The sequence below is a fragment of the Trachemys scripta genome, chromosome 4, assembly GCF_013100865.1.
Source record: "Trachemys scripta elegans isolate TJP31775 chromosome 4, CAS_Tse_1.0, whole genome shotgun sequence".
In the NCBI taxonomy this organism is placed as follows: Eukaryota; Metazoa; Chordata; order Testudines; family Emydidae; genus Trachemys; species Trachemys scripta.
In genome coordinates, this window is record NC_048301.1 from 55,840,586 (window position 1) to 55,984,764 (window position 144,179).

At 43.0% G+C, this 144,179-nt stretch overlaps 2 protein-coding genes and 1 long non-coding RNA gene across 6 annotated transcripts in view; 1 reads left to right on the forward strand and 2 right to left on the reverse strand.

Moving 5' to 3' along the window:
* Positions 1-14,408: 14,408 nt before the first annotated feature.
* LOC117875848 lies at positions 14,409-26,257 on the reverse strand. Its single transcript, XR_004645364.1, has 2 exons — positions 26,063-26,257; positions 14,409-15,220 (listed from the first exon to the last, which is right to left on the reverse strand). It is a non-coding gene; the product is annotated as an uncharacterized LOC117875848 (long non-coding RNA).
* Positions 26,258-26,418: 161 nt separating this feature from the next.
* FAM98B (family with sequence similarity 98 member B) lies at positions 26,419-82,856 on the forward strand. 2 transcript variants are annotated; one of them, XM_034768969.1, is made up of 8 exons: positions 26,419-26,524; positions 28,856-29,004; positions 31,048-31,182; positions 32,762-32,940; positions 45,615-45,695; positions 46,102-46,218; positions 56,695-56,862; positions 79,468-82,856. In XM_034768969.1, the coding sequence occupies exons 1-8, from the start codon at positions 26,460-26,462 to the stop codon at positions 79,780-79,782; spliced, it is 1,209 nt and encodes a 402-aa protein (XP_034624860.1). In that variant the 5' UTR covers positions 26,419-26,459; the 3' UTR covers positions 79,783-82,856. The 2 variants fall into 2 exon arrangements, with proteins under 2 accessions (XP_034624860.1, XP_034624859.1); XM_034768968.1 differs by lacking the exon at positions 26,419-26,524 and adding an exon at positions 26,556-26,710.
* An 8,469-nt stretch (positions 82,857-91,325) lies between these two features.
* Positions 91,326-144,179, reverse strand: part of RASGRP1 (RAS guanyl releasing protein 1) — a 73,045-nt gene continuing 20,191 nt past the window's right edge. For 2 of the 3 annotated variants that reach the window (XM_034768972.1, XM_034768970.1), the window contains 15 exons: positions 130,718-130,823; positions 128,135-128,194; positions 126,407-126,538; positions 125,062-125,215; positions 120,239-120,412; positions 119,444-119,560; positions 118,625-118,900; positions 114,887-114,967; positions 112,493-112,597; positions 110,014-110,123; positions 108,931-109,075; positions 108,190-108,226; positions 107,351-107,497; positions 102,584-102,957; positions 91,326-94,428 (listed from right to left, as the gene is read on the reverse strand). In XM_034768972.1, the coding sequence (XP_034624863.1) occupies positions 94,294-94,428; positions 102,584-102,957; positions 107,351-107,497; positions 108,190-108,226; positions 108,931-109,075; positions 110,014-110,123; positions 112,493-112,597; positions 114,887-114,967; positions 118,625-118,900; positions 119,444-119,560; positions 120,239-120,412; positions 125,062-125,215; positions 126,407-126,538; positions 128,135-128,194; positions 130,718-130,823 (2,153 nt within the window). In that variant the 3' untranslated portion in view covers positions 91,326-94,293. The remainder of the gene's footprint in view (positions 94,429-102,583; positions 102,958-107,350; positions 107,498-108,189; positions 108,227-108,930; positions 109,076-110,013; positions 110,124-112,492; positions 112,598-114,886; positions 114,968-118,624; positions 118,901-119,443; positions 119,561-120,238; positions 120,413-125,061; positions 125,216-126,406; positions 126,539-128,134; positions 128,195-130,717; positions 130,824-144,179) is intronic. The other variant, XM_034768971.1, reaches the window with a different exon arrangement.

A 144,179-nucleotide genomic window follows, 5' to 3' on the forward strand; every position in this document is an offset into this window, starting at 1 on the left:
TACATTTTCAATATGTCCCAGATTTTTTTGTATTGATAAAACAACTGCTTTGTAGAAGCTGTTGGGTGTGGGGGAAAGGTGGGAAGCTGAAGATTTTGGCAGCTAGATGGGGAACAATTTGGGCTTTAGAGATATGTCACTGGGCCAGAAAAGGTTAAGCAGCTAGCAGGCTAAATGACCCAAATTCAATCTCTAAAGACATATTAGGAAAGTAAATGGTAATTAGGGCTATTCCTTATAAATAGCTAACAAAGCCATGTTAGATAGACTAGAGATTTGAAAGTAAACGTGTATTGTTAGAGAACTGAAAGAAAATAAAACAACGAGGAGTACATGTGGCACCTTAGAGACTAACAAATCATAGAATCATAGAATATCAGAGTTGGAAGGGACCTCAAGAGGTCATCTAGTCCAACCCCCTGCTCAAAGCAGGACCAATTCCCAGCTAAATCATCCCAGCCAGGGCTTTGTCAAGCCGGGCCTTAAAAACCTCCAAGGAAGGAGACTCCACCACCTCCCTAGGTAACGCATTCCAGTGTTTCACCGCCCTCCTAGTGAAATAGTTTTTCCTGATATCCAACCTGGACTTCCCCCACTGCAACTTGAGACCATTGCTCCTTGTTCTGTCATCTGCCACCACTGAGAACAGCCGAGCTCCATCCTCTTTGGAACCCCCCTTCAGGTAGTTGAAGGCTGCTATCAAATCCCCCCTCATTCTTCTCTTCTGGAGACTAAACAATCCCAGTTCCCTCAGCCGCTCCTCATAAGTCATGTGCTCCAGACCCCTAATCATTTTTGTTGCCCTCCGCTGGACTCTTTCCAATTTTTCCACATCCTTCTTGTAGTGTGGGGCCCAAAACTGGACACAGTATTCCAGATGAGGCCTCACCAATGTCGAATAAAGGGGAACGATCACGTTCCTCGATCTGCTGGCAATGCCTCTACTTATACAGCCCAAAATGCCATTAGCCTTCTTGGCAACAAGAGCACACTGTTGACTCATATCCAGCTTCTCGTCCACTGTGACCCGTAGGTCCTTTTCTGCAGAACTGCTACCTAGCCATTCGGTCCCTAGTCTGTAGCAGTGCATGGGATTCTTCCGTCCTAAGTGCAGGACTCTGCACTTGTCCTTGTTGAACCTCATCAGGTTTTTTTCGGCCCAATCCTCTAATTTGTCTAGGTCCCTCTGCATCCGATCCCTATCCTCTAGTGTATCTACCACGCCTCCTAGTTTAGTGTCATCTGCAAACTTGCTGAGAGTGCAGTCCACACCATCCTCCAGATCATTAATAAAGAAATAAAAACAGAACCGACCCTTGGGGCACTCCGCTTGAAACCAGCTGCCAACTAGACATGGAGCCATTGATCACTACCCGTTGAGCCCAACGATCTAGCCAGCTTTCTATCCACCTTACAGTCCATTCATCCAGCCCATACTTCTTTAACTTGGTGGCAAGAATACTGTGGGAGACCGTATCAAAAGCTTTGCTAAAGTCAAGGAATAACACATCCACTGCTTTCCCCTCATCCACAGAGCCAGTTATCTCATCATAGAAGGCAATTAGGTTAGTCAGGCACGACTTCCCCTTCGTGAATCCATGCTGACTGTTCCTGATCACTTTCCTCTCCTCTAAATGTTTCATAATTGATTCCTTGAGGACCTGCTCCATGATTTTTCCAGGGACTGAAGTGAGGCTGACTGGCCTGTAGTTCCCCGGATCCTCCTTCATCCCTTTTTTAAAGATGGGCACTGTATTTGGGTATAAGCTTTCATGGGCTAAAACCCACTTCATCAGATGCACGGAGTGGAAAATACAGTAGGAAGATATATATACACAGTACATGAAAAGATGGGAGTTCCCTTACCAAGTGGGGGGTCAGTTCTAACAAGACAATTCAATTAAAGTGAGCTATTATCAACAGTAGGAAAAATCACTTTTGTAGTGGTAACACTGGTCTACAATTTTTGAGAAGTCGTCTGCTTCAGAGATAAAATGTGCTATTTATTATGTATTTTGATGTGCTGAATTCAAATATGACAATTAAAACAACTGATTGGCTACTGTTTCTAAGATATTTAAGTTTTTACATTTTATGTCTATGTATATGGTGTAGATAGTAGAGTTTTAATCATAAATTGTAAACCTAGGTCTTTTCATGTGTTTATGGTTGCTTTACATGATAATATTTCACCTGTCCTGTTTATGTAACACTTTAAAAATCAGCAAAAGGGTTATCTAAATAAAATTTATTATGAAACAAAAGGCAAAAAACTATTATGTACATAGTTTAGTCCTATTCAGTGTCTACTCGACACTTCTTGGCTTGTCTCTTGTATTCATTAAATGGAGCATCTCTTGTCACTGTCTAGCAATAGTCTGCAAGCATTGATGGGCTCCATTTGCCCTGATAGCGTTTCTCCATTGTTGTAATGTCCTGGTGAAATCGCTCGCCATGCTCGTCGCTCACTGCTCCGCAGTTCGGTTGAAAAAAATCTAGATGAGAGTGCAAAAAATGGCTCTTTAGTGACATGTTGCAACCAAGGCTTTTGTATGCCTTGAGGAGGTTTTCCACCAACAACCTGTAGTTGTCTGCCTTGTTGTTTCCGAGAAAATTTATTGCCACTAACTGGAAGGCTTTCCATGCTGTCTTTTCCTTGCCACGCAGTGCACGGTCAAATGCATCATCTCGAAGAAGTTCACGAATCTGAGGACCAACAAAGACACCTTCCTTTATCTTAGGTTCACTTAACCTTGGAAATTTTCCACGGAGGTACTTGAAAGCTGCTTGTGTTTTGTCAATGGCCTTGACAAAGTTCTTCATCAGACCCAGCTTGATGTATAAGGGTGGTAACAAAATCTTCCTTGATTCATCAAGTGGTGGATGCTGAACACTTTTCCTCCCAGGCTCCAATGACTGTCGGAGTGGCCAATCTTTCTTGATGTAGTGGGAATCTCTTGCACAACTATCCCATTCGCAGAGAAAACAGCAGTACTTTGTGTATCCAGTCTGCAGACCAAGCAAGAGAGCAACAACCTTCAAATCGCCACAAAGCTGCCACTGATGTTGGTCATAGTTTATGCACCTCAAAAGTTGTTTCATGTTGTCATAGGTTTCCTTCATATGGATTGCATGACCAACTGGAATTGATGGCAAAACATTGCCATTATGCAGTAAAACAGCTTTAAGACTCATCTTCGATGAATCAATGAACAGTCTCCACTCATCTGGATCGTGAACGATGTTGAGGGCTGCCATCACACCATCGATGTTGTTGCAGGCTACAAGATCACCTTCCATGAAGAAGAATGGGACAAGATCCTTTTGACGGTCACGGAACATGGAAACCCTAACATCACCTGTCAGGAGATTCCACTGCTGTAGTCTGGAGCCCAACAGCTCTGCCTTACTCTTGGGTAGTTCCAAATCCCTGACAAGGTCATTCAGTTCACCTTGTGTTATGAGGTGTGGTTCAGAGGAGGAGGATGGGAGAAAATGTGGGTCCTGTGACCTTGATGGTTCAGGATCAGAAGATTCATCCTCTTCCTCTTCCTCGTCTGACTCAAGTGAGAATGATTCTGGTGCATCAGGAACCAGCAGTCCTTCTCCGTGGGGTACTGGGCGTATAGCTGATGGAATGTTTGGATAATGCACAGTCCACTTTTTCTTCTTTGACACACCTTTCCCAACTGGAGGCACCATGCAGAAGTAACAATTGCTGGTATGATCTGTTGGCTCTCTCCAAATCATTGGCACTGCAAAAGGCATAGATTTCCTTTTCCTGTTCAACCACTGGTGAAGATTTGTTGCACAAGTGTTGCAGCATATGTGTGGGGCCCACCTCTTGTCCTGATCTCTAATTTTGCAGCCAAAATAAAGGTGATAGGCTTTATAACCATAGTGGTTATACTGTGTTTTGTGATGCAAAAGTCACTTCACCACAAACATAGCAGAAGTTATCTGCACTGTTCACACAAGTACGAGGCATCTCTGCTCACTTTGGCTAAACAGAAATATGTCCCTTTGCAAAATCAAACACTGACAAATAAGAGAGCACGACACTGTATGATTTCTAGAGCTGATATAGGGCAATTTGTTCAGCATAGTGATGTAAGCTTCGTTATGATTGCATCATCCATGACTTCTAGGAATAACATGATGCAATTCATATCATGTATGATGCAATACCAGCTTCAGATTGCATCATTCATTCTTTTGCCTAAAAAGCAAGTACTGTCCAAACCCAGTCATAGATTTATTCATAGATCCAGTCAAAGATGTATTTTAGTCATTTCTGTTTTAAATTGAGATCCCTTCCCTTTATAACTCATGTATCCTCCGCCATTCCCAAGTCAAGGGTCGTATCTACTGACCCAATAGCATATCTTGAAAACTAGAGCCAATCAACAATTTTAAGCATCATTTTCGTTCTCAGTGACCCAGAATTAGTAAAGTTTGACTACATTTATTTCAGAAGCATTTTGGCTGTAGAGCAGTGTAATCAGGGTGGCCCATTTCAAACAGTTGACAAGAACGTGTGAGTAACAGTAGGAGGAAATTAGCATGGGGAAAGTAACAGAATGCCTCTAGCCGTCACCTTCAGCCCATGAAAGAAGATAGTGATTTTAATGGTCTATGTTTACCTATATCTTGTTAGAGGTTAACAATGTAACAAATGTTTCAGAGTGGTAGCATGTTAGTCTGTCTCAGCAAAAACGATGAGGAGTCCTTGTGGCACCTTAGAGACTAACAAATTTATTTGGGCATAAGCTTGGGCTACAAAAGCTTATGCCCAAATAAATTTGTCCGTCTCTAAGGTGCCACAAGGACTACTCATTCTTTTCAATGTAACCAAATGGTTCCTGTGTGTTACTATATTCTGTTGATTCAGAGATCAAAAGGGGATATGAACATTAAGATGGAACTTGGGTGTAATAATATCATTGTCTATATTTTTCTTTGAAGTTTGTAGTAAACTGTCTATGAACTGCTTAATGAATAATTACCTTAGGCTGATCAATGCAACTCATTACCTGTGTACACATAGGAAATAGGAGGTTTTACTTCAAAGCCACAATTGAATGCCTGCTATCAATAGCTGTCAAAGCTATCGATAACCTGCCAGAGATCTCTAAAAGAACTCTACGGCCCCAATCCTATATCTCAGATCTGCTTAAGCCTCGTCAAGGGAATTTGAGTCGCAAGACTGAGGTCTACAGCTCCAGTCTGGATCACCCTGATATTGGACATGGTCTGCCTATTTTGGACTATCACCTGATGAACTGATTCTGGAAATAACTTTTTGCAACTCTACAGCTCACCATCTCTACTATGAAATTGACCTAAGAACTTTATTCATATCTGTTTGTATAAAGATCTTTTAACCAATACTCTTTGTTTTAAAATAAAGTTTAGTTTAGTTAATAAGAATTGGCTGTAAGGGTGTATTTGGGTAAGATCTGAAATATTCATGGACCTGGTGGTAATGTGTCCGATCCTTTGGGACTGGTAGAACTTTATATATGATGAACAAAATTTTCAATAATCCTCATCATATTTGACTTGGCTGTCAGGGTGGGAGCCCAAGGCTGGGTTGCTTTAAGTGTTTTTGGCTTCTGGGTAAACAGTAAGGTATTGTAGAGACTGTTTTATTGCTAGCTTGGTGACTCTAATTATTAGAATAACCGCCAGTTTTGGGGATTGTCTGCGTTCTCTGCAGTTTGCCCTGATTGAGCAATCTCAGTGTGGGCCTCCTAGGACCCCAGTCACGTGAGATTTGGGCATTTGTGGGAGGCGATTTGGGATTTTGGGATAAACACGTTAGCTGATATTTTGGCTAAAATGATCAGTTGTAAGTTAACAACGTTAACATTTAAATTATCGTTATTAGGTTTCAGAATTGAGGATCACCTGAGACAAGTGGGGGCATTTCACACATCTTTTAGAACTAGTGTTTTAGGCCATGCACAGCCTCAGGAATATGACACTGCATTAATTTACATTCAGTTCACATTTGATTTTAGAGCATCATTCTGTGATAAGGAGTAAATTCTATTGTAGAATACAATATACTGAGGTCCACGCCTGCTTTTATTTTATTGTTCACATATGACCGGCCTTGGTGAGAGCTATAGAAATGTCTGTAGTAGATTTTTGAGGGGGAAAGACAATACTTTTATTTCATCTGCTCATTTGTTTACATTTCATTTGTGCATTAAAAAAAAATAGATGAATGCCCTGGATTCATTTTCTTATGCTCACAAAGTAGATTCTTGATTTCTTTTTCTGTGGCAGTCACACCTTCCAGACAGGGAGTTGCTTTCAAAGTTTAGTGGTTCACTCCCTTCCTGCTGGAGACCAGTTGTGTCTCATTTGCAATACCATTGGTCAAGGGAGCAGTTATGCTGAGGTCTCTCCTTAGCCTACCCTTCCCAAATGGCACTGGGATGCCTTTCTGCCAAGCCACTGGACTCTTTGTGGTATAGTCTCCTCCCAGTGCACAAGCAATATAACAATTTCAGCATTAGCCACAACTGGTGTGAATTTCAATCCTCCAAAAGAATTTGAAGCTGTGGCTTAAAAAATAATACTGCCTATTTATTAAAACAGCAAGCATGATCGTACCAAGCCAACTTACTAGTTTAACAGATGGAAGCTTGTTAAAATCTTTATTCCAATATGTTAAGAACCCATTTTTGCTACAAATTGTGAAGTATGACTTGTGAGTCAAGCCCCAGTGGAATGGATGGCTCATACTCTTTAGTTCTCAGCTTTACCTTCAAGACTCAAGCTTTTTCCTCTCCAAAAGTTTTTTTTTCCTCCCTGAATAAATCAAACCATTCACATCATTCTCAATAGCTCTTACCTGTCTTCTGGCTTTTATTTTTCCTAGGACACCCTGAAATCTGTTTTACTAGTGAACGGGGAGCAGAATGAAAATTCTTATTCATTTAAGGCCTGATTCTGCCAACTTTATTCACAGTGACTAATACCTTACTCTGTGAGTAATCTGGTTGATTTTAACAGGACTACTCAACCAGTAAAGTATTACTGTGACAGAATGGAGCTCTTAAGAAAGATAATTTTAAACTATGAAGGCCTGTAGGAGAAGAACAGCTTAGAAGTTACTGCGTGCCCCCCTTATCGCAGCCCTGATGGTGAAGCTGAGCACATATCTCACCCCTACCTCTTATTTAAAAAAAACAAACAGTCTGAGTGGGTAGTTTGCCTTTGTCCTCGTTGCAGTCCTCAACCAGAAGGATAATAATGGTACTTCATCAGTAGACTTCACCTGAGATTATCCAACAACCTGAAAGTGCTTTACAAAGGTAGCCAAGTAGTAGCCTTCCCCTCTCCCATCTTACAGCTGCAGAAACTTTGGCACAGAGAGATTGAGTGAGCTGCACAAGGTTACACAGCATAAGTGAGTGGCAGAGGCAAGGACGTTCTTCTCGACTCCCACTCCTGTGCTGCTTCAGCCCATACAAAAGGATCTCCCGCTCACTGCCTTCCACTCTGTCCTGCAGAGGGAAGCAGCATGGGAACGGCACAGGGAGTCCACTGAGCCATGAGGAAACCATAGAACAAAGAAGCAGATTGGCAGGAAGACAAAATGATGGGTGAAGAAGCTGTAAAGCAGAAAGTGGCCACTTTTTTTTTTAAAGGTGTGTTTACTTGGAAGTGCCTTAGTGCACTGTTTGTTTTTAAACTTGGCCTTCAAGTAACATTGAGTCATTATTGTATGAGGCACGGAGCTGACGCTGGTCTCCTACTTGACATTCAGGATTTGAATTTCTTGAGGATGTAAAGGAGGATCATTTTTTTTAAGTGTGGCCCCAGTCCACCTACTGCCCATGACTGTCTAAACAAAACTGGAGATTGAAGGGTGAAAGACGGGATGGAGATAAGATGAAAGGGACTAGAAAAAAGAAAAAGAAGATGAACAGACTATTTTACAAAAGACCACTTGTCTCTTCCTTCTTTCCTTTGTGGCCTGTGGAAAGCCTGGGGTCAGCGCAGCTGGAGAAACACTGGGATAGGGCCAGGGCTGGCGCTTCCATTTAGGCAACCTTGGCAGTCGCCTAGGGTGCCAGGATTTGGGAGGGTGGCATTTTGCCGCCCTTGGCGGCAATTCGGCGGCAGGGGCTCCTTCCGCGCTCTGGGTCTTCAGCGGTAATTCTGCGGCGGGTCCTTCACTCGCTCCGGGACCCGCCGCCGAAGTGCCCCGAAGACCGGGAGCGCGGAAGGACACCCCCACTGCAGAATTGCTGCTGACGACTGGGAGCGCGGAAGGACCCCCGCCTAGGGCGCCAAAAACCCTGGTGCTGCTCCTGGATAGTGTTATTTACTGGTCCTGTGCAATTCAGAATGGCAGGTAGTATAGTTTAGAATAAAAAACATGGTCTAAATCAAATAGTAAAGGTCAAAAGCCTCTTCCCAGATTCACTCTCCTGGCTTCTAAGCATTGCGAGCACCTTAAGATCTTAAGATAGGTCCATGTCTTTCTGTCTCCTTCTTTTCTGAGATGGGAGACATCTCTTATCTCTTCCTTAACTGACTTGTTTAATGCAATAAGGGCACTTGCCCTGACAAGCAAACTGGAAAGGAGGAACTCTTGCACACCCATAAGACAAGACTAGGATGAGGATCAATATGAAACTTCTTAATTCTTCTAGGACTAGTAACTGGCTTCCTAGAATGCATTGAGTTACTTGCCAACATTCCAGTGCCAATTATACACATTACAGGGTTTGATTTTGGTCTGAGAGTCTTCCACTATTACGCCCACAGGACTTGAATACCCAGATATGTGTCCTTCCATCATCATGTTCTAGTTAAACTGCTACTTGCAAAAGAACTGCTGCAAGGTCCATCCATGTTGCACTTCCTCCCATAGAAGACTGGAAGAGGGGAAGGGTATCAACTACCTATGAATACATCACAGCGGGGGTATAAGGCCTCAAATATAACTTTGTGTATATTCAGGAAGAGATTCATGTAAAATTCAGAGAGCCAAAATCCCAGTCAAGAACACTATGGGCTTGATTCTCAAGTATACTGTTTTTTTGTTCAGCTCCATGGAGTTATGCAAGTTTAAAACCAGTGTAACAGAATGGAGAATCAAACCATCTGTATGCTGCTCTTCACAATAAAACACTTACACTTAACGTCTAAGAAATCATCATCATCATCATAATGTCAATGTAAATCGTGATGTGATGTGCTGGATACTTCCCTGAAAAGATTCATGCCATATGGGCTGAAGAGCAAAATGGGCACCGTTTATTTCTAAAAGAATGAGAAATATGAGCTTGGAATATGTGTTGCTTGGTCCTGCCAGGCAGACAGCCAGGATTTGCTTAGGAGGAGGCCAGATCTACTGCATGTCTGGCTTTTTTGCCTGTTTGGTGGCATATGTCCCATGAGTTTGTGGCTTCAGTCTGGTTCTAGTGGAATGATGTCCAGACCACAAAAAATCATCACTCCTCAGCAGTATCAGCTGATGCCAAGGATTCAATTGGCATCATGGAGACTGAATTGCCCTCTTGCCCCTGATTGTTTTCTGTCTAGCCCCCATTAAAGCGTTTTTTTTCCTGAGGAAACCCCCACAGTATTTAGCCATTGTAATGCCTATCAATTTCCATCTCTGAGGCTGAATTCAAGCCAATGAGATAGAGATGAAAGGCATTAGCTCTCATTACGAATCCTATGAGCCATCCAGAGATTCCAAGGCCAGAAGTGACCACTGGGATCATGCAGCCTGACCTCCTGCCACAGAACTTCTCCACGCAGGCCACAGAACTTCCCCACAGTAATTTCTAGAGGCCTATCGCTTAGAAAAACATCCAACCTTGATTTAAAAACTATCAGTGATAGAGAATCCACCATGACCCTTGGTAAGTTGTTCCAAATGCTAATTACTCTCACCATTAAATGTGTACATCTTAATTCCATTTTGAATTTGTCTGGCTTCAACTTCCAGCCATTGGGTTGTTTTGTACCGTTCCTGGCCAGATTGAAGAGCCCATTATTAAATATTTGTTCCCCATGCAGATACTTACAGACTGTAACCAAGTCTCCTCTTCACCTTCCCTTCGTTAAGCAAAATAGATTGAGCTCTTTGAGTCTATCACTGTAACGCATATTTTCTAGTCCTTTAATCTTTCTTGTGGATTTTCTCTGATCCTTCTCCAATTTATCAACACCTTTCCTGAATTGTGTACACCAGAACTGAATACAGTATTCCAGCAGCAGTAGCACCAGTGTCAAATATAGAGGTAAAATTACCTCTGGAATCCAATTCAAGACTTCCCTGTGTATGCATCTGTGACACTTTCTTGGGGTGCCCCGCAGTGTTAGTCAGCATGTTACCCACCCTGCCTCAACAAGAAAGAGACTTTCTGGTGCTAAACTAGGAGTCATCTCCCTGACACGCCTTATCTGTTAGCCACACAAACAATCTCCTCAGCGCTCTGCCAACTCCGACTTTGCTTGTAGGTTAATTCTTGATGTACTCCAGTCCCCAAGCACCTCTGAAGCATTCCCCTGTTGTGACCAGCCCCTATCACTTCACACTCACAGTAATTAGCATATTTGTTGTTCCCAAGGGAACAGTATGCAAATAGCTTGATTGGCACCACTTAGGATCAGGTCTTTTATAATACCACAGCTTGGAGATACAGTTACAGTGAAAACAATCATAAGTATATTAGCAAAGATTAATCTTTAAGAAAGAGTGAGTAAGGATAATGGAAACATATATGATTACAGATAAACAAAAAATATAGCACATTTCTTAGGGTCTTAACTTCACTTTAATAGGCTAAAATCTTTGTTTAAAGTAGTCTCGCCCCTAAAGCAATCTTTCCCAGCATCACCCACCGACCATTCTTAGATGCAAAAAGCGCAGTCCTTTTTGCTCTGTCCATGATGGATATCCAAAGTGTCTTCCTTGTCAGCCAGTAAATATTCAAAATGCTCTCTATTGTTTGTTCTCTGGTGTGCTGATCCCCCTGTTAACTTGGAAGGCAATGTAGCTCCCACTGGATTTGACTTACAATGCTTTATTTACATCTGAGAACGGGCAAGGTGAATAGACCTGCTTTGTCTGGGAGAAAACCTGTTTGTCAGCTCTGCTTTGTTACACAGTTTAAAACATATTTTAGTAGGCACACATAACTCTTTAAATGTCATCTATACACAGGGCCGGCTTTAGCGTTTTTGCCGCCCCAAGCAAAAAAAAAAAACACGTCCGGGAGCGCAACTGCCGAAGCAAAAAAAAAAGTGTCCGGAATGCCGCCCCTGAAATTGTGCCACCCCAACCATGTGCTTGGTTTTGCCTGGTTTGCTGGTGCCTAAAGCCGGCCCTGTCTGTACAAACATTTCCCAATGCTATTGATGATCAACATTCTCCTGGCTTTCATTTATGATCTCACATGACATTCTTTATGGATAAATACCATGACAGCAATGTATTGGGTGTAGTGAGTTTGTCAGGCCTGTTAGGAGTTGCTGACACAGAGTGGTGAACCCTTTGCCAGCTGGCACCAATGGGCCTTTGTGTCAGAACATACTAGGATTGCATTATCTCTTTTGACCACAGTGTAACACCGGGAGCTCATGTTCTGCCCCATTGTTCACCGTGACCTCCAAATCTTTTTCAAAGTCAGTGATTCCTAGGTTCGAGTCCCCCATCCTGTATGGCCTATTTTTTTTGTTCCTAGATGTATACATTTACATTTAGCTGTATTAAAACACATACTGTTTGCTTCAGCCCAGTTTACCAAGCAATCCAGTCCACTTTATTATTTACCACCTTTCCAGTTTTTGTGTCATCTGCAAACTTATTCAGTGATTATTTTATGTTTTGTTTTCCATGTCATTGATAACTTTGGTCTTTCCTTTCATAACAGGATATGTTAGGACATACACAATTCTGTTTTTATATCCCTAACAGAGTTTATGACAAGATTTTTAAAAACTTGACATTTTAATCAAGTGATATACGACCCTCAATTTTCAGCAGGCCCAAAATAAATGTGGAGTTTCTAGACTTGGACACTTTGGAGATAAACAAAACAAGCTAGAAATATGTCTCAAAAATAAAATCCACCTCAATTTTTGACCCATGGTATCTCCCAAATATCTTGTCACAAAGTTTCCAGAAATAGTTTATTCTGGGCTGAGATCCCACATGGGACCATTTCAGGTGGCTTGGTTTGGTTTGGTTGAAGTTAGAGAGGTGAGATTAAGGGTACGTCCAGACTACCCACCGAATCGGCGGGTAGTAATCGATCTATCGGGGATCGATATATCGTGTCTCATCTAGACGTGATATATCGATCCCCGAATGCACTTCCGTCGACTCTGGAACTCCACCAGGGCGAGCAGCGGTAGCAGAGTCGACGGGGGAGTCACGGCTGTCGATCCCGCACCATGAGGACCCGAGGTAAGTTGAAATAAGATATGTCAACTTCAGCTACGCTATTCCCGTAGCTGAAGTTGCATATCTTACATTGACCCCGCCCCCCCCAGTGTAGACCAGCCCTCATGCCATATCTATACTACAGCCTTTGGTAGATGCAAGTTACATCAGCCTCAAGCCACTACAGTTAGTATATCACTTGTGCGCATGCACATTTGGCTCCTTGCATCAGCATTGCACATTCACCAGGAGTGTCTGTGTCATCCACAGGGCAGTGCACCATAGGTAGGTATCCCACTGTGCCACTTCCCCTCATCCAGCGCACTGTCTTTTGGGAAATGTTGGCAATGCATGGTGGGGCAGAAATGAGTTGCACAGGGCTAACTGGGAGCAAAGGGTCACGTTCCCATCATCCAACATTCTCCATCCCATAATGACATCCATATCCCATAATTTTTGTGTCTTTTTAAAAAAAAAAAACCCACAAACCTGCATGGCGCTTCTTGCTGTCCACCATCTATGACAGAAACATGGAGTCCACAGATCTTTGCATCATTTAACTTGTCATTTAACTTTGCAAACACAAGACAAACAATCCTCTGGTACTGGAAGAGCCTCAGGAAGAATCTCAGCAATGGGGGCCATGACAATTTCTTGAAGGACACATTGCTGAGGGACATACCAAACAACAACTCAAGGTTGTTGGTGGCATTCACAGAGCAGCTAAAGATGGTGGGGCACCACTTTTGGGCCTGAGAAATGAGCATTGACTGATGGGATTGCATTGTAATGCAGGTTTGGGATGACAAGCAGTGGCTACAAAACTTTCGGATGCAAAAAGCCGCATTCCAGACCTGAGTGCTGAGCTCCCCCCAGCCCTCCAGCTCAGGGACACCAGAATAAGAGCTGTGCTGAGAGTGGAGAAGCAAGTGGCAATCACAATGTGGAAGCATTCAGTCCTGGATTTTGGAGTTGGAGAATCCATTGTGGGGGCCATTGTCATGCAAGCATGTAGGGCCATTAATCATCTTCTACTATGCAGGACTGTGACACTCAGCAATGTGCAGGACATAATGGATGTATTTGCAGCAATCAAGTTCTCGAAAGCGATAGCATGCATGTCCTTATTTTGGCACCAGCCCACTTTGCCACAGAATACACCAACAGAAAGGGCTACTTTCCCCTGGGTATGCAAGTGTTGGTGGATCACTGGGGATGATTCACCAATATCAATGTGGACTGCTCAGGGAAGGTGCATGACGCTTGCATCTTTAAGAACTCAGGACTGTTCAGAAAGCTGCAAGCATGGACATCCTTTTCCAATAGGCAGAGTACCACTGGTGATGTTGAAATGCCAGCAGTGATTCTGGGAGACCCAGCTTACCCCTTGCTTCCCTGGCTCATAGACCCATACACCAGCCAGCTTGACAGAATCAAGGAAAGACTCAACTACTGGCTCAGCCGGTGCAGAATGACAGTTGAATGCTCCTGTGGTAGGCTGAAGGGACGCTGACTTTGCTTACTCAGTGAGAAAAACATCCCAATGGTCATAACTGCCTGCTTCTGTCCTATGTAATATCTATGAGGCAAAGGGGGAAAAGTTGCTGCTGGGTGGAGGGCAGAGATGGAGCAGCTGTCTGCTGACTTTGAACAACCAGACACCAGGGCCATTAGAAGAGCTCAACACAGAGCTACATGGTTGAGGGAGACCTTCAAAAGAGCACTTTAACAGGCAGGCACAGTAATGTGGTGTGGTGGACTGTGCTTCATTTGACTGTGAAGTTTTGGGAACTATTAGGAATTATGTAGTACTTGGTGTACATCTATGAATATACCAGTCTTTTAATACACCTATGAATTATGTGGTGCTTGCTCCACATTTATAATTATTACACTGTATTTTTCACTGAACCTATGCGTTCTGTGGCTTCGTTCAATTATAAATAGTGGGTGCTTTGAGTAGCATTCTGCATTTTGCAGTATATGTTGTGAAAAAATAAACATGAATTTATTTCCAATAAATATAAATGTATTACATACCACAATCAGTGCAAAAAAGGGTAATTAAAATAAATACAATATAAACTTCTAAAATAAATTAATAAAACAGAACTTTAAAATTAAAAATGGTAGATAACATTCCTGTCCATTTTGGGTACACTACACATACAGCAGCCGTGGCTGTCACAGGTCAGTGTATGTGAAGTTGTGGTTGTCCTTACTGTCTCCCAGTATGGAGTGGTAGGGGTAGGTATGTGGCTGCTAATATCACGTGCTGTGCTTAATTTGTAATGAAAGAGGTACCGGGACTCAAGCAATTATTTTACTTTCATAACTGAAACAGTAAGCCCAGAGTTGCTGGGGCTCTGAACCGCCAAGTCTAGAGGGGGTGGGGCTCAGCCCTTGCACAAATTACGCATTGGTCATGTGGAATGTCGGAGGGTGTAGAAAAGTGCTAAAAGTGTGTTCTCCATTGACTGCAGAGGGAAGCAAGCCATGATTATTGGACCTGGAGGTCAACAACTCTGCAGCATTTGCGTTTGCTGCCTGAGAAGACACATTATGTCCTGGTGGATTTCCCTCTGCTTTTCCTGGGTCTTTTTCCTGTCTTCTCTTTCCTTCTCCATGCTGTCTGCCATAGTCACCTTCCATGTCCTCTGTTCACAGTCTGATCCAGCACTGTCATGCAGGATCTCATTGAACATATCCTCCCTAGTCGTCGTCTTTCTCCTTCTCATCAGGGTCAGGTGTTCCACAAGTGTGGAGGGGGCACCCCTCAAGCCACAATGGCAGCAGCTACAGATAAAACATGTAGATGAATCATTGGATTTACAGTCACAACAGAAAGGGAAAGATACATTTCAGAACTCCCATCCCTTATTCCCATAAAAGTTTTAAATAAGACATGCTTATTGCCATTTCAACTTTTGGAGAGCATCTGCACAGCACTCTCCAGCCCCATCAATGGTCAGTATGGCCTGCCACAGGAGAAGGTGGGGGAGGAAATGAGGAGGGACTTGTTCAGTTGCATGAAACAATAACATTTCAGCCCCTATTTCCATGGGTATGGGTTCAGGGCAATGGCACCAAGTACTGGTACTGTTTTCCACAGGCGGTGGTGATTGTAGCTAATATCTCACTCCTGAGGGTAAAAAAGGCAGAGAGCAAAGCTGCTAGTCTGTTTGCTGCAATGGTGCCATTTGAAGACATTGTGGAGTGGTGTGGGAAAGTGTCCTACCACAGAGGAAGAACTAAGGCTGCCATCCCTTCTGGAGAGGATTGCAGAGTATCTCCATGAAAGTTTCATCAAGATCTCTCAAGAGGATACAAGGAACTTCCCTATCTACATAAACAAACTGCTCAGCATCTTTGCCTCCTTCCCTCCACCCCGCCTAACCATCCAGGGGAATAAAAAGCAGATAACAATTCTACCTCTGTTTGTTGTACTGCTTCCTCCTCTCGTATGAGTAAAACAACGAAAAGTCCTGTTAACTTGGGGTTGAGGGAAGCGCCTTCTTTACATCTAAACATTGTAAGAAAAAATGCATGCACGTACTTCCCAAGGTTCCTTCCCCTTCATCGGGCTTGTCAGTGCCTGGCTGGCAGCACTGGCTAGGCTGGGGTGGAGTCTTGAAAAGATCCTAGCTCATGGCATAGCTGGTTCCTCCCGCACATGTCCTCCCTCCCTCCTCCTCCGCGCTGTTCTGCTCTACAAACACAGTTACACTGGTTTAACTAAAGATGTATTTCTAAATTGATTTAGTTAAACTGGTCCAACTTTGGGTGGACAGTCTTAAATCAATTTTAAACTGATATAAGTGTGTCCACACTTGGGTTTGCACCAGTTTAACCGAATCAGTTTTTAAATCAATTTAACTTACATCAATACAACTTCCATGAGTAGATAGGAAAATATTGCATGCTGCTTTTTTAGACTTATCATGCTAAAAGAACGGTGAGTGGTTCTCTTTACAGTTTGCACAGATTTAATTTATATCTATTTATATCAAACTGGGCCAAAACCCTGTGGCTGCATCTGCACTAAAATGCAGGGAGGTGGATTAACTACAGCGACGGGAGAACCCCTCCTGTCACTGTTGTAAATGTCTATGTTAAAGCCGCAGCACTGCAACTGTGCCAGTGGAATGGTTTAAATGTAGAGCTAGCCTATGTAAAAGTTCTTATTTTGGTTTAAGAGATTTGGTTTTATTTTAATTGAGCGTAAAACAATTAGTAATCGATTTAAGCTAAATCAATATAACCCTGGTTTATATTGATTGAAGAGTGCCCAGACAGCGTTTTGTACTGTATTAACTAAATCAATTTTAAATTACATGTTTTCTTAAGCCAGTACAACTTTGCATGTAGATGGGCCCTTTTAAGCACTTTGTATCACTTACTCCCCTTCTTTCTCTGCTACTATGGTCCCCTCTAGTGGTTGATAATTTTCTGCTGTTTCTTTTTATTCCAACAAAAATGCACAGAAAAAAGACTTGTAGACTTGTTGCATTCAAATAACGACTGCGGTGTCTGTATCTCTCAAATTCAATTTACATTTGATCCTGTGGGGGCAGTGGGGCTGTTCCATGCTGCTTATTATAAAGGAGAAAACAAGTGGATTTTTTTTAAACATTTACTTATTGTATCTGGAAATATTTGTATTTTCTCCATGAAGAAACTGAATACTGCTTTCCCAAAGTTACTCCCTTTATCGCTTCTCATCATATAGTGTACATCCTGCAAAGTGCCAGTCACCTGGGCCTTGAGGCCCTTCTTATTAATAACAACAAATGGAATACCTAAACGACTTGGACCTTGAGCTTCTTGGGGAAAGGTAGGTGAAGAATGGAACACAAGTTCCAGCTATACTATTATTTTCTTTGTCCAAAGAAAGCTGAACTATTGTATTTAATCTATTCTTCTACTGCAGATTTTAAATTAATCTTTTTCCTCCACATATACTTTGATAATAAAAAAGAAGAGAAATATGGATCGTATGTCGAGAGCCAGACTACTTTGTGAACTGACCCTCTTGATTCTCACAAACTAAGCAGGCTAAAGCCTGGTCAATACTTGGATAGGAAACTAAGAAACCTATTCTTAAAATCCAAGGTAATTAGTTTTTATTGCTGTGGGCCAACTCCAGATGAATTTGAAAAACGAGATTAATGCAAGAGAAAAAAGAGCACCAAAAGGAGAAGAGGCTGAAGAGCAGGAAGGAAACATCCATTTTGCATGAAATGTTTTACTTTAATTTCTGCAAGCCAATCCAGCCTGACTATTCTTCTGAATCCAAGAATGTACTTCTCTAAATACTGACAATATTACGATATTTCAGTAAACTTCAGATTGACATAAAATCCAGGACAACCATCAATTGAGATTAACCAAAAACGGGTGTGAGGAGGCAATTTCTTTGTACAATCAGTTGTTAGGATGCTTGATGTTTTGTTTTGAATTTGACACAGAGTTTAACATGCAAGTTCCAAAAGCATTAAAACATACTAACACGGGGTGGGCAAACTACGGCCCGCAAGCTGTTTTAAGCCAGCCTGTGAGCCGCACCACGCAGCTTGGCCCTGCTCTGGCACTCCAGTCGGGGCACTGGGTTGGGGGCCGTACCATGTGGCTCAGCCCTGCTCCAGCTGCAGCGCAGGGTTGGGGCCACACCACGCGGCTCCCAGAAGCCGCGGCATGCAGTAGCGTAGCTGGGGGAGAGCGGCCGCTTCCCCGCTGAGCACAAGTGGCGCCTTGTCAATTTCCTGGCGCCTTTGTACTAACCCGGGGAGCGATAAAAAAAGTGCTGCGGCGCTTTTATTTTACTCACCTGGTGGCGCTCCGGATCTTCGGCGGCGGGACCTTCACTCACTCCAGGTCTTCAGTGGCATTTCGGTGGCGGGACCTTCAGTGCTGCCGAAGAAACCCGGAGCGAGTGAAGGGCCCACCGCTGAAGACCCGGAGCGCCGCCGGGTAAGTAAAAGCGCCACAGCGGGTGGCGCCTTTTTTTTTTTTTATTGCTCCCCCTGTTCCCTCCACCTGGCTACGCCACTGGCATGGCCCCGCTCCGGCTCCTATGCGTTTCAATGGGAGCTGCAGGAGCAGTGCCTGCAGATGGGGTAGAGTGCAGAGCCGCCTGGCTGCGCCTCCCCATAGGAGTCAGAGAAGGGACATGCCACTGCTTCTAGAAGCCACTTGAGGTAAGCGCCGCTCGGAGCCTGCATCCTCTGAGCCTCTCCCCGCACCCCAGCCCGACCCCGATCTACCACCCATTCTCCAAACCCCTTGATCCCAGCCCGGAGCACCCTCCTGCACCCCAAACCTCTCATCCCCAGCCCCACCTCAGAGGCTGCACCCCCAGCTGGAAACTGCACCCCTTCCCGCACCCCTGTCCCAGCCCTAATCCCCCTCCTGCCCTCCAAACCCCTCAGTCCCAGCCCAGAGCACCCTCCTACACCCCAAACTCCTCATTCCAGCCCCACCCCAGAGCCCGCACCCCCTTCCATACCCCAACCCCAATTTTGTGAGCACTCATGGCCCGCTATACAATTTCTATTCCCCGATGTGGCCCTCGGGCCAAAAAGTTTGCACACCCCTGGACTAACATTTTAATTACATTTTTTTTTTAAAAACCTATACTAAAAGAACGTTAAGGTTGCAAACTCAAGCACTCAGAAGTTAGGAAATACCAGAATTAATATTATCCATGCAACCTTAGTTTGATCTGCTTTCATGAATGTATAATAGTGTGGATCAGTATTACATAGGAATGTGTGACAAAGACAGGGATGGTAGAGAGTTCCAGTTCAGTGCCTAACTCACAAGGGAACATCCTGTTTCATCTGCAGCCCTCTGCCTAATTCATCATCCATCCTAAACACTGAATGAGGCAGGGGTCATGTGGCACAAATAATGTCTGATAATGTAATTAAAAACTATATTGCTGTAAAACTGTAATGCACTCACACTGGCAAATTTAAAACTGTTTTCCTAACATCTGAGTGCAACCTTTGCAACCATAATATTCTCTTAACATATTTTTGGTATACAGTTCCCTATTTTTTTAAAAGCAACTGAACTCCCCTCCCCGAAATTCCAAAATATGAAACCATATTGACACCCCACACACACTCATAAGCAGTTCTGGAACCCAAGACTTTTAGATGCACAGCACATACTTCTACTACTTGAGCTAAAAGATGGAAGCAGTACTAGGCTGTTCTGCTTTGTGGACCAGCCAGAGGAGGAGGTTTACACTTTGCCAGAGATTTAAATAACTTTACTGAATAGCAGAGGACTGTTGGGACTCAAAATCCTAGTTTCTATTTCTGTCTGTGGAGGGGAGTATGATCTAGTGCAGAGATTCTCAACCTTTAACATATTGTGACCATACCAGGATCTCCCTCTTCCCTCCCTTTAGCTGGGATCTAAACAGGGACCCCCTTTCTATTTAGGAACATGGGAATGGTAGGATGGTTGTGATCCCCTGACAGCTGTTTGCAACACCCAAAAGTAAAGTAGCAGAAATTTCCACATCATCTCTTGCCAGGGCATTATCATAGTTCAGGCCACCTGCACCTGTACTCCCCCCTCTATGGTACAGCAAGGGCACCTGCTCTCAGGTTTCCAGCTCCTGGCCATTGCCTTTCTTGAGCAGAGACCCACGTCTCTCTCCCTTTGGACTGGTGTATTTCCAGGTGGAGCAGATCCCTGCCTTCCCTGTATTATTCCCAGCAAGAGACTCTGCCTAAGCAGGTCTGCACACTTTCTCTTCAGCGATGGATAACAGAGTGATTGTCAACCATTATGAGTTACCACACAACACTTCCTATGGAAGCCTATTTTATTCTTTAAAAATATAATAAAACAATAAAAGAGCCTACACGCATATGCACAAGTTTACCAGAGATTCCTCCCAACTGTCTTCAACATGGGTTCTGGCATGTGAGTCTTTCAACTCCCACCCTCTCCTACCCAAAAGAGTCTCTCCAGGATCACATGTTCATAACAGTCTTGGCTGAGGACTAGCACCCAGTCTTATGGGTCCTCACTCACTTATAGGCCAACTCCTTCCAACCCTTCCCTAAGAATTGGGGCCCACTGTGGACCAGGGGTCCTGTCTGTTAGCTGGATCAAGAGGAAACCCATGGGCCTGTTTAAAATCAGGCTTTTTATCCCAAAATCCTCTTTTTGTCTGTTGGTCCCTGGAGAATCCAGTTTGAACTAGTGTACACGAACCTCCCCAGGGAATGGCTTCAAAGGGCTGATAACCAGAGGAATTACATTAGCATTCCCCTCCTAGATGTTACATTCTTTCCACAATAACACATACACAATTGCATTTTTAATACGATGGACCCCAAAGGTATTAAACCTAATTTAATAAGGTTTAATGTAATTCAGTGAAGTTGTATCTTAATTCCATAAAGTTTGTTAAGGATATTGTCAGTCTGTCAAAGGCATACTTAATGGTCCTGGAATTAGACCTGGAAAATATATGTATGGCAAACCTGTAATAAAACTTACAAAAAAGAGTGGGTTAGAGAAATTGCTGCAGTACCTATGTACTGTATCTCTTCAATTATCACATTACTAGTTTTGTTTTGAATGATTATTTCACTTCCAATTGTTCTAAAGCTTAATACAATGAACTTTTTTTTACCATGCTCCTAAAGTGACAAGAAAATTGCTTGGTTCCTAAAAACAGCTTTATAACGATGATTCATTATGGGAAACAGTACTTTGTAGTTGTACTGTTTTTAAAAAGATATCAAAAATAAACTCTATAATAATGAAAAGCTTATTCATACCCCATATTTTTCCAGTTTAACATTAATTCGGCATGTCTCTATACTGTATTGCATTCAATTAGATTCAAACTGGAAGTTAATGAATAGTGCTTACTGTTGCTTGGTTAAGAACATGGAGTTTCAAGACTTTAAATGCACATGTTAGGAAAATGTGAGGGAAAAGTATCCACGTTTATGGGGGTGTGTGGAGGCGGTACAGCAGCTGGAGTTCTCAGGTGGGATATTGCTGACTTAGGGCTCCCACACAGCTCACATTGGCACACCACTTGAATAAGGTATAATATGTTTCCCTATCCATTTTGATGCAGCCATGGTCCTCCTGCCCCATTTCAAATAGCTAACGCCTGGGGGGCGGGGAGCATTAGGAGTGTACATTCCTCTCAGAAGTCTGCCTATTTCCCAAATGAGTACAAAAGAAGACGTGGAAGCTCCTCCTAAACTCCTCCCACTTCTCTCTTTTATGTAGCCCTGCAAGGTCAGGTTAGAATCTGGACCCAAGTGCTGTCATTTAACAGTCAATCCATCCCTTATGTCTGGAACTCCTTTTCCTCTCTTCATTCAAATCTATCCTTTCAGTCCCGAGGCTGAAAAATCACCATGTAGATGTTTGGCTTCAGGCTGGAGCCCAAGCTCTTGGACTCTGTGAGGGTCAAGTGTCGGTCTCCAGCCTAAGCCTGAATGTCTACATAGCAATTTTTAGCTCCATAGCCCGAACCCAAGTCAGCTGACCTGCGACCACCACAGGTCTTTTATCCCTGTACACGTACCGCCTTAGGACAGAAATGGTATTCAGGCTCTGTTCTTAATAGCAGATGGGGGTGGGGTGCAGATGAGGGTTTTGAGAAAGCAGTGCTGAGCCACTGATACTGCTATGCATGGTGGGTTGGCATAAAGACAGCGTCCAGCAGACTTTAAAGTAGTGATTAAGTGGACCGTGAGAGAGTATTTTGATAGAACCCTTGGCCACATTTCAGTGTCTGAGACTGGCCCTTCTGGCTGCCCTGGTATCTGTTTCTTTTGAGTGAAGCTCTTAAACATGCTCTGCTAAGCCAGTACCCATGAACAGGTTCCTGGAGACAAGAAAGAGAGTAGAGAGAGGGGAGAAAGGGACTGTGTGATAACAGGTGTCAGTATTCCCTGGAGGCAGAGAAACCACAGCTGTTTGCCTAAAACACAACTGAATATGTGAGATGACAGCTTGGCTGAGGGCAGGTGCAACAGGACTGCTAAATGCATAGAATCATAGAAGAATCATAGACGATTAAGGTTGGAAGAGACCTCAGGAGGTCATCTAGTCCAACCCCCTGCTCAAAGCAGGACCAACCACAACTAAATCATCCCAGCTAGGGCTTTGTCAAGCTGGGCCTTAAAAACCTCTAAGGATGGAGCCTCCACCACCTCCCTAGGTAACCCATTCCAGTGGTTCACCACCCTCCTAGTGAAATAGTTTTTCCTAATATCCAACCTAGACCTCCCCCACTACAATTTGAGACCATTGCTCCTTGTTCTGTCATCTGCCACCACTGAGAACAGCTTAGCTCCATTCTCTTTGGAACCCCCCTTCAGGTAGTTGAAGGCTGCTATCAAATCCCCCCTCATTCTTCTCTTCTGCAGACTAAATAAGCCCAGTTCCTTCAGCCTCTCCTCATAAGTCATGTGCCCCAGCCTCCTAATCATTTTTGTTGCCCTCTGCTGGACTCTCTCCAATTTGTCCACATCATTTCTGTAGTGGGTGGCCCAAAACTGGATGCAATATTCCAGATGTGGCCTCACCAGTGCCGAATAGAGGGGAATAATCACTTTGCTTGATCTGCTGGCAATGCTCCTACTAATGCAGCCCAATATGCCATTAGTCTTCTTGGCAACAAGGGCACACTGTTGACTCATATCCACTCGTCAACTGTAACCCCATGTCCTTTTCTGCAGAACTCCCGCTTAGCCAGTCGGTCCCCAGTCTATAGCAGTGCATGGGATTCTTCCGTCTTAAGTGCAGGACTTGTTGAACCTCATCAGATTTCTTTTGGCCCAATCCTCTAATTTGTCTAGGTCCCTCTTTATCCTATCTCTACCCTCCAGTGTATCTACCACTCCTCCCAGTTTAGTGTCATCTGCAAACTTGCGGAGCGTGCAATCCATGCCATCCTCCAGATCATTAATGAAGATATTGAACAAAACCGGCCCCAGGACCGACCCTTGGGGCACGCCGCTTGATACCGGCTGCCAACTAGACCTGGAGCCATTGATCACTACCCGTTGAGCCTGACGACCTAGCCAGCTTTCTGTCCATCCTATAGTCCATTCATTCAGCCCATACTTCTTTAACTTGCTGGCAAGAATACTGTGGGAGACCATATCAAAAGCTTTGTTAAATTCGAGGAATATCATGTTCACCGCTTTCCCCACATCCTCAGAGCCAGTTATCTCATCATAGAAGGCAATCAGGTTGGTCAGGCATGACTTGCCCTTGGTGAATCCAAGTGGACTGTTCCTGATCACCTTCCTCTCCTCCAAGTGCTTCAAAATGGATCCCCTGAGGACCTGCTCCATGATTTTTCCAGGGACAGAGGTGAGGCTGACCGTTCTGTAGTTCCCCAGATTCTCCTTCTTCCCTTTTTTAAAGATGGGCACTATCTTTGCCTTTTTTCAATCGTCCAGGACCTCCCCCAATCGCCATGAGTTTTCAAAGATAATGGCCAATGGCTCTGTAATCACATCAGCCAACTCCCTCAGCACCCTCAGATGCATTAGATCCCAACCCATCGGCATGTGCATGTCCAGCTTTTCTAAATAGTCCTTAACCTGTTCTTTCACCACTGAGGGCTGCTCACCTCCTCCCCATACTTTGCTGCCCAATGCAGCAGTGTGGGAGCTGACCTTGTCTGTGAAGACCAAGGCAAAAAAAGCATTAAGTACTTCAGCTTTTTCCACATCATCTGTCACTAGGTTGCCTCCCCCATTCAGTAAGGGTCCCACACTTTCCCTGACCTTCTTCTTTTTGCTAACATACCTGTAGAAACCCTTCTTGTTACCCTTCACATCCCTTGCTAGCTGCAACTCCAATTGTGCTTTGGCCTTCCTGATTACACCCCTGCATGCTCGAGCAATATTTTTATACTCCTCCCTAGTCATCTGTCCAAGTTTCTACTTCTTGTAAGCTTCCTTTTTTGTTTAAGCTCACCGAAGATTTCTCTGTTAAGCCAAGCTGGTCGCCTGCCATATTTGGTATTCTTTTTGCACATTGGGATGGTTTGTTCCTGCACCCTCAATAAGGCTTCTTTAAAATAAGGCTTCTCTTGGACTCCTTTCGACCTCTTTAAGGCTTCTCTTGGACTCCTTTCGACCTCATATTAGTCTCCCAGGGGATCCTGCCCATCAGTTCCCTGAGGGAGTCAAAGTCTGCTTTTCTGAAGTCCAGTGTCCGTATTCTGCTGCCCTCCTTTCTTCCCTTTTGTCAGGATCCTGAACTCGACCATCTCATGGTCACTGCTGCCCAGGTTGCCACCCACTTCTACTTCCCCTACCAAATCTTCCCTGTTTGTGAGCAGCAAGTTAAGAGGACATGGCCCCTAGTTGGTTCCTCCAGCACTTGCACCAGGAAATTGTCCCCAACACTCTCCAAAAATTTCCTGGATTGTCTGTGCACTGCTGTATTACTCTCCCAGCAGATGTCAGGGTGATTGAAGTCCCCCATGAGAACCAGGGCCTGTGATCTGGAAACTTCGGTTAGTTGTCCAAAGAAAGCCTCGTCCATCTCATCCTCCTGGTCTGGTGGTCTATAGCAGATGCCCACCATGATATCACCCTTATTGCTCTCGCCTCTAAACTTAACCCAAAGACTCTCAACAGGCTTTTCTCCAGTTTCATACTGGAGCTCTGAGCCCTGTCTGCCTGTCCACAGTTTGCTGCTCACTCGGGCCTTGGCTACACTTGTGAGTTACAAGCACTGTAAAGCTGCCCACAGCGCTGTAACTCACTGACCGGCTACACTGGCAAGGCACGTACAGCGCTGTATCTCCCTGGGTACACCGCTGCATTACTCCACCTCCCCGAGAAGCATAAGAGATACAGCGGAGTGGCTACGACTCTCGCCTGTGACTGTGTACCAGGAAACAACCTGCAGCACTGTACTGATCACTTGTGAAGTGGCCAATCCTCTCCATTGTTGTGACCGGCTGCAGGAATGCGGAAGTGCCGGTTTCAAAGCTCGTACCACAGAGAAAAAGCAAACAGTTTGCTGTTTGCTTTGAGTGAGTGAATGAATGAGCAGGGGGCCGGGCGTTCAGAACTTGCAAAATAGAGTGCTGACACGCTCCAAAAAGCACTCTCTCTCCCCCCACCCTCCCTGTCAAAATCCACCGCCGTTCTGAAAAGCACATTGCAGCCACGTGAATGCTGGGATAGCTGCCCATAGTTCACCGCTCCCAACACAGCTGCAAATGTTGCAAGTGTGGCCACGCCACTGCGCTGTCAGCTGTCAGTGTGGACAGACTGCAGCGCTTTCCCTACTCAGCTGTATGAAGACAGGTTTACCTCACAGCGCTGTACAGCTGCAAGTGTAGCCAAAGCCTCAGTTTGCAACTGGCTGTTTTTTTATAAGGCTGTTGGCTTGAAGCAGTTGGCCCCGCTCAAAGCCTTCCCTCCAATCAACCACTCAAGGCCAACCTGGAACAAAGCACTCCCAATTCACACTTTTCAAACAAACAAACACGGTTAAACAGTCCCTGCAACTAGCTTCAGTCAAACAAATGGTCACAGCAGACAGACACTCGGATAGTCACCCTACCAGTTCACAACACAGCCCCTCTAATGTAGCATTGACCGTAGCACTCACTCTCCAACAGTTCCCAGGCATACAACCTCTGTTTCAGGAAGCGGTTCGGACTCTCTGTGCCTATCAGGTCAGTAACGCTTTGCCGCTTCCCCGTTCAGCGCGTCCCCGCACCGGGAGGGCTTGTGTGTAAAAGGCGCCCAAGCCTGGCTCGCTCGCTGTCGGCGACCGGCGGGACCTGTGCGAGGGACACCCGGGGCCGTGCGGGGCGGGGCCTGTGTGGTGGGGAAGCGGAGGCCGTGTGGGGCGGGGCCTGTGTGAGGGACACCCGGGGCCGTGCGGGGCGGAGCCTTGGGGGGCGGAACCCGAGGCCGTGCGGGGCGGGGCCTGTGTGGAGGGGGAGCGGAGGCCGTGTGGGGCGGGGCCTGTTTGAAGCGGGGACTCGGGGCCGCGCGGCAGCATGAGGGCGCACGAGCAGGAGCTGAAAATGGAGAGCGACATTCTAGACGCGTTGGAGGCTTTGGGGTGAGTGTGCGTGGGGGCGGCCTCCTGCCCTCTCAGCCGCCGGGCCTGTCTGTCGTTCCCGTTGTGCAGAGGCGCCATGGGCCCCGTTTCCGGGCGGGGGATAACACTCGGTTCCCGCAGCTCCACTGCAGCAGCCTGCGCTGGATCCTCGGCGCCACAGTCCCTCGCTTCAGCCCCCGAAGCCTTGTGAGCAGCTCGGCCTCCGCCGGCGCTGTCCGCCTGTGGCTGCTCCTGCAGGACTCGGAGCGACACGGGGGCGCCTACTCCGGCGTGTCCCTTGCACCGAGAAATGGCCCCCAGCCGGGATCTGGGGGCGGGTGGGGGAGTGAGAGTAGGAAGAAGGGGAAACTGCGGCGGAAGGATCATCCCCGGGGGATTTTTGGGGGCCAATGGCCTGTGTTGATTCAAAGAGTTGTGCGCCCCCCCCCCCCCAGCAGTGTGGGTGAGACGCTGTTGTCCCGCCTAGAAAGGACCGACCCTCTGGAGGGGCTGCGTGGGGGAAAGGTGTGGAGATGGGTATGGGAGCAGTGGGCACACAAGCTCGAGGGATGGGTGCAGGGACTTCGTAAACTAGAGTACGTACGTGTGTGTTTACCCGGGAGATCTGGGTAATTCATCTGTGTTTTGTGCTTACCCTGTCAGAACCTTATTTTGAAAGGGGAAGAGGGCTAGAGTGCTTAGCATCAGAGGGTCCTGTGGCACCTTTGAGATCTCAAAGGTGCCACAGGACCCTCTGTTGCTTTTTACAGATTCAGACTAACACGGCTACTCCTCTGATACAGTGCTTAGCATGTGACACTTCTGTAGGAATAAAAGGGAAAATATATATATGATTCCACTAAATGACTATTGGAAGACTAGAAATCAATAAGTGTTAAACGCTACAAATAGGGGATGTGTGTTTTTCTCCAATGTATTCATTCAACTTTGCCTTCCTTAAAGTAAGTCCTACTGCATTCAGTTTGTTGGGAATAGTTCTGAATATAGGGTCCCCATCCTTCAAGTTAGTCCGTGTGGGTGGAAACTTGGACCCAAGAGGAGCCCTATTGAAGTCAGTGGGGCTCCATAGAGGCACATACAGTGCACTTCTCAGAATTGGGCCCAAAGATTTCAAAATAACCCTTTCTTGATACACTATGAATAATACAATCACATAAATTGGTAAAATTTTGGATGTTTCATAGAGAATATATTTAGATCATACTATATGGAAAAGCAAGACTTCCTTTACGTTTTACTACCTATTTGATGCATATTTAGAGTTAATCATTTAATGGTTTTGAACATATTAGGATAGTGAAAACTGTGTATATTTATTTCTCCCTCAAGTGTAATCATGAAATAGAGATCTTAGATGTACATCACATGGAAGAGGGAAGTGTTACACTAACCCTCTATGTCTGTAAAGCTATAAATGATGACAAACATTGTTAGCTTGCATGAGATTATGCAAAGGCAATGAAGATATTTCTTCTGTTCTATATAGGTTCTATATATGTGGTATATGAGAACCTATATGCTATTAGGAGACCAAGCAAGAACTAAAGGAGAAATCTATGCAGCATGGCCTTTTACTTGGTACAGAAATTCATCAAGAATAGAATCCCACAGCAATGGAATGTACCAATCCTGAAAAAAAACTAGGTCCTGTGAACTCTGAGATAATGATTTGAAGAAATTAAAATAAGGATGAGTTTACAGTGTAATTTTAAAAATTGCAATAAGAACTGTTTTTAAACATTTCCCTATAGTATCTGAACCCCAAAGGTTGCAGTATCAAGAACCTGAAAGTGAGCAAAATGAAAGAGATTTCATTACTTTTTGCATTTCCCTGAGTTTGGACAATGAAAATAAAACAGGGCATAAATAATAAGTATATTTGATTTTCAGATTATTTCACTGCTAATAACTGTTTTACCTATTACTTCAAATTTTCTTTACAACTTTTTTTAAATCGACTAAGTCCATTTAAATTGTGTCCTTATTTATAATCTCTTCAGCATAGTCCAAATCTTAGACATTGTATTTATACTTTTATTTAAGTGGTTTTACATATCTGTGATACATAAACACATACATACTTTCTGCCTTGTCAGAAGATTAACATTAGTGCTGCATAACTTCTTTTACAAATTTTCCTAGGTGTTAAATATTGTAAGATCTGTGAATTATGTATTCAGTGATCTAAAAAATTGTAATGGATTCATCCGGTTTCTAACTACTGTGAAACAACTTATATGAAAATAAATTTAAAATCCCGGTGCTGTATTTGTCAAACTTTTTTTTTTTTTATACTGGTATTTTTTTTCTTTCCCCCCACCCCCCGTTCAGGTATAAAGGTCCCCTGTTAGAGGAGGAAGCACTTAGCAAAGCAGTAGAAAATGGATTATCTTCACCAGACTTTTCTGAGCTTTGTGTTTGGTTAAGTTCCGAAATAAAATCAGTGTGTGACCTGGAAGAAAGCATCACTTCAACAGCTGGTATTTCCACAGAATTTGAACTTTAATTTATTGAAATAATGTAGTGGTTGCTTAAGACTGTTTATTGTTTATAAATTATATTTTGTTTAATAATAACCTTGTAATCTTAGTCAAAGAAACAGTATTGATGCTTAGGAGTAAGATAGTTGTAGTAAAGAACAAACCCAAGGGTAAAACTCATGTGTTTGTGTGTTCTGTTTTTAACTGTTTAAAAATTTCTTAATTCTTTTTAAAACATCCTTACTATAAAAAGGCATTTACATACAACCTACAAATGATTATAGACTTTATATTTTTGTGATGAAATGATAAAACAATATGTAGGTACCTCATTTAGTTAAGTTTTCCCTCCATAACTTCTTTATGTGAAAACATCCTACGAGGTAGACTCGTAGACATTAAGGCCAGAGGGGACCATCATGATCATCTAGTATGACCTTCTGCACATTGCAAGCTACAGACCTCTTCTCCCCACTCCTGTAATAGACCTGTAATCGCTGGCTGAGTTACTGAAGTCCTCAAATCATGAGAATCCTCCATTATAGAGAATCCACTCTTTATGCTAGTTTAAACATGCAAGTGATGCATGCTTCAGAGGAAGGTAAAACCCTCTGGGCTCTCTTCTGATGTGACCTGGGGAAAACTCCTTCCTAACCCCAAATAAGGCGGTCACTTACACCCCAAGCATGTGGTCAAAACCCGCCAGCCAGCCAGCTGGGAAAGAATTCCCTGTTGTAACTCAGAGCCCTCCCCATCTAGTGTCCCATGGGCTGTTGGAGATATTTGCTACTAGAAGTCGCAGATCGGCTATATGCCATTGTAGGTAGTCGCATCATACTACTCTCCATAAACTTCTCAAGCTCAGTGTTGAAGCCAGTTAAGTTTTTTTTGGTTGGTTGGTTGGTTTGTTTTTTCCCCCTCCACTACCCCCCCTTGGAAGGCTGTTCCAGAACTTTACTCCTCTGATGATTAGAAACCTTTATCTAATTTCAAACCTAAATGTATTGATGGCCAGTATGACCATTTATTCTTATCAATACTGACACTTAACTTAAATAATTCTTGCCCATCTCTGGTATTTATCCCTTTGATGTATTTACAGAGAAAATCATATCTCCCATCAGCCTTCTTTTGATTAGGCCAGTGGTTTTCAACCTTTTTTGCATTTGCAGGCCCCTAAAAAATTTCAAATGAAGATGCGGATCCCTTTGGAAATTTTAGAGTCTGTGGACCCCAGGGGTCTGTGGACCACAGGTTGAAAACCACTGGGTTAGGCTGAACAAGCCAAGCTCTTTGAATCTCCTCTCATAAGGTAGGTTTTCCATTCCTCTGATCATGCTAGTAGCCCTTCTTTGGTCCTGTGATCAATCAGTAGACCTAGGTCTTTCTCCTCCTCTGTCACTTCCAACCAAGTCCCCAGTTTATAGCAAAAATTTCTGTTGTTAGTTCCTAAGTGCATGACCTTGCACTTTGCACTATTACATTTCATCCTATTACTATGTTTAGGGCCCTACCAAATTAGCGACCATGAAAAATGGGTCACGGACTGTGAAATCTGGTGTGTCCCGTCCCCCCCACTCCTTTTGGGGTCAGGACCCCTACAATTACAACACCATGAAATTTCAGATTTAAGTAGCTGAAATCATGAAATTTACTATTTAAAAACCCCCATGACCATGAAATTGACCAAAATGGACTGTGAATTTAGTAGGGCCCTAACTATGATCTATGATTTGTGATATAAAAATGACAACCATGTTGTTATGGTTTGAAGGGAAAATAAAGCCTATCCCACTCACCTTACACTAGATGTAAACTACTAGTCCACTTCAACTGATTAAAATTGTTGCTTATTTATGTATAGGACTCAGTTTTTAATTTAAGATAACAGCAAGTCCTATTGGATTGGTCTCTACATAAACTAATATTATTATGTTTAAACTTGTAATTTATAATTAATTTTCTTAATAACAAATTTAAGTTTAAAATAAAATTAAAAAACGTTGAGTTTTGCAATGATCTTTTTTTTCTTTTTTTCTTAAGGTGGGGAAGATGTAGAGAGCTTCCAGCTTGAGATTAGTGGTTTTTTAAAAGAAATGGCTTGCCCATATTCAACACTTGTGTCTGGAGATATTAAGGACAGGTTAAAAAAGAAAGAGGATTGTCTTAAACTCCTGTGTAAGTTGCGACAATTTTCCCTCTTGCAATAATATTTATTTTTTGTAAGCTCTTTGTCCTCTTATTTAATCTTTTGCATATTTCTCATCTCTAACATCGTTTATGTTCCACATTTTTGGTTGCTTATCTTCCACTGTCTTCAGTGTTGATATTTCCTTTGCCTCATATTTGTCTTCACAGTTATGTTCTGAAGCCCTTTATCTAAAAGTATAACTCAATGGGATTTTTATGTAGTAATTAAGAATACCCAATAGCCTTTAGGGTTCAAGTGGCATAGAAAATACTAGTTGTTTTTTAACATCAGTGATGCTCTACCTCCTTTGAGTGTCAAAATACACTGTTTTCTGGTTGCTAATTATATTACACACCAAAAACTGTGTTAAAAGAACATTAACTTTTCAAAGTCAAGCACGCAGAAGTTAGAAAATACCAGCATAAATGTTACCTGTGCATCTGTATGTGAGTGCTTTAGCTGAGATTAAAGTAGCTAAGATATTTGAAGATTCCATCAGCACTGAGCATGCTGCAGCCATTCACAGTTCCTGTGTGTCACCAGGCTGTACATGTGCCATCCCAACAGAGTAACTGCAAATGCTCCAGCCTGGAGATACAGGGAAGAAGCTGGACTTTCCCTGTAACAGCTGCTTCAGGTTAGGTACGGCAGTGAAACTGAGAGCAGGGAGTCTCTCTCCTGTGCTCTCAATGACCTTTCTGCTGGCACCTAGGTAGTGTGGAGGAAGAAACTGCCTGACTTAAATGTAAAGGGGACAAGAGCTGGCCCAGTGGGGTGGGGAGATACATTGGGATAAGGAACCCGAGGGACTGGCTGGACAAGGAGACTGGCACTGGAAGCACAGTGATGTGTGTGGAGGGAAAGCTTGAACTGGTTGGACATAGAGATTCAGACTAGGACTTAATTTTTAACTTTTAAGTGTAGACCAGGTCTGAGGTTGCAAAGTCAAGTGCTCAAAAGTTAGGAAATGCTAGAAATAAGCTTGTCTGTCAACCTTAATTCATGCTGTATGGATTATGATACACTTTTTAATGACAGGATCGCGTAGGCAGCCTCAGTTTTCACCTTTCGTGACTTTTGAACTCAACTTGAAAAATGTCAGCCCAGACGATTAAAGTTTGGCAAAGGTATAAACAACTGAAAATGGGGTCTTGTAATGTGACATGTTGGGCAATCTTAATAAGTGGCACTGCCAGTTACACACATATGGGCAATATTTTGAGGATTTCTAGAGGAAATATAACTTGCTCATGATGAATCTGAAAAATTTATAAGAAAATCCCATATTAGAGAAAAACAGAATTATATTGGTGGTTTTTGGCAGGAAGGAAGTAAGCCTCTTCCCCAAAAAACTGAGTACCAACCAATTACATGCTTATAACTCTTTCTAATTAGTTTGTATAAAATAGTAACTCTTTGGCATTTTTCATTAAGTTTGCAGAACTCTGCCTACTCCTTTTCTGTTACGTTTGTATTACATGTATGTTTTATTTACTATGAGAATACAGGCACAAAAATATTTAAGATGTCTTAACGATGCTATTATGACACTTTTTCTCTCTCTAGTATTTTTAAGTACAGAGCTTCAAGCTTTACAGATATTGCACAGCAAGCAACTTAAAAGTTCTCATTTGGAAAAGAATAACGAAATCTATCAGGAAGTGCAAACTCTCTGTGACTCGCTGGGCCTATCAAAGCCATCATCTTCTGACATTCCTCTCTTGTTAAGCAACGTGGAGTCAAAGGTACAAATTTTTTTAGTCTTTAAATATTCTTTTACTATTCTTTTAAGTGTGAGACCCAACATTCTATTTCATTAAAGTCCTGTCCAACTAGCACAAAGGTATTCTGGTTCTGAAAATAGTTTAACCCTGTCTACACTGTATGTAACTGGTTTATACTAACCTATTTCAGTTACTATGTTAAATATGTATGATGCACTTGCGATGAGATGTGATGTATACTTTTTAGTCTACTTCACCTTGTCCCACAAAGTGATAGTGTACTAATTTTCTTGATACGCAATGCAAGTCATTTTAAGTAGTGAAGGGGAAAAGTTTTTAAGTTAGGTCCACATAACTGGTTGTGCAATAATTTATCTGAATAAGTAGTAATCCAGACATGTATGTATGTGAATGTATAATCATACCAAACCTCCACTTTTATTTTTTGGTTTGAAAATTATTTACAAGAATTTAATTTGTGAATGCCATTCTGTGAATTGTGGAATTGCCTGAAAGGGCCTGAATAACCTAAGTTAGCCAGTTCACCAAACAACTTAAGGAAAACTGTTTTTGAGACTATACCCGACCAGGTTCTAACTTGTTTGATTCTAATTTGATTCTCAATTGACTTCTGTGCTGTAGAGTATAGAATAGGCTTTAGTTTCTTAATCATTTTAAATTATTTTTTTTAAATGATATAAGTGTTAGAAGGAATGCCAGTATGCATTTCCATCCCTCAGAGTCCTCTCCACTCTTGAGTGTTCTTGAGCTTTTGGTGAGTTTCTTCTGGGGTCCCGGGTCCTTTCTCCTGGACCCCAGGCTTCTTTTCCTGATCATGGAATCTCCTCTCACTCGTGCAGCAAGCTCCCTTTACCTTGTTCAGAACCTGTGAAGGTTCTCCCTCCTCAAAGAACCTTTATGTTCCCTAGAGTCTGTATTTTATTTTATTTTTTTTAAAAGAAAGTTCTAACAGCATGTTTCTTTCTCCATTCTTTTCTGCTGTGGATTTTCTGCTGATCAACCCCTTCTCCTCTAGACAACCTGGGTAGAACTTGCTTTCCCCTAGCCTGCAGATATCCCATTGTTTTAATGTGCTCCCATTTGAGTGGAAGGCTACTCAGTTTTAATGACTCTCTCTTGTTCCTGATTTCCGAGATATGTGACACTAGCACTGGTAACAAATGACTTGTTCAGTGCTAGAGCAGTTTCATAAAATCAACCTAAATTCACAAATTTCATATAGATACATTTCCCAGACTGCCATAATTCTTATTGTAAAATGGGAATAATTATTTCAGAAGGATGTATGCTTTTATATCAGCTTCTAGTATTAGTCTCAAATACTGCAAATGCAAAAGATATTGTATTAGTATGGTGAGATTGGTAACGCCTTGCATTTTAAATCGCTGAATCCCACACATCAAAGTATTTTTTCAGCCATGTAACTTTTCTGTTGTTTTCAAGCATGTGGCTGTACAACAGGCTAGATTATATAAGTAAATCAAGATATTGACCCATTTATCAAAATCTTTGCGAATAACACACCAGTAGCCTAATTAGGCTACTAATTTTGCTTATTTGTAGGGATGTCAAGTGATTAAAAACATTAAATCCAATTAATCACATTGTTAAACAATAATACAATACCATTTATTTAAATATTTTTGGATGTTTTCCACAATTTCAATTACAACAAAGAATACAAAGTGTACAGTGCTCACTTTATATTTTTTTATTACAAATGGTTGCATTTTTAAAAAAGAAACAAAAAATAGTGTTGCAATTCACCTAATAGAAGTACTGTAGTGCAATCTCTTTATCATGAAAGTTGAACTTACAAATGTAGAATTATGTACAAAAAATAACTGTATTCAAAAATAAAACAATGTAAAACTTGAGTCTACAAGTCCACTCAGTCCTACTTCTTGTTCAGCCAATCGATCAGACAGACAAGCTTGTTTACATTTGCAGGAGATAATGCTGCCCACTGCTTGTTTACAATGTCACCCGAAAGTGAGAACAGGCGTTCGCATGGCACTGTTGTAGCTGGCATCACAAGATACAGTAACTCCTCACTTAAAGTTGTAGTTATGTTCCTGAGCAAAATGATGTTAAGCGAATCCAATTTCCCCATTAGAATTAATGTAAATGGAGAGGTGGGGGGGGGGGTTAGGTTCCAGGGGAAAAAAAATTTTGCCAGACAAAAAGGCATTATGTACATTTTAAACAATTTTAAACAAGCAATTTAATACTACAATCATCATTCCTGAGTATGAAGCTTGATTGAGGTAGTGGAGTCAGAGAGTGGAAGAGGGTGGATTGTCCTGCTGTTCTTGCTGAACTTTCTGAACTTGAAAAAACACATCTGGAGATTTGTTGTTTTGCTTTCCTTTATTTTTCTTTGTAAATTTCTTTATAGCAAGTCATTAGATGACCAACTCCCCTAATCACTTTGGAGCTGCATTCCCAGTCAGGATCGTCATCACTTGCATCAAGGATTTGCAAGCCAGCTTCAATCATTTGGAAAGCTTCATAAAGATGTTTGGCAGTCAAATTTCAATGGGTTGGTTGTTTTTCTGCTTCTTGGACCTCTTCTTCCATTGCTCTTGTCACCGCTAGTTGCATCAGATCTTCATTGGTTAGCTCTTCTCCATGTGATTGCAGAAGTTGTGTAACATCGACTTATTCCACCTCATCAAAATCTGCTTTCTTGGCTAAACCGAGGATATCTTTCTTCATAGCGGGGACAACATCTTTAAATCCTTTTACGACATTGACACATTCAGGCCACAACTTCCCCCACGCACCATTCATGCATGCCTGAGTAACTTCAGCCCAGGACTCACCAATGTTATTGATGCACTTCAGGATGTTGTAGTCATGCCAAAATTGCTGAATCGTAGGTTTGCCTTCCCCATCGGTGCCTCTGAGCTGGTCAAAAGTACGGTGTAAGTAATGCACCTTAAATGCAGCGATGGCTCCTTGGTCCATGGGTTGGATGAATGATGTGGTGTTAGGTGGCAGAAAGAGACAATTTTGACGTTTTCGCACAGGTCGTCCAGTTGATTGGACGAGCCGGTGCATTATCAATAAGCAATAAAATCTTGAAATCAAGTTTTTCCTTGACACAGTATTCCTTCCATGCAGGGACAGCATAGAGTCAGCCATTCTGAAAAAAATAGCTCCAGTTATCCATGCCTTCTTATTGGATCTCCAAATGACCAGAAGCTGTTCCTTTGAAAATCCCTTGGTACACTGTCAGTGGTTTCATCTTCATGTATCCGACAGCATTACCACCTAGAAGCTAGGTTAGACGGTCTTTAGCTGCTTTAAATCTGGGCGCTGTCTTCTCTCGGGAAATGTAAGTCCGCTCAGGCATCCTCTTCCAGTACAGGCCCGTTTCATTGACATTGAAGACTTGTTTAGGGGAATAGCCACCTTCCTCAATTATGTTTTTGAAATAGTCGGGGGATTTTTTTAGCTGCTGCAGTATCAGCACTAGCCGCCTCACCGGACATCTTGATGTTATGCAGGTGGAAGCGCTTCTTGAACCGATCAAACCATCCCCGACTTGCTGTGGAAATCTGTCTGTGATTCTTAGGTCTCTCTTCAAATTGTCATACAAACTTTTTGCCTTAGCTTGTATCACTAGCAAATGTAGAGGTATGTTCCACTGGTTTTGGTCCTCTATCCACAGTGAGAGAAGACGCTCCATGTTTTCCAGCAAACTACTTCTTTATCGACTTATTGTAGTAGCACTAAGCGGTGTTACATACCGAGCACTAGCCCTGATCTTGTCGGCATTATTTCGAATTGTTCTCACAGAGGTCGGAGTAAGACCTAGAGCCATGCCAATGTCTACTGCATGCTCGCCTGCATGAAAACGCTTTAAAATGTCTAATTTAGTGCCCAAACTAATGGGTTTCCTGGTTTTCTTGCTGCTAGTGGTACTGCTACTGCTAGGCACTTCGCTATCACTTGTTGGATGTTTTTGACTTATGCTGGGTGATGCTCCTTTGGACGCGCATGCATGTGCTATTCTTCACTTGCTTCAGCCTGGAATGGCCAGGGTCATGCAGCATCAATCAACTATTGCCAGGGAAAGAATTTGGAAAACCCATGTCATTCTCCATGGTATTCTGCTCCCCTGCTGGAAGCCCTGTGGGTTTAGACGAGGACTAGTTATGGAGGTTCTTACTTTCACAGGAGCCCTGCTGGAGGTCCAAAGGCCTCTCTTCCAGGGTGCCCTGGAAAACTGACCCTGCTGTATCTCCCCTAGTAACCATCCACTCAGCACCCAGGCAGCATTGCAGCCAATGTAGTAAGAGGAGGAAAATAACGTTTGCCCTCCCCTGCTTTGTTCATGCAGGGGCAGAGAGATGCAGCTGGCATTAAAGTGAATGGCAAAGCTCCTGTGGATTTCAGACTTTCATGGGAGTAGGGCCAGGTTCTGTGCATATCTATGCTGCTTCTCCCCCTTGCTACAGTGAAGCAGGCGCTGGAACGCTATTCCTGTAACTTGCTTTGGGCGGGCTGCTGCCCCCTGTGTTCTTACCTCCCTCCAGCAAAGGGCGGGGGGGGACGGGGGACAGATAAAACATTGTTTATTCTGTCGCAAGACAGCAAGGCAGGGCCTCTGTTGTGCACCACCTGCAGCTGCTTTGCAGGCAGCTGGTGGCCTTGCAAGTGCTTGGTGTAGTGCCCTCTTCCCCCGAGTAGGGCGTTGAGCCATAAAGCAACAGTGAATCGCTGGGGGTGGGTGGTAGTGTACACGTGCTGTGTGTTTACAAACTTACTGTACATACAGTACAGTACTATAGTTGGGAGGTATCCCTGCCTTATCTCACACAGGCACAGCCCACTGGCACCGCAGACAATGCGGCAGATAAGGAGGCTGAAGGTGCCGTAGGTTAGGAGAAGCACCTTGTGCAGTGGCAGCTTCCCTTACTGTGCAAGTACAGGTACTGACTTTGCGGGGGGCGGGGGGCTCAACCCTTGGCCCACCCAGTCCACCCCTTCCCCCAAGCCCTCACCCTTAACCCGCCTCTTCTCCCGCTCCAACTCCTGCCCCTTTACTCCGCACGCCGCGTCCTCGCTCCTCCCCCCGCCCCCTCCAGCCTCCTGCTCACGGCAATCAGCTGGTTTGCGGTGTTCAGGAGGCAGGGGAGGGACAGGGGATGCTGCATGCCACGTCCTCCCCCCTCCCCTCAGCCTCCTCAACGCTGCATACTAGCTGATTGCCACGGGCAGGAGACGGGGGGAGCAGGGGAAAGGTGCTGGGAGATGGGTGGGAGGCGCTGGGAGGCATGTTCTGTCATGGAGCAGGAACATAACATCAAAACAAAGTTAAGTGAGAGGACGTTAAGTGGGGAGTTTCTGTATTTACGTGCCAGATGCGCTAAAGATTCATATGTATCTTCATGCTTCAACTAAGATTCCAGAAGACGTGTCCATGCTGATGACGGGTTTTGCTTGATAACGATCCAAAGCAGCTGGGACCGACGCATGTTCATTTACATCATCTGAGTCAGATGCCACCAGCAGAAGGTTGATTTTCTTTTTTCGTGGTTTGTCTTCTGTAGTTTCCACATCGGAGTGTTGTTCTTTTAAGACTTCTGAAAGCATGTGCCACACCTCATCCTCTGAGATTTTGGAAGGCACTTCAGATTCTTAAACCTAGGTGAAGTGCTGTAGCTATCTTTAGAAATCTCACATTGGTACCTTCCTTGCATTTTGCCAAATCTGGAGTGAAAGTGTTCTTAAAACGAACAAAGTGCTGGGTCATCATCTGAGACTGTCATAACATGAAATATATGGGGAAACATACAATTATTTCCCCAAAGAGTTGAGTCACAAATTTATTTAATGCATTATTTTTTTAATGAGTGTCGTCAGCATGAAAGCATGTCCTGTGGAATGGTGGCCGGAGCATGAAGAGACATATGAATCTTTAGCATATCTGGCACAAAAATACCTTGCAATGTTGGCTACAAACGTGTCATGCGAACGCCTGTTCACACCTTTGGTTGACATTGTAAATAAGAAGCAGGCAACATTATCTCCTGTAAATGTAAACAAACTTGCTTGTCTTAGGAATTGGCTGAAAAAGGAGTAGGACTGAGTGGATTTGTAGTCTAAAGTTTTACATTGTTTTATTTTTGAGTGCAGTTATGTAACACAAAAAACTACATTTGTAAGTTGCACTTTCACAATAGAGATTGCCCTATAGTACTTGTATGAAGTGAATTGAAAAATATTTTTTCTTTTATCATTTTTACAGTGCAAATATTTGTAAAAAAAAATATATAGTGAGCGCTGTATACTTTGTATTCTGTGTTGTAATTAAAAACAGTATATTTGAAAATGTAGAAAAACATCCGAAAATGTTTAATAAATATCAATTGGTATTCTATTGTTTAACAGTGTGATTTTTAAACTGCGATTAATTTTTTTGCGTTAAACCCATGAGTTAACTGCGATTAATCGACAGCCCTACTTATTTGCCATCTCTTTTTAATCAGCTGTTTTCTCCCCAGTTCTCAAAATCAACTAGTCCAGCCAGCAGACCTCTGTAAATTAAAAAAAACCCTCACATACAGTATGTCTACACAGCGATTAAAAACCCACGGCTGGCCTGTGCCATCTGACTTGGGCTTGCGGGGCTTGGCTAAGGGACTGTTTAATTGCAATGTAAATGTTCAGGCACGGGCCTGTGAGGCGGGAGGGTCCCAGAGCCCGAGCCTGAACATCCACACTGCAATTAAACTGCCCTGTGAGCCTGAGTCAGCTGGCATGGACCTGCCGTGGTGTCTAATTGCAGTGTATGCATACCTCTAATCTGATTGCTTAAATCATGTTGTCAAAGTTGTAAGAGACAACAAAAGAAATCTTTTCAAGCAAATAATTTTAAACCTACATTTTCAGCTCAGGCTGATTACTTTGAATGTTTGCTACACACATAGCTGCTAGTACTAAACATTCCTATGTACTTCCGTGTGCCATGATGAAAACTTAAACAACAACATTAAAAGACCACTTCACTAGAAGTCGATTCAGGTTCACTTAGCATTAACAACTGCACTGCATCTGCTGGTTTTACTGTAAAATTCAAGAGGAATCCTAGATTCTAATTTAGCTGAAAAGGCCTTTGAAAAACCATTTCACACTAGTAATACTCAATTTAGCAATGGGTATTATGTGAAGATAAAAATTCATCGTGTTACCAATTGGTTAACTATCAAGTGTAATTCTATATGACCCTTGACTAGTCCCTGTCATTTTTTTCAGTAGATCAATATAAGCACTTTTAAAATTTAGATTTGGTCTATATGCTTTAAATACTGTCAAATGAACATTATTTCATAATTCTACCATAAAAGGGAGGTTGTCTGAGGTGGCTAGGCAAGAGCATGTAGGGTAAGCAATTTCATCCTGTAGTTAGGCAGGCTGCTGCAAGTCCTGTAATCTGAACTGCAATTTGTGTGTGTGTGTGTATACACACATTTTTTACTATATATATATATATATATATATATATATATACACACATATAAGACATGCACCACGAATGATATCATCACTGAAATAGTTATACAATGTAAGACTATGATTCATGAGGAGTTCTGGGGGGAAGCCTATATTGCTCTAGTTTTGAAACAAAAGAACCTCTCATTCTGAATGTTGAGCGGAGCAACAGGTGTGTGTGTGTGTGTGTGTGTATATATATATATGTATGTATATGTGTGTATATATATAAAATATCTGACAGAATGGGGGGAAAAATAAGGAATCCAGCAAATATACATCTGACTCTTACATCTCCCAGGTCTATCATATCTTGCAAACTTGAAGGTTTTTTTTTTCCCCCCAAAAAATATCCTTTGTCTGCACTGATGTATAAAAATATTACTGCTGTAACTTATGTAACAGGTACTGAAACAAACAGAAAATTCCAGTGCAAACTTTTCTTTTTATGTGAAAACTGTTTTGTACTTCTCTTCCAAAATGCCTGCCAATTCAGCAATGAATTGATACCAGCTATGCTTGCTTTGGGGCCTTCATAGGTGTCAAAACTAGTGTATTAATCCATTGTGCCATATTGTATGCAACTATTAAGAATTAATGGTGCAATTGTTTCTTCACATACTCATTTTATACATATTAAAGTTTTCCTTGTCCTAGCGCTTGAGAAATATTGTAGAATCTTTATGCATCTTCGATTTGTGAAACCCCAGGGCTTCACAATTTGTCCAGCGTTTGCTTGACTTTTTTAAAACTTATAAAAGAGCTACAAGCTTAAAGGAAAGGAGGAAATCATCTTAAAGAAAATTAAAGGAAAGGAAGAAAGCAGATTTAACGTGTGGGATTTTTAATTGGTAGGTACACGATAGCTGCATATTTTAAAACTTAATAGATTTTAGTGCAATAACCAGAAACTTGGCTGTGTCTTTTTAAACAGTAGAAAAACAAATCAGATGGTTCAGTGACTAACGTATTTACTAGAGGATACACATAATTTCAGAATTGCCCTAGAAATGCACAGTGGTGACAGTGATGTTGTAAAAATCTCTTAATTAGTCAAATGTGTGCTCCTGCAACTATGACTTCTGGATGGATCGGTTGTCTTCTATGACTCTGATCTACTCATCTGTTTTAAGTACACAATAACCATATGTTGAAGTTGCTTTCATAATGCATGTTTCTAAATTTGCTTTAAAGGGTATGTCTTCACTGTAGAGTTAGCCTAGGCTCTTATTTGGGTATTTCTGTTAACCCCTCTCAGTTCCACATGCAAAATACCGTTGACATGAGTTTATTGGTGCTTTCTATTCAGGCTTGCTGGCTTGTTTGGGACAGCAGACTAAAGCATGTGTGCTGCTTTCACGCAGGCTGGTAACCCATCCAGTTTTTGCAGTGAGAACACGTGCTAAAGCACATGTGTGCTGATAGTCATCCAGTACCTTCTCCCAAATTCCCCTGTGTGCCCAGACAGCAAATTCTCCCACAACTCACTGGGAAAGAATCACAGAGCGATTCAGCTGGAAGCAGCACAATGAACCATCAGATATGCCCCAAAAGTCCTAGTGGCATACGTGAGTGAGTACAGCACCAGCGAGGACATAGTAACTTGCATATGGCTTTGTAGTGTGGCTGCTCATGCCCAGATTCTGTTGATTGTGGTGCTGCTGTAGTGTAGGCATACCCAAAATGTTACTACTTTTTTAAATTAATGTTGCTGACTAATAAAGTTGACTGTGGACGGAAGTGTGTATGTATTCCTTTAAACTCACAAAAGTATGGTATAGAAGTTAGAGACATTTTCACAGCTCATCGGTTTAATCTCCCAGCCAATACAAGGTTGTTGCCTCTAGAACATCTTACAGTCTTTGTCTAGTTTCTTATAAACAATGAGGTATCTCACTTTGAGGACACTTTTCCTGATGTTTATATTGTCTGTTCCTTAGTTTCATTGCATAGTCTATCGTTGTGTGTTGTCGGTAAATACTAGGAGAGTTGTATCTCTCCCTTATCCCTTGGCATTGCTAAACCATATGCATTTGGCACTTCTTAATCTTTCCTCATGAGTCCATTCCTCCAACCCACTCCTTTTTGATCCTCTTTTCTAGATTCCCTATTATGTCTCAATCTTTATGCTAATGATAGGTGTGTGGAGCTGACCTGAGCTTTCCAATTGTGCCTGTCTTATATTGAGCATATTATCTATGTTTATGGCTTCTTCCTAATGATTATTGGATATGGGGCCCAGAATTGTTGTAGTAACCCTATCCCATTGCAAATTCATGTCTGATTTGCTGTTAAATCTCATTTCTAGGTCTCCTTTAGCATCAGTGCTTTCCAGGTTTTCTTTCCCACATTATGCTTGTTTTAGATTTTTTTCTTTTTCCTCTCGGATGTCTGGGTTTGTATTTTTTCCAAAGTGAATCTCACTTTGATACATTTTGCTCTTCTTTGTGATCTCATTAGAGCATTTAAAATTACATTTCTGTCCCAGACTCACTCTGTGTGTGTGTGTGTGTGTGTGTGTGTGTGTGCGCGCGACTTCTTCAGTGTCATTTCTAATTGTCATTTAATGTGCTTCTTATTCCCTCTTCCCATCGATCCTTGCAGTTCACCAACTATGCCACCATAAAGGTTATTACTTTGCCATTTATTAGCTTTAGTTCAAGTCCCATGATAGTATTTATTTAAGCCAATTTGACTTTTGAGGCAGATGTTGTGATATGGTATACAAGTAGTTTACTAAAATCCAGGCACAGTGGCCAGACCCTTGGCTATGGCTGAGGAATGCGCAGCTCGTACTAGTATATGAACACGTGGCTTTGAAATTCTCCTGATCCTGGTATGGTATACATCAGAGTGGTCCCCCTGTTAATTTGGACAAGCCTGAAGTTGGCTGTAAATTATGCAGGCTGCTGACGCCCTCAAGGAGCCAGTATAGCAGATGGGGGATCAGTGGGGCATAAGGAAGCCCTGGCCATGTCCTCTTTTCTTATCCATAGTCTCAATGTGGACAGCACTGGGGAGGGGGTGGCAGAGGAGATTCTAAACCAGGGGTAGGCAACCTATGGCATGCGTGCCAAATGCGGCACGCAAGCTGATTTTCAGTGGCACTCTCACTGCCCGGGTCCTGGCCACTGGTCCGGGGGGGCTCTGCATTTTAATTTAATTTTAAATGAAGCTTCTTAAACATTTTAAAAACCTTATTTACTTTACATACAACAATAGTTTAATTATATATTATAGACTTATAGACAGAGACCTTCTAAAAACGTTACAATGTATTACTGGCATGCGAAACCTTAAATTAGAGTGAATAAATAAAGACTCGGCACACCACTTCTGAAAGGTTGCCCCGACCCCTGTTCTAAACCACCAGAGGATCACCTTACACTGTCTAGCAGGCCATTTTGTGCTGGAGTCAAACCAGTAAGTTTCTAGACAGTTTTCTACTCATTTCAGTGTGCTGTTAATAATCTGTTGTAGGCAAAATCACAATTTGAAGAAACTTACTTCAGTGCTTTCTGTCTGTGTCACTGGTGATGTATGGGAAAACAAACTCAAAATACCATATTTTCCAAAAGAAAAGTGGAGGAAAGGTTCTTGCTCTCCTCGGGCTATATAAACACTCATATATGAGACATACTGAACAGAAATTTTCCTCTTGGTTTTGTTGACACCAAGAAAAATAAAACCATGAATCAGATATAAAAAAAGAAAAAGGGGAATGAATTAATTCACTTAAAAATATTGCTACTAAATAGGTTTCTTAACGCATTGATTATGCTGTAGATTTTGATTCCTAGTGACAGCCTAAAGCTGCTTCTTAACAATTTATTGCAAAGGTCCTATAATGTATATAAAATATGGCAGCTCTCTACCCTCTGACAGAAAGGTCTAGGATTGTTGGAGTTTTAGTGGAAAGAGAATTTGGAATTTATCCTTATACCACGTATCTTCTACAAATGCCTGAATGTGTACATGCAGGTAATTTCAGCCTTGAGGAAATGATCTGTTGGTTTGCCTTGGGTCTAGGTTTATAATGGCATCCTTTCTTAAGCTGTCATAATTATCCTTCATAGAGTGTAAAATTGCATCAGTTCTAGCTTTATTTTCATTTGGATGATTATTGTCTAAACACTGTTTCATTTAAAAAAAGAAAAATTAATGAGGGTACAGTCTCTTCTCCAAGCATCCCAAGTTTACATCCTAAATTTGTTATGGACTGTACTGTTCAGATGCACAGAATCCTGCATAAAGGATCAAATATTTGAATGACTGCCCACATAATTTCTACATGACTTTGAGGCCAATTGAAGAACTGCACATGAAGAAAACAGCTGAATGAAGAGGGAACTAATATCAAGGTGGGATGGAGCAGTTTACTATGATGAAAGGGATGATGCAGATAGAGCAGTTAGGAGGAAGGTAGAGGAGAGCATAGAGAACACAAGGGGAAATAAGAAACTAAAGGCAGAAATGTAAGTAGGGGTGGTGCTGGTCAGACCTCTGAAGATAAAGATGTAGAATTGGATACAGAAAAAGCTAGTAATGGGATTAAGAGAGAAGTGGCAAGACAAGATCTTTAGCTACTACACCTCTACCTCGATATAACACTGTCCTAGGGAGCCAAAAAAATCTTACCGCGTTATAGGTGAAACCGTGTTATATCTAACTTGCTTTGATCTGCCGGAGTGCACAGCCCTGCCCCTTCTCCCCTCCCCCCCAGCACTTCTTTACCACGTTCTATCAGAATTCGTGTTATATCAGGTCGCGTTATATCGGGGTAGAGATGTACTTTTAATACTAGCGCTTATCTTTAGCTTCATATATGAGGTAGTTGCTCCCAAAATATTTCACTTCACAATTGTTGATGGGTCATTTGGTGCTGGATTTCCTTGTTTCCAGCTGCTACGTTGTATTCGATAGCTAAAATACAATAAATATTTCCGTCATTCTAATTTTTACTGTAAGTAATTGTCTCATTGTTAAGATGTGGCCCTGCTATAAAAATATTTGAGACTTCCTCTTACAAGCAAGCTAAAATATCCTAGTCTGATTTTATATGAAGATATTGAACACCCCATAATAGCACCAATTTTTGGTAAAAACTTGTGCTGAAGTACGTTTGGGAGCATGAGTTGTTTTCTGAGAAGGGTGTGTGTGTTTTGTTTCAGATCAAGGACATTCTTTCAAAAGTAAAAAATACCCATGTGGGGAAACCACTGCTAACAACACCTTTGAATCCTGATCAGACGGTAAAACCTCTCTCCATTTTATTTTTCTTATTTCAAAATTAATGGGCAAAATTAATGCTGGTGACCTTATTTTCTGGCTTTTCATACTTGTTTTGCAGTTTCTATTTTAAGTAGTGTGATAGTGAATGTTCAATGTTAAATTTGATTTAATGGTATAATACCTTTATGACATCCTGTTCAAATACTTCATACACTAGTTTGTTTATAGATCGATTTTGTTACATGAATTTATATAAAAAGTTGTAGAAGATATTCACTTACATTGTAGCAATTGGTCACAGCCTAATTTTTCTTAAGTGGTTTTTCATGATGGTCAACTGTTGACAGACATTTTCGTTGGTGAGGCAGGTTAGCTTGTGTATTTTAATGGAATCAAATATTTGTCCTATTTATTGCAATGCCGTAGGAAAGATTGGAAAAAATCAATGATGCCCTCTGCAGTGAATATGAATGTCGTCGTCGGATGTTAATGAAGCGGCTTGATGTGACCGTACAATCCTTTGGCTGGTCTGATAGAGCAAAGGTAAACATGCTTTATTGTTTGCTTCCTGTAGGTGGTGGTAGTTTGTTACAATTCTCCAAGCTGTCTTACTGAAGATATCTCATTACAACTAACTTTTCTGAGCACTACTTGTAACATACATTCCCTGCATCTTGTGGAGAGAGAAAGGTTTGACTAAACAGTCAAATCCACCAGTCCTTGTGATCCACATAAATTCTAGTGGTGGTCTTCACTTGAAGATGTCAGTCTCCCTTTATTTTTGTTTTTCCCTTGTGGTATTGTAGGAAAAAGCTTTAAAGTGTTCCTCATACAGAGAGACACGCTCATCCACCCCTCGAGAGCTACAGAATCCTTGAGATTGGTCTAAAGAACCTACTAACTGAATGCTGCCAGTTAATGAACCCCAAGCTTTTGAACCCAGCACAAGGGGGAGGGAGTAGCTCAGTGGTTTTAACATTGGCCTGCTAAACCCAGGGTTGTGAGTTCAGCCCTTGAGGGGGCCATTAAGGGATCTGGGGCAAAAATCTGTCTGGGGATTGGTCCTGCTTTGAGCAGGGGGTTGGACTAGATGACCTCCTGAGGTCCCTTCTAACCCTGATATTCTATGATTCTGTGACATACTCAAATAGCCATTTGTCTCTCCTCTGCTAGTTTCAATTCATACTTTATCAAGGTGAACAGTGGCTTATATCAGAAAAATTCAGTTATCAGTAATGGTTCAGTGAGCCAGAAAGGTGGTATCTGCCTCATGGGGAAGTTTCCAAATCACTACTATGGGGTATGCCTGTTGGTGGTATAGTTTTTCCAAAAGACTTAAAAAAAAAAAAAAAAAACCTGTGGAACAAACCATTTACGCATCAGTAACTGTCTGTCCCACTATCCTAATGTCTGAGTATGTTTTCAGATTGTTATGTCTAAGCATTTCTATGGTGCTCACTGTCTTAATATATAAAAACAACAAAGAGTCTGGTGGCACCTTAAAGACTAACAGATTTATTTGGGCATAAGCTTTCGTGAGTAAAAACCTCACTTCTTCGGATGCATAGAGTGAAAGCTACATATGCAGGCATTATATACAGACACATGGAGAGCAGGGAGTTACTTCACAAGTGGCGAACCAGTGTTGACAAGGCCAATTCAATCAGGGTGGATGTAGTCCACTCCCAATAATAGATGAGGAGGTGTCAATTCCAGGAGAGGAAAAGCTGCTTCTGTAGTGAGCCAGCCACTCCCAATCCCTATTCAAGCCCAGATTAATGGTGTTGAATTTGCAAATGAATTTTAGTTCTGCTGTTTCTCTTTGAAGTCTGTTTCTGAAGTTTTTTTGTTCAATGACAGTGACTTTTAAATCTGTGATAGAATGACCAGGAAGATTGAAGTGTTCACTTACTGGCTTGTGTATGTTGCCATTCCTGATGTCCGATTTGTGTCCATTTATTCTTTTGCGGAGGGACTGTCCGGTTTGGCCAATGTACATGGCAGAGGGGCATTGCTGGCACATGATGGCATATATGACATTAGTGGATGTGCAGGTGAATGAGCCCCTGATGGTGTGGCTGATGTGGTTGGGTCCTCTGATGCTGTTGCCAGAGTAGATATGGGGACAGAGTAGGCAACGAGGTTTGCTACAGGGATAGGTTCCTGGGTTGGTGTTTCTGTGGTGTGGTGTGTAGTTGCTGGTGAGTATTTGCTTCAGGTTGGGGGGTTGTCTGTAAGCAAGGACTGGCCTGCCTCCCAAGGTCTGTGAGAGTGAGGGATCATTTTCCAGGATAGGTTGTAGGTCGTGGATAATGCGCTGGAGAGGTTTTAGCTGGGGGCTGTATGTGATGGCCAGTGGTGTTCTGTTATTGTCCTTGTTGGGCCTGTCCTGTAGTAGGTGATTTCTGGGTACCCGTCTTGCTCTGTCAATCTGTTTCCTCACTTCCCCAGGTGGGTATTGTAGTTTTACGAATGCTTGATAAAGATCTTGTAGGTGTTTGTCTCTGTCTGAGGGGTTGGAGCAAATTCGGTTGTATCTTAGGGCTTGGCTGTAGACAATGGATCGTATGATGTGTCTTGGATGGAAGCTGGAGGCATGTAGGTACGTATAGCGGTCAGTAGGTTTCCGGTATAGGGTGGTGTTTATGTGACCATCACTTATTTGTACTGTAGTGTCCAGGAAGTGGATCTCTTGTGTGGACTGGTCCAGGCTGAGGTTGATGGTGGGGTGGAAATTGTTGAAGTCCAGGTGGAATTCTTCAAGGGCCTCCTTTCCGTGGGTCCATATGATGAAGATGTCATCAATGTAGCGCAAGTAGAGGAGGGGCACTAGGGGACGAGAGCTGAGGAAGCGTTGTTCTAAGTCAGCCATAAAAATGTTGGCATACTGTGGGGCCATGCGGGTACCCATAGCAGTGCCACTGACTTGAAGGTATAAGTTGTCCCCAAATCTGAAGTGGTTGTGGGTGAGGACAAAGTCACAAAGCTCAGCCACCAGGCTTGCTGTGGCCTCATCAGGGATACTACAGGACAGGCCCAACAAGGACAATAACAGAACACCACTGGCCATCACATACAGCCCCCAGCTAAAACCTCTCCAGCGCATTATCCACGACCTACAACCTATCCTGGAAAATGATCCCTCACTCTCACAGACTTTGGGAGGCAGGCCAGTCCTTGCTTACAGACAACCCCCCAACCTGAAGCAAATACTCACCAGCAACTACACACCACACCACAGAAACACCAACCCAGGAACCTATCCCTGTAGCAAACCTCGTTGCCTACTCTGTCCCCATATCTACTCTGGCAACAGCATCAGAGGACCCAACCACATCAGCCACACCATCAGGGGCTCATTCACCTGCACATCCACTAATGTCATATATGCCATCATGTGCCAGCAATGCCCCTCTGCCATGTACATTGGCCAAACCGGACAGTCCCTCCGCAAAAGAATAAATGGACACAAATCGGACATCAGGAATGGCAACATACACAAGCCAGTAAGTGAACACTTCAATCTTCCTGGTCATTCTATCACAGATTTAAAAGTCACTGTCATTGAACAAAAAAACTTCAGAAACAGACTTCAAAGAGAAACAGCAGAACTAAAATTCATTTGCAAATTCAACACCATTAATCTGGGCTTGAATAGGGATTGGGAGTGGCTGGCTCACTACAGAAGCAGCTTTTCCTCTCCTGGAATTGACACCTCCTCATCTATTATTGGGAGTGGACTACATCCACCCTGATTGAATTGGCCTTGTCAACACTGGTTCGCCACTTGTGAAGTAACTCCCTGCTCTCCATGTGTCTGTATATAATGCCTGCATATGTAGCTTTCACTCTATGCATCCGAAGAAGTGAGGTTTTTACTCACGAAAGCTTATGCCCAAATAAATCTGTTAGTCTTTAAGGTGCCACCAGACTCTTTGTTGTTTTTGTAGATACAGACTAACACGGCTACCCCCTGATACTGTCTTAATATATGAACACTTGAAAAAAAGAGCGTATTAATGATCTTAGCATCTCTGAAAGGTAGAGAAGTATTATGAGGGGTGCTGAGAGATTTTTGGGGAGGCTGAGGCAAAATCTAAAACAGTTCCCCCTCCCCCCCCCCCCTTTGCAAAAAAAAAAAAAAATCATAGCTTCCACGACCAGAAGGGACTATTGTGAGGCATCTACTTTGACCTGCAAAACACTGGTCATAGAACTTCCCCAAAATAATTCCTACAGCATACTTTTAGAGAAACAGCCAATCTTGATTTAAAAATTATCAGTGATGGAGAATCCACCACAACCCTTGGTAAATTGTTCTAGTGGTTACAAATTTACACCTTATTTCCATAAGAATTTGTCTAGCTCCAACTTCCAGCGATAGGATCATGTTAAACCTTTTCTCTCCTAGACTGAAGAGCCCATTATTAAATATTTGTTCTCCATATACGTACTTACTTTTAAGTAAGTCACTTTTAACCTTCTCTTTGTTAAGCTAAATAGTCACTATAAGGCACGTTTTTTAATACTTTAATCATTCTCATGGCTTTTCTCTGAACCCTCTCCAATTTATCAACATCCTTCTTGAATTGTGAGCACCAGAACTGGACACAGTATTCCAGCAATGGTCACACCAGTGTCAAACATAAAGGCAAAATAATCCTCTCTACTCAAGACTCTTGTGTTTATGCATCCCTGAGTCCTGTTAGCTTTTTTGACCACTGTGTCACAGTGGGAGCTTGTGTTCAGCTGATTACCCATCCTGACTCCCAAATCTTTTTCAGAGTCACTGCTTCCCAGGAGAGAGTCCTTCATCCTATAAGTATTTCCTACATTTGTTCGTAGATGTGTATATATTTACATTTAACTACATTAAAATGCATATTGTTTGCCTTCACTTAGTCTACCAAGAAATCCAGATCACTCTGAATCAGTGACCTGTCTTCGTCATTATTCCCCACTCCCCCAGTTTTTATGTCATCTGAAAACTTTATTAGTGGTGATTTCATGCTTTCTTCCAGGTCATTGGTAAAAAGGTTAAATAGCATAGGTTCAAGAACCGATCCTGCGTGACTCCGCTGGAACACAACTGCCCAGTGATAAGGCTAAGATTTTGTTGCCGGCGCAGAGTGCCCGAGAAAAGCAACAGCGGGGTTCGTTGCCCGGTGTGCTTCGCACCAATGAACACACACCAGGGTGGAGAAGCAATCAAAGCTTATTTGAGATCTCAAAGCGGTGCAAGGAGACTGGCACATCTCAGATCTGGCACATCTCAGATCTGGCACACCATCATAAGCAGCTTTTCTCTTTTTATACATTTTGCTGCTAAGCTTTTTCCTCCTCCCCCCCCCCCCCCCCCCCTTTACATTAAGCAAGTAGCAAGCAATTACATTTAAGCAGTTAAATCATCTTGGCGGCTATAAGTCCAGTTTGTTAGTAACTTCTCTTTGAATTATTAGCTTGTCCCTTTCCTTTGATATGTTATTTTGCCTTTCAGCCAGAAGTATGCAGGCCTCATTATTACTGCTTGGCACCGGTATGAGCGGCGCTGCACCTGATAACTGACTGTTACACATTCCAATTTCTGCATCTGGCTTTTGAGGTCGATTTAGAGTTTAAACATGGAAGGACTTTGGTTCATTTAGGCCTAGTGCAGGAAGGCTTCATCGACACTCGTGGTCTTCCACCCTCCCAAGTTACCTAGGGTTATGCCTAATGACACCAACAATTTTGTCATGGTTATTTTTAGTAAAATTAATGGACAGGACACATGCAATAAACAAAAATTCACAAAACCCATGACCTATCCATGACTTTACTAAAAATAACCAGGGGTAGGGCTAAATAGGGGGAAGAATGGAGTTCCATGGTGGGGAGGGCGCAGCAAGGGACGCAGCCATGAGAGGGCACAGCCCCCACTCCGGAGCTGGCTGCAGCTGCAGGACAGGGCGCAAAGCCCGGCTGCAGTCCCCCCACCCTCTGCAAACCACAGGGCAGGGGCTGCAGGGTCCTGATTCCAGCTATCCAAACCCAGTTGCAGCAGGGCAGGGCCGCACAGTCCTGCCTTCAGTCCCCGCTTCAGCTGCTGACAGCTGAAGCGGAAGAAGTCACGGAGGTCTGCTAAAGTCACAGAATCCATGACCTCTGTGACTAAATCATAGCCTTACTCAATGACAATTACATATTGAGACCTGTCAGTTAGCCAGCTTTTAATCCATTTAATGGGAGCCATATTAATTTTATAGCTTTCTAGTTTTTTAATCAAAATGTTTTGTGGTACCAAGTCAAATGCCTTAGAGAAGTCTGAGTACATTACATCAAAATTGTTAACTTTATTAACCAAACTTGTAATCTCATTTAAAAAAAAGATATCAAGTTAGTTTGACAGGATCTTTTTTCCACAAAAGCATGCTGATTGGTATTAATTATATTACCCTCTTTTAATTCTTTATTAATCAAGCCCATATTAGCTGCTCCATTCTGATCTTGCCTAAGATTGATGTCAGGCTGACAGGCCTATAATTATGTGGGTCATCCCATTTGCCCTTTTTAACAATTGGCACAACTTTAGCTTTCTTCCAATCTTCTGGAACTTGCCCAGTGCTCCAAGACTTATAACAAAAAATCAACATTAACCATCCAACAAGCTCCTAAGCCAGCTCTTCTAAAACTCTTGGATGCAAGGTATCTGGACCAGATAATTTAAAAATGTTTAATTTTAGTTTCTATTTAACGTCCTCAAGAGATACCAGTAAAATGGAATAGTGTTATTACCATATGAGGAAACTATATTATCTGCTTTTCTCCCAAATACAGAACAGAAACATTTATTGAACGCTTCTGCCTTATTATTCATAATTCTACTATTTCCATCTAGTAATGGACCTATATCTTTGTCAAGATTCTTTTTATTTATAATATATTTTAAAATGTCCTTATTATCCTTAACTCTTGCTGGCCTTAGATTTCTCTGTGTCCATTTGCTTCCCTTATCAATTTTCTTCAGTTCCTAACTTCAGCTTTATATTCATTATTGTCAACTTCCCCTTTCCTCCATTTGTTTTTTCACTTACTCTCTAAACCTGGTCAATTTTTTGACCAGTAGGCCGCCTTCCTGGATTCTGCGATTGTGGCTTTTTGGGCATCTAGGAAGGTGTTCAAAATGATTCCCAGTTATGATTCATTTTTCTGATTAAATTCTACCTCCCAGTAGTTTTGACTCATAATTGTTTCAGCTCTGTGAAATTAGCCCTATTAAAGCACCAAGTACATATATTACTGGTCTGGACTTTCATAATGTGCAAGCAAAATAATGTGTTCATGTCATGATCGCTTGTACCTAAGCTACCGTTAATGTTTAGATCTGTGATCAGTTCCTCTTTATCTGTTAAGACAAGGTGTAATGAAGAATTCCCCTGTATTGACTGCAACGCTTTTTGAATTAGGAAATTGTCATCTATAATGTTTAGAAATTTCATAGATGTTTTAGTACTGAGTACGTGTGACCTCCAGCATGTCACTCAAATTGAAGTCCCCTTTGATCGTACAAAATTTTTCACTACACATCGTTCTACATAGGTGCATAAGGAGGCAGTCATCCTGTTCCCTAGTGTGATTTAATGGTCTGTAGCAGGCACCAACTAATACCCCATCTTGTGCTTTATCTGTTAAGGATAGAGATCCATAAGCATTCAAGTTCATTTTCTTGTGAATTATCAGTTACTCAGAAACGGGCAATGCCATTTTTGACCTAGAATGCCACTCCCTTCCCTTTTTCACACTCCATCCTTCTAAATAGTTTATAACCATTGATTTTTAACATTCCAATTGTGTGAATCATCCCACCAGGTTTCAGTAATACCCAACTAAATTGAATTTATGCTCATAAATGAGTAATTCTAATTCCTCTTGTTTGTTACCCAGGGTCCTAGCATTGCTGTACGAGCAATTCAAGAATTTCTTCTTTTCATGTCCCTTGGTTCCCTGATTAAGTTTGTACTCAACATCTCTATTTTTGCGTGAAGCGCTCCTACCTTCTCTCTTTTTCTACTCTCCCTTTACTGCTGAGGAGAGGCCCTTCTGTAAGTGTTGGAGAACAAACTTACCTTGAAGCCGTGGCTCCCTGTCCTGCTGGTCTGGGCCCAGCTCTCTGCTCCAGGTTTTGCAACCTGGTGCCAGGTTGTAATGTTGCTCGCTCAGATTTGCCCAGCTGCCTCTCCTGAGAGGCACTGCAACCCTGTATGGCAGGCTGCAATGCCACTCAGTTTGAGGAGCGTGAGAGTGAGGATCAGGGCAAATTGCCCCTTTTCCTCCCCTTCTCCCCCCCCCCCCCCCCGCCCCAATCCCCGGCAGTGCTGGCTATTTTGCAAATTAGGAAGTTGAACCACAGTGAGGTTGTGATTTGACCAGTAGACACACAGGAAGCTTATGGAATCACTGGGAATAGCACAAAGACATCCTAACTCCCAGTTCTGTGCATGAGCCACAAGACTTTACTCATAAAGGAATACAATAGTTTAGGTCCTGTCCATTTTTAAACCGGTTTAAGGCTTTGCATGCATACTGAAAATAATGGAAAACAACTTACAGATCTGTTTTTAAAAACCTACCTGGTGTTGTCTGTTGTAGCTTAATGCAAGTGCAGACAAAACCTCAGTTGCATGACTCTCATTAAATATCAGTGGGAGTGATGCAGCTACATCTTCGTATGCAGCTTTGAAAATTTATTCTCAAACATTCAGCTATTGCTTCTTTGTGCACCTCTCACCTCAGCAGCTTCCATGAATGTTGATGCACTGTAGGAGAGGAAAGGAAAAGGGAGTTAACTCGCTGTGGTAAGGAGACTACTGCATACATTTCTTTCCTTTCTTCCTCTCCACAAACACATTTTTTTTCTTGCCTTATGACTGAAGGACGACTGATCCAGTAGAATTCAGAGCAAGGCAACTTTTATTTAGGTGCTTAAATAGGGATGTAAGTGCCTAACTTTAGACACCCAAGCTTGAAGATGTAGGCGTATATTCTTACGATTCTATACCAAGGATAAAGTAAAGGTTGTCTGTTTTATATTGTTCCACACTGCTCTCTGTGTACAACTATATAAATCTTCACATTTAAATAATTTAAAATAATTATTAATAAATAATATTAAAATTGTATTTAATTTGACCGTAGCTTAAATTGACTTAATTTGAGTCATTTGATATCGTATTAGTTCCTAGATGTGACATTAAAAACTATTTAAATAGCTTTTGTTCAATCACGAAGAAAGTGTACCATTGTTTTATTTAATGAAGTTAAAGTGGTGAGATGAGTCAGCAGCCTGTTCTTAGAAAATCTGCAAAAACAAAATACAGTTCCTGAGATTTCCAGAAGGCCTATTGTAATTTTGTATTAAAGTTCCATTACTGGGTAGATTTTCAAAGGGTTGAAGCGCAACTTCCATTTTGAGGGTACAATTTTTGCCTGCAAAAATGAATTACAAGTGCAAATCTGAGTACTTATGTCTCTTCATACCTGAACACAGATACACATGAGGTAGCAAGAGGCACAATTACTCAATTTTATAGCTGTTGTTGAAATTATGGATGTAAAATGCAGGTATGATATTGGTAGGTGTAGATTGCACCTGAAAAAAAGAACTGTCATTTTGGAAAATTTTAAATTTAGCCTTGTGAAATCAATTTTCAGTTGCATATAGCATCTCATAACATGTACATGGAATCTTGTAAATATATATTGTTCTCAGATAAATATTTATAAGAGCAGATTTCAGATCTACGTGATATATTCATATGACCAACTGTTTATTTTTGTATAGCTTGTAAGATTTTGGGGGTAGGGGTTTTGAGCCAGGTGACTCCTTAATTGGGAAAAAGTAACAGGTTACAGAAGAAGCTACAGAGATCCAGATCCTTCTCTCCCTCTTTTCCTTAATACTTTCAGCTCTAGCAATAGGTGGAAAGGTTCATTCCTTAAAACCTGCAGCTCTTCTTGGAGATATCTTCAGAGAGGCATTTTCTCTCCTCCCTACCTTCTATTCTGGAGCCATGTAGTGTAGGCAGCCTCCTTCACCTGATATTGTCCTGAATGTTATACAGTTGGGAAGGACTTCAGATAATGCTGGGTGAGATTTAACTTAGTTCTGTTCGATTAGTTGAGGAGTTGGGGGCAGAGCTGCAGAGAACATCCACCCGTCTCACATCAGGCTTGCCCCTTTTTATACCCAGATGTGGCCCTCAGGCCAAAAAGTTTGCCCACCCTTGATTTAGATATTATTGGCCCCAGTGTTTCCGCTTTTTGACCATGGTGTTTCTTGAATTCAGGTATTGTTTCCCACAGTGGGAAAGTCCTACTGTCAGTCATTCCTTAGCAATATATTACTGCAGGGAACAGTGTGTCTCCAGTGTTAACAGGCAAATGTCCAGTTGCTCTGAAGCTCCCAGTCTCCCAGGGAGCATTTTTTTTCTCTCCCTTTGTTCCCTGTTTTAAAAAAGTTAATATTTTCTCTCCTTGTCAGTTTCAGGGGTATAGTACAGGCCTCCCGCAGGCATCTGGGTTGACTGGATTTGCTGCAGGGAGCCACAGAGAGACAGGGATGGCTGGTGCCCAAAGGCTCAGTTTTGGACCCATGGACGCTGTGGGCCTTCCCCTGTAGAACTGTGTGGACCCTTGGGGTTTGACACATTAAAGGGGTCACTCACAAGGGACTGGTTACAGGATGGGGCATGGACTAGACCATGTCAATTTGTGATAGATAGTACTAGGCTTCAGCATTAACTAAACACCTGCATTGCCTTTTTTTTTTTTTTTTTTGTACAGTAGCTGATTGTTGTGAACAAGGCCAAGAGGCATTTATAAGAGTGACTGGCACTGTTTTTACTAAGGTAGTTTGAATGTCTAAACTTTGTGCTCTGTGTAAACTCACACTGACTATAAGTGACCAAACAGCCATTGAGCATTTGCATTTTTGTACATTAAATACTTAGCAACTAAATTATATTTGACTTTATCATTTAGGTTAAAACAGATGACATAGCAAGAATTTATCAGCCCAAACGTTACGCACTATCTCCTAAAACAACCATTACGTTTGCCCACCTTCTTGCTGCTCGAGAAGACTTATCAAAGATCATAAGGACAAGTAGTGGATCTACACGAGAAAAGACAGCCTGCGCTATCAATAAGGTATACTTCTCTTTCTCTTGTGGATTTATAGAGCTATTGAAAGTTAATCTGGTATAATAACCGATAATGTATAATTAATGATATCTTTAGCAAGAATTTTGACTTTTGCTTATCCTCTATAATATGGTTTTCCTTCTTTTTTGCAAACTTGTATTTAGTGCGCTGGAAAAGGAAGGGCTGCAGCACTCCCATAAGTATCACTACAGCTCCATTATCCTAGTTTTTGTTACAAAGTACACTGCACCCTCCTTTTGGTAGCCTGTAGTGTACAAACACTACACCCCTGCCCCGTACAGGTATAAATAGCAGCATAGACGGTGAGGCAATGCTTAAGCAAGTAAAGCCTCTCCTGAACCATGTGGTATGAACCCTATAGAGCTCTCAACTCACCGATGCAGTGCTTTCCCTGTCTACACTGCCTCCCTGCCGCAGTGAAACACTCCAGCAGCAAGGAAAGGCTCTGGCAATTCTCCACTGATGAGCTTTTCTGCTCTGCCTCCCCCTTGCCAGATCCTTTCACTGTTACATGTAACTACACACTGCAGTGTGAACACAGCCTGCTTTTCATTGTGGTGCATGACTACGCATCCCCTACATGCGTCCTCAAGAGGTGAGTAGTGTGTATATATAGACCTACAGTCACTTCCACACCGAGATAAAACAATTCTAGATAAGAATTGCAGTGGATGGAAAAAGGATTTAGAATCTCACGCCTCCTACAGTGGTATTCCTTTTTTATGCTTCAAATCTGTCAATCCCTGGGGATGACAAATGCTTGACTCTCTTCTGGAAAATTTGCCAGTTCACTGCCTCCCAGCAGCAACAGATGGTCCACCATCCTGCTTTCTCTGAACTTGGAGCAAGCCTGAGTATAAGAATGAACTGTCTACTTCAAGATCTCTTCTCTCAGAGGAGAGATTCCATTCAGGATAAAGCTAGGAAGCAAAGGTGGTCATCCCTGTGGGTATTGAACCTCAATCATATATAAATAAAAAAAATCTTTCCTTCAACTTCCAGAAGAGACCTCAGTATACCTCTAATAATTACAAAAGCGTGTAGTTAAATTGGAGTGGGAATTACCAAACAAGATTAAGAGGCTCTCTAATCTGTCTAAAAAAATCTTGTGCTGGTACAAAACAAAAAATCAGACTGCCACCCTCCCAATAGTTTTATTCAGCCATTGCTAACGTAAGGGATTAATTGAACAGCCATTCAAAGGCAACCTTCTACCAAAAGCCAGCTAAGCCTCTACTACTTCTTCAGTTAGTTAGGGTTGGCAGGCTCCCTATCAAAGGAGAACCCACTGAACCTAAGGAAGGAAGGACGGTCTTGTGATTGAGGCACTAGGTCTCAGGAGATCTGAGTTCAATTCCTGGGGATCTTGGGCTAATTACTTAATCTCTCTGTGTCTGGGTTTTCGTTCTGTAAAATTGGGGATATACTTCACATTTTCGTTGTAAAGATAACTCCTTTAATATTTATGAATGCTATGATGCTGGGAACCAGAGAAGTACCTAGCCCATACCAGAAGACCATTATTTCTAGATAAGATGGTACTGTCCTCTTTTTCTCTCTACCACTTTTGAAAGACCTCCTAAATCAAGGATTGTTAGTGCACCTAGACCCACGGATACTCAGCAGTGTAGATGCTAAATAGAAACAACTGTTGGGAGAGGGGAAGCAATTAAGTCTGCTAGCTTTGAGAAAAAAATAAACAGACTTGGAATATGCTAAAATTTTGTTCAATTGTGCTTCATGGTGTAGAGAAGAACATGAAGAATCAAAGCATCAAACAAATTTCTAATTCTGGAATACTGCTGGGGTAGTCTGGCGGTTGAACTGAAGGCATACGCTCTCCAAAAGCATTCATCAGCATATTGGGGGTGAATAGTTCTAGGACGTCTTTCCCTCATATCAAGTGCTTTTTCACAGCAGTCTCCCTATTTAACCTTCTGGAAATATATAGGGGAGCCCTGTGGAAGTTGAATCTGTTGTTGGATACATTAGTTTTGATTTACTTCTCCATTAAAGTAGCATTACAGGTGGCTACCACTTGAGCAATGGAAGTCTTGAACTGGGAGAATTATCCCAGTACTGTACCTTCAATGCTGTTAAAGAGGTATTCTTCCTGGAGCCTGCTTTAATTCCAAAAGTTCACTCTTTCATAGAGTGGAGATCATTCTTTCCCAATTCTGCACCAAACCAAAACACCCCAAAGAAAGGCAATGATACATGCTAAATGTCTGCAGGGTGCTCAAAACATGTAAGATCACACTCCTATAGAAAGTCTTGTATCCTATTTGTAATATAATACCCATGAGGTAAAAAAGTATCTATTAGGTAGTTAAAATTTTGCATCAAGAAGACTTGCAAAACTAAAGTTCTGAAATCTTTAGGTAAAAGTAAAGTCAGCAAAGCAGAGCAGTATCCCCTTCATGGGCAGAGAACTCCTTTGCATCATACGAAGAAATCTGCAAGGTAGCAACTTGTCTGTCTCTGCATGTGTTCCTGAGACTTGGCATGTTAGCCATCCAAACTTCAGCAGATTTCTCCTTCAGAAGGCTGTACATTGTGGTATCTGTTCTTTTTCTGAATACAGCCTGCAGATAATTAGCATTAAAAGCCTGCTCTTGAAGTTGCACTGCTGTGTTTTTTTGTTTTGTTTTTTTTTTTTTTAAATCCCACTGAAAGGATGGTGAGCCTGTATGAAAGTGAGAGTAAAAGGTGGTACCTGATGATTCTTTGGGTGGCCCAGTATATTCCTGCTTATGGGTAATGCACTGACCAGTGCAGCCCAACTGTGGAATCTTCTCCAAGCAGTGCTCATGCGCCCCACTCATCCCTCCCCTCAATGTTTGCTAATGTTCTGAGGGGAAGGGCATAAAAGGGGGCTCTGGGCCCTCTATTGCCTCGTTTCTTCATACCTCAGCACCAGGTGAAGTGAACAGTCTGTTCCTGAGGATCCAGGGTTTTCTCATACTGTAGTGTCCTATAGGAATAGTCTATTAATATTAGATTAGTTTTTTGTAGTTTTAATATAGTTAGCTAGTGTGTTTTTAATTTACAATATGAAACATCACATCTGGTATTCAACATTTTAGGAGTTCCTTCAAGAAGTAGGATGAACTTTTGCAACCTGTTAAAGCAGTTTGTGTGGCTCTTGCTTCCTGCCAACCTATCTCTAAGAGGGCAGATAAACACACAATGTCTTCCTGATGGCCCTCTGTTTAGCAAGGGAGAGCAATGTGTTAGGCAGATAAATTAAGCAGGGACAGCTCTCAGATGCGTGTGTGGTCGTTTAAAGGACCAAGTGTCATAGGCCGGTTTGCAACCAGGTTCAACAAGAAGTTGTGCCTTCGTGGGTCACAACTGAGAATACCAAATTCAGGACGAGCTGCTGGGGAAAATGGCAGATGCTCCCTCCGCTCCCCCTCCTCCCCACCAAAAAAAAGAAAAGAAAAAAAAGAAACAAAACCTGGTGTTTGTTCTTTCATGAGATATACCAAACCAGCAACAAAAGTAACTTCTGTCTCACCTCACTGGCTAACAAGTCAGAAATGCACCCTCCATAGGTATTCCAGTCTTGGATTCAACACCCAGACACTAGACTTAATGATGAGTGGTTATTTAAAACCAACTTCATCAAACAAAAGGTTCTTCTGATCCCAAATGGCCAGCCATACACCCACGTCAATATACAACTCAGATCTTACCCAATAACCATGCTGATGCCAGTCCTTTAGTATCTAAAATCTAAAGGTTTATTTATAAAAAGAATGAAAGGTGAAAGTTAAAATTAGTTAAAGGAATCAAATACATAAAATAAATGCAAAGTTCTTGGTTCAGGCTTGTAGCAATGCAGGAATAAACTGCTGGCTTGTTAAATCTCTGGTTGCTTCCAAATCATTGAAAGGTCCTCAGTCCTTTGGTTAAAATGCTCCCTTTAGTATAAGTTCATAGTCCAGAGGTTTGAGCAAGAAAGAGGCAAAATGGAGATGTTTCCAGGGCCTTTTATAGCATCTGCCAAGTGAAGGGAATTCCATTGTTGTCACTGTGGAAAATTACAGGTAACAAGATGGTGTTTGGAGTCACATGGGCAAGTCACATGTCCAGGCATGCTTCGCTTAGTCATAGAATCATAGAATGTCAGGGTTGGAAGGGACCTTAGGAGATCATCTAGTCCAACCCCCTGCTCAAAGCAGGACCGATTGGTGAACAGAAAGCTAAATCATCCCAGCCAGGGCTTTGTCAAGCCTGACCTTAAAACCTCTAAGGATGGAGATTCCACCACCTCCCTAGGTAGCCCATTCCAGTGCTTCACCACCCTCCTAGTGAAAAAGTTTCCAAGCTAAACCTCCCCCACTGCAACTTGAGACTGTTACTCCTTGCTCTGTCATCTGGTATCACTGAGAACAGTCTAGATCCATCTTCTTTCGATCTTTCAGGTAGTTGAAAGCACCTATCAGATCCATCCCCCCCTTCCCCCATTCTTCTCTTCTGCAAACTAAACAAACCTAGTTCTCTCAGCCTCTCCTCATAAGTCATGTGCTCCAGTCCCCTAATAATTTTTGTTGTCCTCCGCTGGACTCTTTCCAATTTTTCCACATCCTTCTTGTAGTGTGGGGCCCAAAACTGGACACAGTACTCTAGATGAGGCCTCACCAATGTCGAATAGATGGGAATGATCATGTCCCTCGATCTGCTGGCAATGCCCCTACTTATACAGCCCAAAATGCCGTTAGCCTTCTTGGCAACAAGGGCACATTGTTGACTCATATCCAGCTTCTCGTCCACTGTAACCCCCTAGGTCCTTTTCTGCAGAACTGCTGCCTAGTCGCTCAGTCCCTAGTCTGTAGCAGGGAATTCTTGCATCCTAAGTGCAGGATTCTGCACTTGTCCTTGTTGAATCTCATCAGAGTTCTTTTGAGCCCAATCCTCTAATTTGTCTAGGTCCCTCTGTATCCTATCCCTATCCTCCAGCGTATCTATTCACTCCTCCCAGTTTAGTGTCATCTGCAAACTTGCTGAGTGTGCAGTCCATGCCATCCTCCAGATCATTAATTAAGGTATTGAACAAAACCGACCCTTGGGGCACGCCGCTTGATGCCGGCTGCCAACTAGACATGGAGCCATTGATCACTATCCGTTGAGCCTGACGATCTAGCCAGCTTTCTGTTCACCTTATAGTCCATTCATTCAGCCCATACTTCTTTAACTTGCTGGCAAGAATACTGTGGGAGACCGTATCAAAAGCTTTGCTAAAGTCAAGGAATAACACATCCACTGCTTTCCCCTCATCCACAGAGCCAGTTATCTCATCATAGAAGGCAATTAGGTTAGTCAGGCATGACTTGCCTTTGGTGAATCCATGCTGACTGTTCCTGATCACTTTCCTCTCTTCTAAGTGCTTCAGAATTGATTCCTTGAGGACCTGCTCCATGATTTTTCCAGGGTCTGAGTTGAGGCTGACTGGCCTGTAGTTCCCCGGATCCTCCTCCTTACCTTTTTTAAAGATGGGCACTACATTAGCATTTTTCCAGTCATCCAGGACCTCCCCCGATTGCCATGAGTTTTCAAAGATAATGGCCAATGGCTCTGCAGTCACATGCGCTAGCTCCTTTAGCATCCTCAGATGCAGTGCATTTGGCCCCATGGACTTGTGCTTGTCCAGCTTTTCTAAATAGTCCTGAACCAATTCTTTCTCCACAGAGGGCTGATCATCTCCTCCTCATGTTGTGCTGCCCAGTGCAGTAGTGTGGGAGCTGACATTGTTTGTGAAGACCGAGCCAAAAAAAGCATTGAGTACATTAGCTTTTTCCACATCCTCTGTCACTAGGTTGTCTCCCTCATTCAGTAAGGGGGCCCACACTTTCCTTGACTTTCTTCTTGTTGCTAACATACCTGAAGAAACCCCTCTTATTACTCTTAATATCTCTTGCTAGCTGCAACTCCAAGTGTGATTTGGCCTTCCTGATTTCACTCCTGCATGCCTGAGCAATATTTTTATACTCTTCCCTGGTCATTTGTCCAGTCTTCCACTTCTTGTAAGCTTCTTGTTTGTGTGTTAGATCAGCAAGGATTTCACTGTTAAGCCAAGCTGGTCGCCTGCCATATTTACTATTGTTTCTACACATCAGGATGGCTTGTTCCTGCAAGCTTAATAAGGAGGTTTGTGTAGCACAGGCCATTACCCATACTACAGTTAGAATGTTCACAAGGAAGTCCATTAAGTGTAGATATGCATCTTCCATTGTGAGTTAAGTGTTCTTTGATGGGCCATTCAACTTAAATATTTAGCCAGCACACTGTGAAGGAACTGCTTTGTGGGTGCTTCCCAGAAGCAAACACATCTGAAATACATGTATAGAGCCAATACTCATAACTTCAAGTAAAAAAAGATACATGCATACAAATAGGATAATCATATTCAGCAAATAACTTTTGCATAGACCCCTTACTTGACATTCTTTTTATAAGATTTGTTGTGATTATATAACAGTGGTGGTAACAATGATCTACATGGTCATATTTTAATCAGATAACGTCACAGAAGTGTCATTTCTTTTGTCCATCTCCTACTTTCCTAGTGCACTGGGGAAAGTGGCTTCTGTATACAGTAAAAGCTGTGTTATTCGGCACTTTACCAACCGGAAAGCTTTAGAAACCGGCATTTCTGATCCCAATACAAATTTTCAATAGGGTTGCCTGGTGTCCAGTTTTTGACTGGAACGCCCAGTCTAAAAGGGACCCTGGATGCTCTGGTTAGCATTGCTGAGAGCACAGAAAGCAGCGACATGTCACTGCTGCTGCTAGGTGGAGGAATGGCCAAGGGAGCTCTGTGCACTGCTCCTGCCCCGAGCACTGGCTACGCAGCTCCCATTGGCCAGGAACTGCAGCCAATGGGAGCTGCGGGGCCGGTGCCTGTGGGCGGAGGCAGTGTGCAGAGTCCCCTGGCCACGCCTCCGCCTAGGAGCAGCAGGGACATGTCGCTGCTTGCGGGGAGCCGCCTGAGGTGAGCACCGCCGGGATCTGGCACCCTGAAATCCCTCCTGCACCCAAACCCCCTGCCCCAAGCTCTCTCCCGCGGTCAAACTCCCTCCTAGAGCCCATGGCCCACACTCCTTCCCACGCCCCAACCCATTAGTAAGTATAATTTCTAGTTAATTGGAATTTTTAACTAACCAGCACCTCCCATTCCCCCAAAGTGCCAGATAACAAAGCTTTTTCTGTACTTCTCTCCTACCCCCACCACCTTTCTATTAATTCAGAAGGTGGTGAAGAACATAAGATAGGACAAGGCAAGATTAATTTGAGTCACATGGCTTGGCAAGGACAAATGATATATGGATATAGACCTGCTTCAGCTGTCAGGAGGAGTGTTCTGACTGCTTCCCTTGTCTTTGTACCTGTTGTTGCAATAGCGTGGCAGAATTCTTCATCCGTATCCTCAGTCTCTTCATCTGATGGCCTGGCTTGTCAGACTCTGATTAGTGTTAGAACAGTCCTGTTCAGTAATGGTTCCGAATTATTGCTTACCTTTAGAAAGCATTCTGCAAGAAAATGTTGTCACTTGCAGGGGGTTTGGTTTGTCTCTTATAATGCTGTGTAAATTTGAGTTGCAGTAACTGCTTCTGTTCTCTGTGTTTTGGAATATGTGATGTATCTAAAGCCTGAAGGGTTATCTGATTCCTCTCTGAATCCACTTGGTGGCTCTGTCAGCTTATTTTGTCTTTATGGATGGTAGATCATTATTTGTGCATGGTGCAGTTAAAAAGTTCTTAAAGGGGTTATGTAACAGGTATTCTTTCTTGGGAGATACTGTTGCAGCATGGGATCTTAAGTTTTGTCTGTGCTCATGAAGCTGCCTTTTGAAACCTTACCAAGAGTCTTTTTTCTTTATCTTTTAATATTGTTTATTATTTCTGTAACATCTGCTAGAAGGGTGAGTGAATTGCATGTATTGATGGCAGACCTGCCATTTACCATTTTTCATAGGAATAAACTGTTCCTTAGAATCATAGAATATCAGAGTTGGAAGGGACCTCAAGAGGTCATCTAGTCCAACCCCCTGCTCAAAGCAGGACCAATTCCCAGCTAAATCATCCCAGCCAGGGCTTTGTCAAGCCGGGCCTTAAAAACCTCCAAGGAAGGAGACTCCACCACCTCCCTAGGTAACGCATTCCAGTGTTTCACCACCCTCCTAGTGAAATAGTTTTTCCTGATATCCAACCTGGACCTCCCCCACTGCAACTTGAGACCATTGCTCCTTGTTCTGTCATCTGCCACCACTGAGAACAGCCGAGCTCCATCCTCTTTGGAACCCCCCTTCAGGTAGTTGAAGGCTGCTATCAAATCCCCCCTCATTCTTCTCTTCTGGAGACTAAACAATCCCAGTTCTCTCAGCCTCTCCTCATAAGTCATGTGCTCCAGACCCCTAATCATTTTTGTTGCCCTCCGCTGGACTCTTTCCAATTTTTCCACATCCTTCTTGTAGTGTGGGGCCCAAAACTGGACACAGTATTCCAGATGAGGCCTCACCAATGTCGAATAAAGGGGAACGATCACGTTCCTCGATCTGCTGGCAATGCCCCTACTTATACAGCCCAAAATGCCGTTAGCCTTCTTGGCAACAAGAGCACACTGTTGACTCATATCCAGCTTCTCGTCCACTGTGACCCCTAGGTCCTTTTCAGCAGAACTGCTACCTAGCCATTCGGTCCCTAGTCTGTAGCAGTGCATGGGATTCTTCCGTCCTAAGTGCAGGACTCTGCACTTGTCCTTGTTGAACCTCATCAGGTTTTTTTCTGCCCAATCCTCTAATTTGTCTAGGTCCCTCTGTATCCGATCCCTACCCTCTAGTGTATCTACCACGCCTCCTAGTTTAGTGTCATCTGCAAACTTGCTGAGAGTGCAGTCCACACCATCCTCCAGATCATTAATAAAGATATTAAACAAAACCGGCCCCAGGACCGACCCTTGGGGCACTCCACTTGAAACCGGCTGCCAACTAGACATGGAGCCATTGATCACTACCCGTTGAGCCCGACGATCTAGCCAGCTTTCTATCCACCTTACAGTCCATTCATCCAGCCCATACTTCTTTAACTTGGTGGCTAGAATACTGTGGGAAACCGTATCAAAAGCTTTGCTAAAGTCAAGAAATAACACATCCACTGCTTTCCCCTCATCCACAGAGCCAGTTATCTCATCATAGAAGGCAATTAGGTTAGTCAGGCACGACTTCCCCTTCGTGAATCCATGCTGACTGTTCCTGATCACTTTCCTCTCCTCTAAATGTTTCATAATTGATTCCTTGAGGACCTGCTCCATGATTTTTCCAGGGACTGAGGTGAGGCTGACTGGCCTGTAGTTCCCCGGATCCTCCTCCTTCCCTTTTTTAAAGATGGGCACTACATTAGCCTTTTTCCAGTCATCTGGGACCTCCCCCGATCGCCATGAGTTTTCAAAAATAATGGCTAATGGCTCTGCAATCTCACCTGCCAACTCTTTTAGCACCCTCGGATGTAGCGCATCCGGCCCCATGGACTTGTGCACGTCCAGTTTTTCTAAATAGTCCTGAACCACTTCTTTCTCCACAGAGGGTTGGTCACCTTCTCCCCATGCTGTACTGCCCAGTGCAGCAATCTGGGAGCTGACCTTGTGCGTGAAGACAGAGGCAAAAAAATCATTGAGTACATTAGCTTTTTCCACATCCTCTGTCACTAGGTTGCCTCCCTCATTCAGTAAGGGGCCCACACTTTCCTTGATTTTTTTCTTGTTGCTAACATACCTGAAGAAACCCTTCTTGTTACTCTTAACATCTCCTGCTAGCTGCAACTCCAAGTGTGATTTGGCCTTCCTGATTTCACTCCTGCACGCCTGAGCAATATTTTTATACTCCTCCCTGGTCATTTGTCCAATCTTCCACTTCTTATAAGCCTCTTTTTTGCATTTAAGATCAGCAAGGATTTCACTGTTTAGCCAAGCTGGTCGCCTGCCATATTTACTATTCTTTCTACACATCGGGATGGTTTGTTCCTGCAACCTCAATAAGGATTCTTTAAAATACAGCCAGCTCTCCTGGACCCCTTTGCCCTTCATGTTATTCTCCCAGGGGATCCTGCCCATCTGTTCCCTGAGGGAGTCAAAGTCTGCTTTTCTGAAGTCCAGGGTCCGTATTCTGCTGCTCTCCTTTCTTCCTTGTGTCAGGATCCTGAACTCGACCATCTCATGGTCACTGCCTCCCAGGTTCCCATCCACTTTTGCTTCCCCTACTAGTTCTTCCCTGTTTGTGAGCAGCAGGTCAAGAAAAGCTTTGCCCCTAGTTGGTTCCTCCAGCACTTGCACCAGGAAATTGTCCCCTACACTTTCCAAAAATTTCCTGGATTGCCTGTGCACCGCTGTATTGCTCTCCCAGCAGATATCAGGGTGATTAAAGTCTCCCATGAGAACCAGGGCCTGTGATCTAGCAATTTCTGCTAGTTGCCAGAAGAAAGCCTCGTCCACCTCATCCCCCTGGTCTGGTGGTCTATAGCAGACTCCAACCACAACATCACCCTTGTTGCTCCCACTTCTCAACTTTATCCAGAGACTCTCAGGTTTTTCTGCAGTATCATACCGGAGCTCTGAGCAGTCATACTCCTCTCTTACATACAACGCAACTCCCCCACCTTTTCTGCCCTGCCTGTCCTTCCTGAACAGTTTATATCCATCCATGACAGTACTCCAGTCATGTGAGTTGTCCCACCAAGTCTCTGTTATTCCAATCACATCATAGTTCCCTGACTGTGCCAGGACTTCCAGTTCTCCCTGCTTGTTTCCCAGGCTTCTTGCATTTGTGTATAGGCACTTAAGATAACTCAATGATCGTCCCTCTTTCTCAGCATGAGACAGGAGTCCTCCCCTCTTGCGCTCTCCTGCTTGTGCTTCCTCCCAGGATCCCATTTCCCCACTTACCTCAGGGCTTTGGTCTCCTTCCCCCGGTGAACCTAGTTTAAAGCCCTCCTCACTAGGTTAGCCAGCCTGCTGGCGAAGATGCTCTTCCCTCTCTTCGTTAGGTGGAGCCCATCTCTGCCTAGCACTCCTTCTTCTTGGAACACTATCCCATGGTCGAAGAATCCAAAGCCTTCTCTCCGACACCACCTGCGTAGCCATTCGTTGACTTCCACGATTCGACGGTCTCTACCCCGGCCTTTTCCTTGCACAGGGAGGATGGACGAGAACACCACTTGCGCCTCAAACTCCTTTATCCTTCTTCCCAGAGCCACGTAGTCTGCAGTGATCCGCTCAAGGTCATTCTTGGCAGTATCATTGGTGCCCACGTGGAGAAGCAGGAAGGGGTAGCGATCCGAGGGCTTGATGAGTCTCGGCAGTCTCTCCGTCACATCGTGTATCCTAGCTCCTGGCAAGCAGCAGACCTCTCGGTTTTCCTGGTCAGGGCGGCAGATAGATGACTCAGTCCCCCTGAGGAGGGAGTCCCCGACCACCACCACCCTCCTCCTCCTCTTGGGAGTGGTGGTCGTGGAACCCCCATCCCTAGGACAGTGCATCTTTTGCCTTCCAATCGATGGAGTCTCCTTCTGCTCCCTTCCCTCAGATGGGCCATCTAGTCCACTCTCCGCATTAGCACCTGTAGAGAGAACATGGAAACGATTCCTCACCTGTATCTACATTGCTGGTGCATGGACGCTCCTCTTTCTTCTTCTGGAGGTCACATGCTGCCAAACCTCCTCACAATCCTTCTGTCCCTGCTCCGCCTGCTCTGAATCTTCAGAACATTGTGGCCGTAGAAGTATCTCCTGACGTCTGTCCAGGAAATCTTCATTTTCCCTTATGCAACGCAGAGTCGATACTTATTTCTCCAGCCCTCGAACCTTCTCCTCCAGTATGGAGACCAGCTTGCACTTTGTACAGACAAAGTCGCTTCTGTCCTGCGGAAGAAAGACAAACATGGCACAACCTGTGCAGGTTACAACAGCTGATCGCTCACCTTCCATATCACCGTCCTCTTAGGAGCTTCCTCAACTGTTGCAGGAACTACTCGGAGAAACCTGCAGATGAAAGCCTCAGTGCGCTCTCCCCACGCGAACTCCCAGGCAAACTCCCGCTGTTAGCCTCTGCTGTTCGCCGCTCAGCTGGTTCGCTGCTGACTGCCCTTATATACCAGACTTGACCCAAAGTATAGTGTCTGAGTTTCACATCAGACGATAAATTTACCATTTTCCCCCCCAAAGCTAAACACTGTTAATGTGCAAGAGACTGGAGGGCTAGAATCTGGTACCATGGAGCTCATGGGCTGCTGACACCTCTGCATCACTACTAGAGGCTATTCCTGGGGGAATACTGCATGCATGCAGAATTCATGTCCCCTGCAGATTTTTTTTTTTTTTTCCCCTCCGGAGAAAATACATTCTGCCGGAGAGGCGCTGCAGTTACACCTTTCATCCATCAAGGGCTGCTGTGGCACCAGAACAGAGGGCAGCTGGCTCACGGACTGGCTCAGCCAGCCGTGGAGAGGCTGCATTCCTCACAGTGCCCTGCCTGCGGGGCCAGGTGAGGGAGTCTGGGGGGGGGGACAATGCGGGGCAGGCTGGGTTTCTGGGGGGTGAGGGGGGTGTCACACAGACTGGGATTCAGAAGGGCTAGTCAGGGTGGGATAGATTGGGACAGAGGCACAGGAGCTAGTGGTGTGACAGCATTGAGCCAGGGGCTGAGTGGGGGTGCCGGGCCACATGAGGGAAGGGGGTGCAGGAACACATGGGGATGGGGGGAAGAGGGGGTAGCTAAGTGGGCATGCAGGGGACACATGGGGACAGGGAGAAAGGGGTGGCTGAGTGGGGGTGCAAGGACATACAGGGACAGGGGCAGATGTGCCTGACTGAATGGAGAGGCTAGGGATCAGCCAGAGTCTGCACGGGGGAGGCTCCCTAAGAACCCCCCCACACACACACACACAAAAAATAAACCAAACCCGTTTGATACTACTACTACCTACACCCAGCAATCCTTCATTCCCAGCAATTACTTTTGCCCTCAGTTCCTCTGCTACCACTGACTCCCATAAGCCTTTGCACTGTTTCTGAGATGTGCGGGAAATACGTTTCTTCTTTGAGTGATTGCTCATATTGATTCCAATTAGATGTGTGCGTGGCGCGTGCACGGCCGTCGGAAAGTTTTTCCCCTAGCAGCATCCGTCGAGTCGGCTGTGGAGCTCCCTGGAGTGCTGCTCAATATATGACCCTGCCAACCTGGCGCCTCCTCAGTTCCTTCTTACCACCCGTGATGGTGGTTGGAACTGTGGCGTCTTGCTTAGCAAGTTTTCCACATTTCCCTAGCTTGATTCTAATAGTAGTTGCTCTTTCTTGTAGTTTCTTTTTTGTTTTTTGTTGTAGTTAGTAGCAGTTGGGTTGGGAGGGTTTCCCTCCGCTCTGAATGCTTTTCCTTAGGAGGGCTCTCATGCCCAAATCCCTGGGATTCGAACCCTGCAACAATCCCATGCCAACGGGCGACCCCCATGACCCTTGTCTGAAGTATCTGGAGGAGGCTCACCAAGCTGAAAAGTGCAGGATCTGCAAGGTTTTGTCCTAGGACTAAAAAGGAGTGGAACTTTCGTCTTAAGCAGCTCCTTATGGAGCCAGCATTTAGACCCCAGCCTTCTTCGGCACGGCAGGACCAGGCACCGGGTTCTTCGGTGCGCCAGGCACCGGCGGCAGTGGTGGAAGCAGCACTGCAGATGGACTCTGGCCGAGACCTACAGCACCGCTGCTCCCTGGCGCCGAAACTGGTGGCATCGACCTGGCACCGCTCCCAGTCCCTGACACCGAAATGGCACTGGAAGCAGGAGAAGAGTGGCTCTCCTACGCAGAGGCCAACCTCCCTGGAGCCAGCCAATGGGACGCATTGCCAGGGGGCAAAGGCTGAGGACCCGTCACTGTCGACTTCAGCCCCGCAAGGGGAGCCATTCAGTCTGGTGCCTTTGGACTCCCTGACCCACAGAATTGTGGAAGTACAGCTGCCGTCCACCCCAGACACCTTTTCCGCTGCGAGGGACCTCATCGCCATGACGGCACAGGGGTCTTCTATTCTCCGTGCCAAGTCTCTGGTGCCTCAGCATGTGGCACTGTCTCGAGGCAAGCCAGCATTGATCTGACCATTGGTTGAACCTTGGCACTGTTGGTCTAACCTCGGCACTGCTCGGAGTCCTGGCACCGCTCTTCATTGCGGCGCCGGTTGCACTCACAGCACTGGTCGGACTCATGGCACGGCTCCCAATCGCGTCATTGCTCCCAATCGCGGCGCTGCTCCGTACGACCGTCATGGAGCAGGTCCTGAACTCGGCACCGGTCACAATACCGTTCACCATCTCGGCACCGCTCCAGGTCTCGGCACCGCTCCAGGTCATGACACCACTCCCCAGCCTCGCAATGCTGCTCTCCACCTTCTCAGCGCCGTTCGCCGGAGCAGGTCCGCTCCGCACCACCCTGGCCCTCGCGGTCCCGATCCCATTCCTTGGGCTCAGAGATGGGGTCTCGGTATTCGGAGCGGGACTGGTGCTGGTCAGACCATGGATGCCATTATGTGGGGGCAGAGTCATGGCAGGCTCACTGGTAGGGACCCACTCAGTGGCCATTTTGGACCCAGTGAGCGTACCACCAGGCCCATGGTGCACAGTTTGGAGTTTCCTGCTCGGCCACATCTGAACCGAGGATACCAGAGGCCTCAGCCAGTTGGCCTACTCATAGGGGTGCAGAGGAGACGTCATGCCCCCTCCCCCCTCGGAACTCCTTCCAACTCTGGTGTCTGAGCCTGAGGCAGTCAGTGATACAGGGCATTGAGCTCCCGTGGTGCAGGAAGGTCGAGATGACCCCTTCCCCCCCTTGGCCTCTTCATCGTCCTCCCCGACGAGGCTGTAGCAGGCACCTCTGTCTCTGGGCCGCCCCCCCATAGACAGCCGTGCCCACCAGGACCTTCTGCGCAGAGTGGCGCGCAACATGGGCCTGCGCCGAGGAAGTGGTGGGAATTGGAGGACCTGGTGGGAGACATTTTGGACCCAGAAGGTCCATCGAGGGTGGCCCTGCCCTTCATCAAGACCATTCAGGCCAATGCCAAAACCATCTGGCAGACCCCAGGCTCCATTCCCGCTACGGCCAAGGGGGTCGAACTCAAGTACTTCATGGCCTCAAAGGAAGCACCTCAAGCCCCAGCAGCTGCAACAATGCAACTATCCTCCTCGGCCGAAGCAGGACTTCTACAGGTGCAGGGGATGGAATGGCAGAAGGAAGCCCTCCAGCCGCCCATTGGGACAAGGCCAGGGCCCGACCAAACCGTCATTGGGTTCCAAGTAGGCCTTTTGAAGGGAGGCCCGAGGACTGCGTACCGGACTTAACCCCGGATTCTTCCCCACCCTTTTTGAATAATTTATCCCACTTCCACTGTCCCAAATAACCTCGGACCGCTGGGTCCTTCACATGGTGGAAACAGGATACTCTGTCCAGTTCTGTTCCTACCCTCCTTCCCCATCCCTCTTCAGGGACCTCTCTCACAAGAAACTCCTTATTCAGGAGGTTCACGCGCTCCTTGCAGTGGAGGAGGTTCCATGGGAGCTGAGGGACAAAGGGTTCTACTCCTGATATTTCCTAATCCCCAAGGCCAAAGGGGGCCTCCGGCCCATTCTGGACCTGCGCGAGCTTAACAAATTCATGGTAAAGCATGGCCTCTTGCACGTACATGACCCGGCATGCCAGGCTCCGGCTCAGGCCGTTGCAGGTTTGAATTCAGTGGTCATGGTGCCGGTCCATTGCCTCCCTCTGCTGGTGGCTCGACCCCCGAGCGGTGTGTGCGGGAGTTCGCTTCCACAGCCTTCCTTGTCCCTGGTTATGGACGCATCAGCTATGGGGTGGGGGGCACATCTGGGGAACCATCAGACTCCAGGCCTGTGGTCACAGAATGAGCTCTCCCTCTATTTCAACATCAGGGAGCTAATGGCGGTGCGCCTTACTTGCCAAGCCTTCCAGGCCCAACTGCAAGGTCGCTGCAAGGCGGTTTTAATGGACAACACCAGGCCATGTTATACATCAACAAGCAAGGGGGAGCTTGTTCCTCTTCCCTCTGACAGGAAGCCATTCGACTGTGGGAGTTCTGCATAGCCAACTCTATTCACCTGGTAACGTCCTTTCTTCCAGGGATTCAGAACACGCTGGCAGACCCCCTCAGCAGGTCCTTCCACATGCATGAGTGGTCTCTCCGTCCGGATGTCGCACACCCCATATTCCAAAGATGGAGCTTTCCCCAGGTCGACCTGTTTGCCACCCAATGCAACAGGAAGTGCCCAATGTTCTGCTCCTTTCAGGGTCGCAGCCCGGGCTCCCTCACAGACGCAGTCCTGCTACCCTGGACAGGTCGCCTGCTCTACGCCTTTCCTCCGTTCCCTCTCATGCACAAAGTCCTGCTCAGAATCCACGGGGGGGGGAGGGGGCAAAGGTGATAGCTCCAGCGTGGCCTCACCAGCACTGGTACACCTTGCTGCTGGAGCTGTCAGTGGACATACTGATCACATTGCCTCTCCTCACCGACCTACTCGCTCAGGACCATGGTCTGCCATCCTGACATATGGTCCCTCCACCTGGAAGCCGCATGGCTGAACCCCATGGAGTTTCTGTGTTCGGACCAAGTAAGAGAGGTCTTACTAGGCAGCAGGAAGCCTTCTACTAGCGCCACATATCTGGCAAAGTGGAAAAGATTTTCGTGTTGGTGTGACCAGCGCCAGTACCCCTCATTTTGGAGTACCTCCTGCACCTGAATCAGCAAGGCCTGGAAGCGTCCTCCATAAGGGTTCACCTTGTTGCTATCTTGGCCTTCCACCCAGGCATGTCTGGCCACTCTGTCTTCCCCAACCCTATGGTTGGTCGCTTTCTCAAAGGCTTGGACCGTCTATACCCTCAGATCCATCAGCCTATCCCTGCGTGGGATCTTAACCTGGTCCTTTCGAGGCTCTTGGGGGGGCCCCCGTTTGAACTGCTGGCCACGTGCTCCCTCCTGTATCTCTCCTGGAAGACTGCCTTTCTGGTCGCCATTACGTCCACGAGACATGTCTCCGAGCTTGAAGGTCCTCACCTCGGAACCGCCTTACATGGTCTTTCCCAGGGATAAGATGCAACTCAGACCACACCCGGCCTTGCTCCCCAAGATGGTATCGAACTTTCACACCAGCCAGGACATTTTCCTAACTGTCTTTTACCCGAAACCTCATGCTGGTCCCCAGGAACAGTGGCTGCATTCCCTCAATGTCCACAGAGCCCTAGAGCCTTTCTACATCAAGCGCAATGAGCGTTCAGGAAGTTGACCCAGCTATTCGTAACGGTGGCGGACCGGATCTCCTCTCAAAGAATATTCTCCTGGATCACGTCCTGCATCCGCACTTGCTATGTAGGGGGTGCCAACCCCAGCTCTTATCGCACACTCCACTAGAACCCAGGCCTCGTCAGCGGTTTTCCTGGCCCAGGTGTTGATCCAAGAAATCTGCAGGGCAGCAACTTGGTTCTCTGTGCATACCTTCACCTTGCACTACACCATCGTCCGGCATGCCAGGGATGATGCGGCCTTCAGTGCTACAATCAGCATTCCCTATCTCCAACCCCACTGCCTACGTAAGGCTTGGGAGTCACCTAATTAGAATCGATATGAGCAATCACTTGAAGAAAAAACGATTACTCACCTCTTGTAACTGTTGTTCTTCGAGATGTTACTCATATCCATTCCAAACCCGCTCCCCTTCCCCTCTGTTAGAGTAGCCGGCAAGAAGGAACTGAGGGGGCGCCGGGTCGGCAGGATCATATATTGAGTGCCATGGAGGTGCCGCTCCAGGAGGGCTCCACAGCTGACCCGACGGATGCTGCTAGGGGAAAAACTTTCCGACGGCCGTGCACGCGCCATGCGCACATCTAATTGGAATGGATATGAACAACACATCTCAAAGAACAACAGTTACAAGAGGTGAGTAACTGTTTTTTCTGTATTGTAGTTTAAATGAATTACTACTCAGAGTTCTGTATTAATATGCCTAATAAGGAATCTATTTGTCAAAAAAAAAAATTCCTGAATCTTTTTTCTTGTCTGTATTGTTACAGATGTTCTTGATGACAAGTATTTTGAAATAAATGACCAAAATAATCAAAATGGATTATATTGTGGTATTCTGACAAAATATGCAGAATTTTGCATAATATTAAAATATTGTGTGCAGAATTTTTAATTTTTTGGTGCAGAATTCCCCCAGGAATATAGACGCTTGGGCTAGGAATCCCTGGGAGGACCTCACAAAGCTAGGCTCAGCAGGAAGTAGCACCCCACAGGGACTGATTGGCAGCCCCTCACAGCCCACTGATTGGCTGATACCAGTATGTAAACCAGGAAGCCATGGTGAGGAACAGTCTGAGCAACAACACAGACTGCCTGTCTGCTTCTGCTCCAGACTCAGCTAGCAGTAGACCCTAGACTCCAGCTTCCGACCCTAGTTCATCCTTGACCTCGCTCTCCAATTGATATCTTTAATCTGGCGCCTGAACCCAATCTCCTGGTAACCTGACCTTGCTTGCCTCCTGATGCCTGACTCTCGGTCTGCCCTTTGGCCTGTCTTGGACTCTGACCTCCTGGCATCTGACTCCTGTTCCGACCACTAGGTCAGACTGCCCACATTCCGATCATGACACAGGGTCTGTAGAAAACCAGTACCAGCGACTGAGTTGTGGGTGGTTTGGCCTGGTGTTCGGGAACCTGAGGCCAAGGGGTAGGTCCAGAATCAGGAGCCAGGTGTCTGAGCCAAAAGCGGGAGCTGGGGTCATACAAGAAACAGGAGGTGAAGCGAAGGGACACTGCTGAGTTGGAAGTCAGAGCCATAGTCTAGGGTCTGAGCCGGAGCAGTCAGTCACCAGGCCGACAGGGTTCAGGGACTGGAAGAAGACATGGGACAGGAGCCAAAAACAGGGCAGCGTTGAAGGCAGGAACTGGGGATGAAGCCGGGAGTCAGGAAGTGGACAGCAGGGTCCATAGTATCAGCTTGCCAGGATCACCTTGTTGCACAGACTACTTCATGTGTCTCTTTTGTCTTTGAACTGTCCTCATCTAACAGATGAGCAGCAGACCAAAGGTCCCTCAAGGTGAAGTTTCAAAGGCTGAATATGGAGATGGGAGTTTACAATCCCTTCCTCCAAGTATTTCCTAGGAATTCCACTTCAGACGTATTGTCCCAAAAGATCACTCATGTTTGCTACATTGTTCAGCATAATTTTTTTGAAGCTCACGGTACTTCCTAGAGATCACCTTAATCCTGTCTTCCTCCTAAAGACATCCCATACAGCCCCACAGTAATACATAAACAGTTGCATTTTTAATACAACGAACTCCTAAAGTACTTAAACTTAATTCAATAAGATTTTTCCAGAATATTGCAGGAAATGGCCATAAATGTCACAAGAATCCTTAGTTGTATGCAGTGTTGTTGTATCCGTCTCGATCCCAGAATATTAGAGAAACCAGGTGGGTGAGGTAATATCTTTTTTGGACCAACTTCTGTCGGTGCAAGAAACAAGCTTTTGAATTTACAAAGAGCTCTTCTTCAGCTCTGGGAAACTTACTCAGGGCTTGTCTTCACGTACAGTGCTGCAGTGGTGAGCTGCTGTAGTGCTTTAGGCCTGGTCTACACTGGGGGGGGAAATCGATCTAAGATACGCAACTTCAGCTACGAGAATAGCGTAGCTGAAGTCGACGTATCTTGGATCGACTTAGAATCACTTCCGCCTCTTGCCGTGGTGGAGTTCTGGAGTCGATGGCAGAGCGATTGGGGATCGATTTATTGTGTCTACACTATACACAATAAATCGATCCCCGATAGATCGATCACTACCCGCCTGATAGACATACCCTTAGTGAAGACATTACCATGCTGACGGGAGAGTTTCTCCCATTGGCATTGTTAATCCATCTCTCCGAGAGCCGGTAGCTATGTCAACAGGAGAAGCTCTCCCATAGTGCTATCTACACAGGGGTTAGGTCCGTATAACTATGTTGCTCAAGGGTGTTGATTTTTCATGTCCCTGAGTGACGTAATCATACCGATATAGGTCTGAAATATAGGCCTGGCCTGAGTAAGTTTTCCAGATCTGAAGAAGAGCTCTGTGTAAACTCGAAAGCTTGTTTCTCACACAGACAGAAGTTGGTCCAACAAAAGATATTATCTCATCCACCCTGTCTCTCATAAGAATCCTTATACATTTTCCAATTTCAGAAGCAGCTTCACTGGGCAGATTTCTCAAAGGGGCAGCCTAGCTGTAAAGGGACCTCCATGGGGTGTATAGTCTATTTCAGGACTTGTAGCTAAAGGTAGTAGCCAATATGTCCAAATGCATTATTAATTCTTGGTACTTTATTTACAACAATGGGCTCCAGTTATGCACATGCTTAACTTTACATTTGTCTGAAGTTAAGCATATGCATAAGTGCTTCTAGGATGAAGGCCTTAGCTACTAAATACCAGGTTTTTGTAATTCCTTGCATCACAGGAATATTATGCATACCAGAACAGCTAAGGATTTAAAACAGTTTTCATTATGGCCCAATGTTCTGAGATTTATAACTCATTGATAAATTTAAAACTTTTTGTTGAAACTAGGCACAACAGGCGTCTATGGGAATGAAATTCTTACTACAAAATTAAAAAAATATATATTGTGGTTTACCTATGTAAATGTGATAGCTACATATGAATGATGAAACTCAAAAACTGCAAACATTGTTATTGGTTTATAATTTTTTTCATAATTACTCAAATGAAGATGAAACAAATTACTTCTTAATCACCTATCTACAAACTTCCAAAGCCGCCTTAGAAGGAATACATAATCACTACTACAGTTCCCATATTTCTTATTTATTTTAGGGGTAAGTTGGAATCTTGCTGAGGATTCCTATTTGATGTGAATTGCAGTGATGGGTGCAGCGAAGGGGGCAGATTGCTGAGGGTTTGCAAAGTAGAAGCAGATGGGATGGGGTGCAAATGGAGTAAGGTTGCAGGGTGCAGCAGCCGGTTGAAAGGAATGGGTATTGCAGGTTGGACACAGGCGGACTTAGGGGAGGGCTGGCTTTGGAATACTTGGGAAGTGGGTGGTTTGGTTAGATCATGAAGTATGTGTGGGTCAAAAGAGCAAGAAACTGAGAAGCAGCAGGAGAGGGGCAGATGGAGAGAGTGAGCTGGAGACAAGAGGAGACATTAGATGTGGATCAGGCAGTGTCCTGAATAGTAATGAAAGAGTAAGGGTATGTCCATACTAGCCATTGGATCGGCGGGCAGCGATCGATCCAGCGGGGGTCGATTTATCACGTCTAGTCTAGACACGATAAATCAACCCCCAGCGCTCTCCTGTCGACTCCTGTACCCCACCGCTGCGAGAGGCGCAGGTAAAGTCGACGGGGGAGTGGCAGCAGTCGACTCACCGCAGTGAAGACACCGCCGTGAGTAGATCTAAGTATGTCGACTTCAGCTACGTAGCTGAAGTTGCGTAACTTAGATTCCTTCCTCCTCCCTCCAGTGTAAACCAGGCCTTAGACTCAAGGGTTGTATGTCAAACAAGACTGATATGTCCCTTTGGCATCAGAGTGATCCCAGGACATCACGTAAGTGGCCAACTGGAATCCAAGGGTTTACTTGACACATGCTTCCTTGTTTTTGTAAATACTATTTTAGTATACAGTATATGTGTTAATGCTATTTTGACAGAGCTTGATATGAGTAGCTTGCATGTTGGTATACATTATGTGTGGGGTTGGGAGAGAACCTCTGAAAGAAAATTATCAACAGGCTATTTGGGTAACTAAAACTCCATGTCTTTCTGCATGACCGTTTTAGATGTAAGCTGACTAGAGTACAGTGTCTCTTCATGTTAGAATGATAACATGCTGTGTGAATATTTTTTCCCAATAATGTTCTCTTTGTACATCAGTTCATGTCAAGTGACTCTCAAGATAACACTTTTCACTTGAAGGTGCTACTATATGCATTGCATTATGGACTTTGTTGCTTTTTCAGTTCTCTGCACTGCATCAGTAATGCCTGATTTGAAAAGAAAGCAATGAACCATTTTATAGCTGCATATGGTTACCAGTTTTGTCAGATCATATATGCTACCCACTGTAGTTGTCATTGCAGTATTTTCTGATGGGATTTGAACAATGTTTGCCATTCTAGTTGAATTTAAATAGCATCATAATATAAGGATTAAGGAGTCATGAGCATTGATAGCCCTTATGTAGCACCTTTGATTAAAAAAAATCTTAACGCTCACTATAAACAATTAAACCTGACCACCCTAGACAGTAGCTAGCTGGTGGCACTGATGGAAAACTGACTCTGAGAGGCTGTCCATTGTCACATGGCAAGTCTGTGGCAGACATGGGATGATAACTTGGAAGTCCTAACTCCCACAGATCACTCTGGGTAGTATTGCATTCCCTGTGATGAGTAGGCACGTGCGCTTCATCCACAAGATAACTTCTACATCCTTTCAGCAGCCTTATTATTATTTAAACATAAGCATTGTGTATTTCTGTACACAGGTCCTGATGGGGAGAGTGCCAGACCGTGGAGGCAGACCAACTGAGATTGAGCCACCACCTCCTGAAATGCCCCCTTGGCAGAAGAGACAAGAAGGTGGTGGGAGGGGTGGTTGGGGGGGAGGAGGTGGTGGTGGGAGGGGTGGTTGGGGGGGAGGAGGTGGCAGAGGAGGAGGTGGTGGCTTCAGTGGTGGTGGTAGAGGTGGAGGTGGTTTCCAAGGACGGGGAGACTATGGGGGCAGGGGGGGTTACAGTGGCAGAGGCGGCTATGGAGATCCATATGGTGGAAGGGGAGGAGGAGGATATAGAAGATACTAACAACAACATTGTAAATACTAATAACTGACAAAACATGGTTGTGATATTTACTGGTAGCGAGAGGTGTGTATATTAGCAATGGTTTAGTGTTAGGAAAGTTAATTATGATCTCTTTATTAATGAATCACTGCATTTGATCCCTGATATTATTTAATCCTGTTAGTCAACTGAACATTTTTTTATACCGAAATGTGATGTCTTAAAGTAGTCCCCTTTTTGCACTGCTCATGTGTGTATTCTTAAACAGTTTGGTTTTTTTAAATAACAAATTCCAGAAAAGTGAATAGAAACAATGAATTTTCCTTTTTTCAATGTTACTATTTTATGTTCAGATCTCTTTAATTATTGCCTGTCATATCCAGAATACAGGAAATGATTTAGGAGGCATTTGGCTTTGTAGGCCATACTTAGTTTTATATGCTTTAAAAGGACTGTAGAGTGCTGGTTCCTGCTTCTTGTCTTCTTTCAGTCCTCTGTATGGAACAATTGAAAAAAATGTAACATCAGAAGTAAATCTAAAATACTCTTAAAAAAATTTAAAACAAAAAAACTTCATTGTTTCCAAGTGATGTATTGAATCCATGCTATTCCATGGTCAACAAAACAAGGCTATGCTGATTTATCTATAATGTATACAAATATTTCAAAGCCAAAAACTTGCATTGTAAAAACTGATTTGTGATGAGCCTTGATAGGTAAAATGAAAATGATCTGCTAAAAGTGGCATTCTATGAACCTCCCTTTAAAATCAGACCCTGTTACCTGTGATGAAAAATTTCTCCAACCATCTAACACCTAGCCAGCCGGTCACTTACACGGTCTTCTGTAACACATAAGCCCCAGAAAGCTGAGTAAGATGACTATGCCCTGAACTGTCCTGTTGAGAAGGAAGTCAGTCACAGGCTCTGTGTCTGGTATTTGGTCAGTGGGCAAGGGGAGCTCACAATGTCCTTCTGCCACCTCCCCAAAAATAATTGCAGTTGCAAGGATGAGATCCTTTTTCTCCTCCTTTGCCTCCTGCCCCAAAACACTCCACTCATTCTTTGTATCAGTTTGGGTGCTCTCATTTTGATTGAAATTGGTGAGGATCATAATCATGTAGGATTTTTAGAGATGTATATGGCCCTATTATTTGGCCCTATTGGCTCCACTGTCTCCTAAGTGCTTGGAAGTGACACAAATTAACCAGAAAAGGGCACTCTTATTTGGAAATAAGTGGGTCCATGGGGTAATTGTAGCAGTATAATTATAACAGTAAATTTCCGTATGTAGACAAGTCCTAATTTCCAATTTATAGGGGTCAGCTAGAGAGAGACCTTTAGGTTGTCCAGCCTATTTACTCCCCAGCTGTTGGCCAGCTTAGTGGGGAGGCATTAGACATGTGTCTACTCTTGAGACGAGTCCCCTGGGTCTGATTACCATGAATAACATCTGAGTTGAGCAGAATCAGAGCCTTTCCTTGGGAAAGGGGAGTAACTTACGTGGCTGAGGCCAAGAAGAAAGTCTCTCAAAACGGAGGGAGCAGTGTCCCTGACTACAGAGCACAGAAAACTTGAAGAGTTTCCGTAGCCTAGGTAGCTGCAGTAGTAGCTTTAAGCTGAATAGGGCCTGCTTTTTGTTTTTATGTGCTCGAGTTCTGAGGCTGGATCCTTCTTTATTAACTTCTCATGAATGTCCCAGCCTAACATATTCTGGTTCTGGGGTCCCATATGGGTCCCCTTGACTCCAGCAGGAGCCTCCTGTACATGTATTTGCGCCAAAATATGGCCCAAGGCTATATTCAACATTAAAAATTATTCTCTCTCCCTCAAATTTCTTCCTCTAATCTTGTAAGATTAGTTATAACAACACTTTTGTTGTTTTTTTTAAACTCCTTATTTGAACTTTTCCTTTAGACTGAATATAGTTTTTCCCAGCCCTGACCTCCTATCCTGACTGGAGACTGACTGAGAGCACTACTTAGGACATCTGTGGCAGAAGTGAGCTAAACAGTACTGAAGGAAAACTGTACTTCCCTTTGCTTCCACTTTGAGGTCAGCTTGGTGTGAGCAGAGAACCCTTGAATCCTACAGTAATGGGGTCATGAGCAACCAAAGGGCACTCTTTTGAAAAAGCTGTTCATAGAATTAGGAAAGTGACTTTTCCATCAGCAGCTCCTAGCCTACTGTAGCTGTCAGCTGACTGTTTCACTCCGCTTCTGGCACTACACAACATCACCACCAGTTCCTCTCCTGCACATGCTTCTTGTGTTAGATGGGAGTCGCTGACAGCCTTCTGCTGCATTAGAGAGAGAAGTAGGTAGGGAGTGTGGAGAGCAGTGTTTCCACTGCTTAGCTCTGCCCTGTCAGATACTTCGGTCAGGATGGGGACAAAAGTTTAATACAGAACTCTGCTGTCCTCAAACTGGCTCTGTAGAAGAACAACCAGGAGGGAAAGGGAAGGAAGGGAAGTTTCCCTTTCTCTCACACACAGACCCTAAGCTGAAATTCTGCCTGTTTGTCCCAATGTAGTGTTTTGATGACTCCTGCTACAAAGGACATCTGAATAGCACCAAGAGGCCGAGGCTAGGAAAATCTGGCTTGTCTATATGCTATGGCTGCAACAGTTTAAGTAAAAGTGAAATATCTTACTGATTTTTAGTTAAACAGGCACAGCTTTGTGTGTGTAGCCACTCTTACATTGGTTTTGAACTAGCTTAGCATGCCTGTGACAGGATTGACATAAATCAGACAAACATAAATCAAGTTTAAACCCATGTAAGAGTGGCCACACAAAGTCATACCAATTTAACTAAATCGGTGCAACATCACACCTTTAGTTATATCAGTGCACCTTCAGCATGTAGACCAGACCTAAAACAGATCTAAAATAAAAGTGAAATAAATTGGGTTTTTTTTAATTTGCCCATTGAAACTTTCTTATAACCTTCCAAAATCTGAAGCATTAAGAAAGTAAAATGAACAAGTACGTACACTTCAGAGATTACATTATTTTGTGTCTCCCTTGTTCAGTATGTATGGTTTTTAACTTTCAAAAGATGCAATAAAATCTTCTAAAAATAGATTTGATTTAAACCTGTTCTCAAAATCTTTTTTTATGTTTCCGTCCTGAATAATGAATTTTCAAGACTTTGGTTTTGGGTAAATACAGCTTGTGTTTTGGGAGGGTAATATGGATTTTGTTGTATGTTTGTGAACATTTGTTTTTTTGTTTTTGTTTTTTTTTAATCTCATTTAGTGATCATCCATCCAAAATGTGGGGGTGGGAGGGTTGTTTGAGAGTGGGGGGGAATTATTTTCAGGATTTAAGAAAACACTTTAATAGCTGTGAACACTGAAAAATAAAGTACTGTATTTAAAGTTTGTTTGCGTCTTTTATACAGTGTGGTTTAGGTCATCTGTCATAAGTTGCTTCTGTATGTTAAAGAATGGTCTCCTATTGGTAGCTTGCAAGAATGGAAGAACTAACTTTGAGTTAATGGGAAGAAAAGAAATATCTTGAGGTCTGCCATTTTGAATTCTTGAGACAGTTCTGCTCGCTCTGGTAGCCACTAACTTTAATTGAACTGGAAGTGATGTGCTTTTTAAAGTATTTTATGAAAAATAAAAGCCTCACAAGAATTGGTGGGATGAATACATTAACACATTTCTGGGCAGGCTACTGCATTAGTCCAGATGGCATGATGTTTAATTTGTCTCCAGTTCTGTCCTTGAAAAGGAGACAGTTTTGAACATAAAGAGGAAAGCATAGTATGTTTGTATAGGTTTTTTTCCCCCCATGGAATAACTAATAGGCTTTAGCTATCCTGTGAAAACATAATGGAGGAAAGGCTCTTTAGTTTTACTGTTAAGATAAACGAGGTGAGGTCAATTACAAGTGGGATATGATGCAACCTCACCTAGCTGCCTCAGCAAACACTACAAAAATTGTCTCCTCTTAGGGTTTTACAGTGAGATAACTAATGTGCATCAGTTATCTTGCTGGAGGAAAAAAAGGCTTTATGTCAATGAAGACATTGTGTGTGGCAAAAGTCTTGGCCAACTACAGAGTTTCAAGAAGTAACAGCTTTTGAGAAAACATAGTAACTTACATGAGTAAGCAGAGGTAGAGCTCAAAAGGATTGTAGTAGTTAACAATGGAAAAGACCATTCAGATGTCAATCTGTCCTCCATATGTGCATCAGATATTAGACTGAAGGAAGATGAATGGGAATGGAAGTGGTGAAAGAAATATCCTGAAGCTCATAGTTCATCATGCAGAGATGCTCATTTCAGAGTAGAGATTTTGTTGGATGTATTTTAGGCATCAGGCAAGTCTGCCAGAGAAAAAGGCTTTGGATGCTTATGGGACAAAAAAAATTACAATAGGCATTAATTCTGTTTTTAGCAACTTTTATAATATAAATATTACACAAAGAAAACTTACTTGTATGTAAAAAATCTTTACAATCTGTACACTTGGTTTTTCAGTCAGTCTTCTTTAACATATATCTTCAGACAGAATTCTACAAATTACCACCACTATAGACGCCGAACAAATTTACAGAAACATTAATGCAGATTGCTACTAGTGCAACATTTTCTTTGCTGTTTCCAACACATATAAGTTATTTTACAGTAATTACACTTGACTCCTCTACCTTAGGCAAATGGTAATAAATTTAGTCCTAGTTTGTTCTTGTACTAACCAATCAACACTCCAAATGATTAGACTAGAAACCCAAGGACAAGCAATATTTCCTTTAAAGGGACACCATCAACTTAAAAAACAAACAAACAAACAAACAAAAAAAACCCCAAATTATACTTCTCTCAGAAAACACAACAGAATTTTTTTTAATTTTTTTAATCTTAATGCCTTAGCTACACTAGGGAAAGAAGTGGGTGTTTTTAAATTGGATAAGCCATGACATATTAACAAAATTTTAAGAGTTAAAACTTATCCAACCTAGTTTCTAGACAGCATCCAATTCTAATGTCAGCTAACACATTTCTAAAAACTCACCATTGTCCTTAGTCTAGACAAGGCCTACAGTGACTAGAAATGAAAAATATTTCTATAAAGTTTGTTTTCAGTTTATTTACTTTGTGCTTTTTGCTTTTGTGTAGTCAGTTGCATTTTTTCCCGTTTAGTTGGTTTCTGTTGTTGATATGGGTCTTTCACAGAGCAATTAAAAATAGGAAAATATTAATATAAAACTGCAAACATTCACAGGAACTTATCGGGCAAATATATTACCTGAAACTACTATTAATGCCTTGAAATTTCCAGATTTCAGCTGATTTCTCTTTTGGTTGAATACTTTCAATATATGTGAAACAACCATACCTATCTTGTGCAGTCTCCAGTAAATGGATCTCTCCCAGTCACTCAAATAATCCTTGTACAACCACTGAGTGTACAGTACACAGGGGAAGGCTGGCCTGATACCTAATTCTCTACCCCGAACTTTGACCTCCCCCATCTTTTGTGTGTTTGCTGGGATGGTGAATGTACTTTGAAGCAGCTGACAGTCAAGGCACAGGTACAGTAGAGCCAAAATGGCAGCTGATTGACTGGATTTTAATATGAAACTAAGATGAAAATTTTTGCTTAATGTGGAAAGAGGGGAGAGGCAGTCTAGCCAGTCCTTAAACTTAAACAGGAGAGATTTGATTAGTTTTATCTCGGATCTATAACGTTTTGACATATGGTTTGAGTATTGGCCTGCTAAACCCAGCATTGAGTTCAATCCTTGAGGGACATTTAGGGATCTGGAGCAAAAATCTGTCTGGGGATTGGTCCTGCTTTGAGCTGGGGGTTGGACTAGATGACCTCCTAAGGTCTCTTCCAACCCTGATATTCTATGACTCATATTTAGGCCCTTTTGATATCCTTATCAGTGCAGTGATACATAGATGGGAAGGAAGACAATACTGCATGCACCAAAATGATAGAAGAAGGGAAAAGGAGAAGTTGAGATGGAGTTAAGAGAAAAATAAAACTGAGATTGCAAGAACCTTTCCTTCCAGAATCAGGACTTCATGTACGTAGTTTACAGGACAGAAGTGCTGGTTCAAACAGGGTCTGCAAATCTCATTCCAAACACACAATTTACACCCCTTATGTTAGTTTATCGCATTGGTCCTTGATAAATCCCATGTCTGCAAGAAAATCCCATGGGATATCTGCCAAATTGTAATTTAAAGAGATTGTGAATTTAGCTTTTTATTATTATTATTATTATTCTACCTGTTATTAATGCCTTTGGTTGTCACAAGTCAAAGTTTAAACATGAAATTTTTTTGCTGTGTATGTTATAAAAAGTTACTGTAACATTTCACTTAATTTAGAGAAAGAGGTTAAGCTGGTAAATTTCACTTTTGTTTTGCATCAGTTTTACTGTGGTTCTCTTGCTTTAGGCACAATGGTTTTGTGGTTAGATTCACACAACTTCAGAGAACTCTTTAATTTTAAAACATATTTCTATTCATATTCTATTACATGAAATCAGATTTTTATCACTTTAGCCCTAAAATTAGTTGACAGGGTTCTTTTAAGCAGATAGCCAGGTTCTTCAGGCTTTATTTAATTTGCTGGATAATCTCCAAATATGTGACAATAGATGCAACATATATCTGGTTCATTCAGTATCTACAGATGTAAGAAAGCACAGACACTTTATATTTTAGTATCCACTAATCTTAAAATTGAAAGTCATCTTAGTCAGACTTGTAGAGCACTTTCCTTGCCTTAATTCTTTTCATAAAGAAAAAAAGAAATATGAAAGAGGTGGGCAAAGCAAGTTTGCAAGCATGGTCCAAGATCAGTTGGGATTACTTTGTTGAACACAGACATGCAATTTATTATGCTTATCAGTTAACCTGGATAGTTCATGTTTAGTGTATGAGTAACAGAAGCTGCACAGAGTTCACAGCTACTGATTAAAAAAAGTCACATCCATAACAATTATCTTTACATACTGTACATGTATTTACAGTCAGTAAAATAGCACTGGACCTACAAATCATTTTAGCTTATATCTCTGCTTGGTTTACCCAACAATACAGATACCAGCCCAAGATCCAAGTTCAAAACAAGAATTTAAAAATTACAGAGTTTTACAATTCGTTTCAACTGGACTTTTAAAACTTTTTTTAAAATAAAAGCTACATACACTTTATATTTAACAATTTAAATTGCTTTGATGGGGTAAATGTACATTTATTACCATATACTTGAATGCAAATTACACATGCGATCTTTGTTTGGTCAGCTAAGATTCAGTGTACAATAGACGACATATTCTTGTAAAGTAACTTATGAGATGTATTCTTGAAGAGCTCTGAGTAGATGTTGCACAGGAATATCTTCAGTTACACAAGTTTCTGATATTTAGTTGAATTCTATTTGACTGAATGGGGAACCGTTATCAATGTGAACAATGTGTTATACAGGGTGAAAGTCTAATGAATCTCTGTCTTGAAATACAAACACAGTTTTCATCCTGGCCAGATGGATGTTAATCTGTCAATAATTTGAAAGACTATTCAGTTGCCTCTTAACAATATTTACACTTTCTTGCTTTAAAAGCAGACTGGGTTAAACTCACTCTAGCACCTTCAGCCAGGGAAAATTGACTGGCAAACACAGGATCCAGTCCTTGACTTTAGGGTGAGTACGGTGGAGGAGAGATCAAAGCGGCATTTGAACTGCTAGGTTTTGAGAGGGAAAATACTGAAGAAGGGGAGGATGCTAGTCATCATAGGAGACAAAGCTATTGTATGGAGGCTCTTACTCCCACCTCCCAATTAAACATTACAACGTTCATTCAGCATCTAGCACAACAGAGTCCTGGTCCATGACTGGGGCTCCTAGGTACAACTGCAATAATAATAATAATAATTATTGATGAAATGCTGATGTCACCTCTGCCCCGGAGGGTGTAATGGATTTTGTCACACCTGAATATCAAATTGGTCGCAGATTAAAGGACTGGGAGCTAAAGGGCTGGCTGTAAGATTCTACTTGGCCTGGAGCTAAGAGATGTGACTCTTGACAGGCTGGGAGGTCAAAAGGGTCAGAATTAAAAAAACAAAACAAACCCCTCAGAAATGCCATGTATTTTTTTTATTAGGGCTGTCGATTAATCGCAGTTAACTCATGCAAGTAACTAAAAAAAAATAATCATGATTAAAAAAAGTAATCGCGATTAATCTCAGTTTTAATCACACTGTTAATAGAATACCAATTGAAAGTTATTAAATATTTTGGATGCTTTTCTACATTTTCAAATAAATTGATTTAAATTACAACATAGAATACAAAGTGTACACTGCTCACTTTATATTATTTTTACTACAAATATTTGCACTGTAAAAATGATAAAAGAAATAGTATTTTTCAATTCACCTCATACAAGTACTGTAGGGCAATCTCTTTATCGTGAAAGTGCAACTTACAAATGTAGATTTTATTTTGTTACATAACTGCACTCAGAAACAAAAGTGTAAAACTTTACAGCCTACAAGTCCACTCAGTCCTGCTTCTTGTTCAGCCAGTCGCTAAAAGAAACAAGTTTGTTTACATTTGCAGGAGATAATGTTGCCCTCTTCTTATTTACAATGTCACGCGAAAGCAAAGATAGACATTCGCACAGCACTTGTAGTCAGCATTGCAAGGTATTTACGTGCCAGATATAAGAATTTTATTAAAGTGAATGTTAAAAAAAAATTATATAATACATAAGTTGGAAAAAGTGTGTCTGTACATCTGGGTATAGTGCTTAGATTATCCACAAATATAAAGTTAGTTTTTTAAAAGTCATATACATAGAGTATATAATCCACAATAACCCAAATGTAGGGGAATAGATTTAACAATACAGTTTTGATATTAAAATCCGAATACTCAGGTACATCACTCATGAAAAGTTGTACCGAAATTTGGTTGTGGAAAGCAAAATATATCAATAAGTGAAGATTGCCCCTCAGTACCTGAGAATTAGGTTGGTTGTCCATTTAGAAAATACAATTCATGAGGAAAGTATTTGTTACTTTTCTGACTGCGCTTCTCATCGGCACTGCAGCTCATCATTGCTGATGTCCAGTGATGTGTTCTATGTAGATGTCCCTCAATCACCTGATGGCGTCCGACACCATGAGTTGCTGCATTAGCCGAGCATAGCGTTGACCAATTCCGCAATCTCTCAGCACTCACTCGTTACTGGGGTCCCATGCACCTAAGGCTCCAATGATCAGTGCATGTGTCTGCCCTGGTAACCCTCAGCTCTCAAGGTTTTGGCCAGAGGGACATATTTCTCTAACTTTCGAGCTCGGGCATCGTGGAAAGCCAGGGTCCTGTTCTCGAATGGTACCATGACTATCTTCTTCCAGTCCTCGGTGGTGATGACGATGTTGCAGTTGGCTGTCAGTTCCAGGGATAGTGGAGTTTACGGCAACCTTTCCCATGGATGGCGGGATGGCTCTGGCCAGGCGATCTTGGATGGCATTCGGTCGCAGCTGCCAAGCTCTCGAATGGGGCTTGCATCTACACAGGACGTGGGCTCGTTGGCATAGCCGCACTTCCTGCATTGCTTGTCCTGATTTCTGTGGCAGACGGCTTCGTTCAGTGGGACGCAGTTGAGCAGGGCTCTGCGGATGAACCTCCAGTTGGCAAATCAGGTGAAGCTGCCCCCAGGGAGGAAGTGGTTGCTGGCGTCCCATTTGCAAGTCACCTCGAATGCCTTGCCCTGGTCTGGCTTCCGTTTTAGGTTTTCCACGTATTGGCAGTGGATGGTATCCTTCAGGGTCCTCTCCAGCATGGTTCTAGTTTTCTGAGTGACGATAGTGTCATCTGTATTCTTCACCTGTGGCACCAGGACTCCCAGCTCCTAGCGTTCCTCGCATCACGTCCAGTGGCAGCTGATAGGCTTCTCCAGTCGTCGTGTAGCATTGTGGGCACGAGTCCAGAGCGAAGCAAAGTCTCCCCTGTCTCTTCCAAATTCACCTTCCAGCGAGCTGCTCAGGTAGGTGGCAACATCTTGGTTGGAGGGGATCCTGGCGATTTGCTTCTTGACAGCATCCTTTAGAGCACTCTCTGTGATGTTCCTCACCATGGCGTCCGGGCACGTCAGAAGGCAGAGAGTGTGAGTGATCATGGCAATGTCGCACAGATCAGCCATTCGAGTGATGTTGGCACCGCCCTGCCTGTGCGAGATGTACACCAGTTCATTGCTGGCGCCTGGGGAAGAAACATACACTTCTTCACCAGCTGCTGGATGGTGTTGTCTGTCTTGTTCAGAGGTACCTTCATCACGGCAGATCCCCTCAGGATAAATGAGATACGGGGGATCAGGAAGGTGTTCAAGGCATTGATCTTTTGCCATGGTGCCAGCAGGGAGGAGTCGATCCCGGTCACATCTTGTAGATCTCCGCATTGGTATTCTTATTTACAATGTCTCCTGAAAGCGAGAACAGACGTTCGCATGGCACTTTTGTAGCCAGCATTGGAAGGTATTTACATGCCAGATATGCTAAACATTTGTATGCCGCTTCATGCTTTGGCACCATTTCAGAGGAGATGCTTCCATGCTGATGATGCTCGTTTAAAAAGTAATGCGTTAATTAAATTTGTGACTGAACTTCTTAGGGGAGCATTGTATGTCTAGTGCTCTGTGTTTTACCTGCATTCTGCCATATATTTCATGTTCTAGCAGTCTCGGACGATAACCTGGCATGTTGTTCGTTTTAAGAACACTTTCACTGCAGATTTGACAAAACGCAAAGAAGGTACCAATGTGAGATTTCTAAAGATGGCTACAGCACTCAACTGAAGGTTTAAGAATCTGAAGTGCCTTCCAAAATCTGAGAGGGACGGGATATGGAGCATGCTTCAAGAAGTCTTAAAAGAGCAACACTCCGATGCGGAAACTACAGAACCCGAACCACCAAAAAAGAAAATCAACCTTCTGCTAGTGGCATCTGACTCAGATGATGAAAACATGCGTCAGTCTGCACTTCTTTGGATTGTTATCGAGCAGAACCCATCATCAGCATGGACACGTGTCCTCTGGAAAGGTGGTTAAAGCATGAAGGGACATATGAATCTTTAGCATCTGGCACGTAAATATCTTGCAATGCCAGCTACAACAGTTCTATGCGAACGCCTGTTCTCACTTTCAGGTGACATTGTAAACAAGACGCAAGCAGCATTATCTCCTGCAAATGTGAACAAACTTGTTTAAGCGATTGGCTGAACAAGAAGTTGGACTGAGTAGACTCATAGGCTCTAAAGTTTTACATTGTTTTGTTTTTCAATGCAGTTATTTTTTGTACATAATTCTACATTTGTAAGTTTAACTTTCATGATAAAGAGATTGCACTATAGTACTTTTATTAGGTGTATTGAAAAATACTATTTTTATTTTTGCAGTGCAAATATTTTTAATAAAAATAAATATAAAGTGACTACTGTACACTTTGTATTATGTGTTTGTAACTGAAATCAATTTATTGGAAAATTATGGAAAACATCCAAAAATATTTATATAAATAGTATTCCATTATTGTTTAACAGTGCAATTAATCCCGATTAATTTTTTTTAAATTCCTTGACAGCTCGAATTTTTATTTTTTGTGGGCTTGTCTATAGGGAAGTTCAGATTAAGGTTGGATTTAAATTTAAAGTTGTTCTTGATTAACTCCCTGTGTAGATGTTTTTAATCTGGAATAAGAGTGCCTTATTCTGAATTAGCTTAATCTAAAATGGGTTAAGGGAGTTAATCAAGAATAGCTATTCTGCTTTAAATTCACGCTTTACCTTAATCTGAATTTCCCTGGATAGACATGCCCACAGCAAATAAAAATACATCATATTTCTAAGAGTTTGTCATAAGGAGAACCTATCTAGCTGAATTTTACAGTGTTAGATTAAATACCGTATACAGAGCCTATGTCTATTCCTCTCTATTCTTAATTAAATTTACACCCCCTGAAATGTATTTACATTAGAACACCTTTATGCCGGTAGAGCAGTGTAAAGGAACCTTGTAAATGAGCATCAGACTTTTGAAAACTAGACTGTTTGGGAACTCCAGGCAGATCATCCCAGGGAGGTACAGCAACCTTCAGCCTCTAAGATGAGGTAGCGAAAGGAGAGTGTCTGAAACCTCCAGCACTCAGGCTTCTTGGTCAAAAGGGCACAGGCTGGGGAGCTCTCTCCTATAAAGAGTGTTTCTTGCACTATCACAGACATACAGGGATACCAGAACTACAGACAAGAACCTAGTTTCAGAAACAATGGGAGATATTTTTATACCTGTGCAAAAATCAGAAATGCAGTTACGTGACTTGTGGTAGGGCTTGTTCTTTTTCCCAGTTTAGCCAATGGAGGTTTTGCTGTTGATTTCAGTGGGAGCTAGGTACAGCCCCAAATGCCGGTTCCACATGCACAAATTAATAGTCTGTGTCAAAAATCTGACCCACACTGGCATGGATTTTTAGACAAGGCAGTTGAAGAACTTTACAAATGGCCTTAGCAAGCTGATGCTCCAGCCAGTGACCTAGGACCTGAGAGGGAGAATGTGTGCAGAAGAGCAGGTGTAGCAGGGTCCTGAGAGTCAGGCAGGAAATTTAATGGCAGAGCAGAACTTCTTGCTGCTGAGGACTCCTGTTAGAAAGAGACTGTTTGTTTATTGCACCAAATTAACACACATGTAAGGAGGGGGAGGGGAGAGATGGAGGAAGCAGTGAATTTTGAGATGGCATGTTTGGGGAAGGGGATTAATTGCTCAGGGACTGGGGCCAGGAAAAAGTACATGGATTCAATACAGAATGGGGACAGGGCAGGAGGACCCTAAGGGATTCAGGAAACACAAGAGAGACAAAAAGAGATGAAGGCTAGAGGCTCCCTGGTAGTGTGAAGTAGATGCCTCTTTCCCATGCAAGTGGAGAAATACAGACCTTCAGTCCTCCTCCCAAAAAGACAACTGCAGGTAAGGAGCAGGAAGAGGAGATTCTCTGGGGAGGGATGGGTTCACGATGGAGAGACACGTTTGCTGTGGATTCTGGTTGCTTAGCTGAACCGTTAGTGAACTAAACTACCCACAAGAACATAACCTGAAATTCCCCATGATGTACATGCAACTTCTTCCCTTCCCTCTCTTCCTCTCCCCCCACCACCCCCCGCGCCTTCTCAGAATTGTTCCACGGCCACTTTTTTCCGAAATGCTGGCAACCACATAATAATCACATACAAAGTCTGTTTTGTATTTATGCCAACAAATCCTAGCTCATGAGCTCTTGGGGGCAGGGAGTGCCTTCAAGTTATTTGTACAGTGCTTAGCCCACTAGAGTCCTAGTCCTTGGCGGGTACCCTTAGATGTGCCAAAAATAATAAATAATAAATTAAGCTATAGAGGAAGGCTGTCAATGGTGAGGAGCTTTGTACTTCCCCAACTTTGATAGGTTCCATAGTTGGAGGCCATGACAGTTAAATGCTGTCATGGACTGAAAATTCCCCTTCCTTAATTTTAATATTTGTATCTTATGATTAAGTCTTGAAACATAAGAACATATTGCACGCTTATAAATGAAGGACTGAAAGATGGAGAGAAGTTAAAGAAAATAGCCAACATCTTTTCCTCCTGTCAATAAAATCTGTCTTCAACCATTAACCACTGAGCCAGCAGGGCCAGTATCAAGACTATTTGACCTGAATGGTAGCATGGGACATTAAAGTAGAAGCAATACTCCAGTGTGAAATCTCTAGTCTCGTGCTCTGTATGAGGCACTATAATTTTTAGTTTTGCAGGGTTTAAAGTGTGGCCAGCTCAGAAAGCGAGGATTTTAAAGGAACGCTTAATTTTAATCAGTTATAAAAATATTTATATACCACATCTTAGAGCATTAAAAAGGAAAGACTTAAAATCATTTCACTGCTTACTGACAGTTCGTATTTCTAATGTTGGATGATGAAAATCAATGAACTCAGTTGCACTTTCCAGTTCTTAATGCAGCGATGATTGGGACCATGAAATTTCTATCTTATCAAAAATTGCTCAAAAGTCTTAGATTTATCAAATGTTTGTTAGAAAACCTGAATCTGGGCCAAATTTGAGTTGATGGTGTCTGCTTAATTACATACCTTGTTGGAACACTTGTAGGTGGGCACTGGGCACTTGATAGAAACAGTAGCTATTTGTAGAGTCGCATCATCCATATTGGACATGGAAGTTGCTTACTGATGATAAATATAAACTTCAGGGCCTATATCACCCTTCTTGAGAGAGATTCCAGAACGTATTAATTCCCGGGTTCAGAAGATAAATTATTTTAAACTGTCAGAGAAAGGAACACATTTATACATTCAGCAGTATATTGAACAGGCAAAATACGCTGATTCAACAGAGTATATTTCTGTTTAAAATCTTTCAGTCTCTGTTTCCTGTTCACTTGAATACAGCAGCTTTGTCACAGTTCAAAAAGCCCTCTCCTTTTACATTCATCCAGAGGAGAGCTTGTGCCTTGTCAGCTACGCGCAGTCTCTGTGTTGTGTATTATCCAAGACATGATTTCTGCGTTGAATACTGAGAGATTCAATTGTTTTGTGTGCCTGTTTAAGCTGAATCTTTAAAGCTTCATTTTCTGCCTTTAGAATATTTCTTTCCTAAACAAAAACAGAGAATGGCAGGCGTCATATGAATGGTATTAGTTTTTTTAAATCGAGATTTCACCCCTGTTTGCTGGTGCACTTGCTTGATTGGCATCTCACATTTTCCGTGAGAGACTATTTAACTATTCTCCAAATGGTTATTATGCACTGAACAGTAAATGGCATGTTAAACAAAAAAGATCAGTATGAGCCAAATGGCAATTAATTTTCTGTTTGCATCTCTAAAGAATGTATTTGGTTACCTGGTAAATTAACCATTTCATGTTTGGAACCAGTATTTTTCAATATGACTCATGCAGAATATATTTGTTCTAAATGTGTACTGAGCTTTCAACCACCTGGTGCATAGGAGATGCAAAAAAGATGGAGAAGATTTGGGTGGTAGGTCGGAGTCCGTATTTCAAGGATGGGTGGGAGAGGGTTTAGTTTTGGACATTGCTTGGGTTGGTAGGTAGATATAACATGGATTAGTATTTTGATGTTTTTTCACGAAGACTGAAGGCTTCATAGGGCAGCAGGAGGCTGTCTCTTGATTCCACTACCTAGTGTAATGACAGTTTACTAATTGAACCATTTCCTCATTTGCATTAATATGCAAAGGTCCACAAAGTCCTGGCTGACTGCAAACTGAAGTGAGCTTGCTTTATTTTTGCTTGCCTGAGATTTTAGGACAGTGATGCTGATTGGAGTTAAGATTTTAACCATTTCAGTTTTCATTTGAATTGGTCAACTTTTGTGAGAGGAAGGGACCATCTTGTGGTTAAAGCACTGGACAGACATTCAGATCTGGGTTTAATTCCTGGATGTGTCACAGGCTTCCTGCATTACTTTAGGCAAGTCACTTAATAGCACTGTGCCTCAAGTCCTTCTCAGTAAAACGGGGGTAAGCAATGCTTGCTTTCTCCCACCTTTATCTGTCTTTTCAGTTTAGGGCCCGATCCAACTCCCAGGGAAGAATAAGAGTTTTTCCATTGACTTCAATGTGAATTGGATCAGGTAAGCTTGTAAGAAGAGAACTGTTACCTACCTTACAGTAGATGTGGTTCTGCAAGATGCGATGTCTGTGCAGATTTCATTGTTGGTGTGCTTGTGCCCCATGTGCACAAGATCAGACTCTTCTAGCATGTAGTGTGTTGGGGGCTGTACCTGCACCCTAAACATACTCACCCCTCCCTTCCACCATCCCCAGCTAAACATACAACAGGCTGTATGGATCCAACCAGCTCTGCTCCCTCAGTAATTCAGAATCCCAGAGATAAGGACTCCAAAGGAGCAGGGATGAAGAGTGGGTCATGGGATCCACATGGACAAGACTTTGCAAAAAACTACAGTAACTGTATAAGTAACTGTTCTTTCCTCTTTGCGTCCTTGTCCATGTGGATCCCACTGGTGCTGGCTAGCAAGCAGTAATTCTCACAGGACATACTGAGGAGTCTTGTCTAACTAGCTAACTTAGTCAAAAAGAGAACTGAGAACAGCCCTTCCAAATATGGCATCAGCTCTGGCAGCCCAGGGTTATTTTGTGAGTGACGCACCAGTTTCAGAAAATTATTGCTTCTTGACAAAGGGAGGCGTGAGCACCATTTTGTCTCATGAAGAACATTGCAGATGTATTGTCCATCAAGGCTCCTCGGTCAGTGACAACTCCTTGAAAGCCGGCCTGATCACTCAAAACTCCAGGATGTTAATGTGAAGGCAGGCATTGCTTTGGGACCTGATTCACAGTGTCGTAGAAGCATCTGTGACTACTGTTAGTGATGGGCATAAAGTCTGAAATGGATCTCCTCTCCTCGTGCTGGGGTTCATCCACCATTTGAGAAAGTCCACAATATAGCACTGTGATAAGAGTCCGTGGGGTATCTAGAAGGCTGCGACACAATTCTGAGCCAGGACTGCAGTGGACATATGCAAAATCTGGCAAGAAGCACCACATACATGCATGAAGCAAGATGACCTAGTAGCTTTAAGTAAAACCTTATTGATGTGGTTGGTTCGAGATCTTAAAGCCTCATCAATTTGGGAATGGAAGAGATCAGGCTCCTTGAATAGTATACTGGACCTCTTTCAGGATTCCTGATGGCTGGAGCCAGAATGCTTTGTTATTGCTGTGGCCAGGAATCGAACAGGTGCATTGGATGCAGCTTGGTGAGAGGTCTTGGCCACTATTGACCTTTTGCTTCACCGCCTTCAGTTCTATTATTTGGTCTCGAGAGAGATCGAGAAAGGAAGAACCTTATCCCTGCCTGTTATGTTTGGCAAGTAATAAGTTGCAAGGATACTGAGGAATATGGTTTTCTACCAAATAAGTCCAACCTCTATAGATCATTTTCCTTGGGACTGGACCGACTCAGGGCTGGTTGTTAGGACTTTTCTAATATTGCTGAGACCACAAGAGAGCCCAGAGTAGGGTGAGAAATGACATTCATATCCCTTTTGCAGGTACTTGGTAACTCCTCTAAGCCCTCAGAGATAGGAGGAGTTGAGGCCAGTGTCTGCCATGAGTCCTTTGCTGGCTCTAAGATGCCTTCACTGACAGGCATGGCCATTCTAGCTATCATCTGGGAATGGAGAATGCAGGAGCGCTTTGGTGGCTTTTCTTGGCGCACTGAAAGCGATAACTCAAGTATTGGCTATTCTCTCAAGCAGGTCTTGAAATGCCCTAAAACAAAAATCTTCAAACTGTGGGGCATGCCCCCCTGGTGGGCATGGAGGAATGTTCGGGTGGGAGGGAGGGGAGCGGCAATGGCAGGTGGCTCTGGCCAGCCCCTCACAGCAGGGCTCAGGGAGGAAGCCCCACCCCGACTCTTTTTTTTTTTTTCTTTTTTCTATTTTTGTCTGTATTGGGGATGGGGCACAACCAAAAATTTGAACTCCAAAGAAGGGGGGGAGGGGCTCAGCTCAAAAAATTAGAAAACCACTGCTCTAAAATCAGCTGCAGGCAGGATCAGTATGGGGGTGACTGCCTCAGCAGGAGATGGTAATGAATGAGCAGCAGGTTGTTTTATCATTTCATCTACCAGATCTCTGGAGGAATCCTCCTCTTCATATTCAGGCCCTGACTCTTTGACTTTGTGGCTGTGTCTACACTGATAGCAGTGTGTGGCGTACGGGCACCACACGTGTAGCTACATACTGCAGGGAACAACTCCAGCAGCTCCTGCCTTTCCCCACTGTCTCCCCTGCCAGAGCCTTTCCTTGCTGCAGTGAAAGGCTCCAACAACAGGGAGCCTCACTGCAGTGAGAAAAGGCTCCAAGGGTGCCTCTTCCCCCACCCCCTGCCAGAACCTTTCCCTGCTGCCGGAGGCTCTCACCGTGGCAGGGAAAGACTCCAGCAGCAGGGAGGTAGCAGGACGTTACATTGCTAAAAATAGCAGCGTGTAGACATTGGAGGCACTGCTTGGGTGTAAAGAGCCGTGTAGAGTATCTATCCTGGGGGTTCCTGCGAGTAGGGCACTCTACTGGCCTAAGCCATGTCTCGCTGGACATGTAGTGTCCGTACTCTCCATGCCACCATATGTATAGATGTATCTGTGGTGTGTGGGTGACGCTGCCTTTTGCATGGAAGTTGATCTTGGTCTTTTTCTAGCTGAAGGTACAGGAGAGTGGGACGGACCTAGAGGTATGAGAGACTGGACCCCAGTATGCCCAATAAAGCCAGGAAGGGAAGAAAAACTGAGAAGGAGAAGTAGTGTTCCAAAGTCTTTCAACCATGTAATGGGGGAATGTGCCTTTCCTTAAGGGAAACTGGGGTGATATCCCTATACTTCGGCTCTTAAGAGCATGGGAATGCTCCTTAGCAGAAGCTGGGTGGAGGTAGGAGGATGGGGAACATGAGGAATAAGTCGGGTCTGTAGAAAGTGCTGATAGGATCAGCACTGAGGAGGAGGGTTCCAGTGCTTAATTTGTAATGAAAGAGGTGCCACGGCTCAGCCCCAGAAAGCCCTGACGTAAATTAAGCACTGGCTGAGTGGCCGGAGAGCAGCAGCAGCTGGCCTGGCGCCCAGCTCTGAAGGCAACGCCGCCACCAGCAGCAGGGCAGAAGGAAGGATGGCATGGTTTGGTGTGTTGCCACCCTTACTTCTGCGCTGCTGCTGGTGGTGGCGCTGCCTTCAGAGCTGGGTGGCTGGAGAGTGGCAGCAGCTGGCTGGAGCCCAGAGGTGCCGGGGCTATGAACAGCCAAGCCTAGAGGTGCCAGGCTGAGCCCCAGCACAAATTAAGCACTGGAGGGTTCCCTGAGGGCAGGGAACAGGATGGCTAACTGAGCCTTGTACCAGAGAGTAAAAGGTCTTGTGGTATTGAGAGAGACTCCAGCATCTGAGGATTCTATCATTGCTGAGGCAGTCAATACTGCTGTTGAAGCTGAAGCGGCCTCCCCTTGTCCTGAGGGAGATGGTGAGCTTGTCAGGGTCACTTTTTTGAGCTGATCTATGTTCTTGGCCTTAGAGTTATCAGAGTCACAGGGCTCCAGGCTCCTCTTAAATGCATTTGCTCTATTCCGTTCCAGGGAAGAGAATGGCAGTGTCATCTGGCCCTGGGTCATGTCTTGGATCTACCATGTCTGGTGGTGTCACTATCTGGGTCCTGAACTGGAGCTGTGTGCACTACCAGGATGACGTCCCAAGGATGGCACTGATCTTGAGGCTTTTTCTTGGTACCACCAGGAGCTGGAGCTTGGGGAGTACAGTCTCCAAAGCACTGTGGGAGTGCGACGTCTGGCTCTGGGGATGTTATTTTGGGTCCAGGGAAGGTCTCTCAGGATCTGAGGTACCCCTCATGGACTGTTATTACAGCTACAGTTTTAGGTGAGATTCTTTCAGTTTTCTGGTCTGAGTAGACAAGGATGTGCACATTGAACAATAATTGAGAATATATGATTCCACCAAGCACACAAGACATCTGCGGTGGGTCATCAGCTAAGTATGTGGGGGCGAGGGTAGGAATCAGCCTGTTGTAGAAAGGGTAGAACTCGAGTGCTGAGGGTTTGGAGTCTATCATAGGGGTGATAAGGCACAAATATCTAAGAACATTCCCTGAGACAAAAGGGGAATGGAAAGCTGCCAAATGGGCAGAAAAACTATTAACTAATAATCTATATCTATATATGCAATTATTAACAAAAACCTATCAGACTAGTTGCAAGTGAAAGGAGGACGCCACAGTTCCCACCTTACTGCCCATACTGAGTTTTTGTGGCCATTTATGCCTTAGGATTGTGGGGGCACAAGCACGTACTGGGCACAGGTGTGGCCCCAATGGACACTGCTTACCAGAAAGTTTGAAACTCATTTTCATGGAACACATGTGCACCAATAACAGCGGGATCCACACAGACAAGGATTTGAAGAACTGTTTCTTACTATGTGTTTTGTACAGTGCTTAGAACAGGGGTTGTCAACCTTTCAGAAGTGGTGTGCCGAGTCTTCACTTATTCACTTTAACTTAAGGTTTCGCGTGCCAGTAATACATTTTAATGCCTTTTTAGATGGTCTCTCTCTCTAAGTCTATATTATGTAACTAAACTATTGTTGTATGTAAAGTAAACAAGGTTTTCAAAATGTTTAAGAAGCGTCATTTAAAATTAAATTAAAATGCTGATCTTACGTCGCCAGCCCGCTGCTGGCCTGGGGTTCCGTTCACTTAGTTCGGCAGCGGGCTGAGTGGGGCCTGCGGCCGGGACCCCGGCTGGCAAGGGGCCAGCAGCTGGGACCCCAGACAGGCAGCGGGCTGAGTGGGGCCGGCGGCCAGGACCCCAGCCTGGCAGTGGGCTGAGCTGCCGGCCCCGCTCAGCCCGCTGCCGGTCTGGGGTCCCGGCCCTGCCCATATAGTGGGTACTTACCTTTCCCTGGTTTGAGCCCATTCTCTTCCTCTCTCTCTGCACTGAGCTGAGGATGGGAGTGCACTGAGCACAGGGCTGGGGGTGAAGGAGCAGGTTGGGGTGCAGGGTCTGGCCAGGAGCTAGAATGAGGGAGGGGGCTCAGGGTTGGGGCAAGAGGTTTGGGTGTGGAGCGCTTACCTGGGACAGCTCCCATTTGGTGTGAGGGGTGCAGAACCTCCTGTTTGGTGCTCAGGGTGGGGATGTGGGGGGGTGCAAGAGTCAGGGCATGGGGTGTGTGGGGGCTGGGGATGTGTGGGGGCTGCAGGAGTCAGAATGGGGGCTGGAGGTGTGTGAGGGGGTGCAGGAGTCAGGGTGTGGGATGGCTGGGTATGTGGGGGGGGGTGCAGAAGTCAGGGCAGAGGGCTGTGGGGGGGGGAAGGGTGCAGGGTCAGGGCAGAAGGCTGGGTGTGTGGGGGTGGGGAGTCAGGGCAGAGGGCTGGGGTGCTCTGCTCATGGGGGTGCTCCCAGCTCCCTGCCATGAGCAGCTCACGGCAGGGGGCTGGAGGGGATATGCCCCGATTCCACCACTTTCCCCAAGACCCTGTCCCTACCTCTTCTCTGCCTCCTCCCCGGAGCAGTGAGCACGCTGCAGCTCTGCTTCTCCCTCTCCCCATCACAAGGGCGATCTGCTGATCGGCACAGGGAAGGAGAGGAGGAGGGGCAGGAAAGCACCACGCTGGGGGAAGAAGTGGGGGAGGGGGAGCTTGGCTGCCAGCAAGACCAACCTCCTGCCCCCGCAGGAGAGAGCGGTGGGCAGGGGGGCTGAGTGGGGCTGGGACCCCGGCAGGCGATAGGCATCAGCGTGCCATTAAAAATTGTCTCGTGTGCCGTAGGTTGACGACACCTGGCTTAGAACAATGCCCCAATCTAGGTTCGGGCTTCTATGTAGTTATTTTACAATTGTTAATATTGTAAATAGATTTTACAGTTCCTCATTGCTGATTGTCTGGTTTGTCCATTTTACTCTATTGAATGCTTTTCATTTCTATAAAGTTCTTTTTTTCTCTCTTTCATTAGTCCTCATCTATCTCTCTTCTGGTTTTATTCTCGGCTGCTATCTGTGCCGTGCTATTCTTTTCTCTTATTTACATTTCTTTGGGGGTATTTTTTTCTTAATTTTTACCCTCACAATCGTGTGCTTGTCATTCCCTTCCAGCTTTCTTATTTCTATTAGCCTTCTTGTTTTCTCCATAGCTGACTAGCCCACACATTCAATGTCTTTCTTTCTGTATATTCACTTCAGTTTCATTGGTTCCAGCCTCATGTTCTCCAGTGTCATCTCTTTCTTTCTTTGACCACTCAAATAGACCTTTCCAGGTGGTAAATGCAAAAAACTGTGTTAATGCAACTTCTACACAGTAAAAATCAGAATCAGGAAAGTGTAATATTTCAACAGCAAAGAGAACTTGGCCATATTGTCCTTCCAATCAATTTTATGATGTGCACATATTGGAACATAAACTGTTATACACTTGCCTGTTCTTTTAAATAGAAAAATGGGACTAGAATGCTAAATTTTGTTCTGCAGAGTTAAGGTTATTTATGGAAGCTTTAGCTTCTGTATTTCTTGAGTTTTTATAATTAACTGTATCACCTTGAAGTTGCATTCAGAGTTTTTTGTGGGGAAGGCTTTAACTTCCTATGGATTTTTTTTTTTAGAAATGCAAAAAGAGAAACAAATTATAATATTTAATGATCCCATTTAGATTTTGAAGTTCACATCTTTCTCATGGTAAAGTCTGGTTTTGTTAGTGCTATTGTTTAGCTAGAGAGAGTTTTGGGCAAGGCACGGTTAACCTGGCATGAGCATAGTGGCTTACAGTTTAATGGCAACACCATCACTGTGGAAACTAATTTGCAAACTATTGCCCAGTCTGGAGTGTCCCTAAAATTGATGACTAGATTTATAGGGTAAAATCCTGGCTCCAGTGACTTCAATGAGGCCAGGATTTCACCTATGGATTTTAAGGCTGAAAGGGATCATTGTGATCATTTAATCTGACTTCCTGCATAACCAAGGCCTAATGATTTCTGCATCAAGCCCAATAGCTTACGCTTGATCTAGTGCATATCTTTTAGAAATATATCCAATCTTGATTTAAAGTTTTCAAGGGATGGAGACTCTACAAATATCCATTATTAATTGTTCCAGTAGTTAATTACCCTGGCAGTGCAAAGGGCCCTTGAAGTGACAGTAGATTGTTAAATCAACTTTAAGACCTCTTTACTGTGCCACTGTAGTATAAAGGAGAATGTGGTCCATTGTGTAAGTACCTGCTCCACTTCCTGGTATGAGGGTTTATAGATGTGCTGCTCATCCTTTCGTTTCTGACTTGAGTCTTTGTTTTCCCATTTTACATAAGCCTTTTTGCGGCTTAGAACTGGGCTTGGGCATGGGGATGGTGTTGCGGGCTGAAGATAAATATTTTCCGATGGCATCCCATGCTCCTTCTCTATCTGCCTACTGGGTACAGCGCTATTTGTCAGTGCTGGCTCAGTCTGTGTGCTCTTGTCAAGAACAGCTGGCTTCACTCTCACTGAGATTTTTTGGGACGAGACACCCATAAGCATAATTGTTCGGTCCTTGCTCTCTTCATTGTGTTCAGCCACTTCTTCATTAGGAAATGTAAATGGTCCTTCCTCCTGCCCTACAGAACAGAAACAATGAACTGAGTTAATGGGAGACCTGCATTGGGAAGGAAGATATATAGCCATAGTCATTCAGGGTGCCTTTTTAAAACAATGTACTATGCAATATTTAATCTGAAATGGTGTTTATATTCACATCTCTCTGAATTTGGTCTAGTAGCACAGGCTCTTAAACTTTTTCCAGAGTGTGGACACCTCCCCTCTGATTCACAATCCCATAAAATCCCTGCAGCCACTGCAACAATTACTTACATGGAAAAGTATTATTAGGAAAGTATTACTGTAAATTTAGCTGTCTTTAAGAAGTGTAAAACTGAAAGGGATCTCAATATGTCATCTAGCCCTCTCCCCTGCACTCAAGGCAGGACTAAGTAATAATTAGACCATTCCTGACAGGTGTTTGTCTAACTTGTTCTTAAAAACCTCCTATGATGGAGATTCCACAACCTCCATAGGCAATTTGTTCCAGTGCTTACCCACCCTGACAGTTAGGAAGTTTCTCCTAATATCCAACCTAACCCTCCCTTGCTGCAATTTAAGCCAACTGCTTCTTGTCCTATCCTCAGAGGTTAACGAGAACAATTTTTCACTCTCCTCCTTGTAACAACCTTTTATGTATTATGAATGAAAATGAAATAATACAGACTAGAGAACTTCCTCCTAATAATTCCTACAGCAGAACTTTTAGAAAAATATCCAATCTTGATTTTAAATTTACCCCTGATGGAGAATGGTAAGTTGTTCCAATGGTTAATTACTCTCACTATTAAAAGTGTACACCTTACTTCCCATCTGAATTTGTCTAACTTCAACTGCCAGCCATTCAATCATGTTATATCTCTTGTTTGCTTGACTGAAGAGCCCATTATTAAATATTTGTTCCCCACGTAGGTACTTAGAGAACGTAATCAAGTCACCCCTTAGCCTTCTCTTTGTTAAGCTAAGTAGATTGAGCTCTTTGAATCTGCCACTGCAAGGATGTTTTCTAATCTTTTAATTATTCTCTGGGCTCTCCCTCTACACCCTCTCCAATTTATCAACATCCTTCTTGAATTGTAGACTCCAGAACTGGACACTGTATTCCAGCAGTGGTCACACCAGTGCCAAATACAAAGGTAAAACAACCTCTCTACCCCCTTACTTACCCTTCCTTTCCCCATGGCCTTGGGGAAAAATCACAATCTTTTTGTGTTAGCTTGCCCCTCTAAAACTGATGCAATTAAATACTTCATTTTGCAATGTCTTTCATGTAAGTGATCTCAAAATGGTTTGTTGAGTTAAACAGCAGTTACAAAATGAAAGCAACAAATGAAAGCAGAGGGAATGAGAAATGGAGAGGTAAGGGTGTGACTCTAAGAGCTCCTCCACACCAACTGGCAAAGGGCTCACTGTTCTGTAACAGCAACTCCTGCTGGGCCTGCTAAACTCACTATATCTATGATGTTGCTGTCATGGCATTTATCAGTAACGCACATTGTGTGAGATCTTAAATGAAACCTAATATCTTGCTGATCATTAATATTGTTGTGATATCTATGCACTGATTATATGTAAAAAATTATGTCCTTGTGGTTTGTATCAAGGTATTATTCCCCGCAGAAGTGAAGAACTGGTTTTGCCAGACAAAGGCATGTATGTTCAGGAGTCTGCCTAGGTTAATATGTAGATTAAGCACTGTAAGCCAAACACAATGGGAGCGACATTTGCATTTCAAAGCAGCAGGAGTATCTGAAGACAACGTGGAGGCTGCACAATGGTGGGGTGGGGGTGGGGGAATCCTGACTGTGGAGTCAAAACAATGAGTTTGGCTTTTTGCTTCTCCTTTTATTTCCCATTTTGGTATCCCCTTACTGAGGAAACCCCTTGAAGGGTGTGGCCATAGTTATGAAAACTTGGGTCCTGGTTTTGACTGAAAACCAGCAGCTTTCTCATAACTGACTCCTTGGGAGAAGATCTACTTTATAAAACAGGAAAGGTAACCATTAATAAGTGTAGACCTCAGATTCCTTTTTTAAATATGTTTCCACTCATTATCCTTTATCAATATCTCTTAAATCAATCTTTGTTAATAAGCATATAAGTAGATTACAGTGCTGTGGTGTTACAAAAGGATCAGATCCTGAGATGTACCAGCCAAGCTGTGTGTACATTGTTTCTTTGGGGACAGCTTACCTGGTAATTATTGTGAGTGTCCAGGGAGAGGGACTGGATACTGCATGGAGGATTCGGGGGTTAGCCCTAACTGGCACAGAGAAGGCAAGCTCTGTGGAGACTGGGAAATCAGTGATTGTGGGACCAGAAGCTGTTGGTTTCAGATAGGGTTGCCAACTTTCTTACCGAACATCCCTTGCCCCGTCCCTGCTCCGAGGCTCGGCTCCACTCACTCCATCCCCCCTCCATGTGTCGCTTACTCTCCCCCACCCTCACTCACTCATTTTCACCAGGCTGGGGAGGGTCCCTTTTCGACCAAGTGTTCGGTTGAAAATTGGATACCTTGCAACCCAAGTCTGACTACAGTAACTATGTGGGGCAAGCACTTGAGGTGAGAAATAGAGACATTTTGAGAACTTTTAAATGAACGGGGAGTCAGTGGAGCTAATGAAGGATGCAGCTGTGGCTCTTTGTACCTGGGGCAACTTGGACGGCCATATCTGCATGTGTTACAGCCCTGCATGTTCTGGAGTCTGGAAAGAGAGATGGGCCTGAGGGAGGCCACAGACCAGGTCAGTAAGAGCAGTCTGATAGCTTCCAAGGCCAGAAGGGACCCCTCTGATCATCTAGCCTGCCCTCTATAACACAGGCCATAGAACTTCCTAAAAATAATTCCTAGTGCATATTGTTTAGAAAAACCTCCAGCCTTGGTTTAAAGATTGCTAGCGATGGAAAATCCATCACGACCCTTAGTAAATCGTTCTAATGGTTAATTACCAGCACTATGAAATGTTTACATTTTATATGGCGGCATGGGTGAGAACTCCACCATCAGAGCAGTTAAAGCAGTGGTGTACATGGGCAATGCAGGGGTGTGGTTACAGGCAGATTTACGGACAAAGGCGATGTGCAAAGAGCAGGAGAGCTCAAAGATGATGAGAGTGAATATCTTGGGGAAATTTGAGTCAAAAAAAGAAATAGCCTGTGGTCTCATTCAAGAGAAACACTTCTTCTTTTGGATGCTTAACTGGTTAGATCGGAGATTAAGCCTTGTTTCCTTGCTTGAGATAGGCAGAAAAGAATGGGCAATTAGTAAAGATCTGTACAGCTGAGTATTAATGTAAGGGGGTTGGTTAAGGTGACCAAGAGGGAGCTTGAAATCGCCTAGGGACGTGAAGAAAAGAATGTAATTACAGCTCTTAATTTTCTTGGTGCACATGAAGTGTACACGAGTTGATTTTAGAAACCCAGAAGCGAAATATGAATTTAACCCTGAGCCACTTATTTAATATTGCAATTGCTTCCTGCCAAATGGTAGAAACTAGAGCACACTGCAATCCGCTTGTCACAAGGTGGCATAATTAGTTAACACATCAGCCTTTCACTGCCAGACAGCTGGGCTCAGATCCTTTGAATCACAGCTGAGAAAAGTTGGGCAGCATCTCGGCTCAGCTCTTGTGGGAATTTGTGCATGTCATACAATTTCACATAACTAGAGGTCTCTGCTCAGGAAATGACCAGGACTGAAAAAATTAGCAATATTGTGAGCAGGAGAGGGATAGTGGTGGGTGCACCCAGAGCTAGGTTTACTTATGTCTGTTTCTAGCCGCAGTCAATATGTTGTTACAGAATTCTAGTGTTTATAAACTAATGCTATTCAATCATAGGCGATGGGTATAAGCCTTCCCTCGCATAGCTATCACCAGACACCTGGGTTGTGGTGACCCCGCTCTGCCTCTTCCCCTTCCTGCTCTTCCCCAAGGCCCCTGCCACTGCCTGGTAAGTCTCTCCTCTACCCTGCCTCTCCACAGATCCTCACTGCTTGCCATGTCCCTCCTCTCCTCCACCCCCTCCCCACAAGACTCACCCACCTGCCGCTCTCTGCGTCCATCTTCACCCACCTCCCCGCTCCCAATGGAGGAGAGGAGGGACGCAGAGAGCTTGAGTGGTGGGGGCCTTGGGGAGGGGGGGTGGAGAAGAGGAGGGATGCAGAGGGGGTAAGGAGAGGAGGAATGTGGCGGGTAGTGGGAGCCTTACAAGGTGGGGGAGGAGAGGTGAGGAGGGACGTGGGGAGCGGCGGTGGAGGGGGCCTGGGCAAAGTAGGGGGAGTGTGGCAGAACTGTAGGTGGAAGAGGCGGGACAGGGAGCTAGCCTCCCCTAGGGGAAGCTTCACCCACCACCCAGGTATTCAATCAGTATGTTGGGGGTCACTTTGATCTTGGATAGCTGAACCTTCCTCACCATGGAATTGCTCTTTGACTCCTACAGGACAGAGGCTAGAAGCGAGGGCTGAGGTCGGGCTGTTATCTGCAGTCATGCTTTTGGATCTTTTCTTGCACTCAAATACAACCAGGTCTTTGCATTGCTTGTGACAGTTCATTCCACAGTCTGTAAACAAGTAAAACAAGGTTTGTAGCATTTAGTGGTTTTGCTGCAACATCTGAGATCCGTTCCCACACTGTAAACTGCAGGAAACTGCAGAGGTCTTCTTACATGTTCTACAAGGCATGGTATGAAACCACAAATGGAAGGTAAATATACTCAACTGCATCCCTGTGCAATGTACCATTCAAACCACTTTTATACTGAAGATATCCCACTAGCAAACACTCAGCCAAGTACAACACATTACAGTGGAACTGGCCCAGGTGCCTACTTAATATCGCACGGTCACATTGTCTTCTCCCATGCAAAAGCCTGCAGGAGCATATTCAGAGGAAGGAAAACCCTGCAAGATTTCCATTGTGGAGCTCCCCACATAGTTCTGTTGGGAGCTGGGGTTTGCCTCCCTGTGAAACAGGAGTGTCCATTACAGATCCTGTGGGGATTTGCAGAGGGCTAGGGCCATCTGATGTGAGGTCCTACGACCTCAAACTAGCTGAGGGCCACCTGCTCCTCCTCCAGATCTCAGGCCATGGCTTCCTCTGCCAGCAGACACCCCTGGGATCTGCCTCCTTAGATGGGGGATTGAAGTGAGGCTATGGAAAAGGTAATGGTACCCTCAGGCTACAATCTTACTAATTTTGCAGGGCACCTTCACAACTATGCATTAAGTCAACAGAAAAGGAAGTAGTAATTACCTTTGCATCTATATCCTTGCTTAATAACTCCCCAGAGCTGGAGTTCAGGGACAAAGGGAAAAAAAGCATATTTGTGTTAAGATATTTCATTGAATTCTGGCATGTCAGATGACCCCCTCCAGGCATAAGAATGTGACAAAAGCCCACCCATTTGTTTTGAAGCCTGATACTTTTTCTTGCCAGTCAACCGTGTCTGCTGATCTGCAAAGAGGTTCCAGAATTGGAGTAGCAGGGGTCTTACAAGTCACGTCTATTGCGCTTTTGTAAAGCCTAGTCTCCAGCTTGTGACACGCTCTCAGGAGCCATCACTAACGCATATCAGACATCACCCCCTAACAGCATGATGCTGATCCCAGGAATTGGTCACCAGGGAGCAGCGCAGTCAGCTTGCCCCATCTTCCTTTGCTAAACAGGAAGCAGGCCCAGCTGTGCTCAGTGCTGGGCCAGTCCCAACAAACTCGGAGAAGGAGACTCTAGGCTTTGAACCTCTTGCCTGACAGTGATGTAGCTTGAAACACGGCTGCCTTGGCAGCCAGAAGAACACAAGGCAGAGGGAGCAATGTTAGAGAAGCAAAAACACCACTAAGGAGGGAAAAGCCTCTATTGAAACATGGTCATTAGGACAATTTACATGTTTAATGTTAAGATTTCAATATTAAATGATAAATGTTTGCTACTAGACTGAAGAAATATTGTTATGCTAACAGATGTTAAAGTAATGTACTTAAAAAATAAGCTTACAAATCCAGCACAGTTGTCACAGAACGTAGGCTTTAGGTAAGTGGTCTCTTGGAAGTTGTGAGCAAAGCCAAGACCTAATTTAGAATAGATCGAGCTAGCCCTCATAAAGTAAGCTGTTATTTCATCCCTGCTAATCAGACCTTCCCTGAAAATAAATGAGAGATATGGTTAATTGGGGCTCTGCTTTCCAACAGTACAAGGAGAGTTAACATCTCCCACCCCCAATTCTAACAGCCATAGATGTCAGAATTATTCAATAATCTGGCCTAGCTGGTCATGGGTTCTACAGAAACTCATTTATCTATGAATTAAAATGCAATTTATACAACTAAACAAAATAGCATCTTGTGAGATTCAACCTCACAACAGCTTCAGAACACTGCGCAATTATCAAAACAAAGCAAAAAAAAAAAATGAAGCAAGGGAATAATTCCTTCCAACAGGAATTCACACTGTTCTTTACAATCTCTAATGTGGTGTTAGAAAACGTGCTTTCTCTTAGGAGGAAGAAAGATATACACCAAGGATTTCTGGCAGAGTCAAATTTTAATTTTCTCTGCTTTCTAATGTTAATCCTTGGCAGGCCAAAGAAACTCCAAATGACCACAGCTGCATTTTTCTATATTTTGAGGAACATTTTTGGCTAACACAGAAATCTGTTGTCATTTGGTCAAAACACAGGTTTCACTGGTCTGCGCCAAACATATTTTAGTTCTCTACATGGTCTTTAACAACAACAACAACAAAAGCCTGTTCTGAGACACAGTTTTACCTTAGAAAAATGTTCAATACAGTTAATGTTACTGAATATAATTCAATAAAATATTCTTTAAGATATTACACTTCAATTTTCTCCAATCGGTCTAAGCAGAGTATTGGAGTCTCACAAGAGACAACGGTTTGATTTTGCTGCATGTGGGCGAGGTCATTTGCAACTAACTCAGAAGGTGCTTTTGTGAGTTATGTTTCCACTTTCATTTTGGCAGAGGGAAGGGTGATTTTAACATCTCTTATGACAACAACTATCTGTTACGAAGCTCACATGCAGAAACAGATGTAAAAATGAGGTTCGCAGACACACACCTGTCCTTGTCCATGACACAAAATGAGAATGGAAAGCTGGCTGCAATCTTTTCAAATTCTTCCTGAGAAATGTATCCATCCTGATCATGGTCATAATTTTTGAAGACAGACTGGATAAGATGATAATAGAGGAAATTATAATGAAGTTGGACAACTTACTTATCACCTTTTTGGGAAAAAAAATTAAGTTCAAAATATATTAGCATCCCAGACAAAAACATGTATTGCTTTTTAGTCATTCAGTGTAAAATAAACTTTAATGGTTTTCTTTGAAACAGTGCAAGGACCTTTCTCGCTGCCTGCCCTGCTTAAGTCTATAGAACCATCGTACATTCTGGATTGATGTCAAAACGTAAACGTAAATTCTAAACAGCATGGACCAGTTTCTGTATTGCTCCATAGTGTGTGCAACTCCAAACTACCTGGGTATGGTGGCACTTCCCTTCCCCAGATCCCTTTGTTTTTCACACTCAGCCCCTTTCCCCCCTCTAAGCCACTATGGCCAGGTCTACACACAACGGTTGCGCCAATGTAGCCCTCTTTATTAAAGTGGGAGTAGGCGCGTGCATGTGCACACACCATCTCCCAGAGCTAGAGCTTTGTAGTTAAACCAAAATAGTTCCCCAGGTTATTTTATCAGGGCAGCTCTACCTTGGAGGGAGTGTTAAATCAATGGAGTAGCACCGTAGACACATGCTTTCATTTAATGTAGCGACATCGGTTCAAGTAATCCTCCCACTTCTAGCCTACACTGCAGCAGTGACTGATGAACTGAGCTGTGATGACCTTTCTGCACTCCCGATCTAGCCATCAGCTTGTCCCAAAGTCACTCAGACTTTAAGACGTTTTACAAACTCCCAAGAGCCCCATTTGCAAGCCACTAGAATGCCAAACCTTTCAGAGCATTCTTGGGTTCACCAACGGGGCTATAATGCCTAGCACATTTGCCAAGACCTGAAGGTAGAGAATTGACTTCCTTGCTCTCTGGGGCAAGAAGCATGTGTAAACAGAGCTCAGAAACTCTCACCCAAAACAAGGTCATCTGCCAGTACCTGTCATACAAGAGGGTAGCTCTGAGCTCAGGAGCTTCCTTCCGATTCTCAGTGCCTGCTGCCTTTGTTATTTGAAACCAGGCAGAAACAGCTATGGGGGAGGGCAGAAGTGTCCTTCCCTTCTCTGTATCCCCATATCTCCACTACAAACACTATTGACCATTTCCCCTGCTTTCTCTGCTTGGTGTTTTCTGCCTTCTCCCACACATCACCACCTGCCACACACTCAGTTCGGGCTGCCAGGCCCCACTGCCTCTCTGTCTCCTAGTTCCCTCCTTAGAAACGTTCACTATAATCCTCTCCGTGCCAACAAGGCTGTGCGACCCCAGTGATGTCTGCACCTGTGCAAGTGCAATGGTGTGAATGCACTTAATCAAAATACTTGGATCGATTTAACTACTCCAATATAACTTGCACCTGCACAACTTGTAGGTGTAGAAAAGCCAAAAGTTACTTTCTCTCTTGTAGGCCTCCAACTCAGCAAAGTACGTAAGCCACATGCTTAACTCTGAGCTCAGGGGCAGTCCCATTGACATCAGTGGGACTGTCCACATACTTAAGTACCTGGCTGAATTAAGGCCATTTCTGCAACCCTTGCGCCCGTTGAGTAGCATCATTAAAGTTGATGTGACTGCTTGCATCTATTAAGTATATAAGGATTGCAGAATCAGATCCTAAATCTTAACTTTAAAAGTTCCTCTAGCTCATCATAAATTCTTGTTATCAAGCAATTTGTGAAAACACATGTGAAACACTGGCAGGGGCCATGGGACTTGAATCCTGGTCTGTAGGGCTCATTGGAGCTATCAGGTTCCACCTGCCCTTGAGAGCCCTACTAACTGTTGTCAGAATCGAAGCTGAACCCAGACAGAGTGCCCCAGTCCTGGAAGCTTGATTGGTCCAAAGTCCTATTTAAACCCAGCACAGGAACAGGAAGTTGTCCATACAACTGGGATCCACCTTGCTTCTGCTCTTCTGGCTTGACTTTCTAGTATCCTGACCTGGCCCAACTCTGGTTCCTGATTTGTGGTTTGGCTCTCAAGCTTGCCTCCTGACATTTGACTCCCAGTTCGCCCTCTGGCCTGTCTCAGACTCTGACTTTCCGATATGTGACCTGGCCTGATTCTGACCACTAGGTCAGATCGCCCATGTCCCAGTCGCGACAAACACACTGTATCAAAACAAACTTTAGCAAAGAATGAATGTGTGCTGCAGTTTAAATAGCAGTGCAGTTAGCGGATACCCTTTATGGGACTATAACTGCTATAATAAAATTGTGCTTTCAAGCAATGCTATGTTTTTCACATTGTTTACAAATAGACTCAGCACAGTTTTGAAGATGTCTGGTTTTCAGTATGCAGCTTCTCATTATATATATTATCATATACAGGATGTAATCAAATATATATGGTAAAATGGCCACTTACATCCACCATTCTCTGAACGTGCTTGCTGATTGTCTTTGGATCAGGTTTTGGAGCTATGCCTGAGGCCCAGTCTGCAACTACCGGTGGTTTGGAAGGTGTCAAAGGCTAAAATGAACATTATAGAAACTTATTACCATCTCATCAAGTATTTTCAATAACCAAGTTCTTTCCTTTGTCTAACAGAAGAATAAGAATGGCTAGCCAGGAGCAGAGCAGTGGCCTAGTGGATCCAGTATCCTGTCTCTGACAGTGGTCAGTACTAGATACTTGAGAGGAAGGTCTTCACTGAGCTATCCACAGTGATACTTGGGTCTTTTCCCTAAGTTATTACGGTTAATTCAGAGCCCAGTAAGGTGGGTGAGTAGTTCAAATTACTCCTGCCAAGGTGCAGTTCTTCGCTGTTTTTTCCCCCCTCAACACAAACTAATCCGCTGCCGCTGCAATTCCTTACATGATTTTTCAGTCTTGACTAGTCTAAAAAACTGTCATCTGCAAATTTTGGCTACTTCATTTTTCACCCCCTGCTCCAGCTCAGTGAGTATATATTGCACAACACCTGTCATAGTATGGAGCCTGTGGCATCCTGTTAAATTATTGACCATTTAACTCCTCTTTTCTATCCAAGTTTCTGCTTCCTGACAATACTATGCGTCCCACCCCATGACTATTTAATTTACTTACTAGCCTTTTGTGAAAGACTTTGTCAAAGGCCTTTTGAACGGTCAATTAGTGAGGCACAATTTTCCTTTATAACGGCTGGTTAGTCTCTCTGATACCATGAACATTTTTAATTATTGTTTCAACCGACTTACCAAGAACAGCAGTAATTTCCCCATTGCTACTACATTCAGTCCTATGCATTTTGATTAACAGTAGATCAGTTTTATGCAATGTAAGGGTGACCTTAAAAGCCCCTCAGTGCATAATGGCAAAGAGATCACTGTCATATAACAGCAACTGCTATCAGGCCTGACAAACTCACTACACCTAACACACTGCTGTCATGGTACTTATCTGTAAAGAATATAGTGTAAGGTGTCAGTTGAAAAAACTTATATCACACTAGTCATCACAATCACTGTGTGATGTATGTGTGAGTAACCATTACACAGTTGAGTGTATACTGAAAATATGTTCAACCCAGGCTGGGCTGATAGGCAAGGTTTTCCTAGACAATGGAATGTTATCTGTCTGCCTAGGTCTCAATCGAGCATGGTAAAAGAAACTCAAAGCAAGCATATTAAGTCAACAGGAAAAGCAAATTAACACAAGGATGAGAAAACAGCATAGATAACATGGTGTCCGCATGCCAGCAGGGGAGAACTTTGGCTGGGGGCACATGGCAAAAGAATACTTTCCAATGTTTTCTGGACTATAAGAAGGGGGAAAGAACCCCTTGGGAATTCATCACTGAGGGAACAAAGAGGCCAGTGCCTTTTGGACCCAGGGATTCTCAGCTTGTGACGCTGAGAGGTGCCTTTAGGTGAGAAACTTAGACGAGGATTGTAGCCTGTCAAGTTAACTTTTAGTCACCACAAAGTGTTATACTTTTGTTTGTAACCATTTTCTGTTTCTATTATCTTTGCATAGTCTCATTTAAATCTTTGTTCACTTTTAATCAAGAATAAGTTTATTTTACTGTAACTTCATCTCAGGGCTGTAATATTACAGTAAAGTGTAAATCTCCAGAAGAGCTAACAAGCTTTTGTAAGTGTCTAGTGGCAGGGGCTGGATACTGCAAAGGGAAGGCTCTTCCAGCGGGGTTGGGCACTGGGATGCACCAAGTGTTACCTGCAAGGCAAAGTAAGGGCTGACAGAGTCCTAAGGCTGGCTAACCAACTGGGGTGGCAGGATGTTGTCAGTTGGTTTAGCATCCGCAAATCTCCCTTTTGTAAAGGCAGAGGGCTAACAAGGTGACTTACAGTTCTGGACGCCCTGAGTGTGTGTCACAGTAAGCAGCTTTCTTTTCCGTGTTTATAAAAAAAATTTGAAAAAATAAAATTTTATAAAAATGCCTTGGGGCAGATTATTGGAATTGACGGACGCCTGTTGCTTTCAAGGAATTAGAGTTCACTATCAATGGGGCAACTCATGGGCCTGATGTCTCCACTCCTGCTGATATAAATCAGGAGTAACTACATACATTTCAAATACATAATACATAATTGAAATAAATGGAGTTACGCTGGTATAAGAGTGAGAGGAGAAGCAGGCCCATATATAGCGTTGTTATTACTATTCTGCTCTACTAATATATTTGTTTGTTTGTAACAACGATATACCACAAACACGTCAGTGTCTTTAATGAGCTGTAGCCTAAACCAAAGTGTCTACTAGGGATGAAATTTATATTGCTGTTAAATCATTTTGTTAAGGTTCTGGAAAGGCTCTTACTGCAGCTCGGTGGCTTCTTGGCTCTCGTGCATACGATAGTTCATATATTTCATCTTCAGTGTAGTAAAGATCAAGTGACAGCTGAAAAACACAGAACTGGATTAGTCTCTAAGCAGTTGCTGTTATTCTGTGGATTTACTTGTTTCTGGTGCACATGCAACTTGCTGGTGAATTAATTGTTAATTAAGGCTGTGCTACAAAACCATGCATTTGGGGGAACATGCATTCAAAGCCTGGGTGCTGAGAGCAATTTGAAATTGGCATTTGGAAATGTGCCTATCTGTTGTTCCCATTGCCTGAGAAATGGATGCAAGTACAATCACATATCTGCATCTAGCAGTGTGAGTTAATAAGTGATCCAATAACAGTCTGTTGTCCCCATGACATTACAATGGGGGTTCTATCACAACCACAAGAGATGTCTGCCTGTCTGCACTTATGATTCAAACTCTATTTTGGTAGATTTGTCTCCACTCCCAGGTGTGCTGATCTTGTCAAAGAGAAAGGGGCTTAAGGAAGAAGATTAGAGAGGAGCTGAGCAAAGGACCATTTGGCAGGGCTACAGGAAGACTGAGCGAGCCCCTCCAATAGAGGGAAGAAGTATCCACTCAGACCCTGATGAAGAAGCTGTAGCCTAGTGTGTCTGAGTTTTTCCTTCTTTTTGACTATTTGTGGACCCTGGAAGGGGGTAATTTTTGGGGTCATCTGGAGGGCTAACGCAACCAACAGGGGACACTGGGATGCAGACCAAATCTGATAATGGTGGAAGCTGAACTGCACCATTATAGCCCTCAAACAGCATCAGCAAGGGTCTATCGCTGGACATGGAGAACCCAACACAGGGGCTGAAGGAGATGGCATATAGCTTCATTGCTATTACTCTTCACCTCAGTCTATGCTGTCATCCTAAAATCTGCTGTTTCAACATCTTGAATTCATCAAACCCAGCTGGGATCATAAACAGTGGGTAAGTACATGCCAGAGCCAGAAGATGGGGTTGCTTATTCATAGTGAGAATCCTGGTGCTACCACCATTAATTTTAGAAAGGGGCTGTTATTGCATCTGGATATGAGAGAATTTTTTTTTTTTTTTTTAAAGCTTGCCTACACCCCCTTTGAATGTGTGTACAGATCCCGCTCTGTACCCGATCGAGAGCTTCAGCTCAAGCTCCAGTAGCTCATGCCCTTAGCTCTAGAGGTCCTCAGGTCAATTCCTGCTGTACCAGCCAAGATGGCATCTCTCATACTTATATAAGCAGGGCCCAGAAATATAGCATGTGACATGTCCAAACAAAACTGAACAAGGCTGCTCAAGTGTCTGATTTCAAATATATGCAAAAAACCATTTGAACAACCTACAGATCAAGAATTATTATTGCAGAAGTTGATAATTTCAAATAACCAATAAATCTGAAACTGGTTTCTGGCAATTCAAAACAAGCTAATTTTGTCAAATAATATTTTCATTATGAATTAGTCACTCCTCCCTGCAATTACCACCACCTCCTCAAACTGACATGTCTGCTGATGCAAAAGCAGGTGACTAAAGGCGATAGGAAGGAGTAGGATGGAGGCTGATGTGAGCCTGGGGGAGGAATAGGCTAACCCCAGGCCCTGGAATGCCAGAGAGAAGCTACTATTGTAAAGTCTTCTTACAGCAAACCCAGAGTAATGTGCATCTGATACAGTCACAAAATACCCACCATTTTCAAGGCTTTGCACTGAAATTGTGAATGGCTGCAGTTGTATATATTTTTGATGTGTAAAATTATTTTTGCTAAAATGTTATGGAAAATAAGAAAGTTAGGAACATAAAATCACTTTAAACAAGGTATTAAAAGTTTGTTTGTTTGTTTGTTTTTTGGAGGGGTGGGGCTGGGGGAAATTCAGTACTTAGCAAGATTCTATAGGAAAACCTGGCTGACTATGGCCCTGATTCAGTAACATAGGTGTTTTACTTCAAGCACATGGGTAGTCCCAGTGGTAGAGCTACTTATGTGCTTAAAGTTAAGTACGTATTTAATTGCTTTGCTGAAACAGGGTCTGTAAGCTGAAAGCAAAACTGGCCCATCTTGTTAAATTGCAACCTGCTAAAAATAAACAGCACAACCTGGGAAAAGTAAGTGCGTATTAATAATTCTTCATAGTTTGATAACACACTAAGAGCAAATAGAATCTTGGACTGCAAGGGACCTTGAGAGGTCATCTAGTCCAGTCCCCTGCACTCATGGCAGGACTAAGTATTATCTACACCAAGGGTCGGCAACCTTTCAGAAGTGGTGTGCCGAGTCTTCATTTATTCACTCTAATTTAAGGTTTCGCGTGCCAGGAATACATTAACGTTTTTAGAAGGTCTCTTTTTATAAGTCTATAATATATAACTAATCTATTGTTGTATGTAAAGTAAATAAGGTTTTTAAAATGTTTAAGAAGCTTCATTTAAAATTAAATTAAAATGCAGAGCCCCCCGGACCAGTGGCCAGGACCCAGGCAGTGTGAGTGCCACTGAAAATCAGCCTTTGACATGCGTGCCAGAGGTTGCCTATCCCTGATCTAGACCATCCCTGACAGGTCTTTGTCTAACCTGCTCTTAAAAATGTGCAATGATGGAGATTTCACAACCTTCCTAGGCAATTTATTCCAGTGCTTAACCACCCTGACAGTTAGGAAGTTTTTCCTAATGTCCAACCTAAACCTCCCTTGCTGCAATTTAAGCCCATTGCTTCTTGTCCTATCCTCAGAGGTTAAGGAGAACCATTTTTCTCCATCCTCCTTGTAACAACCCTTTATGTATTTGAAAACTTATGTCCCCCCTCAATCTTCTCTTCTCCAACTAAACAAACCCAATTTCTAAAATCTTCCCACATAGGTCATGTTTTCTAGACCTTTAATCATTTTTGACTAAAACAATGATATTGAGACACATGCACATCTCTTATTTAATTTGGATAACAACATCCCTGCAGAACTAGTAACATTGTCCTGGCAGAGATATTCCAGAAAGAACCACCATAAACACAAGAACAACAAGGAGTCCGGTGGCATCTTAAAGACTAACAGATTTATTTGGGCATAAGCTTTCGTGAACTTATGCCCAAATAAGCTGTTATCGATTAGTCTTTAAGGTGCCACCGGACTCCTTGTTGTTTTTGTGGATACAGAGTAACACGGCTACCCCCGATACATAAACACAAGCTAATTCCAGACAATCTTTGCTGGTACCATACAGCAGCTTCACAAAGTAAAGTAAAATAGTCCTCAGAACTGAGGTACCTTTATCCCAATAGCATCTTATGATGCCTCTTCCTTCTCATGTTGAAGCACACAGCAGCTACTATCAGTAACAGGCACAGCAAACCCCTCCAGCATACCTGGAGACTTTTATAAGACCTTCTATTTTTCCAGGTGTATCCGGGGAGTAAAGGCGGCTCTGCCCTAGTTAGTGGCTCCTTAGGGAAAGTGAGGCAGTGCTTGCTAATGTAGGAGAGCACAGACAAATGTCTTCATTCCTTCCTATAAAAATAACCCCAAGAAAGCTACCAAACAGCCTGTATTATCAACTACCTTTTCCTACAGCCCGTGTCCTCACCGGGACTACTGTGTAACCCCTACTGTACCCTAAAAACCTTACTTTTTTCATATTAGCTGTAGAAAAGTATATATTTAGCTTTAAACACTTGAGAAATGCATGAAAATCAGTTCAAAATAGGCAGTGTTTCTGTGATCTTACAGACCTACCGTGAGCAGATGAACAAGATCCTTATTAGCTTCTAAGGGAGGTGCCATCTCCTGGAGTTGTATCAGTTCATTTATGTGGTTATACAGAGACTGTAGTTTATGCACATTAATTTTTTGGTCCTCTAAGTAATTTGGCATGGCCTCATAAAGGGAGATCAGGTCTTTCAAGTGGACCCCAAGGATTGGGATCTTAAAGTTAGTGCACTCATTGTAGGCACGTCGATAATTGTCATAGTTCCTATAAGATGAGAGCAGTTCTGTCATTTCATTAAACACCTAAAGAAAATAAACAAAGTAGTAAAATTAATTGCATTTTCTGTTTTCATGATTTTGTTCATGTGAACATATTTGTCTCTTCAGATGGTATAGAGACAGCCCATATTATTGTTTACTGACCTGTTTTTATCCTCCAGAAAGCCAAGCCAAGATTTACAAAACAAAACAAAATGAAGGTAACCCTAAAGGTCTAAATCTTCTGGCTTCAAATGAAACCTAGTTTACAACTGCCTACATAAATATTACTGCCGTTTAATAATATTTTAAAAAGCAATCCGCCAATATTTTCAGATTCTGAACCACTTAATCCCTCAGATTTTAGCTTCACAAATTAAGATTATTTTTAATTAGATATCCTTAAAAATACAGCGTCAAGTCACCAACTCCCCATCTTCCCCCTCCCCCCACTTCCATCACCACGTATTTGGAATCTTTTAATCTGCAAATGGAATTGGGGGGGGGAGGAGGAGGAAGGGAATAAAAATTGTTTGCCTGATGGTATCTAAACTGTACGTTTATGATACCAAGGACAGTGATACTGACCTTGTTGACCTCATGAGGAACATAAGAGCTTGTTTCCTTGAGTCTGGAGATAGAGCTGTGACAGAGACCTCCTATCACTGCCATTAAAGTATTGAAATTCTGCAACTGGTGGAGCTTCTGTATTGACAAACAATATCAATTACTTAAGGTTTGAAGTTGTGAAATGTATACATCCAAACTATGCTTTCCTTTTTAGCTGGGGCCTAGGTACCGTTGGTTCTACAGAGTTCCTAACAATTTCCTTTCTAGCACATCATTCTTGGTTACCACTTTTAAACAATCTTACTCCATTTTTATACTCAAGCAGTGTTCTCATTTCTTGGGGTAGTGTGTGAGCTCTTCCTTTCTACAAAAAGCCTTTTTATTCTACAAGCAGAGGGCATCTCCAAAGGATACCTCTCTTCAGTGCAAAGGTAAGATTTTAACAATAGTCAATGCTCCTGTTCAGGAGAATTTTGAGCATGTTTTCTTTATCACAGTAATTCACTAGCAAATAGGGTCTCTAAATGGTGACACCTCTGGAAGGTTAAGGAAAAGTCTTGAGTGGTTCAAAAGGAAGTCTAGCTGCTTTGGGCAAATGGGTCTACAATATGGGTCTCAAGGGAGAGATCTACTGCAGTTGACAATAAGGTGATACTCGATCATTTGGTATAAAAACAGAGACCACTGCCAACTCTTCCTCCCAGCTGATCCCACTGGAGAGTACAAGTAGTAGTGAAGGAGGAATAATTAAAGGGCTGACAGTTTCAAAGAAAGGACATATGACAAAAACAGAAAGGTCAAAGTGAAACTGACCTGTGCAACATGAATAAACTTGATGAATACTTCAGCCCGAAGCTGTGGTGTTGGCCTACTGAGTACCATTAGTTGTACCCATTGGGAGATACCATTACAAAGAGCAATGGACCTTTCCATCGTTGGATTCTCCTTTACACAGCTGTTTACAATGTAATTCTGGTAATCTGAGAACTAAAAAACAAAAACAAAATTAAACCTCATCCAGACTTTGTATATTCCATGAAGCCTGCATGCAGATATAGATCTTCTTGCTAAATAAAATACAGTGACATGTTATGTATTTTATATCTATAGGGTGGAAATCATCCCCCATCCCTAAGCTCTGCTCAGCACAGGGAAGTAGAGGGGCTTCAGTCTGGGAGCCAGCTGACGCTCCCCAAATGACCTTATGCCACTGTGATATAGGTAGCAAAGCTCCGTTCCACCATGCTCCCATCCTGTTCCCCCGGCATGCAATAATGCCAAAGATGAAAGGAGGACTGCTGGTGCAACAGGAAGCTATGCCTCTGACAACTTGACACCAGTTGAGATTTCCCTCACATAAGGGGAATTCTCTACTGGCCACCTCTGGCCAAAATATGTCCACTTCACTTTGCCTGAGTGGCATAAAGTGGCTATGATGAACCAAACAATCCAGTCCATAATCTGTACTATGACTGTTACATATTAATGAAATGGATTGGTGGTGGAATTCTCTCTCAATGCTTCTAATGTTTCACCTTCCTCTGCTGTGCTTGAAGGCAGACAAAGTGACAGGTATGTTGTTGTTTTTTTTATTTAGAGCTGTTAGTAAGCAGCAAGCATCTTTTGAATTAGGATTTCTCAAAGGGAGGTTCTTGTGGGGTATGTAAGTGATCATAATTTAGAATTCCAGTGTCCAGCAACTTCTGACTTCTACTGTTAGTGAAAACAAATTGAGTTTTCTTCTATGCACCCATTCCAAAGGAAATTAACTGATGTGAATTAACTAACTATTACAGCCATCTTGTGGTCACTGCTCATGGTAACCATACAAAGATGCAGAAGCCCTGTCTGATGTAGAAGTTTTTAATTTACATTAACCTGCAATATGTGGCTGTGCATCTTGCCAAGGCCACTCATGTCTGAACCATGCACTCAAGCCAGTCTGAAGGAGGAAACAGGAGGTGTGTGAAAAGCATTCCCTGGGGTCCACCAGTCTTAGTTGCAGACCAGCAAGGGAACAAGGGTGGGGAGAGATACAGAGCCTTCAATCCTGCATTCCCAACTGGAATGGTCTAGAAGACTTAATCTGGCTTTGAGCCTTCTGACACAGACGCTCCTAACCCTGGTCGGTAGGAGAGGCCACATGTACTTGTCCCACCTTCAGCAACTTCATGGATTCACTTAATTCAGTGGTCCTTCAGAGAAGGTTATAGAGTGAGGTTAATGGCTCAATCTTGCCCTTGAGAAGTAGCTTAATTTTAGGGAAGATATAACTTTATCTCAAGGCACTGATTCTGATCTCACTTATGCTAGTGTAAATATTCCAATGAAGGAACAATTCCAATGAAGTCAACATAATTTCAGAATAAGGCTTGTGACTTCTTATTTTGCCAGGTAGCTTGCAACAATGTCTTATTTAATTTAACCACAATGGTCCAAAGTGTAAGGGAACACCTGTATTTGCTACAACAATCAAGAAAGAATGCTCATCTTTATCAAAGCACTTTGCTCATCAAGATCAAGGGAGATATCTGATTCCGTGTATTGAACCAATGTCCAGCCTTTGAATTTCCTTGATACTTCAGATCATTTACTATGCAAGTATTTGATTCAGTGTTTTTTTTCCCCACAGTATTTGGAACAATCCAAACTGTGGAAAAAAAAATTAGGCTCAGATCCACAGCCCATGCACCAATTCTGACTTATTAAATTTGATTTTATACCAAGTGGAAAATAAATTCCTCTAGTAAGCCTATAAAAACAGAAACTGGAAGAGATGGATCTGTAATAAAAAGTAGTAAATTGTCAGCTCGTAAGGCTGCTTTATGTTCCCTACAGCCTCTTTCTTGTCTCTTTCTTTCTTTTGTTTTTTTACTAATACGAGCTATCAGCGGTTCAAAATCCATGTAAAAAAAGTAGAGATGACATCTGACAACCTTGCTTTGTTCCTCTTGCTAAATTAAAAATGGAAGAAATATTAACAATAATAAGCAGAGTTGTCTGTGAGATTACAGACTGTTCACTGCCATTGTTTGAATTTTGGACCAAAGCCAGATTTGGCAGTAACATGGAACCCAAGCAGCCACTCTACGGAGCTGGATAATTTTTCAGGATTTAACTATATAATTATTGTCTTTGTATTGGTTTCAGTACAATCATTAATAAGTTTGATTAGATTATCTTGGTTACCAGAAGTTCTTCCTTCCGGAAAATGCCAGAAGACTTCCCTATAATGTTGGGCACATTTTTATATAATGTATTAGACAAGCTTTCAGAAGAATGTTGGTGTCTGAATTTATTATCAAGGTTATTTAACAAGGTTGGAATGGAAAGTAATTTTGCACAGAGCAATAAAGGTTAATTGCATTCAGAATAAACATACCTTTTCATCTCCGACTTGTGTTTTTACTAAGAACAAACACAGTTCGTCTGCCCCAAACTGAACAAGATAAAGGCTGAATGAAACAACTGAAAACAGCATAGACTCATAGATGGCCATGTGAGAGATCTGAATTCAAAGGTCATTTTGTTCTTGCTCTAGCTTGCAGCATTGGAGCAATGATGTTTTCAGCTTAGAGCATTTGAATATCAGTAATTTATCAGCCCACCTTAGTATCTTTTTTAGATAATTATGGAGGGGGAATCTATTAACCATCCTGTTACAAGGTTGCATCCCACAACTAGTTAGGAAAAGAAGTGGAATTCAAATTGCAAAATTGTGGCCCAGAATCTCTCAGACCTGATTTCTGAATACTTGGGTATATTTTGTAAAATGGAAACCAGCCCAAGTCTTATAACACCATTAAGCTGAGTTCACCAGTACACTTTCCTAAAAAAAAGTCTAATTCTGTGTAAGCATCTCCTGAAGTTCAAGTGGCTTAGCTATTTCGAGATTTAGGACCTACACAGGTTATCAGACCCTACGAATAAACACACGTGTTATCCCACCATTTTGTCATAATTCCATCAAACTCAAAAGCTCAGCTCTTAAAACCTGTGCTTTTTTCCCCCAATAGTAACATCTTGTTCACACTGGACATGCTCAGAGAATTAAACACAGGCATTAAGACATTTAGATGGAATGACTAGAAATTAAAGCCAGACAAATTCAAATGAGAAATACAGTTGGTGTGTGTGTGAGAGAGAGAGAGACAGAGAGAGAGATTGGGTATGTGTGTCTTTTTAAAAAAAAAAAAAAAAACAGCGAGGGAAATTAACCTTTGGAATAAACTGCCAAGAGAAGTGGTGGGTTCTCTCTCTCAATACCAAGACTGAATGCCTTTTTGGAAGATATGCTGAAGTCAGACAAGCTACTGGATCCAATACAGGAAATACTGGAGAAACATTAATGATTTGATGTTAACTGCTAGCCTTAGAATGAGTGACTGTATGAATAGTTACTCTCATGTTAGCATTACATCATCTAATTTGCATAGTCTCTCCCATAGCAGGGACAAGTATTAGGCTACTATATTAGGGAGGCATTCTGCAAGGAGTTAAATAATCACATTGTTTAATGGATAAAGCACTTTCTTTTCCTAACCAAGGTCCCAGTGAACTAATTTTTTTAATCTCAGATTATCACTAGTAAAGTATGCAGGAACCTATGTTACACAGCTAAGTAACTGTCTGAGAACTATGAGGGAACCAAGACTCTGACTGTGCATCATACTTGTTATTCCCATTAATCATTAATTAATTAGCATCTGCACAGAGCTTTGAAAATGTTAAGCATTATATAAGCGTTAAGTATTATTACTGCCTACAGGTAGGACCCTATGCGTAAATGCGTGACTTCAGTCCCAAGGCTGTTAGATTTTAACATAACACATGAGGAGTCACGTACCTGGAGCTTAAAATAAAGTGCACTGATGCATGACTAGGAGAGATTTTTTTGCAATCTGTTCAACATCCCTCTAACTGCAAAACTTACACTTCAGATTCTAGTGATACCATCCAAAAGATGAGTCTCTTTGTTCTTTTAGCTATGCATCTTATCTCAGCAGCTTTCATACCAGTATTGTACACATTTCCGGGGTGGGGAAAGGATCAGCTATACCCACAAACACACTGCCCTTCCTTGCTGCTTTGAACCTGCTGTGCACTCTTTTTTGGTTGACACACAAAGAATATCAAACCATACTGGCCTTTTCTTTAGTATGACAAAGAAAAAAAGACAGTCAGGTACAGCCCCAACTGGCCTGTTTAAAACAAAGTGTTACTTCAATATTTAAGGGGTTTCAGGGCTCTCCAGGAGCCCTTGTAAAGAAGTGCTGCAGCACCCCTCTGCTGTCATAGTGGGGTGAGTACCCCAGGGAGACAGAATCAGGCAGCCTAGCTCCTGCAATGCTTTGCTCTCCCCATTCTCCAGTCACCCCCCACCCCCATGCCACTTGCATCAGCTTAAACACTGTTTTGAGTGAAAGGAGATAGCTTGTTCCTCAACCTCTCCTTCTTGACCCAACCTACTGTCTGAACGTAAGGGGGTCAAAACTGTCTGCCCTCTCCACTGCTAGCTCCCCTGACCCAATACAAACACTTTTTGAAAAAACTAAGTAAGGATCGGGATGAAAGTGAGTCCAACCACATGCACAGAAAGTTAGTTGTTTTGTTCTAGCCAAAAGCTGATCACTTACTGATATTCTTCGGAAGGACTTAAATTCAAGGTAGGTGAGGTGGTCTGATAGCTCTTCCGGCTCTAGATGATCAAAGAGAAGTGAGACTTTCCTTTTCTTACTGGTGTTGGGCTTTATCCGCTGTGTAAGCTTTCGGGACCAATCCCGGGAATTTCTTTTTATAAAAAATAGGAAAAGGTTTACACTAAAATGGAGGTTGATTTTTGCAGGAAAACTAATTTACATTTCCCCCAAAACATGATTTATTGCAGTTGAAAACGGATGAATGATTTGAATTGCAAAAGAACAATTTCTTTATATTCATTATGAATGATGGATATTATGACATATGCAGTGTAGTTGTAGCCATGTTGGTCCCAGGATATTAGAGAGACATGGTGAGTGAGGTAATAGCTTTTACTGGAAGTTGGGCCAATAAAAGGTATTATGACAACAGTCCCGTCGAATGCTTTTAGCATGCATTTTTAAAGTACCCTTTAAATACAGTAAAATTACATTATGAAAAAGAATACAGCCATAGTGATATCTCCTCAGCATTGTTGTTCTTAACTCTCTCCAGTTTGCTGTATCCATTGGATCAAATCCCAGTCCCATTAAAGTCAATAGGATTCAGTGGCAACAGGATTTGGTCTGTCCGTTATGCCTTGTTATTGCCCCTTATTGTCTTCATGGGCAGCTCAACAGAATCTCATAAGGAAGCTTATACTCTATGGCCAGCTATAAATTGTGGGTCAAATTCTGCTGCCTGTTTCTCACTCTTATTTAAAAATAGGAAGAGTCTCTTCTCAGGAGAGAGCCCCGTGAGATACAGCCCCTGTGCACTTTATTTTTCTAGGTGCTCTGGGATCAATTCTTGACCAGATAATAAGACCAGCAACAACACACAAAATAACATTAGGAATTAGACATAATGAAATGAATCCTATATTGTCTCCCTAGTGACCTGAATTTTGGCTTTTAAAAAGTCCACTGTTTTACATCATGTACACTCTGAGTAAAATGTGTTCTCCTTTCTCACTGCCCTTTCAAGGAATTAAGTCTTTCAAAATCTTTCTTCACTTAAACACTCCGTGTTCCTTAGAGTGAAGTTTACCCTGTGCAGAGGTTCGGCACAAGATCTCTGCAGCAATTAAGTTAAATTGAAGCCATATTTTGAGAGCTTTAATGGGACTTAAATTGTCACATGCTGGCCCACTGCACAGGGGTAAATCTTTTGCACATTGCTAATATCAGACATTTGGAAATATTCCTAATCGAGCTGTTGGAGATTGGTTACTATTATTTTAGGGAAGTGAGATGGCAATATTGTTTTGTTTTCCAAACATATTAAAACCTTGACACTCACATTTGAGTTGTGTCAATTAGGCGACAGTGTAACTCCTCACCATTAGCTCTCACCAATTTCTGAAATTCCTCCATGGTGTTAATTAGACTAGAATCCATTTTGAACATGATCCAGAACTCTGTTATCCAATACCTATTGTGAATGGAAAATAGAATAATAAAATAAAGAATTTTGCTGGTTATTTGTGTAACTGAAACACCAGTAATGCTGCAAGGCAAACATCCAGTCTGGTTTATAACTTCTATGCTCTTTTGGTCACTCAGATTTTAAATTTTGCTTCAAAGTACCTTCTCCAAAGTACACTGTTCTATCCAAATAGAGAGTTTATAATGCAAGAATCAAACACTTGTACTGACACTACCAACTCTGTCTTATTGCTTTGTAATGGCTGTGTATGTGACAAACTTCTACCTATCTGATCATCTCACCATAGTATCTACACATACATAAATATTAAATAACACAGTGAGTTGGCTCAGTGCTCAGACCTTTAAATATATTGGGCAGATCCTCAGCTTGTGTAAGTCAGCATAGCTCCACTGACTTCAATAAAGCTACACAGTTTTATACAAGCCAAGGATCTAGTCTATTACTTTTTCTTTATATGGTGCTTATCTGTACCACCAAATTCTACAACAAACTCATTGTTTTTTTTAAATCAGTTAGTTTGACAGTGAAGTCAATGCCTGGTTTATTTTTCTTTATTATATATTGGGTGGGGGAGTGGAAACCTGCCACCCACAAATAAATAGAAATTGTTATGGGTGATACAGTTTAACTTGATATGTACAAGATATTTCCTGAGAAATAGTGCATTGTACATGAGGTGGTCAGATTGCATGTATTCGGTCTCATCTTTCCATTCAGCTTATTTGGCTTGCAAGCCATGCACACCCAAAACCTGGGTTTGCTCTAATAAATGGGCATATGTACTCTCCTGTAGGTGTGTGCATTTGTGAATTTTACATGTGCACAATTTGAAAATGTATTCCATAATATCCTGTAAAATACTGAACCATTCTGCATTAATGAAGTACCCCTTTTTGAGGTAGTAAAATGGTCACTATTGAAAAGCCAGCATTTGCCCGCATCTACCATTTATTTCCTGGTCTAAGTACTGATGAAAGCATTAGTGCTATGCAAAAATTGTTGGCAAATGATGACTCTTTAATAAAAACATTCTTTAACTAATATATCAACCATTAAATTAAATGTAATAGAAGGAAAAAAGGAAATAATTTCCTAGGGTAATACTGCAGTTGATTAAGTACAACTCCTTATTGAATGCAATCAGGAGTTGTGCTTCATATTGATATAGCCTAAGTATTCAACATTGCTTTATTTGAAAGAGAAAACTGTATGGTAACATAGGGCCCAATTCAACAAGTTGCTGATCACTCTCAACTTTCAGTGATGTCAATTCAAGTTGAGGGCGCTCAGGCTTTTGGAGGCTCAGGGTCATAATTATCCACCCATAACATGTAGCTGAATTCATCCATTGATTTTAATGGATTTGCACCAAACCATTTGGGCCATTGTGCATAGATCTGTGCAAGTAAAACTTTAAGGAAGTCTATGGGAATATCATTCCTCTTTTGAATGCTAACTTAAGAAATGCATAGTCACTCTTATTTGTGGCACCACATGACCAGCTTGAACAGTAATTGCTACCATGTAATTGTATCACTTATTTTATTTCACAAATACATTTATGCAAAAAATTCTTACCTTACAAAATAGCATATCTTTACACAAAGCCCAGATTTCTTTTCTAAAGCATCCAGATATGTAGAGAACTGTTAAGGAAAGCATGGAAGTTCATCCACGCAGGGCCGGCTCCAGCGTTTTTTGCCACCCCAAGTGGCGAAGAAAAAAAATAAAATAAAATAAAGCCGCGATTGGCGGCACTTCAGTGGCAACCCTATCGCACCGCTTCATTCTTCGGCGGCCAGTCCTTCACTCCGAGAGGGATTGAGGGACCTGACACCAAAGACCCGGACATGCCACCCCTTTCCATTGGCCGCCCCAAGAACCTGCTTCCTGCACTGGTGCCTAGAGCCGGCCCTGCATCCACGATCTGAAACTTGACATGTTCAGTATTTCCTAGGGCCTGATACAATGCTCACTGATTGAAGCCAGTGGGAACTTTTCCATTGCCTTCCGTGGACATTGGATCAGGTCTTTGTGCATGTTATTCTTCTGAAATCATTAGTGAAGGACAGATATAAATAGGACAGTTATAAATAACACTGACGTATTTCATCAAGTGCTGAGAGGTGTTAAGTAGTTAAATGAACCTTTGCTTTTTAGTTTGCTTCTTGGTAATTTGCTTCCCAATTTTCATTAGGACTTGTCCATTCATACAGCTTGTTAACATATGAAACAAAAGGTTATAAGCAAAAGGTTATAGAATAGTACTAAATTCATCAAGGACCATTTTTATGGAGAACTGCCTGTTAACTGTTGTGATTTACCAGAGATAATGCTGGAGAGAAATTTTTGAACTGTGAAATATATATTAACTGCAAAGAGAACATTTATTTTTATTCTATAAATGGTCATTTACATATATGGACGATCAGTTCAGGAAAAATATATTATGGGCATTATGAATATTTTTCTCCTGCAGAGAGAGAAAATGCATCTCTTCATGAAGTATTGTGCACCTATTTAAAGAAGATAATTTACAGACTTTGTCAGAGGGTCAGATTAATCTAAATGTGACCCAAATCTACTGCAAATTGACCAGAGATGGTCATGTAATTTTGAGGGATGAAGAGTGGTGGAGCTGGAAATTTGAAGGCAACTTCAAAAACCTCAAAGCCCAGATTAGCTGATCCATTCAGATCTGCTTTAGTCCACCACTGGCTTTGCAAATACTTAAATCTGGCTGGAAAGTCTGAGTGTGTGGAATTTAAAAATTGACAAATGAATTACTTCCCTGACTGCAGAAAACCCAAGTTCCATAGGGAAGATGTAAACAATTATTTTGTTCCATTATAAAAAAAAATTATCAGAAAAGAGTGGGGGCTGTCAGCAACAGCTTGAAGAGAATTTGAACCGAACTCCTATTTATTGAGGATTGAGGGCTCTAGAATTGATCACATGGTATATTTGGGTTGGTGTGGAATCAAGTCCCCTTTGTTTCTACTATTGTAGAGCAAAACCCCCACACTTTAATATCTAATTATCTATATTCTTTACAGGTGATGGACCTAATTTTGCCTTCATTTACAAAGGTGCTACTCCAGTTGTAGTTATTATTGATTGAAAACAGGATTCTTTTCTTGACCTGGGAAGCAAGTTACCTCTGTAAGTCAGCTATTTGTTTGGTTTACACTGTAAATGGGAGTGTCTCAATGTAAGTGAGAATTGAGCCCCATATCTTGTTATTTCTGAGGAAATGCAGGACCCTAAATTAAATGCCACTTATTCTACACTCCAAAAAGTAACTGCTTGATATCTTGGATGCTGCATAGTGTGGGTATCTAGGGAAGTCTGACTACTGTCATGCATGGCAGGTCTGTTTTGCACAGCTATACTAATTGGAAACCAATAAAAATTAGAGTTGTGGGGGGAAGTACTAACTAAAACAAGTTGTACCAAGTAAATGCCTGTCTCAGAGGTGCTTGGTGTCTCTCAGGATTGGTCCCTAATTATGTTATGATCCATTAATTATGAACAAACATTCATTAAAGCTAATAGAGTTAGGCAGTATCTTCCACAGCTATGAATCCTCTAGATAAGAGAGAGCAGTTATGCCCATATTCATGCTCTTAGCATCTTTTTTATGAGCATCTGATGAGCCACAAACTAATTTTGTGAAAATATATTTTCACAAAACATTGAGGCCCCAAAATACGATAATTAGTCTGGGGATTGTTTTAAAATTTACCCACTTCATTTTTGGAACATTTTAACTTTTATTTGCATGGAGAAGGTAATCCAAGACTTAGTGCATATCTTTCGATGATTATCTGACATAGACTAGGTTAGCATAATATGAACATTTTTCTGTACATAAATAATTATAAACACTGGGTCTGAGATTGCAATTGCCATGTAATTTTCTGGAAAGCCTTCTCCATATATCTTCTACCCTAGATCACTGATAACATCTTCCCAGGTTTGTTTTAAAATATGAAGACTTTTCTTAAGCACTAAATTTAGCCTTTCAGTCATCATGAGATGCAGAGGTGAATGCACCAATTTATTAATATTGACCTGTAGGTTGTATACACTTACCATTCTGTCAATGTATTTCTGTATTACCTTACCTTAATAACTACAGGTAAGCATTATAAAGGATATAGATCAATTAGTTTTCGGAGCACATCCTCAGAGGGGATGATAACTCTGTGCATGGTCAGTGTTATCTGTAGCAGCTGGTTGTTTTGATATAGGTTTCCTTCTGAATCTGAAAAGTGAGATGAAGCATTCTTGTCAGGAACATAATAAGACTTGTCATACAAGAGAACAGGTTTTTTTTCAGCTTTCCTGTTCTGATCAGGCCCGTTCACCTAAGCAATATCAGAGACAGTAGCTACTCTGTTGCATCAGTGAGAGGAGATTATTTTGCAAGCAGAGATGCACAGAAACAATTTGTACTTGCATAGAATATTTCATCCAAGGATTTGGAAACCATTTACAGAGATTAGTTCAACCTCAAAACATCCTGCAAAGATACACAAGCATAATGGCCCCAATCCAGCAAAGCACTTAAACATATGTATAATTTTAAGCAAGTGAGTATAACCATTGAAACAAATTGATAAACTGAGGTGGAGAGGTTAGGTGAGGTGACTTATCGAAATCAAACAGTGAATCAGTAGCAAAACTGGATGTAGGTCCCAACAGGCAGATTTTTAAAAGGGCACATGCAGTTTTTTGCACCCCTAACTTGCATGCCCAAGACCCTAGTGTACATAGAGAAGTCAGGATTTACACTTGCACACAACTATGCATGCACAATCCTAATAAGAGTGTGTATGTCAGGAGATTTTGCATGTGCAGAAATCCAGCTATGTGCCCACTTAAGAAACAAAAAGAAAAAAAAAATCTAGCCCCACAAGTTCTCTTACTAGTACAGTGAATGTAATGGATAAAGTATTAGTTTTTATATACAAATTTGTGTTTCTCATATCTATGCTTGGGAAGAATCCAGGACATCAAGTATTTCAGACACGTTTAAATCAACATTACTGTAAATTTGTTACATAAATGCAAATATAATTACACAGTATTTTATAAATATTCAAAGATATTTTATACCAACTCTGGAGAGAGAGGCTTCTCCTCTTCTTCTTCAACGCTTAGCCAGACAACCAGCCATAGCAATCGTTCGCCATTTGGTCTGTTCCTGTGCAACCACAAAGGCTTGATGACCTGAGAGTACAACATCGGAACAGACTTGGTGAACCCACGTAATAGGGGGTCTGCCTCTGGGCCACCTCCACCCCTTGGTTGGTGGAATTTTATCCCAAATGTTACAAACCACCTGGAGAACAACATTTGCTGGAATGTCTTGCGGCATCCTTGCGACATGTCTGAAAAGCATAAGGCGCTGCCTGCAGACAATGGCCCCAGTAGTCTGTAGACCCAAACGACCATGAACATCTGTATTACAGATGAAGTCATCCCACTTTATTCCCAGTATACTACGTTGACATTTTGTGTGGAAAGCCTCCAGCTTTGTCCAATCTGTGTGGCATAGTGTCCATGTTTTGCAGCCGTATAACAGTATGGGAAGGATACAGTTTGAATAAACCCTGAACTTGGTTGTCATACTAAGATGTTGATTCCATATCCGTTTTAAACAGCCCATGGCAGATGCTGTGATGCCAATCCGATGAAGACCCTCCGTGTGAGAATTGGAGGAGTTGGTAAGTATAGAACCCAGATAGCAAAAGCTGGAAACTGATTTGATGGTTTCGTTGTTCAAGGAGATTGGAGTCATGGGTGGACCAGGTTCTAAATTTTGCAGTTTTATCTTTGACCCATGAAACACTGAGACCAATCTTAGCTGACTCCTCCTCCATATACTGGAGTGCCTCACGAAACCTGTTGGGACTCTGTATTAAAAGAACAACGTCATCAGTGTAGTCAAGATCTGTGAGTGAGAGATCACCGATCTCAATGCCTGTGGACCTGATGGAATGCTGCATTACGAAATCCATTGCCCGACAAAAGAGTGCAGGGGCCAGAACGCAGCCCTGCCTAACATCAGATACTGATTTAAAAGGCACTGACAACCGGTTCCCCAGACAAACACGGGCAGTGGTTCCATTATGCAGCTCTCTAATCAAGTCCAGCAGAGTGGTAGGGACACCTACGCCCTTTAAGGCCTTCCATAACGTGACACAGTCTACTGAATCAAAAATGCAGCCTTAAGATCAACATACGCTACATGCAGGGGCTTTCTGAACTCACAATGTATCTCTGACAACAAGCCAAGGGCCAAAATGGCATCTAATGTGGACCTTTTCCTCGTAAAGCCTGACTGTTGGGGATGACGCTTCCAGTGTAGCAAAGGCTACAGGCATGCCAGCAAAACATGCGCAAACACCTTCCTTGGAACGGAGAGCAAGGTGATCAGCCTGTAACTCTTACATTCACTGCACGGTCCCTTGCCCTTATAGAGTGAGATCAAAATACTGTCCTTCCAGGCAGCTGGCAGGGTTCCACACCAGAAGAAAGATGGCCAGAAGTGATTCTGCTGCAGGATCGATAGCAAATTATAGCAGCTCTGAGGGATTGCCATCGGCACTGGCTGTGCGTCCGTTTTTTCAGTTTAGACATGGCACACTTCACTTCATCTAATGTTGGTGCATCAGTACAAATGTCTGGATCCAGAACCGCAGTGACTGCCCGACCATCCAGCTCTGAATAAGTGCAGCTGGAGGATGGTTCAGGACACTATGATAATGTTCCACACAGCGTGAGAGAATGTCATCATCCAATTTGCATGGATGGCCTTGGCTGTCATTCAGGATGCCATTTGTAGGGACTACCTCTTGACCACTGAGGTTGCGAATGGCACGGAATACTAGCTTCAAGTTGCCCCTGCCTAAGCCAAATTCGACATCATCCGCCACTTGGTTAATAATATGCCTCGTGATCGCGGAGTGCCAGGGTGTTAAATTTTCGCTTCAGCTGATTACGAGTGCCCTTATCACCACGCTGGCAGGCTGTGGCCTTCAATTTAATTATCTGGAAGACCTCCTCCAATAGCCAGAGTCGGCGTGCTGGATGCCTATAGCCAATCGTCTGCTCAGCAGATTAGTTGGGGGTAGAAGTGAACAGGGACCAGGCAATCTCCACGTCGTCAGGCAGATTAGCTAGAGCCGAGAATCTGTTGCTGACGTCAAACAAAACCTGTTGGCTAAACCTGGCACACAAAGTGAGTCGATGTCAAACTTCTTCATCATCACAGAGGGCTTACCTACTCGTTGGAACATCAACATCATACGGGCACCACTAGATGGTGGAGAGTTTGGTTGGTTCAAATAGAAATTGGATTGATTTGCGATTTGAAAATAAAATGTAACCTGTTTGAGTGCTTTTAAATATATTCTCCTCTGAGAGCCTGCATTTATGTTAATAGTTGAGAAGAACAGCTGAAAACCAAAATAGCATAAAAATATTCTTGAAACAATGCTTAATGAGAAGGCAAAATGGAAACAGCAGGCAAAACTCAAGAAATGCAGCATACGTAGCGGCATATATTATTAGAGGAAAAACATTTTCAAGTTACAGATCACCCCTATGGAAGTGTTGTCAAGGTTAATCCACCTAAAAAACAATATAGGGAAGCTGTCAGGTAAGGGTTTTGGTGTTATCAGAAGGTCCCAACCGGAGAAGGTGGACTCCAGATCTGAAATCTCTCCTGCCGATCCGTAAGTCTTTGCCTAAAGATACAAACTCAGCCTCTTTCTCCTGTGTCTGAGTTGTACATCAAAAGCTAGGAGAAGCTGGGTCACTTTTAAGTCAACAGTTCATAAATTTCTTCAGCCTTGGTGCCTCAGCTCACTCACTTTAATTATGATTTCTGTATTATGGCTCTCCCTATGCTAAATACAGGATGTCTAGCAGACAAAAGAAGATACAGATCTACCATCATTTCATGGCCAGTTTTTATTGACTCTGGAAACATCCTAGAACTTCTCCCTAACCCATCCAAGTCAATTTAGGGTCCTTATAACCTTGTGAGATTTTGAAACATGTCCCACTTCTTGAATGTATTTACACTGCTTACTTTGGTTGCTGGCTGTGAGGGGTGTTCACCACACACCACCCATGAAGGTGGGTAAGGTAGCTCAGAAGGGGCTAATTAACCTAGTAGGCTACACCTGGAGGGAGACTAAGGCCTTGGCTACACTGGCAATTCACAGCGCTGCACTTGCTGCGCTCAGGGGTGTGAAAAAACACCCCCCCGAGCGCAGCAAGTGCAGCGCTGTAAAGCGCCAGTGTAATCAGTGCCTGCAGCTGCCACGGCAGCGCTGTGAATCCGCAAGTGTAGCCAAGGCCTTAGGCTTGACTAACAAGCATTAATTGAAGATGGAGCCCATTTGGGCAGGAGTAGGCAGGGCTTGTATAAAGCCAAGAAGAGAGAACAGAAGGGGGCTACAGCGTGGAAGTTTGCAGTCACTTTCTAAGTATAGGGAGGAGAGAAGAAGAAAACCTATTGGGGGAGCAGAAGCCCTGGGATCCTGACCCCTGAGGAAGCTGGAGAAAAAAGCCTGTGGAGGGCAGAGTAGGAAGGAGAGTGGGAAGACTTGCCTGGAATGGCATCTGGAAAGCTACTCTGGAGAGAATTCCTTACCCTGGAAGGGGAAAAACTGTATAGTGATCTGGTTGATGGGCCAAGCAACACAGACAAAGCACTGCAATTCCTACAGAGCAAGAGGGGCCACAGCATGAGCGAGCAAAGGAAGGGGATATCAGACTGGGCAGAGCTAATTCCCAGATGCAGGCACAAGGGGTGCCCCAATGGTGAGTAACCCCCGTTATGCTGGCTCTGACAAATGGTTGTGTGTTTTGTTTCTTGTACCATTTTTGGACTTACACTGTCCAAATTGTTTAGACGGTAGTTCCCTCTTCAACATCTGTTTGACTAAATCTTGTTTTAGAATTAATAGCAGTCTTCATTTTTAATGATGCACTAACTTTCTGGATCATTTGTAACTTTTAGTTGTTTCCTCAACCCATCAGCCCTTTTATAAGCAATCAAGCTAAATCTGGTCAAACTGAACTAATTTACATCCCTGTAATCTGAAATATTTTGGCTGCACTCCATTAAACCCTTTCATACACATCTTCCTTTAATAGTTTCACACAGTTTCAGGTACACAAATATCTCCGCTATATTGTTCTCCACTGGCACTGGGCTAGTCTGCCTAAAGACAGGCCTGATTTATGGATCACATATCTTAATCTATAAGAGACTAATTCTGGCTTCAGTGACATGGGTGGAAGTCTATAGGCCTTGCACTCATGTAAGGCAGAATTGGGCCCTGTCTCTATGTAAAGAGCATTTGAGCAGCAAAAAAACCCCACCATAATATGGATGCATATAGTTGTGCAAAAGAAACCCATACTGTGGCTTTAGGGTGACTGTTGTATATTTCGCACAGAAACACTTTGGTCTTAATAGCTTACTTTCTTTAAAGGATTAAGTGTGTGAACAAAAGCATCTTGATGAGCAAAAATTCTTAGTCCATATCCTGGAAGGATAATGTGGACAGAAAGGGGGCTTGAGCAGCCAGCTGAGGATTCCCCTCGGTGGCATAAATCTGAGAGTTTGATTAATACCATCCGTTCCTGCTCCTCCTGGTGCACAGAGAGTACTGAGTACTGAAGAGACAGGAGGACATGTGACTGGAGCATGCTGCATTCTGGCAACTCTGGGCCAATAGAACAGGGCCCCTAGGGTACACTGATCAGAGCAGCCCTGAGGATGAGTTAACTTGAACAAGAGGCTGAGCCAGCTCCATTTCCCCCAGGATAAAGGGAAGGCAGCAGAAAGCATGGAAATGTACTTTCTCTTTAGAGATTTTCATCTCTGAATATTTTGACAGGTTCAAGAGGAAAAACCTTAGCAGACAGCTTTAGAAAAGAATTTTTTGTGTGCTTCTTTACAAGCCTGCTAACAGCACATCCTTGTTAGATGGGCTGTGAGAGTGTGCAGGTGCACTCACCACTAGCGAGAAGTAGTGAATATTCTGGCAGGCAGATAAATGAATGGAGACCACTCTGAATTGCCCATAACATATAGGGGGAAATGCGGTGGACATAATATACCTAGACTTCAGCAAGGCTTTTGACAAGGTCCCACATGACATTCTGATAAGTAAGCTGGAGAAATGCAGGTTTGGTGGAACTACCATTAAGTGGATACATAACTGGTTAAACAACCACAAACAAAGAGTAACTATTAATGGAATGATGTCAGATTGGAGGGAGGTCTCAAGTGGGGTTCCACAGGGATCTGTTCTTGGCCCGGTGTTCCATATCTTTATTAATTACCTGGATGTAAGTATAGAGAGCATACTGATCAAATTTTCAGATGAGACAAAGCTGCAGGTGAGGGGTTGCCAAGACTTTGGAGGATAGAGCTAAAATTCAGAGGGATCTTGATAAATTGGAGAACTGGACTATAGACAACAAAATGAAATTCAACAAAGACAAATGTAACGCACTTAGAGATGAAAAAACAAATGCAAAAATACAGAATGGGGGGTAACCGGCTTGGCAGCAGCACTGCTGAGAAGGATATGGGAGTTGTGGTGGATCACAGCCTCAACATGAGTCAGCAATGTGATACTGTTGCAAAAAAAAAGCAAATACAATTTTAGGTTGCATTAACAGAGGCATAGCATGCAAGACACAGGAGGTGATAGTACCGCTCTTCACGGCATTCATTAGGCCTCAGCTGGAGTATCGTGTCCAATTTTGGTCTCCGATGTATAGAAATGAGGTGGAGAAACCGGAAAGGATCCAAAGGCGAGCAACAAAGATGATGGAAAACAAGCCATAGGAGCAAAGGCTGAAGAAACTTGGTATGTTTAGTTTGGAAAAGAGGAATTAAGGTGGGACATGATAGCGGTCTTCAAATACTTGAAAGGCTGCCATAAAAAAGATGGGGGAAAAAGTTGTTTTCTTGCCACAGAGGGCAGGACAACAGGCAATGCGGTTAAACTACAGCACAGCAAATTTAGATTAAATCTCAGGAAAAACTTTCTAACTATAAAAACAGCAGGACAATGGAACAGACTGCCTCTGGAGGTTGTGGAAGCTCCTTCAGGGGAGGTTTTCAAAAGGAGGCTGGAAAGTCATCTGCCTTGGATGGTTTAGACACAATAAATCCTTCATCTTGTCGGTGTTAGACTAGATGACCCTTGTGGTCTCTTCTAACACTATGATTCTATAAACACACTCTATTCCCCACCAATGGAAATGTCCCTGAAAGTCAAACAACAACCTTTTGGTATCCATGTGTGCAAGTGGATAGAAAGTATTTTGACTCCTGCACCAAAACATCTGTATGTAGGCTTCAGTTCCCTTCAAGGAACCAGGAAGACATTAAAGCTGAGTGTTAGCAATTGGTATTTTGAACTGAAGCAATGCAGGTTCCCATGTGGAGGCAGTTAGAAACCAGATCTCTACTGCAATAACATGATATTTATTCATCATAACTGATGGTGCCTTTTTTTGTATCTAGATAAAAAAAGAAACTAGTAGTTGATCTTAGCAGCTGGAAGCCAGAAGAAATCCACTTTAGGGTTCTTGAAGAAACAGCAGGAGAAATTGTGGAGCTGTTATAAATAGGTTGAGTGCCAATAAGCTATTTCCCTATCAGATGATTAGTTTTTTGTTCATTTCCAATCTCCAAAAAGGGGAGGAAAAGAGACCCATAACATTGCTGACTCAAACTCTTTACTTGACAAAATCTTGGAAAATAAAATCACAACGTCAACAGGCATGTAGATTAAAATATCTAGAGCTATTTATTGTCAAAGATTCTTGTGCTGTCCATCCATCTGTATATAAAACTTTCTGTTCTAAAGTGTGGTATTGAGGTCTGGGTCTTCACTGTTAGTGTTTAAAGTTCATTTAATTCATTATTTAGTTGTACTTTTGTAAAAAGAAGAACAGGAGTACTTGTGGCACCTTAGAGACTAACAAATTTATTAGAGCATAAGCTTTCGTGGACTACAGCCCACGTTATGCATCCGAAGAAGTGGGCTGTAGTCCATGAAAGCTTATGCTCTAATAAATTTGTTAGTCTCTAAGGTGCCACAAGTACTCCTGTTCTTCTTTTTGCGGATACAGACTAACACGGCTGCTACTCTGAAACTTGTACTTTTGTGTCTGTCCAGCCACAGCCACAGCCTGCATTAGGAATAGGGTATGGAGCTCTTCAGCCAGAATTCACATGGAACAATAGGGAATGTCAACACCTGTTAATGTGGTGAAGCAGGGCCTCAGCCTCTCTAAGTGTGGCACCCTTTGCATTCAAAATGCCTCCAGCAGCACTACAACTCCCCCCGTTCTTGTACTCAGAGGCGCAGATCATAATCTCCTGTGGCTTAAAAAATGGATGGAGATGCTGGAGGAGTGCTTAACAGTTTCCATTTAGGGCCCCAGTCCAGGAAAGCACTTAAGTACTCATTTAAAGCCAATGGGACTAGTGCTTTGCAGAACTGGGGCCTTATGGACATAAGTGCCAGCTTTTGAAAAGTCCTCAGCACATCCCAAGTGCTATCAAATGTCTAGTTGAATGCTTTGAGGATATTTCCTCTATCTGTATTTCTAAACACACAATCCACTGAGCTTGTTACAATGATCACTTTCAAGGGCAGCCCTAGGCCTGAACAAAGTACATGGACATGCAGATCCTGTACCACTCACTTTATTAGCACCTCCTCTCTACAGGTACTGAAGCCTTATCCCACCCCATGATCCATTGTCATCCTCACCACACACACAGGCACACCACATGCACCTTGGAAGGCAACTGCAGGGCTGGCTTTCTTAGTTGCCAAAACCCGCTCTGCTCCTTCCTTTTACCAGTAGCTGCTGAAAGTGTTAAGATCCTCTTTGTTGAAGTCTCAATTACAAGCATCTCTGAACTGGCCAGTTGTCAAATCCAATCCCCAGAACTGTCACATGCCAGTTTGGAGCTCTTATTCTGTGGACTGCTTTGTAAAACATTCTCTGGATCACCTCGTTACTCAGACTTCAAAGCCCCCACTACAATGGTCTCAAAGTATTTAATTCTGTGGACCAATATGATAACCTCCACAGTCTAAGAACTGTGCTCAGGTGTTTAGCACCTCTGGAAACAAGGGCACTTTTATTTAGGAGCGTAACTATGGATTTAGCTGCTTAATGTTTGGTTCCTGTTTGGAAACCTGGTCCATGGTCAATACTGTGATTAGAAAAGGAACTACTAAAATATAACCTAATGAAAGGAAATTACATAAACTTAAGTAAACTATCTTCATGAAACGTATGGAGCCGGTGAGTGGCACCTTCTTGAATCAATCCCTGTTGTAAGAGAGTTTGCATGTTTCCACATGCACTTGAACCATGAGCAGTTTATTTTTACATTTATAAGTTGAAAGCTTCTTGAGACTCATTTTCATTTCCGCTTGTATACCTGTTACTAACCACACACCCTGCTGAGCAAAACCACTGAGTGAATACTAAATAAATTGGAATGGGTGCGTGTCGGTGTTATATCATTTTACATTAGGGAAGTGCTGCAAAGTAGTGTACAAGTTTTAGTTTTGTTTTACTGCATTTGTTAAAAAAAACCAAAACAACCTGTGTGCTTACATTCCTTTTTTCTGTAAAATACTTATGCTATGTAGATGTAGGAATTTTTCAACCAGTACGCATGCTAATCAAATAGGCAGATAAAATAGGACATCCCAATCCCTCAGCCACTATTAAAAAAAAAAATACAGTCACCAATAACTGGGAGAACATCTGAAACAGAAATGCCTTTCACCATGTTCTGAAGGCAGCCACAGCTTGGCTCTGAGGGGCTCTCAGAAGGAGTATGTTCCACAGTCAGGATCCCTCTACTGCGGCCTGGCAGCCAATTCACAAAAGTTCAACCCTAGGGGGACAGCAAGAGTGCCCCAGATTAACTGAAATCTTGTAGCAAGGGAACGCCTAGAGGTCATATTTGGGGCTGGATATTTCATAACCAACGTCTGTATCTACAGGGGTTCCTATTTACCACTGTGGTATCTAAACTGTACTCTGAAGTGAATCAGAAGCCAATGCAGGCATGGAGCACTGATATCACATGATCACAGTAACCAAACCTCTAAGAAGTTGAGTAACTTTTCTCAAGTACCTGAAGTCTCCTAGTAGTTCTCAAAAGGTAGCACCCTAGAGAACACATTGCAGTAACTATGCCAAAATCATAGGTAGCTGCATTGAGGTCCACCTCACTTGATGCTGCAGTCACTCACTACTTAGAACTCCTAGGAATAGCGGCCTTCAAAGTGCTATTTGTGATGACTTAAATAGCCACCTCCCAATAGTGGGAGACACCCATATAATCATAGGAGCATAGTGTTACAAATGTTGACCCCAGGAGATAATTAAAGCAGCATACCTCCATAGCACAGGTGGGAGAATCAAAGTACTCAAAAGCCCATATCAAAGACCTTAAGGAAACATGTACAAGTGTACAAAATAAATATGAAGGCTTATCCGGGAGCTCAGAAAACTGTTACCATCCTACTCGTGCCAACTGTACTGCACCTCTGGCTCCAGCTGGCAGCAGATGCAGGACTAAAAGAGAACCTTAGGAACACTAGAAACAACCCAAGTTGGAAGGAGCTCTGTCATGAGTTCTATGGTGCTCTGCAAAAGGTACTACTCATTTATGTCCTCTTCAATTGCAAACACCACAGATAGCATGGCAGGCCCTCATGTTGTCTCATCAGTTTTAAATCAATCTCAGCTAAAACCTCCCCATTCTCTCTGTCGCTATGCAATGTGCGGCACCTCCAGAAACTGTAAGGGAACCCTAATGGTTCTGGTGGTTTTTAGCTTAAAAATAAAAATATTTACCCCCTTCTTAAACTCAAAAACTGCCCCTTGCAACAAGTTGGTAAAGTCCTAATGAATAAGCAGGAAGATGAGCGTGGAGTAGTTAGCGCCCCCGGCAGTCAAGTCGCTATTTGAGGTATATGATCACTTCTGTCTTCAGGCCTCTTGCTCATCACACACATTTATGCCTCAGTGGTCATGCTTGGTAGACAGACATTTTACATTACGAAAATTGTGCAAATTACCTCCCCCATTGTGTTCTGAATATTCAGTGACTTCCCAGCCAGAAAATGCTTTTGTCCCCTCCTCTGTGTATTCTTCTGTGGTTTGAATTCTCATTTGCTAAATATATTAAAGCAGGTTATTACCTAGGTCTGCTCTTCAAGACCTCTATACAGCCTCCCACTCTCTTGGAAATTCCTAAATAGAACCCTGCAGTTACACGTATGCTATCTCGTGCAAACCGTCATACTGATACTTTATATGTAAATTATGGCTACATTAATGTCAACTGAGATGTGAAACTATTTCTGGAAGCTTTTCTCTAGATACCTTTCACTTTCTTTCATATACTGTTCTTCATTTTGTTTTGCTTATTGAAAAAGAAATGGACAAAAGCATTTTGTTGAGCTTCATTTACACCAGCTCCCCAAGAACTTGACCAAAATCTAATTCCTGAAGCTGTACTTGTGTCTTTCCACAGACTGGCCTACGTCCTTAGAGTCTTGACCTGGTTATTGCTCCATCTTTCATACAGCAGATTTACCCACATTGCCTATTGCTGCAGTTGTGATGCTTTAAATTAGCAACCACCCCAACTGTGACTATCTAATGGCAGATATGGTCACTGAGACCCAGATCCTCAAAGGAATTTAAGTGCCTATCTCCCATTAATTTCAATGGGAGTTAGGCACCTGAATAACTTTTGAGGATTTGGGCCTAAGTTGCTGATTGCCTAATGGATCCAGACTAGGTCATGATCAAGCTGGGTAGAGCAAGTCACCATCTCTTGCTCATCATTTTATGGCAGCCTTTATATTAATAGACAGGGGAAGGGGGGGCATGCAAACTAAATTCAGGTGATTCCCTTTCAGCAGTAGACCATCATTTGTTTTCTCTACTACTTGAGCTTCAGACAAGATGCACCACTCGTTTATCAAGCCTCTTAGAGGTTTTTTAAAAAGGGGGGGATTCTTTCTTTCTTGGGAAGAGGCAGAAGATAGAATGTTGCAGCAGTTCTGTTTACATTACAATTACATTCATATTGGGGATACCCAATCATACGACAATCATGCTATAACATTCCTGGGTTTTGTTTGAATAGAGGGACCAAACCATGTTCAGGGAACTATCCTATAGACTGCACTAAAAAGGTCTGGCCTGTAACATGATTATTGGCCCTGTCAACGCAGGAAAAAAATCAGTCCATGCTGAAAGATGGCTAAGGCCCATACACAATAGTAACCTTTGTGTAGTTAGGAACTTAGGGAAGAGAAGTTAAGTACCATTCATGCTCCATTTGTATCAGACACATGAGGCATATATCTCTCCATCTCATGCACAAACAGGGCTTGATCCAACTCCCATTGAAGCTAATGGAAAGGAATCCACAAAGAGGAGAGACTATAAAATTAAATGAGAATGCACCAGGATCTTGGAGAGAGGAAGGAATGGTAACCTCACTTTCCATGTTCAGATCTGCACTAAAGGATCCCTAAACAACAAGCCAATAAAACACGAGTGTTGTAAGAAACCCCATACTTTGAAATAAAAGTTCGAGTGTCCTTTCCTCTGTGAGACAATTTGGGGAATCTGTATATGTACAGCTTATGAATTGTCCGATACCAGAGAATTGTTACATGTATCTGTGCCAGACTGTACACTCCATTTTGAATGTGTGGTTTATTTGCTTTTTCTGTGGTTCTCCTGAATTTCAAGGGCCAATGTTCAAGGGCTAACAATAGAGGTCCACTAAACCTTGATGGTCTTCTTTTCAAATAGAAGCACCCTAGACTAAAGGCTGGATGCTATGCAAGAGAACTGCTTTTTCAGGGGACAGGCTGACTGGCAAAAGAATCACATGGTAGTGGTCTCTCCTGTTGAGGCAAAGCAGGAGGTCACATGACACAGAAGGCTGGAAGGCTATTAAAAAAAAGCAGGAGCTGCTCCATTGTAGTGTTTTGGCTATTTTCACCAGCTGAAGCTTTTGGGAGCTGGGCAGGTGTCAGGTAGGGGAGAATCCTGCCCATCTGAGCACTGATGGTCCCCCAAGGGAAGGGTGAGGGGCACTGCATTTGTGGTGTTTGCTATTTTCTAAATGATCTGTGCTTTTATTCTTAAGTAAAGAGTAATGGGGCGTTAGAAACCTGTGCAAAGTCCGTGTGTGTGGCTTTCACTACTGTGTATGCCTAAATAGGTGAACTGTAAACTAGCAGGCTCACATCTTCAGTGGGATTCTGGGTTGTGCAAGAACTGCCAGTTTCAGGGTATAAGTAACTGGACCACAGGATCCCACCTAGGAAGAGGAGTGTCAGACATGAGGTCTGCACCTGAAGTGTCCACCTACAGGCCCAAAGCCAGGGACTGCGCTTAAACTCTGTCCAGCCCCTGAAAACCAAGGGCATGTGAGATTCAGCATTTAAATGCCCTCAACAGCTTTGTGGCAAGGGTCCTGCGGGAAGAGTTCAACCAGAACTGTGAA

Bases quoted from the DNA above. Each gene is read 5' to 3' on its own strand.
- FAM98B (XM_034768968.1), top strand. From the start codon at position 26,601: ATGGGCCCCGTTTCCGGGCGGGGGATAACACTCGGTTCCCGCAGCTCC. The intron at 32,941-45,614 runs GTACAAATTTTT...GTTTTGTTTCAG, and splicing joins TAAGCAACGTGGAGTCAAAG to ATCAAGGACATTCTTTCAAA. The intron at 56,863-79,467 runs GTATACTTCTCT...TTCTGTACACAG, and splicing joins CAGCCTGCGCTATCAATAAG to GTCCTGATGGGGAGAGTGCC.